This window comes from Leptosomus discolor, chromosome 19, assembly GCF_034619465.1.
Source record: "Leptosomus discolor isolate bLepDis1 chromosome 19, bLepDis1.hap2, whole genome shotgun sequence".
Lineage (NCBI taxonomy): Eukaryota > Metazoa > Chordata > Aves > Leptosomiformes > Leptosomidae > Leptosomus > Leptosomus discolor.
The window spans coordinates 14,360,183-14,478,655 of NC_141409.1; the positions used below are offsets into that span (position 1 = coordinate 14,360,183).

Below are 118,473 nucleotides of genomic sequence, written 5' to 3' on the forward strand. Positions count from 1 at the left end.
GGGGCGACCTCATTGCTCTCTGCAGCTTCCTGAGTAAGGGAGGTGGAGAAGGAGGTGCTGAGCTCTTCTCCTGGGCATCCAGGGGCAGGACATGTGGGAATGGTTCAATGCTGAGTCATGGGAGGTTCAGACTAGGTATTGGGAAACATTTCTTTGCTGAGAGGGTGGTCAGACCCTGGAACAGGCTTCCTAGAGGGGTGGTCGATACCCCAAGCCTATCACTGTTTAAGAGGCATTTAGACAAAGTCCTTAATAACATGCTTTAACTTCTGGTCATCCCTGAAGTGGTCAGGCAGTGGGACTAGATGGTTGTTGTTGGTCTCTTCCAACTGGAACTATTCTATTCTAAATTAATTTTAAAAAAAAAAAAAAAGGCAACAACAAAACAAAAAAAACCGAAACACAACGGTAACTTTCGTTGGTTCCAGCCAAGTTTATCACTACCCAAACAGGGCCCTAGTGCTCTTTAATTGTCTTCATGGAATGAGTTCTGTGACTAATTTAAGCTTAAGAAAGAACAGTTATCTTTTGGTAGAATACCAAAGTATGTTTTCTTAAAAGCAGCTTGTCAGCTCATGACCCAGTGATAGTACAAAAACCACAACGAACTAATGAAAGTACTAAGTAAATGGGGTTTGAAATCAGCTAAGACAGTTAGCTTTTGGAGCCCAGAATGGCTGTCCTAGGACAGATCAAAAGCCTGTCTAGCTCGATATTTTTTTCCTTCAACAAGAAAATTATTAAGAACAGTGGTCATCAGTGATTGCTTACCATGGTGGTTCTCATACTTGCTGAGAGCAGCATGAACAGTTAGTAACTTCCTCAGATTGCTCTGCTAGGATTCAGAAATTAGGGCACTGGGACTTCTTTGACCAGAGGTAGTATCTGTGCTCAGAGTCTTTTAGTGACTTAGTTGTGAGTTGGATAGGTAGTAATGAGAATGAACTTATGGTCATTGTTACACGCATATTACTAACAGCAATGTCAAATTTGCATTTCTGCTCTCAGAGAATGTCACTTCTGTGCCACATATGACAAAATTTGACAAATGCTGGTAAAATAGTGGCTGTAGGGATTACTTTTGTGCTCAGTTTTGATGATGGTGTTTTGGGTTTTGTTTTTTTCCAGTTTAGTTGTTCTTGCATTGTCTTCACTTTTGCTTCAGAGAGATCTACTTATCTAAATGAGTTTATTAAGTTGGCAAAGAAGAAAAGATGACCTCTGGTGGTATGTATGTTTGCATCCTGATCTATCCTCTTTGCTTTTGGCAATCTATGAATGAGATCTACTGGAATGTGCCCAGGAACCTTCTGTACAAACAGATAAAGTGTTTTCTTTGTTTTGGTTTTTTAGCACTGTTTGTATAATGTGTCGTTTTAATGATTAACCCAAGCAAGTTGAAAGAATTTTTAAGAAGCAAAAATTATGAAATTATGTGTCGATTTAGTTACTCTTTACCTTTTATTGCCAACATGTTGGACCTTTGATTTTGGAATTTCAAAAATTTATTCTTAATCTTGTTGGAGTGACATATTGCAAGTATGGGGCAGTAGCTTTTACGTTAATTATATTAGTAGTCTTTTGGATGTGGCCTGGCAGCCTTTTCTTCCAGTAGGCTTAGTAGTAGCTCCAGTGTTACTTAATTTGCAGAGTAATACCTTCTGCAGTAGCAGGTGTGGAAATACTTCAAATCACTAGGTGGTTTCAGAAGAATAAAAACAACTTCTTGGATTTGACTTGAATGGATAATTGCGCCCTGTGGCTTTCCTCAAGGCAGCAAAACAAATGGGTGTGCGGTGAAGTATTTTTTCGTGGGGCATGTGCACATAGGAGAAACCTGTGCACATAGGAGAAACCTGTGCATTTTTAATGCTTGTGTTATATGTGAAACATTTGGGAGAAAAGAATATGTTTTAGTTCTTTTTAGAGTTAAAGTATCTAATCTTGCAAGCTTTTTTGATGTACTGAAGGTTGAAAAGCAAAAGTATGTTGGTGCTTTTGGTTTCAGATACTAAAGCACTTTTGTCTCTCTTTGGTTTAGTGAATGTTAAAACTTGGAGTAAAACTGAGCTTGGAAAGGATACAAGATCACATATGGGATTTTTCTTTCAGAGCATTTTTGAGCCCCCGCACACTGGAAAGCCTAGTCAGAAAGGCGGAGAAGGAGGAGATAGGAATATTTTTGTGGCCTTGATGTAAATGACACGTTTTAAAGAAATTACATCATGAAAATTGCTTTCCACTTCAGTATCTCTAAGGGCTATTAACAGGAGCAACTCCTGACCTAGAAATACTTTGCAGTCTGTTAGTGCTCAAAATATGAGTTAATTTTGTCAGGACACGAGATAAAGGAAACTGCTTCTTACTAGTTTAACTGAGGAGATTCTGGCATTATCTGAAACACAGTTACTGATTTGTTTCATGCATGTCCGTGGGGAGAGTTGTTGTAGTGTAAGGCCTCATAGGGAGGAGAGGTGGGGTGAAGACCTCGTCTTTCTCAGGGGGGTAAAATAAGAGGTTATTTTTATTCTCAACTGCTTGCTTTTCCAGGATTTTCCTGTCGGGTGGTCAAGAGTGTTGTGGAAAAGGGTGAGGACACGAAGGGAGATGTGGCAGGATCCCTAGTAGCATATTTGAGCAACTGCAGATTTTGCTAAAAGAGTACATTTACAGGAGTCTGTGCCAATGGTTGCCGCGGGGTTCATCCGTGTGTGCTGTGGGGAATGATGAAACAACCACACTGTTTGTTCTCTTAATTTAAAGTGATTCAGGGCTTGAGCTGGCTTGGTAGTTCTGCAAGCAGTTCTTGATTTTTGTGTGTGCCCGTGCTTGTACACATGCAGAGACACACATGAATAGTTCTGCTCTTAGCGTGTATGTGCATCTGAAAAATTTTTACTAGCTGTCTGCTAGCAGCATGCTTAAGGTGTGTGTTAACTTCCTGCAACATTTCCAGTTCGTCGCACAGTGAAACGGGGCTATGTGGTGTCTGTATTTTAACCTGTCCCTAGCAGAGGATTTAGGTTTGATAATTAGAAAGTCAGGTAGTTCGGTTTTCAACCCATGGCCAAAATACTGATTATTTGATTTGGGAGGAAAGGTGGTTCTTTCTTTTGATGAGACAGGTGTTTGGATTCAGCAGTCTCTTCTGCGCAATCCTGTGGGTCTGGGCTGCATTAGCTTTTTTTCCATGCCCATCTTCACATGAGGCTCCGTTTGGATGCTCAGCTCTGAATCTTGCGAAGCATTGCTTAGCTGGCAAAGTGAGAGGCAGGTCCTATACTAGGACCTTCTCTATAAGGCATGATAGCAATGGATCATGTTGAACACTAACTTCAGAAAGGCTTGTAAACACCCGTGACTGTTCCCTTGTTCACTTAATCAGCCATATCTTTGTAGTCCTAAGAGTCTGTTAACATATCCCTATAAGATTGTTTGCAATGTAAGAGTAGTCTTGGATTTGAGATTATGTGGACTTTGATTCATGATTCAATGAACATAAACTTCAAATATGTCATTATGATATAATTTCATATTTATTTCATGTCATGATTTATTTAATTTCAGATAAATACAGAGAGTGCTTGTCTCCAAACAGTATTTTGTGTAGGAACAATGGATTAATTCCTTAGGTTTTGCAGCAATAATGAGAGCTCCAGTTTGAGGGACCAGACGTATCCATTAGTGACAAGTGACATGAAAAAGCCTTCTGAGCGACTTTCTGAATTAGCCAATCTTTGCTGTGTAGATTTGAAAATAAAATTGCTTAGGATTCCCTTCATTTCCCCCTACATAAAATTTTGACCAAAAGGAATGTTTTTGTGCCTGGAAGTATCTGTTGTCATTGGGTAATTGATTTTATTTAAAAATGTGTGTGTAATTCTTTTAGGAGTACCCTTGTTATCTGGATTAAGGCTATGATCATGTCAGTTGTTCTCATTTTAGTTGTGCCTATTTATATACAATTTTTTTTTTTTTCCTGAATGCAACTTCATTTGATTTGTGGAATTATCTATCTACCTCTGTTTGTATGGTGCTTATCCTTTAGTGTACAGTAATTAACATCTATCCAAGCAGGTTAAATCTGATTTCCTGGTATCAGGAAGATAAATATTTATAAATACTTAATACTTATCTTTGTTCAATACTCAGGAATATGCTGTCTTGTAATTATTTGTGCTTTATTTCAAGATTGATTGTTTTTTCAGATACGAGTATTACTGTTGTGATCAATGGCTTTGTTAATTTAGAACTGCAATATGGGGGTTTTGATTCGCTTTTTTTGTTTGTATTTCTGCATTTTCATTTAACAGTTGGTAATTCTGGAATGGGTAATTTGATCCAAGTCGGCAGAGGCAGCTTTTTTTGTGGTACTACATGCTCAGATTTTTTTTTTTTTTCCAGTCCAATCTTTTGGTTTCTGAACGATGCTTAAGGTGTATTACATATGTGATATGTAATATATCTAAGCCAATTTGGAACTGCATCTGTCTGCTCAATCCAGCTTGGAAAAAATCTCGCTTCAGACAGTGCTTTTGCTGGATTTGCTGAGATCCTTGAGATTCATCCTTCCAACTAAGAAGGATGATGTTGGCTGGTTCTCTTCTCTGGAAAATGTCTGTTCTTTGGGGCCTGACATCAAGTACTTTTTCAGGCACACCTGTCTGTATAGATTAGTGGAGGCCTAAGCAGCTGCAAATAGGATTTGTGCATTAGAAAGATACAGTGGGACTTAAATCACCAGTAATGAGACTAATTCAAGTGATGAGCAGGGAAAAGTGAGAAAGCACCATTTTTTCAGTCAGTTAACAGCTTGGATTTCTTATATATTAAAATACGTTATGATAACCTGCAGTTCTGGATGAATACTGCCCAGTATGGCCTTCATATAAAACCTACTTCAACATAAATGGCAAATGATACACTTTTTTTTCCTTAAATTTCTCGAGTTGATTGGAGGTTGGGATAAGGGCTTGGCATGGCTTTACTGATACTCGGTTATACTCCTTCGCAATTTGTAACTGAAAGAGAAAAGGGAATCTAGCTCCCTAGATCATCTTGTTTCTTAAATTCTTTTCTCTGAGAAAGAACAATGAAATCTCTTGTATTGTTGTTTTGATTTTTGTTTTATTTTGTCTTTTAATTTATTTATTTGCCCAAATACATTTGCTTTGCAGGAATTCTGTTTTCATCATGTTGTCTCACCAGCGTTGGCTGAGCTGAAACTTCCTGCATCTTGGGGAGAGCATGTATAAAAGGAATGACTTCATGGCCAATGTGATGGTCACCTCCGCCACTCCAGAGGTATGGTTCCTTGGTTTTTGTTACCTCCTGTATCAAAATGGAAATTCTGGCTTGTTTCAACTTTCACAGGAGCTCTTTCCACTACTAGTCATGTCAGTCCTTTTTCTTACAAGTGGGTAGTATTTGACAACAGAGTAGTTCTAGAACACTATTCTCAGTGTTCACAGCCAGGTTTTTTTTATTGTTGATGGTGATTACTCATTTAGATTAAACAGCATTTTTGACCTGTTACTCTATAGCTTACAGCAGCTGTTTATTATTAATATGTTAGGAGCAGTGTAACATATGAAGTAAATGGAGCCAGTCAGAAATAATCCAGTTGATTTTTCTTTGGAATTTACTAGTCTACTAGTAAGAAGGTGCTCTGTAAGATTTTGTTCATTTTAAGGCCTTTATATCCTTTGGAGACCAGGCAGCTTTGTTGTGCTGTTTCCAAAAACTACCTAGTTCCTTGTTGAGCCTGCTGTTCACAGCTAACATCCTGTGTTTGTAGGTCCAGGACAACCAAATCAAGACTGCTTGGGAATTAGTTGCCCTACTGAGTTTTTTCTGTGTGGGTTTTTTGTTTGGGTTTTTTTTTCTTTTTTTACTTTCATGTAATATTATGATGGAATATTACAAATCAGTTACAGTAAGCCTTGCCCAGTAAAGCATACATTTTAAACGTATGATTTGAGCTACTTTTTGGTTTTTAAAAAGGTGACATTTTGATGAGATTCTTCCCTGCTTGAAAAATTCTACTTTCCTGATCTCTTAAGTCAGCTGAAGAGCTACGTGATAGCTTCCATCATAGGGAGTGTTTTGCTCACGCAACTTGATCCTATCAAGGTGATTATCCTGATTTTCATGAAACAAATCAGGACTTTTAGTGAGCTGATCTTTACAAATCTTACAATGAAACAAAAATATGTAATAAAGCTGTGCCCTGCAGAAGATCATTTTCGTGAACATGGTATAAATGCCCTTGGACTAACAGAAATAGCTTTTCATTCTCTCAAGATGGGGGACGTTTTCAATTGAGTATGTAAACACACAATTTTGAAATTCCTCTTAATTTTTTTTAAGAAGACTTTCTCATGCTGTTTTCTCGTAACGCTGTTCTCTTGTAACAGAAGTATCTGTCATAAGTCAGAGCATAAGAAGTCTCCAGGGTCACCCCAAAGATTCTTCTAATCCGTTATTCTGCCTCTGATAGTGGCCAACAGCAAATGCCTGAAGAAGGGCACAAGAGCAGTGCGAGCACAGGAAACATCCTGCTGGCACCATCCTGGCCACGGCTGTTTGCAGCCTGGGGACTTCCGGAGAGGAAGGTCCTGTTTGCTGTGTCTCAGTGCATTTGTCATCCATAAATTTACGTAGTCCCCTGTTAGAATCTGTGTAATCTCTTAATTTATACAGAATCCCATAACAAGCTGGTTTTCAGCTTAACTATATGCTGTGTGAAGACCTGTATCCTCCTAGTCATTTAAAATCCATCTCTAACTTTAACGGATAACCCCTTCTCCTGGTGTTAGAAGAAGCAAAGAGACGCCATTCCTATCTTTCCTCTTGCTCACCTTGTTGGTTATTGTACTTCCTCCCCACAACCCACTACCTCTTTTTTCAGGTTGAAGATTTCTAGCATGGCCAGTCTGTCTTGGTGAAGAAGCCGTTCCATACCTGTGATCATCCTTGTTGCCTTGTTCTGAAACTTTTCCAATTCTTTGATATCCCTTTTAGGATGGAGACTAATACTGCACATGTACTCCAAGTTTGGGTGCACTGTGGATTTTTAAAGGAGCATATTCATACTTGTTACGTATTTTCTCCTTTCCTTTTCCAGACTTAGCAAATCTTGTGAAGCCCCTTTTCAGAATTTTCATTGCTGAGTTTTGGGTTTTGTTTTACCACTTTGAATAAATAAAATTAAGATCCATAGCTGTCAACAAATTGTCACCTCATTGTTCACCATCTTTTCCAGGTTGTTGAATGTATAATAATCATCGCTTCTCCATGCATAATTCTCTGGTGATTCATATATTCTCAGTGCTTGTAGCACCTGCCTTGTAACTAATTATTTATCATTGCAAGGATAGTCTCTATGCTAGGGCTGCATGGTTTTCTGAATGTCTTTTGTGTGAGGAACCACGTCAGAATTCTTTTGGAAGTCCAGCAAGACTGTATTAATCATGTTCTGTTACCCATATGTCTGTAGATACCGAGACAGTGCTTCTCTTTCTAAATACTAACTTGGCAATTTCCTGATACAGCATACCTATCTGTGTTCCTACTAGTTCCGCTTTATTCTTTTCTTGGGTTTGCCCAGTGCAAATTGGCTTCCTAATCAATAGTTCCCCAGATACTTTGTAGTGGGAAAAATAAAAAAATCAGTATCTCATTTACCACCTTCTAATTCTTTGCTACCAAGTCAGTTTTAAGTGAGAATGTTACAGTTAGTTAAGATGCCAAAACATCTTGTTTCGACAGCAATGCTCTTCTAGCAAACAAATAACCTCAGTGAGGTAAGGGCTTAAGATTTTATGTGCACATGTTTTTATTCAGTATGTAGTTTTAAGAAATAGAAAAATAATGCTATTGTTGTTATTAAATCACATTATTCCTGAAGAAAGGAAAACATGCCCCAAGTGCCTGCATCTGAGCCCAGGACAGAAACTTCAAAAGGAAGGGAAGGCACCAATTTTTAAGGCAAGACACAGTACTATTCTAAAGTACCCTGGAGCTAACATTGGGATGAATTTCAGGACGTGTCAGTTTTTCTGTTTTTATAACGTTATGGATAGAGCAGCATGATTTGGATCTACTCACTCTCTACCTTGCATATTTAATTTAAAAGCTTCCATTGAATATGAATCTTCAAAATCCCAATGTGTTTCCCTTTGTGTGACAGCTCATTTATCTAGTCTATGATTTTTAAAATGGCTTTCTAAAGCTGGAAATTTCATTGAACTAAAATTGTGTCTCACTCCAGTTTTTGCAGAAGGAAGTTTGTTGGAAGCATTCGTGAACTGTGCTAAACTAAATTTTACAATTCAGTGTCTGAAGCTTTTTGAAGTTCATATGTTTTCTTGTCATTTCTTAATATTCTTACACGTTTATTTTCTGAATTTGACGTGAAATTAGTCATTCTGCAGATAAGCCTGGTATCTTTTTTCTTTTTAGGGTAGTAGCAGCTCAGATTCTCTGGAAGGGCGAAGTTCGGATTACGCCAATAAAAGCTACGATGCAGTTGTATTTGATGTGTTGAAAGTAACTCCTGAGGAGTTTGCTGTAAGTAAGAGATGTTACTTTTGCATTTAAGCTTGTACAATATCGAGGGCTTGCAGGATGCTAAAAAGTACATAAAGTTTTTTCTTAAAATAGAAATCTTTTAAATGAACTTCTATTGGTTTTGAAAACAAATTACTGATTATATAATCTTGAACAGAATAAACACGTTTTGGGATACCATCATTCAGTACTGACCTGACACAGCGTTACTTGTTTTTCTGTGCAAAGCCATTTGAATGTTTTCTAATCTTTAGAAGAGCCTAACATAGGTTTAAAGATGTAAGTTACCCACAGTCTGATTAATTTAATTTTTTAAAATCAAAACCACAAATACTCATCTCTTCTGCTGAAACATCAGTTTCTCGGAAAAAACAGTTTCTTAAAAACAGGAAAGAAGCTTGTAGAAAGGAAACAATTTGCATGCCTTAACAACAAGTTTTCAGTACTAAACTGAAAGCAGAACTGCAGATTTGGCAGAAGTCCGGTACAGTTCTTGTGCTTGGCCCCTTGTTTTTAATTTATATTTTAACTTGCTGAGGGGCAGGAATGAGTGAGGATGAAAGCTGTTGAGCCTAGTATAATGTTTTCTTTAATGTTCCGGGCATCAAAATGGTGTTTCCCTCATTTGACGTGAGGTGGCATAATACCTATTCACAAAGAAGTCCTGGAGATAGGCCTATATTATTCCTGTAAGTTTGTCACTTTGGAACAAATTCTGATGAGTCTTTTTTTTTTTTTTTTAATGCTAATACAGAGTGCACAGATAAGAGCTGTTGTTAGGTAAAAATATAAACATACTTGGTTGGCAAATCTGCATCAACTCAATTAAAAAAATGGCCTGATGCTTTCACTCCTGTTCATACAAGTTCAGATGATCCATGGCCAAGGACTACCTTCAGAAATGAACAGACACAATTTAGACAGGCCTGTAAAATCACACAAAAATGGAGATGTCTAATTTCATCAGAGGAGACTGAATATTAAGTTCAAAGACAGCCCAGAACACATAGTGTGTGGTCTACACTGGCAAAAATGAGTTTATGGTGATCTCAGAATTGTATTCATAAAATGATCAGGTCAAGGTAAGGTTGCTTGTAACTTACAACTCATCAGTTTTCTGTTATGTTCATAATTCCTGCTGCTGTTCGTTTGAGATGAAAGCTTGTTGATGAGGGTCTTGATTTAATGGTACACTTCAAAACCACACAGGTATAGGCACGCACATACCCTTATGTCATTGTAACATCTTTTAATCTGAAGTCCAGACTTCTGTAAATTGCTTTTCTCTCTCCAGTTCCACTTGCCACCTGTAGCCATGAACAAAACAAACAAACAAAAAACACATCAACTCCCAAAGAAACCAAAAATTGAAATGCATCTCTGTAGGACTGGCAGAAAAAGGCTTGAAAAGATCATATGTAAAGAGGTAGGGCTGTTTGTTTAGGACAGGGGAGGCTAGGTTCAGGACTGCTCATTTCTAGTCTACAGAGAAGATGTGACTGTATGGTTTGTAGTTACTAAAGGGCAGGTGTAAATACATGATTGTTAGGTCTTCGTATTACATTATGTAAAATTTTATCTTTATTGCAGAGCCAGATTACGTTGATGGATGTGCCAGTATTTAAAGCTATACAGCCCGAGGTAGGTTCTCTTAAAACTATGTGCTTATATCTGTGGAATTCAGTGCCTGAGGAAATGTAACCATTTCAATAATGGTTTTTCATTCAAAAATGCTCAACTTCTTGCACTGCACTGATATTCTTCTAGAATAATTTCTTGTTAGCACTGTTGCACTGTAACCCAGCCTGATTTACTTTGATTTGTCATCTGTTGCCAAAAATGATGACTCTGGTTTTCTGGAAGTCTTCCTGCCCTGCTTTTGTGTTGCGTGTTTCTTAAGGATAAGTTTATCAGATGTCAAGATTCTCTGCTCTCCCTTCTACTCTTGTTTGTCAGTTCACAACTGATTTCAGAGTTTGACTTAGCCTCTAGTCATGACCTGTATTTTAGGCTGCATCAGCCTTTTGGTAATCTTTTTAATTTGTACTATCATGATTAAGATCAAATTCTGAGGGAGTAGATCATAGAGTGGTTTTGGATTGGAAGGGACCTTAAAGATCATTTGGTTCCAACCCCTCTGCCATGGGCAGGGACACCTTCCACTAGATTAGGTTGCCCAAAGCCCCATCTGACCTGAACTTGAACACTTCCAGGAATTGTGTAATGGGTTTGCATGGCAAGATTTTGGTAGCAGGAGGGTTACAGGGGTGGCTTCTGTAAAAAGCTGCTAGAAGTTTCCCCTGTGTCTGATACAGCCAATGCCAGTCTACTCCAAGATGGACCTGTCGCTGGCCAAGGCCAAGCCAGTCAGTGGTAGTGCCTCTGTGACAGCCTGTTTAAGAAAGGGAAAAAAGTTATTGTGCAGGAGCAATTGCAGCCAGAAAGAGTGAGAACATGTGAGAAAGACACCTCTGCAGACACCAAGGTCAGTGAAGAAGGAGGGGGAGGAGATGCTCCAGGTGCTGGAGCGATTCCCCTGCAACCTGTGGTGAAGACTATGGTGAGGCAGGCTGTCCCCATGTCCACAGTGGAGCAGGTACCCACTAGCAGCCCATGGAGGACCCCACACCAAAGCAGGTGGGTGCCCGAAGGAGGCTGTGACCCTGTGGGAAGTCTGTGCCGGAGCAGGCTTCTGGCAGGACCTGTGGACCCGTGGAGACAGAGGAGCCCACACTGGAGCAGATTTGACTTGTGACCCTGTGGGGGACCCATGCTGGAGCAGTCTATTCCTGAAGGACTGCACCCATGGAAAGGACTCACATTGGAGAAGTTCATGGAGGACTGTCCCCCATGAGAGGGACCCCACGCTGGAGCAGGGGAAGAGTGTGAGGAGTCCTGTCCTGAGGAGGAAGGAGTGGCAGGAAACAACAGTGTGATGAACTGACTGCAACCCCCATTCCCCATCCCCCTGCACCACTGGGTGGGAGGAGGGAGAGAAATCGGGAACAAAGCTAAGCCCGGGAAGAAGGGAGGGGTGGGGGCAAGGTTTTTTTAAGATTTGGTTTTATTTCTTATTACCATTCTCTGGTTTGGTTGGTAATAAACTAATTTCCCCAAGTCGAGTCTGTTTTGCCTGTGACGGTAATTGGTGAGTGATCTCCATGTCCTTATCTCGACCCACAAACCTTTTATTGTGTTTTCTCTCCCCTGTCCAGCTGAGGAGGTGAAGTGATACAGCGACTTTGGTGCGTACCCGGCATCCAGCCAGGGTCAACCACCACAATGGGGCATCCACAGCTTCTCTGGGCAGGCTGTTCCAGTGTCTCACCACCCTCACAGTGAAGAATTTCTTCCTAGTATCTAATCTAAATCTACACTCTTTCAGTTTGAAACTGTTACCCTTGTCCTATCACTACCCTACCTCATGAAGTCGTCCCTCCTCATCTTTCCTATAAACCCCTTTTAGTACTGGAAGGCCACTAGAAGGTCACCCTGGAGCCTTCTGTACTCAGCCCAAACCCTTAAACGTTAATGTATCAGCATCCTTTAATTTTTTAAACTTTTAAGAAAGAGACAGAAAGAAATTTGAGGCTTGTTAAGGAACAGCAATTGAAGTTTACATAGACATTTGAAAATCAGAAATAAAAACTTAAGAAATGATGAATGAAAGTTATCAGAATATATTAAATTTGCATAAAGTAATTGCTATCTTGTATTTTGATGAAATAAATTTATTTTTCTGCAAAAGGTACAAGAATTGTGTGTTTCCAGCTTCAAGTTCTTTAATATAAGGACAAAGAACCATAGAATCTTTAGGTTAGAATAGACCTCTGAGATCATCAAATCCCACGGTTGACCTAACACCACCATGCCCACTAAACCATGTCCCGAAGCACCACATCTACATGTTTTTTGATCACCTCCAGGGACAGTGACTCCACCACCTCCCTGGGCAGCCTGTTCCTATGTTTGACTGCTCCCTCAGTAAAGAAATTTTTCCTAATTTCCGATCTAAACCTCCTCTAGTGCAACTTGAGCTCATTTCTTCTTGTCCTATCACTTGTTACTTGGGAGAAGAGACCGACACACCCCCCCCCCCACTACAACCTCCCTTCAGGCAGCTGTAGGGAGCAATAGGGTCTCCCCTCAGCCTCCTCCAGGCTGAACAACCCCAGATCCCTCAGCCGCTGCTCCTAAGACCTGTTTTCCAGACCTTTCACCAGCTTCATTGCCCTTCTCTGGACACACTCCAGCTGCTTAGATCCATTATAGTTTATTGTCTTCTTGTGCCTAGATGGAATATCATGAATACATAAAGGACAAAAAACCCCGTGATATACACAGAAATTTTGACAACATCAGCAATGGTAGTCTAGAAGGTTAATAGTAGAATCTCAATCTATCCAATTTGGTCACTAACAAATCAAATTGTATATTACAGTCGTTCAGAAACGTTAGCAGCCTTATATTTTGAGAAAGTATAGGAAGGAAAATAAAAACTCATCGATCTGGTCTGGCCTTCCTGTCAGATAAATTAATTTTTTTTTTCAAGAACACCGACAGTTTTGTGGCTAAAAACACTTGTCACGCTTCTGAAATTACATGTGTTCTCTGAGCAGTCAGGGAGTCGAGTCTTTACTGTGAGGGGGAAAAAATGACACATGAACAATGAAATAAAAAAACAGCAATACCTGTAGAAAAATCTGTTAATACAAAAATATCAGTATTTACAAATAGATACATAGATACTGATTCATGAGAAAAATTTACTAAGAAAAACAGCAGAATAAAATGGAGGTTTCACCAAAATTGAGGTAGTGTGATACTCTGAGGAGATTAATGAATACAAAATAAAATACGAAACTATAGATGTTTACATTTGAAGTGAACTTTGCATTTGTTTTAATTGCTATGAAATAATCTGTGCCATAGAATTTTATAGCAAAAGAAAATACTGATTTACTGTTCTTCTTTTCCTTTGTCATTGCTTCACTTTGCCTTTTTAGAATGAAATTTAAATTGGGCGTTAGAACCAGATGATCTTTTGAGGTCCCTTCCAACCCAAACCATTCTATGATTCTATGAAATTTCCTGAGGTGCTACTCTGATTGGCAGATGTAAATTAGTGATCAATGATACAGAAAAAACCTTAACATTGTGTTTTCAGGTTCTGCTAGAATACAGGTCTGTGTATAAATAGCAGTTGCCGTGAACTATTACTTCTTAATTGTAGTTTCTGACTTTCATCTTATTGGAATTATCAATATAATTTAATTGTTCTTTGGTTTGCCAAAAATAAGCCACTGTTTCTATCTTGAAATTCTGCCAACTGTAGGTCTAGGTTTTAAAGCAAGATATAGTCTGTGTATTTGTCATTTACCTGCCTCTTGTTATTAGCTAAGTTATTGGACTAAGAAGGTTAAAATTTTCTGGTCGGATTAAATGTTAATCTGTAACTGTCTGCATTTGTCTGAGGCCCGGTAGCCATTTAAATTATGTTGGTGTATTCATGCTTCTGTGTCTGTCAACTTGGATATCCGTTGATAAACGACCCCCTTGAGGCCTGCAGGGTTTCACGCAGATGACTTGTGTTATTCATGGGCAGATGGTCATCGGCCGTTTTACACTGGAACTCTGCCTTGTCAGAGTCTGCCTTTGGTGTCCCTGGGTTGCATGGAAGAAGGAAAGGCCAATATTCTGGTTGAAGCCTGTGTTCCGTGATGTGCTCATTCTGTTGTGTCACTGGATATGATGCATGCAGAGTTATGGTCCCTCGTTTCCCTTTCATACTTGCTCGTGCAAGGTGGTCGTAATGGCTGTGCAGAATCAGCTTTTGTATGCAGGAAAAGATGTTAAATACACTGGGATGTGAATAAAAGTAAGTACTTCCAGTTTCCTGTTCTAGAAAGAGGGCATGAAAAAAACATGGAGAGGCTGAAATTGTTTGCTAGATGTCGCATAGCTGAGTTCCAGGGAAGAACTGCACAGAGAGGTTTCTTTAGTCAGCTGTTGTTGGGCTGGTTGCTTTAGTGAGTTACCTGTTGTTGAATTTTTGTGTTGGGGGGAAGAGGGATATTTAGTCTTTAACATGATCTTATGCATGGTTAGGAAGACTCAAGATTTTAGAGTTCTGGTTGCCAAGTCTTACCTCAAACACACAAATGTCCTTTAAAACTAGCACTTGCTGAGGCTTTTTTCTGCTTTTTGATCGAGTTATTATTAAAAAACACATCTGCTTGTTACTTTGCAAGAGTTCAGTAAGAGGACAGTTCTTTGTTCTCCAGCAGAAAGAACTATGCTTACATTCTGAATTTCTTTGTAAGTTTGCGGGGTTTTTTTACAAAGTCCTGGAAATTGCAATCTCCACAGATTTCGGGGTTTTCTTGCACACTTGATTGGAAAGTTTCTTGTGACTGTGTACACTGAAGAAATTGCCTGCATCCCTCCGTGCAAAAAGATGGCAGGGGGGTTGGACTAGATGATCTTTAAGGTCCCTTCCAACCTAAACTATTCTATGAAGTGTAATTCTAGAACACAGTACGTTTTAGGAGTATGAAAAAAAATCCAACAGGGGCACGTTGGATCACTTACTCTTATCAACCTTCTTATTCAGTCCAAATTTTAAACCTAGTCAAATGATTTTACCATGCACAGAGTTTTCCATTCTTGCTCACTAGCCCTCTGGCAACTGCTTAATATCCTTAGGTTACTGACCTCTTCCACTTTTCTGACAAAAGTAAATCTTGCTGTTCCTAGTAGAGTGATTGAGGTTTTTTCCGCATAAATATGTAATTTCCAGACTCTTAGGACCAGACGTGCACCAGTCACATGGAGAGACAGTGTCTTGACAAATGCGAATTGACATTTTTATCTGCAGAAAGCTTAACTGCTGGAGGGTCGGGATACCAAGTATGTTTGGAACTGGAAATGCTTTTCCTGGTGCTCACACAGGAACATGCAGATGTCAACATCTCAAGAGTGTGTTCTGTTTATCAGAAAGTACAAAGTGCTTTTCAGAGACAGAATCCTCTTTGGCTGACTCTGCGAGGCATCTAAAGTTAATTGTGTATGTTTGGAAAGTTGAACAACGTTTCGATTGAAACTGAAATTTGTGGTTGTGAAAACAGAAGAGCGATTTAGAGCTGGTGTTATGAAGAACTCGTTTCCAGTATGTATGTATCTACCACTTGTCAGATCTGAATATAAAGACTGTATAGCTATGTGTTGACATGAATCTGTAGTTCAAAGAGAGCCAGGCTGTCTAAATATATTTGGAACTGCCTGAAGTAACTATTGGAAAATGGACACTTTCATTCTGGCTAAATCAAATTTGTAGTTATAATTTCACATTTCTGTAGATGCCCAATTTAATACAGTTTATTTAAAGAGAAAATCATTCATCTGCTTTTTAGCTCTTCTGTTTATTTTATATTTCCCACAGGAATTTCTACTATTTATTTTACAGTTTACATTAAGATTTTTTTTCCCATAGAGCACAGGAATTTTGTTATGCATTGAAATTGATTAGTTGTGGTTACAGGTATACTACAGAATTTGTGGTTTTTCTCATTATTTTGAACTAAGTTGACTTTGAAGCAGTCACTGTAATTAAAGAGCGTTCAAAAATTTGTTTCATATACTCTGACTGAACTATGCAGCCTACTGGCAACTTTTTGATTTATTAGCACCAAAGTACTATCTATATTCTTAAGTTCATGCCACACTTCAGTCAAATCTGGCTAAACTCATGGCTTAAAAAACAGCTGAAAAAAAACCCAACCCAAAATCCAAAATAAAACAGAGTCCTGACCCCAACCTTCTCTCCACCAGAAGACCTTCAGACTTAAGACTGTTGCTGTCCAGCCTTTTTCAAATGATAGATTCTGTCAGACTGAGTATCACATACATTTCAGGGTTTTTAAAATTAGTTTGTAACTACTCTAAACAATAGTATTACAGTTCCACAATTGTGTTTTTAAAATGCTTTAGATGTCACCTTTTAACTAAAAAAAAAATCAGAGATTGAACAAGCTAAACTATGGTGTATTCATGAAAGTGATAATGAGGATGACATTCAGGAATAATAGCTAGGTTATCAGCTCTGGTTGCACAGCTGATTTTTGTACTCTTTAACTACTTCTGATACTGCTTGTTGTTAGTGTTTCACTTTAGCTTCAGTTTTGAACCAGATAAGATTATGTACTAGCAAAGTCTTTACTCCTGTGTCTGCTGACCTGCTCATGTGAGGGATCCCTGGCTGAAATAATGAACGCAGAGTGAAGCATCAGATACATCAGTTGTGGCTGATTGCTTAGTCTCTCTGTATCTGAATATTAATAATGATGTCTGGTTTTTCTAGTACTGGAGAATAAAGGAATCTCACCATTTATGTACACCAGGAAAACACAGAAGTGTTTGGTTAGACTAGTTGTCATTGAATCAGTGTCTCGTATTGGTTTTCATAGTTATCTGATAGATGCTTCTGTCATGTATCAGTTTTTTATACTTTTAAATGTTTTAAACATTACTGATTTTTAAGGCAATTTTAAAATATGTTTCCTAGGAACTAGCCAGCTGTGGATGGAATAAGAAAGAAAAACATATCCTTGCTCCAAATGTTGTTGCCTTTACTAGGAGGTTTAACCAGGTAAATGATTTGATTCCTGTGGTGGGCAGGTACTGTTTGACAGATGTCTTTGAGTATAAAGTTAAATAGAACCACTCCTATGAATTAAAACTTATGAATATTTTTCTAAATGAGGATTAGATTTCAGAATGGCAGTTCCTGTTTTCAATTGCTTTGCCCATATTTTCTTGTTGTTCCTCTAGACCATTGGTTCCTAATAATTTTTGCTGATATGTCATGGTACACATTAGCAATTCTTTTCCTTCTTTTTCTGTGTTTTACCTGCTCGTTCAGTTATCTTAGTGTTGCCTCACTTCTCTACCTACTTCTATCCAGTGGTAATGCTTTTGGGTAATTGCACCTATACAGATGAGAACTCATGGGATCAGAAGTCTTTTCTTTCCTTACCCTGTTTCCTTCTTATAGCATCATGAAAGTAATAAAGTCCTTTTTTTGTGAATACATTCAGTTATATATGTTTACTTTATAGGTCAGTTTTTGGGTTGTACGAGAAATACTAACAGCACAGACCTTAAAAATAAGGGCAGAAATATTGAGCCATTTTGTGAAAATAGCTAAAGTAAGTGCAAATTTCTTGTACTATCACTCAAAATCTTATTTCCTTTCTGTTTGTTTCTGCACTACTCCTATGAACCATTACTGTATTACAGAGGGCAGCGTTCTTTTTTAGCATATCTGCTATGTTGTACTATATGAATAAGATAAAGTTATGACATCTATTGTTTTTTACTTGGTTAAAGAAAACTACCCAGTTCAGTGTGACTTGTCTTGTACCTTTGCCTAACAAGTTTAAAAGTGGTTTGTCTTGTTGATGGCCAGCTACATGTTGCCAACACTGAACATGGTTGTAAACTGTTCCAGTTTTTGTCTCCCCCTGTTCAAACTTACCTTTTATGAAAAGAAAACTCTTGCTTCTAAAGCAGCTATTGTTGAGACTTTTATTCCTACTTGTGACATGTAGTTGCTGGTATAAAGTACCGCTGTTAAAGCTGAGTTATTTTAAATGAATTTGAGCACTGCATTTTACAAGTCATTCTTAACTTTTTAAAAAACTTATTTATTTTAAAAAATATTTTTCTGCTTCATGACCTGTGGTCATTCTGTTCTGTATGACCCTGTGTGACACTTACTAATATTAATAAGAGGACGGCACTTGGATCAAAGGCCTGAGTGCTAATATTGAACGTGTGAAATTGTGTGTGTGTATAGGTAATTAGAATAACATTTTCCATGTAATACAAACTATTTTTTTTTTGTATTATGAATATTTTCCAGTCAGTTCACTTAGCAGTTTTGTGCTTATGCAAAGAGAATGTTTCTGAAAAAGTTCCTGGTAGAAATGCATAGTCCAAGCACTAGGAGAACAGTCAGCTTGGAGGTGCGAGGTTGTTCTTAGAAGTAAGAGGTGGTGAGCTGGTTTTGTGTTCTCTGCACACCCCACCCCACCCCCCTCCCCTGCAAAAAGGAAAACACTGCTCTCTTTTCTTTCAATAAAATCCGTATCTTCCTCAAATGCTCCTGAGCAATGAGTAGATCAATCACTCAAGGATGAATCCAGCCTCTTTGTAAGGTTTACAAAGAAGCTACATGACAGCAATTCTCTTTTTCTATCTTTCTAGAACTATGTTGTAGGAAACTTTATCATCTAAGACAGCTTTATTCCAAAGTATTATCTCTTTTGAGATCAATGTGCTTTGAGGAATGGTCAACGCAGAGTGAATTTAAAGTATGTTGAAGTGAGGAAAATTTGTCCTGTAAAACAGATTACAAAATAAAAAGTGGTATTAATTCTAAAAGGGTCATCACCATCTTTGTTTGATATTTTTAGCTTGATTAAATTTTTGACTTCCAAAATTATACTTATTTTCAAGAACAGTGCGTCGAATAATGTTTCCATATTTTCTGTTCCTGAAGTAACAGCCTTAGAAATTAACGAATTCAAATACAGTTTGTATTCTCACCACTGAAATGCCTGTTGTTTTGAGGGATATATTTGGAGAATTTGCAACTTTTAAAGTGGTCTTAACCTTGCACATTGACACCATTGAATAATGTTGTTCTGGGCAGTCATTGGTGAAAACTTTGTATTTTATTAATGCAAAAAATGTATATTTTATTAATGCAACTTTGAGATAAATTAATCCTGCTTCACTTTTTGATGTGCTAAAAGTTATTATTCCCTTTTTTCAGAAGCTTCTAGAACTGAATAACCTTCATTCTCTTATGTCCGTGGTGTCAGCACTGCAAAGTGCACCTATCTTCAGACTGACCAAAACCTGGGCTGTAAGTTACTCCTTGACCATTGTCTTTTCTGTCTTGTTTGAATTCTGAGGTTTTCTGAATTCTTCTGAATTGTCAAATTACATGCTCTGGAAGAAGATTCTTTATTTTTTTGTTTTTGTGGTACCACGGTAGCAGAAGTAGTGATCTCTTACACGTTTTGTGAAAGTGGAGTTTAAACGGCTGCATATTTTTTCCTGTAAGAGTTTCCTGCTTTTCCTGTCTGTTTTAGAAGGCACTGATTATGTGCTCAAGAGGACTTCAGTTCATAAGCAATCTTAGAAGACTCTGGTATAGAGTGTGTATCAGTATCCCATTATCCAAATCATAGTGTGTGTCATTGCCTAAAAGGAAAGGAAGAAAAAAGACCTATTATAAATATAGAAGCATTAATTTTGTGATTATCATACAATGCATTTCCATTTTCATTTATTTTAGAAATCAAATGCATTGATAATTCCGTTTTCAGAAATTTAGTCTCCTGAGGGCAGAATTTCTCATTTAAGCTTACTGTTCAGCTTTGCTATTTCTTTAAAGTGAAATACGCAATTATAATGTAGTCCTGCTGTATGTAATCTTTAAATACACAGAGAATTAGGTAATTCTCATTAATTCCATATTCCAGCCAACATAGATCACAATAACTGTTCAGAACTGATAAACAAAGATGGCTATACTTAAGTCTTTTACCTAAGTTTATTATGTTTTAAAAATGCCTGTAACTTTTATGGTTTGATAGCACAGAATTAGGCTATAGTCTAATAAAAATGTAAGTGCTTGCTGTTTCAAGCACCTTGATGAAGTTAGAACTTAAATAGGGAAAATCACCCACCTTTGAAACTAAGTGTGTGAACAATTCGACTTAGACATAAAGAGGTGTAAGGCTCTTTGTAGACACAGTAATTCAAAAATGCAGAACAGTGCAGTCAGGCCCTCAAGGAATTCTCAGTGCTATTAAGAAAGAAAACAGCAAAATTGTACTGAAATCTCTTTGCTCTTGTACCTTTCATGTTACTTTTTATTGACAGCTGTTTTTTAACTAAGATGCAGAGCACTGTCCGGAACTGCAAACAGCCTCAGGGCTTCTGTTGACAGTGTGGTTTTACTGGTGGCTCCTGTGAGCCCCTCCTGTTCCGAGTAAGGCTGAATGAAGCAGTACCCACTGCAGTGCTTTTTATAACAGTGGGCAGACTCGCAGATCTCTAGAAACAGAACAGCTAGGATTATGAGCTCTGTAGTACAAGAGATGGAATTTTGCAGAGGAAGAGGTGTATTAAGAAATGTGCTATGGAACAGCTGTCTGTTCTCAGAAAGTACAACTGCAAGAAGCCGGTGTACAGTGCCATAATTCTCCACTCGTTCTGACTCAATTGGCTTTTAAAATCATCTTAAAAAATATTACTGGTGTTTCTAAAACCTGCTGCAATAGGGAATGTGTTTTTATACTTACATTTGCATATTTTGGGTTTACTTTTCAGTCTTCCATCACTTTAGGATCTTTTGCATTGCTAAATATTTTTCTGATTTTCTGTAGTAAGTCCAGTGAGAGAAAAGAGAGATTTAAGTATCATAGTAATTTACTTTCCTTATACTTTTTTCCCCCAAAAGTTTTGTTTTATTTTGTTTTTCTCTTAACGGGTAACACGTTTTCAAACATTGTGCAGGTTTGGGTCATGATGATGAATTTGATCTTAACTTGACTATGCTTTCCTTTACTGTGGGTGATTCAACGAATTTTATTATTTGTTGTTGTCTTTGTGTCAATTCGTCTTTCTATTATTTTGTGATTTCCTTAATTTTTTTTATGTAGCTTTTGAATCGCAAATACAAGACCACTTTTGAGAAGTTAGACTATTTACTGTCTAAGGAAGATAATTATAAAAGGACACGAGAGTACATCAGAAGCTTAAAAATGGTTCCTACTATTCCATATTTAGGTGAGTGTGAACAATTACCTTATTTATCTGTGGCTCATTTTGACTGACAAGTACTAATGTAGCATGTTGTGCAGCTGAAGAACACTATATAGAAGGTACGGTTCACTTCATATTTAGAAATATTAGATCTGGTGGAGATTTTTAAGCTATACAGTCTCTGACTTGTAGAATTTTTGTGCATTACTGATGTCTGAAACTACAAGTATGTCTTTGTTTACTGTCCTTTTGATGTCCTCAGTATTTACAAGAGCATTGGGTTTCAGAAGTGTCTTTGAGTACAGCGTGATCTAAGACCTCATTCCTGTAGCTTCCGTTTTTTCTGGACTGTTTTTTCAGGTACCTCATAACCTGCTATCTCTACCAAGTAGTAGTTGGTTTGTGTCAGTTTCTTGTAAATACTTTGAAAAGAGATAGAAATTCAATAGTCAATTCAGTTGATTGACTTGTCTTTTCGGTATTCCTTTGTATTATTCGTGTAAACACACTATATCATTATTTCCCCAATGGCTCTTTAACTCACAATTCCTGCCCATTACTGAGCTCTACTAGTATTCCTGCAGAAAACAGATTCCTGTTAAACAAGGCCATTCATACACTGGAATATGCTCCTAGAGATGTTGGTTTTTTTTTTTTTAAAGAGTTTCTGGTGACAGTAGTAAGCATGAGACCTGTGAAGACTATGTGCTGAATTATAGAGAAAAATTTTTTGAAGACTTCAGAATATGGCGACCACAAAACTAGAAGTGTGAACAAGAGACCATGTCTTCACAGGCATGTAGGTGTTTAGCAGCCTCCAGAAAGTATCGTAAGAGAGTAAGACATAGGTGTTTCTGAGAACCTGCCTAATTGATGCTTTTACTCATATTCTTTCTTCTTTACTGTCCTGAAGTGTTAGATTATCTACGAGATCAAGAAAGTATGCAAATTATATTTAAAAGGAACACTTTCACAAAAGACGAAACAATTAGTTTCTGTCATTGGTATAACTTGCAGATTTTGAAAAATATGTCCAATTTGCATTACCAAACACATCTTTTAGGAAAATAAAAAACAGGAAGGGGTATCAATGAACACTTTTTTGTACACCAGAGAAGACGTGTACATACTTTTGGAGTGAGAATTTCTCTCAGGTGCTAAATAATTATACGTTTAGTTCAATTTGAAGATCTGTTAAAAAGGAGACCTACAGTTAAAATGCTGTCCAATGTGGATAGGCTCCTTTTCTTTTGTGACATATACGAAGTAGGCATTTGATGAACTGGTTTTTTGTCAGTATTTCACTTGGGAGTATTTCTGCACATAGGTTGTTGTTAGTGAGTGTAGTTCAATATAATGAACTATTTTCTGGCTTAATTAGTAATTTAGGGTGATGCTAAGCTGGAGCTAAAAAGGGTAAATATTTTTAACTCACTGAACCTGGATAAGTAGAGCTAAGAATTCTGCGTAGGGTTCTTGGGCCAGAATTGCTGTCTTACTGACACTCAGTGCCTCAATGTGTTTATCTTCCATGAAATGATGCATTCTCTCTTTAAACACGTGGAAAGTCCTTGCATCCAGAGCACCCAGGTGGGAAGGACTTCCTCTGTTCTGTCCAGTACCACATTATTTTCCTTGATTGGAACATGATGTTTTCTACCTTCGCTAGGTAAACCCTACTTTGTTCTTTATGTACCTTCTTGAGGCTACTCCTGACGTTATGGACTCCAGTCATTATCTCTGTTGTCTTCACAGTAAATCTTCAGTTACCTCTCTTCCAAAAGGAAGAGTCCTGGCGTTACTTGATCATGCCTTGTACAGATGCTGCTTGGCACCCTTGAAAACCTTCTGTGGCAGCATTTTGGTTCTGTATCCTTTTTTAGGGGAAGAGTGTGCACATGAACTGCATGGAAAATTCAAGCTAGAAGTGCGTGTTAGAGTTATACAGTGACTTCAGAAAGTTTTTTGTGTTCTACTTAATAATTCCTAGCATTCTGTTAGCTCAAAGTTTAGTAGCAATCAGAAAAGCAAATTGTTTTCAGGAATTATTTATTGTAATCCCAAGATCTTGCCTTTACTGGCCATTATTTGCTCTTTTCGTTGTATATGGAAAGTCGTGACTTTTTTTTTTCCCCTGTATGTATCACTGTCTACAGATTTTTCATCTTCTGTCTTACTAAGTGGTCTGTCTCATAAATCCTTCTGCAGTTCCTCTCAGTCAGCCCTTCTCTTTGCTCCTCTTAATTAGTTAATATCATCAGCAGATTTTTGTTCCATCATTCACTCCCATTTTCAGGTCACTTATAAATATGTTGAACAGCATGAATGCCAACACAAACTCCTGTGAGTAACAGCACTGCTTATGTAAAATAATTTTTGTTAAATAAATTTGATGGCGAACCCCTATGTGTTGAAAAATTGGTATGAGTTATCGAAACTTCTTTGAAAATAATTTCAGATTTGAAAGAATATTTAGCTTATCAAAAGAGAATATTCAAAGGGGACTTGTTTCAGTGAATTAATATCTTCTTGAGGGAGACAATATTAGGTATGGAAAAGCCCCTTTCATCTGTCTGCTTAAATGACCAGTAAACTGATCTATGTTATGAGTAAATAGTGAACTTAAAACACCAAATGAGAGTGATAAAGTCTCTGAAGATTTGCAGAGTTCATGGGGCTCCCATTTCATGCTGTAGAGCCTCTTGTCTCTCACCGCAAGACAGTGACTTAGTTACGAGATACCGGTTCCCATTCCATCTGGGGCAGCCTGAGATTGTTTGAGATGTGCTGGAGAACGTGCTGGGGAGTTAAACAATTGCTTAAGTGGTCCAAAGACTCCAGATTACAGAATTGGCTTGTAGCCTTGTGTACGAAATGCTTTAGTACTGTTCAGTTACTGGGACATCACTCCAAGCCAGTTTTAATTAAATATAAAATGAAATTGTTTCTGAAATGGACAAAAGTGTTACAAGCCTAATAAAAGACACAGGTAATTAAAGTGAAAGAAAACATCCACATGTTACTGAGTTACAGGGTTGAATCTGGAATTCCTGCTGATGTCTAGCAACCTTCTTTAGACTTCTGTCATCCTGCATATGTTGTACTTCAGTTTTCATACATCACAGAGAGCTTCTCCCTGGTGATTGCAAAGACTAAGCAGTGTTGGTGCTCTTTTAAAGTAAGGTTTTCCCTGCTTCCTACGAGATGCAGTCGAACCTTTGTGTAACCAGATGAATACGGGAGACAACTGGTATGTTTATAACCTCAAGCTATAACATGAGAGACTAATATAATCCTCATTATGTTTAAAACTACTATGATAAAACATCCAACAGTTGTTTTCTTTACAGACAGATCTTCCAAGTTTCTTTGAGAAAGGAAAAAAAAAAAAGAGAGAGACAAGAAATCATGAGAGTGGCAAGGCTGTGGTCTGGGCTGTTGGAAGCATTTAGCTGCAGGGTGATCTAAGGAAAAAGAGCAGTCACGTTGTTTTGAAAATTCATGGGTGAGTGCTAGCTACAGCTTTTTCCTGCCTTCACTATAGGTGATCTTTTAGGTTGTATCTGTATGTTATAGAAAGGATAAAGGTGGGTGTGTTCTGTTCCAATCTACAGGTTTCTGTGAGCTGTGGTGTTTTGTTTTGTCTTATTGGAACATAACAGTGGGGATGATGCTGAAAACTTTTAATGAATGCTTTGAGCAAGGGAGTTGGCCTAGATGATCTCCAAAAGTCCCTTCCATCCTTGGCTATTGTGTGTGACAAGTACTGCATGTCAGTCAAATGCTTTATTTTCTGGAAATTCAAGACTACAGACTGCAGAAAATCTCAGGATACTTCTTAGGTAGATCATTCAGCCTTTTCAGATCCAGGCAACTTCAGCACTCTCTGTCTGTTTCTCTGTATCTCATTTCTGTTCTTCAGAAAGGGAAAGAGGCATCTTGATCTTATGAGAGAAGTGACCATTTTTAGGTGAAGACTTTAAATTTCTTTGTAAACTAGAGCGGAGATTTTTTTGTTACTTTGGCTGGGTCCACCCTACAGCTATGTCTATTCGTCACCCATCTTTAGATGAGAAATAGGTGTGTTTCTTATGATGCTAGCTGCAGTTTTCCTCTAGCTATCAACTGTGTTTCTCAGTAGTGTTTTAATCTGATGCTTATTTCCTTACAGGTTAGCTATTTGAGCCCACCATTATATGATCTCTCCTTCACCTTTCACTGAAAATAGCATCTGCGAGTGCTATCATATTAGCTGAAAGTGGGGGGGGGGGAGTGAAGACCAAGCATTCTTTAAAAGTCTTTTTCTTCCTCATACTCTTTTTCCAGGAAGAAGGGGTGTAGCACAGCTAACCTCATTTAAGAACTTAGTTTGCCTGAGTTCTCAGACATGGTATCTCCAGGTCTTCATATGCTGATTTTTGTGCACTATCTTTTTTTAATTACGTGGACGAGATTCTAGGTAAATCCCTAATCTTTTAGGTAGAAAGAGTAAGGAATATGGTTGTTTTAACAAAAGGCTGTCAACCTGGACATGGGTTTAAAGCATGTAATGAGTGTATGCTATGGAGATGTATCTACAGCTGTATCTTCTGCCACAGAAAAGCACCTGTAATAGCTTTTCTAGGGAATGCCCCATTCTTGAGATCTGCACAATGGATACATGAAGTTCTCTGCATTCCTTGGAAGAGTATCTTGAATTTGCTATCTTCCTAGAGCTTCCAATAGTCCTTCTCATGCAACCTGTGAGCGTAGGGAGGTAATGTTCATAGTGGCCTACGTTTTAAAAGTGGGCAAACACTCCAGAGTAGTTCATTACCAGTAGAAGGAAGTTCTTCCAAACTAATACACATCTGGCTAATGTATTGTTTGGTTTTTTGCCCTGGTATCTTAGTCCGTGGGTTATGTGTTGTGCTCTACCTGATATGCTGTGGTAGCATGTTCCAAAGGAGCACAAGAGGAGGGTACAGTGTGAATGTGACCTAAGGATACTGTTATGCTAAAGTATTTTCAGGAAGTTTTGATTATTTAGTTGTAAGTTGAATGTGTATACACACCCTGCACATGGAAGAACTCCTAAGTGACTTTTCTAAGGTAGGTGTCAGTCTACTGTGAGCGTTTTCTTCTGACAAAATAGTGGTTAGTTGTATACGTCAGCAGGAATTTTAGTGCCTTAATGCTACAATCCCAATTGTTAGAGCACTGTGGCCAGGCTCTAGAGCCAGTCAATGCATTTAATATTTCTTACCTAAAACTTAATTGGTTTCCAGAGTCCAGTAGATAAACCAGTGGAAGATAAAGCTTGAATACCCTTTGAAAATTTTGGGGTTTTCGTATGACCTACAAAAAGTTTTTCCTCCATGGAATGCATGGAAATTCAGTATTTTTCTTATCTGAAAATTGCTTTGCTTTTGATGTTGCAATATTTAGATGCTTCACACACATTAATAGTAGTTGAGTATCAGAGTTGATTTGAGTCATGAGGCAGAGTGGTGTGAAATTAATTATCTGTTGTTTTCTATTTGTAATCTGAACTAAAACAGGATGAAATCAGAACATGTCAAAATAACATTTGTTGCTTTATTAAAAGGATTACAATATTACAGGGGTAATCTAATATATTAAAAACCCTACTTTCAGTTATATACAACACATGCTACATCACACATCAGTTTAATGCACATCATACTGTTGTAAAGAAGTAATGAGGTAATAAGGGAAAAAGTGTGCAAGCACACGCGCACAAACAGACAGTAAGTATCTTACAGGCTTACTGAAAAATAGATTGAACTTCTAGAGGCTTCTGCTCTCCCTCTTACATGCATTCTTTAACTTACATTTTTCGTAGTAGTTGCTGTTTTGAAATGGGTGGTACAACAATCTGTTCTAGAAACCTAACTCAGAAGAATATTAGAATTATCCCAGTCTGTATTTTATAGTTGTGACTGACCTCTAAATATAGATGAGTAAATCTATTTAATAATTTGACAGTAATATGTTGTAATTGTGAAAATGGTAAATATAACTTCTCTTGGCTACAGGTAACTTCTTTCTATAATTTTCATCTACTGGGTAAGGATATTAAACAGCTTATATACTGGTATCCATCATTTGCCTGCAAAGTTGGATAGTCCCTTTAATTTATACACAGCCATTTCAGATTACAGAGGCTACACAGCAGATAATGACTGAAGTCAGGTACAAAATACTGTGACGGTTGTGTAGTATAACATGTTGGCTATACAGCATGTTATATCTGTTGTAAATATGGATTAATTTCCATATGCAGGTAGCCACTTCATTTTGATAAGAAAAATCTTTAGTGTTTTTAATCTAAAATATTTTAATCAAATGTGAATTCTCATTTATAGGAGCAGATTATTAAAATGCTCAAAGTGAAGGGGAAAGACTGGATTTATCATGACAGTAACGGTTGGAGTATCTGCTCTCAAAATCAAATTATATAGTATTAACTTTATTCATGGCAGTTAACAAAGATTAAATCAGAATAATCACACTAATGTACATATACCAGCTACACAGTTCAAAGGATATGATTTCCTGTGTCAAATGATTGCTAATAATAATAATAATAATAACAATAATAATAATAATTACTCTTGCTGTACAGTTTGTAATATTTCCTGTATTGGAGAATATTTATACATAATATAACATACAAAAATATTTAAATGTTGTGGCAGTATTTTTAGCATCCAAACTTCATTTACAGGCGATAAAAACCAGAAAGTTTATCTACAGTCCATCTAAACTGCCAGTTCTAAAAGGCTTAATATAACTACTTTTAGTGCCAAGAGGAGTTCTGAATGCTATGTCATTTCAGTTCCTTTTTTCTTCAGCTTTTTTTCCTGGAGTGATTCTTGAAAATACAATATACAAGCCCTCACATCTTAGCAATAAATGTACAATATCTTACATTCCTCGCTTCTGAAAAGATAATTCCAGGAAATAACATTATAGCTTTATGTGATTTTTAAAACAAGAAAGCAAACCAAAAGAAGAATTATTTCAGTGGAATGTGTTGGGATTGGGTCTTATCATCATAACAACTTTCTTCAGTGAATATGATCCCCCACGGAATTCAGCCCAGTAAACACCATCCTGATACCGACTGCGGTAGTGCCCTCCGCGATACCAAACTCCATTGAGATTTGAATGAGCACATGCATTGTACCACCATCCTCCCTTCTGGTAATGAGCACAGTTACCTGCAAAAGAAAGCTCTGATTCAGTCTTAGGAGTAGATGAAAAATCTTGCAGCAAGCTAGCAATGTAAGCGCAAACCAATTTATTTTATTTTAATTTTTTTTAACTGTGTGTTTTAACATGTAGATGCCATGTGGTACAAGGTGCATTTAGGCTTCTTCAGGAACCAGCTCTGCAGTTAGGTTCTATGGATAGACTCATTAGTGTTACTCTCCCTTGCTGGAAAATTTCGTTTGTGTTACTGTCTCAAATAACCCTCGCATAGCATATTTTACAGACCCTTGTTTAATGTAAATGATAAGTATTTCAATGAGAATTTTTGTTTCCGTGTTAGTACATGTAAAGGTTGACACATCAGTTTGTGCTTCATAAGTTACCAACTGACAGACCTCTGAAAATGTAATTTGTTTTTTTATGTGTGTGTATGACCATAAGTATTTTTCCTTTTTAAAAAGAGAAAAATAAAAAGCGGGGGGAGGGGCTAGGAGGGGCAAAAAAAAAAGCAAGGCAACTGAAAGCGACCTTGTACCTGTGTATACATCATGGTCCCGGTCCAGTGTGGTGAACTGTTTACCATTGTGCCAAGTGAAAGAGTCTCCTGCATTGCCGTTGTAGCGTCCCAGTCTCAACTTGTAATACTCGCTTTCTGGCTCCAGCCGGAAGCTAGCATACTCAGCAAATACTTTTCGACCTGACCAGTCCTCCATTGTTATGAGCAGTTTGTAGTTGCCTTGATTTGTTAACCAATAAATATTTTCTAATCCGAGCCAGTATTCTCCATCTATATTACCAAAACCTTGCTGTAAAGGAAGCAAGAGAAGCCTGTTAATGTTGTGCATCTGTTCTAGTGGTAAATCTGGGGGTATTCTTAAGTGGAAAACTACAATAACTTATTTTATAGAGACTTCCTCTTCTAGAAGGTGAACACACAAGTTCCTGTTCAAATTGTTGGCCAGACTCTAAAATCACCCTTTAAATTAACTTTACCAATAATTTTTAGAGGGTAGAGCACATTAAACTGCTCACTTGTCCTAACCTTGTATGTCTCCCAGTTCCTGAAAAAGTTGACAGACCCATCGAGCCGTCTCTGAATGACTGTCCAGCCACCAGGATCATGCCGTTGATCGCACCAGACCTGCATAAGCTGGTTTGTGTTTTCTGGTTTTACAAGATAGATGGAGCTTGTATCATGGCCATCTTCTAATGCTTGTAGACAGTCTCTCCAGGGCCCTGTGTCAAAACAGAAGGACTCGGCATCAAAATGCAGTTGAGGTACCTTTAATGCAGGGCTGATCTGCATTGGTAACTTTTTACAGTAGATTTGCTTCTGCTGAATAGTGTGTTTGGTTTTCCTCTTAAAGACGGTACAGTGTCCACTAAGTGTTTTCAAACAGATTTCATTTGTGGTAACACTATTTCTGGAACATTTCTCAATGAATTACTGATAAAGGTGGGGGGGGGGTGTTTAAATTTATTTTAGTTAAGGCATCTGCACTTACAACTTTTATTATATCTTCAGAGAAACTAAATATGAATGACTCTAAAGATAAGTATTAATATTAATAATTTCCTTTAGAAAAGAAAAAGTTTTAAGTTTGACTTGTTTCTGTCTGAGAAATTCAGCTTTTATATCCCCAAAAATGTTGTTGGCATGCACATTAACTATGGAACTGGCAACATAAATTAAGAATAGAGGCACTACTGTCATCGCCTTAATAAAACAGAAATTAAGATTTGTAACATGGAGTGCTGCTTATATAGTGAGAGAAATTTTAGATAAATGAGAAGACTTTTAAAATACTTTGCATTCACAGAAATTACAGATAATGCTCTCCTGTTTTCAGAAGCAAAATGCATTTTTTTCCTTCAGTTTAGGAGAGTCCATAAAGAGCCTACTCTTTTTGAAAGTATCTTACATTCATGATTTTTAAAGACATTTTCTCCAAAGGGAAGATAGTTAGATTCTATTTTAATGAGTCTGAGAAATTTAGATATAAACGATTCAGGAGTCTGTGTTGATACCTGGAGATAGACTTCCCCGGCTGATTTGTTGCCTAAGCAGAAGTGAAGTCAAAAAGAATCCTCAGGATTAGAGATTAGAGACCCTTGATTGATCTGTTCCTTGCCCACCCCGCTGAAGGAGGAAGGCTCGTCAGATCTTCACAAGAGGATTCTTACTAAAGCAGATGTTGCTATCAAGAGTAATTTCTCTTAAATTATTTCAGTTCATCTACCCTTTTTTTTTTCATAATTCATTGTCCAACACAATAATGGTAAAGCTATCCTTGTACTCAGAAAATGAGTTAGTAATAAATTACTTTTATAGAAACAGCCTCAATGTTCGGGGGTGGGATTTTTTTGGTCTTTAACTAGTTAATCAAAAAGTCAGTGTACCAAGAGGCAATCCAAGTTTTTGGTCTGTGGCCATGCTGTGTTGTTTTGGTTTCCTTAGTCATATTCAAAGACTGTACCTAGGGTGCTGCTTCTAAGCCCCTTCTCTGTTTCTGTTGTGGCTAACTGTTAAGATTTCTGGCAGTTCGGATGTCGATGTAGTGTTCTGTGACGCAGTTGCATGGCTGGTTATGAGAGATGGAAGAAGACAAATGTAATGAATGCCGGTAATTTAAATAGCTTTTGTTTATTTTATCACAATATGTACGTAGTGACACTTACTAAAAACAAAGAACGTGTCAGTTCAAAGTCATTATTGACCTAAAATAGTCAACCACAGATCTTTGATCTTGTCTTCATAAAAATAAATATATAGCAGTATATGACGTAGTATTTACAGTTTTCTAATCTCACAGTTTCTTTCTAGGCCATGTGGCAACAGTGCTACTCCATGATTCTTTTCTCTGAAAGTGCTTTGAGATGAACTATTATAAATACTTCAAAGCAGAGTTTGCTACTATTGTTCCATAACAGGTGGCTTTTTGTCAGATACGAACTGGCCAAAATTTTGACTAAGGTGTGTAGTCAGGGATTTGTCATCTGGCATCAGAAATGAAAGGGAACGTACTGAAGATGACTGGCCCCAGCACAGATCTCTCTAAGACTCCATGGTTGACTCTGCCTCGTGAAAAAAATACATGATAATTAAGCGATTTTTGTGGTTTGCTTATATGAGGCTCTTTCTCTGTACTTTCTAGCAGCTTAATTTAAACACCTTTAGTAGGAAACTGTTTAGTGCTCTCTGGAAATACATATGGACTGTTTATCAACCAGAACTCCATCTGCATAGGCACTGAGCCCTTCGAATATCTCTAAGTGATACAAAACTGGTATTACAAAAACCAAGTTGATTCTTATTTGAGGTGATTGGATGATAATACGTAATTCATATTTGTTTACTGCTTGTTTTTTGGGGTGGCAGGGTTTTTTTTTTGGAATGTCACATCTGCCGCCTTTCATTCCTCGCATGCTAAGGCAATTTTTGGTGAGAGACTATGCAGTAGTTACTAGTTTCATATTCAGTTTCCTTTAGAACTCTAGGGGAATGTGCTTTACTCTTTGCAGTTTGTTAGTATTCACTTCTTTCATTGGCTTTATAACCTCTTCTACCAACATTTCAGTTTGAGATAAATCCTGCAGAGTATCCTCTTTGACACTAACCTAGTCAACACAGGAACCTCAGTGTCCCCTTAGTGAATACTCATATCATATTAATTTAAATTTTCTACTGTTGCCTTAATTTCTCTATCTTTTTATCTTTCCCTATAAACTTTTAGTCAGGCTTCCTGTTTCTGATGTGTTACAAATCAGATTTATTATGCCTTTTTTCCCTTTTGCAAGGCTTTCTTAAGATTTTAATGTGTCTTGACATTTAACCAGACGGAGAGTGTGTTCTTTTCTTACTTCCTGATTTGGACATGACTTTAGTGCTTTGAATGATGTTGTCTTTCTTTTAGAATACTGCTCTTTTACCAAGGTGCTTAACCGTGATGAGATTGCCTGGTCTACTCAAAGTGTGGACGGATGGGTAGTTCTGAATTTCCAGTAGGGTATCTTTAAATAGTCTCTATGGTACTGGAAAACATTTTAACTTTTCAGTTAACACTTTTAGTTTATGCATTGGTGTTACAATATTCTGCTATTTTCTGTCGTTTGTGTCTCCAAGTTTCTGATAGGCTGTTATACCAAATCTTGCTAAAATCCCAGTTCTTGGGATTTGTTTTGTTTTGTTTAAGTGCTAATATTTGTTTAGAAGCTTATATGTTTGGCTTGGCCTCGCATATATATATTGGCCTAATATTTCTGTGCCTTGTTTAAATAATCTGGTTTTCAGATTCCACTTCAGCATTTCTTACTTGAATTTTGTCCACTGCTTCTATCCAAAGATTTTACTTGATGGTACAAAATCTGCATTGCTTCACCTAAGGGATCTATCAGCTTAAACCATCTGCTTCATTAAGCCATAATTATCAGTATGAATATATATTGTCTGTCTCACTTATGTGTGCTTATTTTTTTATACTTTCTCAAAAAAGTGTGTGACCATATAAAATTAGCATACACTGTATGTTAATATGGCATTAACCTAAGCATTACTGTTTGCTGTTCATTACTTGACTTTATTTTTTACCATGCAGCATGAGGTTAAAATGTTTACCTGCAAGTTTCATCTAGTACAGTATAATAAACTGGTTTGTGTGCCTGGGTTTCTAGGTATGTCTTCTATAGCAATTGCAGAATTTGCAATTTCATAATTGTTATAACTGGCTACTAATTTTTTTTTTTTTTCCCAGAAAAAGATCTGTTGATTTGTTGGGTATGTGTGATGAATCATTCAGTTTTCAAGTTCAGCTTTCATTTGTCTTGTGTCTAGTCATCTTCCAATGTTGCACTAGCAAATTTATACAAAGCAGACTATTTTGAGGAGCTATTCGTGCAGATCTGTTTTACACAGAAAATGCAGCAGTGCTTCACATAATAGCATTTGTCCTGTTGTGTATAGAAGTCTACACTCTGTTGTTTCAGATCTACTTGAATTATTGACCCTGTCGGCTAAGGTTTTTGATGTTATAAACTAAACACCATTGCAGATAAACCACATCTGCTTTTTGCATTGGCATATTAAAACTTGTAGTTGTTAAGCATTAATGCATGCAAAGTTGTTGGGGTTTGGTGTGTCATAGCCCTGCATCGCACCCCAAACCTCTGGGAAATAACTCCAAGAATGGAGTTGTTCTTAGTAGCACAGCTAAACGATCTCATCCTGAAGTCTTTTATTAGACTTTTAGCTCTTTCAAGGAAGTCTTAATGAGCAATGTTCCTAAATAGGACTATAGAAATTTTACTTGGAATTCATATATTGTTTAGTAGAATGGAGTAAAATACAATTGTGGTTATTTTGAACAATCTCTGGTGTTGACAATAGATGACATACTGGCCATTTACTGTTTTGTTGTTTGGGGTTTTTTTAATTTTAATTTTAATTTTTTATTTTTCTGTAGAATTAAACTTAGCCAAATTACTCTTTTGGGCATGAGTGGGAAACAAGAATGCACAAATAAGAATTTGAAGTAAATGTTTTACGGATAAAATTGCAAATTCTTCTACTCAGAATCAAACCCAAGTATTTTTCACGTGTTCCTTTATTTTTGCAAAGAACCAGCAACAGGAACATTGGGGCATTTTTTTATGCCTCATAAAGTAAGACTTTCTGAGTAGTGCATGGATCAAAGCAGAGAAATTAACTTGTTTATTATAAAATTACTCCCTAAATTACTTTATATCCAGTGATGAAGCCCACATTTTGCAGTGCATTTTTTTCAGTTTCTTTTCTCTAGAACATTTTGCTATCAGACTGGGGTTCTTTAATTTATCTACATCATGCTTTTATGATTTAATGCCAATGTTGTTATGCAGTCATCAGCTTTTATCATCTTAAGAGGCTATAGACTGTGATGTCTCTGAAATGTTCAGCACTTCAAATATTCCTAATAAATTTTTAACAAGATGCTATTCTTCTATGCCTTGCCTTTCAAATCTGGCACATTGTTTTTTGTTATTTGGCTAGTTGTTTTGGCTTACCTTTGTGAGTATGGAGAAAATACTCCATTGTACATTTAAATCACATTACACAGTATATTATAATACCAGGTAGGGAAAGACACTGCAAACATGACAGAGAAATACTTCTAAATGACTGTCTTGTTTTATTTCATAGTCATAATAACATCTTGTTCTGAAGTACCTTTCTCTGAGTCTAGACATAGGGGTCTAGTACCCTAGTATCTCATAAAGTCATTACAGGGGTCTCTGCTCTAAAGATTTTAAATCACAAGTAACTTATGAAGTAGGTTGTTTGAAAAATATTAATGTAGAAAAAAAAGAGCACTTTATTTTATGATAAGTGATGTGTATAGAACGCTCTGTAAGTTGGTTAAAGTAATTTCTGTGGCAGTTCTTATGCTTTCCAATTCAGATTCCTGTCTTTTGACTGAGGTAAGTGTGACCATGCCAGTCATATTATTGGTTGGCCAGCAATAAAAGATATTGCCCTTTTTTTTGCAAAAACAATTGCGTGTCAACTGTGTAAACTCTCCCCTATAGCGTATGTGCTCCTATTAGGAGAAAAGGACAGTTCTCTTACTAGATCTGTCTGGTAATTAGTGTTTTTATAATAATAAAATACACGTCTTCCTTCTCAGTATTAGCACTCTTTACAAACAAGGGTCATCTTCTCTTCCCTTGAAAAAGTGAGAGCATCCCAACTTTCAGATAAGTAGTTTTGTTAAAATTGCCTCTGGAGAGTCAAGCAGACCTTTGAGTAGTAGTACCTTTGTGATCCGAGCAGTACCTGTTCAGTGGCAGATGCACAGTTAACTACAAAAATACTTTTGTATCGGATGTATAGGATGGAGACACAGCTGTATAATGAAGAGACCACACATTTATATTGACCAGAATAGGTTTGATAACTGATGGTGTGAGGTGTATTGTATTGCTTTGGACTTGCACCCATCTGTGCCAAGTTGAAGAATGTGAAGTAAGTTTTTAAAATGTCTTTGTAGTTTTGCTAACCCAAACCACGTGATTACTCTTCCCAACCCTGTTTTTTTGTCTTGCATCTGCCACAGTCATCAATTCTGTTTGGATTCTTAAAAAATTTCTCTAATCATATTTTATTTCTTGATCTCAATTTGAACAAGTAAGTTGTACGAAACAAATTATTATTATTTTTTTTAATGTATAATTGGGGGGGGGGGGGGGCGGGCTAGGATTATCATAGAACCATAGAATGGTTTGGGTTGGAAGGGACCTTTAAAGGCCATCTAGTCCAACCCCCTGCAATAAACAGGAACACCTTCAGGTTCATCAGAGCCCTGTTCAACCTGACCTTGAATGTTTCCAGGTATGGGGCATCTACAACTTCTCTTGGCAGCCTGTTCCAGTGCCTCACCACCCTCATCATAAAGGATTTATTCCTTACACCTAGTCTGAATCTACCCTCTTTCAGTTTAAAACCATCACCCCTTGTCCTATTGCTGCAGGCCTATGAAAAGTCTGTCCCAATCTTTCTTAGAAGCCCCCTTTAAGTATTGGAAGGCTGCAATATGGTCTTTCCAGAGCCTTCTCTTCTCCAGGCTGAACAACCCAAATGCTCTCAGCCTTCCTTGATAGAGGTACTCCATCCTTCTGATCATTTTTGTGGCCCTCCTCTGTAGCCGCTCCAACAGGTCCATGTAATTGTTCTTATGAATTAGAGATTCATCTAATTCTGCTTTGCACTGATATTTTCACACTGCATAATTTTTTACAGAAATGAGATGTCGTATTTCAAGCTATTATATATGTCTTTTTTGATCTGGTGAGACTCAGTAATCATATGTAGTGCTTCATGGGGAATCAGAAGCTCGGATCTACATAGCTTTTAATTAATTTAAAATCATTAATATTTATGAAGGGGAAAGATGAGATTTGTTTTAAAACAGTGAAGTAACTTAAGTCTTGCTTTCTACACAGTTTATGTGCATAATTAACTTAAATGGTGTTTGACACTTGCTGCCCACCTCTTCCAGTCAGTTACCAACTTCTAACTATCTATCTGTTTGGAGAAGAATACAGCAGACAAAAAAATACATAGCAAGCTTTTGGAATTTGTTAGGGATAAATTTTTCATAGATACCTAAAATACAGAAAGCAAAACACCTCAGGATGTGTTACATTTGAACCTCGTAAGTAGGGAACAACTGATTGAAAATGTGAAACAGAAAGCATGGTAATCTTGATTGTGAAATAATGGAGGCCACAATTCTCAAGAAAGTGAAAAGCAAAACAAAGAAAATTAACTTAAATGTAACAGACATCAGCAAATTCAGAGAGTGTGCAGAGAAAATGCTTTAGACAGTTAGTCCAAGCGAAGAGTTTACAAGTTTGTTAAAAGGTCTCTGAGGACACTGCAATGGATTTTGCTGTTGTAGAAGGTGGCTAGGGAAGAGGGTAAGAAACTGAACTGGCTAAATCAGGATCTTCCCAGTGGAAGAAAACAGTGGTTTGAAAACATGGAAGAAAGCTCAGACAAAGTAGATGGTAGCTGAAAGTATTAGGCATGGCTGGTTGGTTGTGTTTAACAAAACAACAACCAAAAAAAAAAACAACCCCAAAACCAAGCGTGTGGACAAAATGTGAAAAACTATATTTAAACTATAAGCTACCGAGACTAGTAAGGCTGTGGTAAATCTGTGATCAAGGCAAAATACTGGTCTGCTTCTGAGGAAGGAGAATCACAGAATGTCAGGGGTTGGAAGGGACCTTGAAAGATCATCCAGTCCAACCCCCCTGCCAGAGCAGGACCACCCAGAGCAGGTCACACAGGAACGTATCCAGGCAGGTTTTGAATGTCTCCAGAGAAGGAGACTCCACAGCCTCTCTGGGCAGCCTGTTCCAGTGCTCTGCCACCCTCACAGTGAAAAAGTTTTTCCTTATGTTAATGTGGAATTTAATATTTTGCTTCAGTTTGCATTGCACAGGTTGGCTATGCTCGCATGGTTACTACAGCCATGTACTTTGGCAAAGGTTGAGAACTCAAGACACAGTATTGAAAAGGATTGGATAAAATATAGGTGGATTTTTTCTCAGTGGCTGGGCAATTGTAGTGGTGATGGGTTTTGTTTTGTTTGTGGGGTGTTGGTTTTGGGTATGGGGGGCGTGGGGGTGGTGCATTTGTGGGATTTTCGTAGTGCCTTGCAGACATCTGGCTAAGCATCATTTATGGCATTAATTCTGGGGAGGGATTTTGTTCGAGATACGCTTTGTGAGTAGAGAACATCCTGGAGGATGAGGAAAAGGTATTAAGTGCTCCTTGCCTAAAAAGAAAGGTGGGGAGAGGGGAGTAGGATACCCTGGAAATGAAAGGTTAAAAGCTTAACTTCAGTTGGAAATTTGTTTGAACAAATCATACTGCTTCAAATGAGAAAATAAAGACAGAAGTTAATATTACGGATTTGTGCAGAAGAAATGTGAAACTTCTTTTTCTAAGTTATACACTTGAGGGAGAAGTAGCAGATGTCAAATCTTGTCTTAGCATCATGGACTTTGGAAAAGGGACCTTTGGAATTCTATGATTCTGTGACCTTTGGAGATCAACATGAAAAATAGCTGGATAAGCACTTCCTCAGGTGAGGATCTAGGGCTTCTACTGGGTTGCAAGTTGGTCATGAGTCAATGTTTTACTTTGCAAAAAAGGAAAATGCTGTATGAGGACAGAGCAACAAAAGTACTATGCACATGAAGTAACTTTTCTGTTCTGCTGTGTGATGGTGAAGCCTCAGCTCCAGTTTGGGTCCTTAAAAGTAGGAGGAGGATGTGGACTAATTAATGAGTTTTCATAAAACTAACAGGAGGGGAAAGAACGCTTAAAAGATATTTCACTTACAGAAAGACAGGGAAATACTGTACTAAGCTTGAACCTACTTTGAGATCAAAGTCAAAATGTAATTAGGAAAGAGGCCATCCCGTAGTGTATTGCTCCAAAGAAATTGTAATAGACCTGATTTTCTCTTTTTTTTTTTTTTTTAACATAGAACATTAGAATCACAGGCTGAGGTTCTGCATGCCACAGTGCAAGCTTTGGTGAGTTAATTTCTGGCAACATTGTGAAATAACTGCTTTGTAGCAAAGTGTTTCAGAGACTGTGCTTTAGATTGAAACACCTACTAAAGTTTCTTTCATTGTGGATATTTCCAAGGAGAAACAAGTATTTTTTAATTTTCTTTTTCTTTTTTTTTTTTTTTTTAATGTGGCAGTTGCATTATTTGATAATTCTAAAGAGTTTGACGATGTTATTTGGAATATGCTGCAAATGGCCTTGAAATACATGCTGAGTGCAGTTCATGTGCCTTAATCTGTTTCAGGTCTTAGTTTCAGATGTCCGTGGGTCCCCTCTCCTTTTTTCTGAAGCAAGTTCATGTTGCCCACACCCTGAAGAATAGACTTCTCTTGTAGGGGACGTATAATCCTTGAACTACTTTTTTGAAATATGTGGGACCATAGGTGAAACTGGATTCTTTATCAGTTATTTATCATGTAGATCAATTGGTCTCTAATGTGATTTCAGATGCCTCTAACCTTGCTTATGGCAGAACTCGTAAGACTGTTAATGAGGGGTGTGTAATAGCCCTTACTATTCCACTGTTTGCTTCCCTTTGCTCTTGTCTTGGAGCGCAAGCGCCCTGCGTGAGGTACAGAGCAGATATGTATTTCTTTTTGAGTTACACAAACACAAGAATTATCACATGCTAGATCAACAAACTTGTAATAACTTCATAAATGTTTACACAAAAACTGTCAAACTGCTTCAGATGTCATGAATTAAAGCAGTTTGGGCTCGCGCACAGGTAAATAAAATTTACACGAGTGACTGTTCATTAGTACGATTTCCTGCAGGTCCTTTACATGTAATATAAATAGTGGGTTGGTCTTGGCAAAGTAACATGAGAAAAACCTGTGGGGCTAGTGTGTCTGAATCTGTTAAGACATTCAGAATTCATTTTTTTGCTTTCTGTGCTTGTACTACAACATGTATATTAAAAATACACAAGACAGATACACAATGTCAGATCTAGGAAAACTCCATTAGTTCAAAATAATTAATTTGCATTTATTTAGCTAAATAAATAAATTATGTCTGCATTTTTGGTATTACATTAAATGTTGCCCACTGCGTATTAGCATAAACTAATGTAGACATATCAGTAGTATTACTTACCAGATGGTTTATCAGTTGAAGTCGGAATACTAGTAACTGCAGGCATGGTTGGTAAGGTAGGTGGCAGAACCTTTAGGTTTTGATCACTCTGAATCTCATTCGTAGATATCTGGTTAATAATGCGATTGTAAGTTGGAGGCTGGTACACTTTATTTGGTGGCTGTGGAGTTTGTGGCAGTGGCTTTATGGACGGCATTCTTTGACAGTGTTCTTCCAGTTGGGCAATTATTATTGACTGATTATTGGCAATTGACATCAAATGTTGGTACTTGTGCTCTAAGTCTTTGTATTTGTTTGCAAGCTGTAACATATCTGCAGTTTGGTTCAAAATCTTATTCTCAAGTTGAGAAAGTTCTAAGGCGTTGTCACGTTTTCGAATAATTTCATGTAGTAACTGCATATAGAGTTGTGTGACACGAGAATTCATATTTCTGCTTTCTTTTCTTAAGAGTTTGACTTCATTAACAATCCCACCATCCACCTCTACCAGTTGCTGGAGGGTTTCTATTTGTCTCTTTTGTTTAAGAAGTTCATTGTTAAGTAACTGTAATTCTTGTTTATTTACCCGGTTTTCAAGTAGAACTTCAGGCTCCTTAGAATTAACACAAATGGCACCTGTCACTCTCTGTTGAGGTACAATAAAGGTGTAAGTGCATTTGTCCTGCGTGTCACTGGAACGCTTATATCTGTTCATATAAATGAATTCTTGTTCTGTTTCCTCGTCATTGCCTTCAAATTCCTGTGTTTTGCTTGCAGTGGCTCCCACAACAGCTGCTAGCATTAAACAGATGAATCTTGTTGTCATCATGGTCCTCTCGTTCTGTCAAATAGTCTTCTGCAAAGAACTTTCTAAAAATCTGTTTTAAAATTAATTTAACCATAAGTAACAAATAAGAAATCAATCCAAACTTACCACTGACAATCTGTTCTAAACTTACAAAATATTACATAGCAACTAGTATGTCTGTACAAATGAGGTATTTTTCTTGTCCAGCATGAACTTATATTGGCTAAAGGGGACATCGTAGGGAATAGTTCTATCATTCTGTGGCCAGAACTGTAGTTGCTAGTTTAACTAAAGCCTGCCAAGAACCACAAGAAACTAAGTAATAAATACCAGGACTTGAGGAGTCCTTTTTTCCAGGCAAGTACCACAAAAGTTTCCAAGATTGGTGTTTTCATTTAAATATGAATTACATTTTCTTTTTTTTAAATTTCTTACAGTTACAAATACCTTTAAATGTAAACAGAATGTAAGTTAATATGTGCTGTTAAAAGTTCTACAAATATCAAGTAACTTATTCTCAGTATTTTATAACTGCGTGTATATTGCAGGAAATATAGCTTAGGTGAAATGTAATTTTACTTGAGTCAGCAGTATTGAACCTCATAGTTGAAATAAAATAAAAAAAGGAAAATCTTACTCTACATTAGTCCTTAATAATTATAAATTAAAAACTCTAGTGTCCAAATATAGGCAGTAAAATCTGTTGTTCTTCCAGACTAATAGAATTTACAATTAAAATATTTATTGTGACTCTCACTGGAGACATTGTCTTTACACTCATTTGTACACTTCATAATCTCTTCTTGGGAGGGAAAAAACACATGCAATGAGCATGGTGGACAAAGATGACCCCCAGCTACTAAAATTAGCTAGTATTGTTTATTGCCATACTGCAACAGTACCCTTTTGGTGAAATTACGCTGTTAATTCTCAGAGCAGACTCATATTCAAGGTGGAAATTTGAGGCTATCACAATCTCTTAAAAAAATAAGTCAATACCAGAACTTTATAGGCAACAGTTGTCTTGGAAACATGAGCTTAGCATTGTCACTGCTGCCAGGAATGCCCTTGTCACAAATCACTTTCCTACCAGCTGCTTGAACAGCACTTTTATATCATGAACAGCACTTTGATATCATGTGTTTCTAACGGCTTTTTGTTGCCGAATTTTAATAGGCATGTGTATATGTAACCTAGTTTTCTTAAATAGAATGGGGGGGGAAAATGCAGTATGGAGCTTTTTCAGTGTATAAAGCCTGCTTGATACTTTTTAAAACCATGGTGGTGTTACAATAATATTTTTCTTCGCTTGTAAAACATTTCACATGGAATAACCATTCAGTGTTTAAGTAACGGTTATCCTTACTGCTTGGTCATCTTTAGTGCAGTGCTGTTTTTTTAAATTACGTGAATCGATGATAGCAACAGCTGTGAGAACCTCTAATGAGTCCAGCTGAGTGCAGCTAACATGGGTAGCTAGAGGCTGGCAGACTTGATGTATGAGGAGCAGCAGAAAGAGCTAGGTTTGTTTAGCCTCCAGAAGAGACGGTGAAGGAGACATCTTACTGCTGTCTTCAACTACTTAACACATGTTTGTAGAGAAGATGGATTCTTTTTGGAAGTGCACAGTGAAAGTATAATGGTCAATGGATAAAAATTGCCTCAGGAAAAATTCATTTTGAGTTCTAGAAAAAAAAAAGAATTTCAGAGTGAGTGTGACCAAGGACTGTAGCAGTCTGCCAAAGAGGTGGTGGAATCTCCATTCCTGGAAATATGTAAAGTTTTGATTTAGGGAAGGCTCTGAGCAGCCTTATCTAACGTTGAAATTAGCTTTGCTTTGAAAGATGAAGGTGAGGTCCCATCCAATCTGATTTGTTCTGTGATTCTAAGCAGCTGCTGACTTTTTTTTTAGAGTTTCAGGATAATGACAGATATGCATGTTGAAGTAGTGATTCATACCGAGAAGAGATACAGGTGTCAGTCATTCACATTTTTCTGTTGTTTTGAAATAAACCACAGAAGTTTCTGTAAATGATTCAAACAAAAATGACCAGGACTTGATCCTTCTTAAAGTTTTTCAATAAACATTTTTGCCTCAGTTTCTTATTTGGAATAAACTAATTTTCATTTTGCAAACAGAAAGGAATTGTGCTTTACAGAACTTGTCAAGAGTCTTGAAAACTTGTCAGATAAAAGTTTGGAGTTTGACATGGTTTCTGTAAGTAAAGGAATGTTATTTGGAGCCCTAGAAAACAGGGAACATAAATTCACCCCAGACAGCTTTAACTTGCATAATCAGCATTTGCACAGCAGGTCACACTTGGAAACTCTGGCAGTTTTCCAGGCCTCATATTTCTGCACAGATGGACTGTTTTTGCAAATGTCTCTTGCATATAGGTGTACAATGGGTTTTATTTCACTGTTTGAAGTATCCCCACCCCCCCCAAAAAAAAACACCAACAAAACCTGTAATTATTGTGACTACTGAAAAGAAACTAATTTATTCCTCAGAGTTCACTTGTGTCTTTGTTCTAGCACCTCATGTCTTTAATTGAGCACAGGATTTGGGGTGTACGTTCTTTTCCAAGCTGAAGAAATACAGAGCAACATAAAATAGTTTGATTTTTATCCAATTTTTTTAAGAACTATTTAAGAAAAAAATGGTTCAAATGCTTTTTAATGTCTTCCTCCTCTTTTTGAGTAGGAGAACATTAGATTCTTAGGACATCAGAATTCCTTCCTGTGGGAGAGGAAGATCTTATTTATTTGATGTCTAGCGCACTACCTTTCAGTTTTCTTCTGTTGCACTTACACCAAGGAATTGCTTATATTCTTTGTACTTAACTAGTGCTGCTGCACTAGCTCTTCTGCAGTGGACTGGGAGGGAGCTGTATTACTGGGACCATATTTGTCCCCAGTGCAAAATTCCACTCAGGTAGCCGTAGACTTTTCAACCCCACCATTGCACAAAACTACATAATGTAAAAGCATGCTTGCAGGTTTCGTGCAAGTTTTCTTCATTACTGGAAACACAGCATGTCTGTCTTTCATCCTCTTGCACACAGACAAAACTTCAACAATCAAGCATACAACCAAAAAATGGGAGAAGTGAAAGAAGCACGCTTAAAAAGAAAGATCTCTGTCATTTTAATTAAAAATCAAACAGAACTTCTAATTAGAAAAAGAACGGAAGTTTGAAGTAATTTCATTTCTAGGTTCTGGCTGTTTAAGACTTATGTATTCTGGGACTTTTCATGGGAGTTGGGTTGGGACAAACTTACCCTAGTGCAGATGCACCTAAAATCAGTTTTGTGTATGTTTACCCTACTTGGCACTGCGTGTTACTTTATTCAGGAAAAATAGCTTTTTTTTCTGTTAGTCTTTTGCCAGTGTAACTGCATCCGTATGAAAACTTTTGGCGGCATTGTTCTGTGAGTTATAATGGCAGCATTTTTCACACTCCTAGCCAGCATAAGTGCTTCGTAGACCAAATGTTGGCCTACCTGTGTACATAACTGGAAGTAGGTAATAATAAGTTAGTAATAATAAGTTGGTTTGTTTGCTCATTCATTCTTTGCCCAACTGAGGATGTTCCCATGATCTGGTGAAAAAAGAGGAAATGCGCTTTCTGTGAGGGATATCAGATTTTTCAGCATTCAGTTGTTTTTTCCTGTCCCTTAAAGGGAGAAAGTAAATAAAATCTTTCTTCAGCTTTGCTTTGAAATATTTTTCTGTCCTGTACTCTACGGGACTTTTGGTTAGTCAAATTACATTACCTTTTGATTGTTACGAATACTTTGAAATTTAAATGTGATAGATGCGAGTATTTTACCATCTAAAACTATACAGGTGTTTCATATCCTATAGCTCAATCACTGTCATGATCCCAAAAAGATAAAGGTAAAAATATTTCTGCGTGCAAAGTATTGCTGTTTGGCAGATGTTTGCATTGGTTTTTTTAATCAACTTGCCTTAAGAAGAAGTATTAAAGGTAGCAATGTCAGCACTACGGCCTTTTTTTTTTTTAAGCTACTTAGAACAAAATATGCATTTCATTGTGGATAACGTAACACATACACCTTTTTTCATTATTTGTTGGTTCTGATGACATACTTCAGAGGTTCTCATATTTACAAAATAGACTGGTTAACTATCTCTTTCAGATTTTATGAAATATTTTGCCTATCCGTGAGATTTCTGTGTACAAAAGTGAACTAAGGTGCATACTATCAGATGAAAAATATGACTTGTAATAACATAATAAAGTATCATTAAGTTTATTTGAAAATGCTACCAGTAGTCTTTCAATGCGAAGGCTGGTGTTTGTTGGATGAAATTTGTTCATACACCAAACAGACATTTGCAGTATTACTCTGGAAAGAAAGGTGTTTATGAAAGCCTGAGTATATATTGTCAACACTGTTGCATCTAGATCTAAAGTGGTTTTGCAATGTTGAGCCTTTCAGCCATTGAGAGATTGGCATCTTGTCTCCGGTATACTATGTTCTTTTTACACTTACATGTTTCAGTGTTCTGCAAAAAAAAGAGCTGAGACCATAGGAAGGCCACTGGATGGTGGTCATTACAAGTAATTACAATTAAGTTCGAGGAGGAAGTATTTTGACATTTGAGGAAGACGTCACCTGTACTATAGCATTTTGGAGAAATACAAAAGCAAAATAATGACCCATGTAAATCTTGCGTGGAAAACCTTAACTGAGACAAACGTGAAAAATAACTGCCTGGATTTCATACCACAGTATAAATGTTGTATATTAAATTGCATTCGAATGGGTTACTCCCACAGATAAGGAAAATAACCCAGTAGGTAAAAGCAGTAGAATTGCTTCTTGCTGCTGCTCTTGTTTTTCTATATATAGTAAACTGTTATTAAGCCAGAGGACTGTAGGTATGAAAGCGTGATGCACTAAGCTATGTAAATGCAGCTTTTGTACAAGTGATATGTGACACTGTCTGCCCTTGGAGACTGCTTTACAGAGAGGGCGGTTAGCTGTGCTAGAACTCAGATGTTACACAATGGGATTTCTGGGGACTTCAGGAACTATTTGAATTGCAGTACAGTTGGATTTATTGCAAAGATAAATCTAATGAAGTAAAAACACTACCAATTTGATTTGAGGAGCTAATACATCAGGACCTGGTATATGATGAAGATAGCAGCAATTCTCACTTCAGAAAGTTAGAATGGATTTTTAGTGGCCTGTATGTCACAGCTCAGGAACGAAGGAGGCTTTTTTAGTTTGTTTGGCTTCAGTTACATTAATCATTGTAAACAAGGTGAGGGAGTAGGTTTCCTGTGTGACTTTTTACACTTTAGCAGGAGCGCTCAATAAGCTGTAAAAATAAAATAGGATTCTCCATTTAAGTCATTGTATCTTTGCGATAACAACTGTTGTTTTTACCACAAACTGCTGCCATTTTCTGTCGTTGCCATGCAGCCTCCCTAAAAAGGCTTCCAGAGCATTACATCCCTTAGAAAGTTAATTGAAGAATTTGGGGGGGGGTGTGTTATTATTTCTCTCTATTTTCTGTATATGTTTTTATGCATGTGTCATATTTTCTTTTCTTTTTTTTTTTTTTGTAATAGGTGACTTTCATTTCATCAAAGAGTGGATAGGCAAGGCCCAACACTCAGTTTATTCCCATCCTTGTAAATTGCTCTGACTCAAGGGCTTAGTCTAGAGCCTGGATGGTTATGAGTTGTGTGCAGGTCTAACATGCCCGAATTGAATGCACCATAGTTAATCTTCAGAGCCTTTCAGAAGTACCCAGATAGATGAAAAAAACACATATATAAGACGGATGAGAAATACACTTTTTGCACAACACTGATGTTTTCTGGCATTTTCCTGTATGGTGGTTTCAACTTCGAGGAAGGAAGCAGGAGTGATAGCCTGCATACCGATGAGTTAATTTTGCTACGCTAAATCACTCTGTTAGAAAATGCAGTTCTGTGGGTTTATCAGTTCTGGTGTGCTGGTTATATTTAATGTAATGCAGCTAGCAGTCATTTGATGGGCTGGCTTTTCCTTCTTGCCCCCCATGCAGTAGTACCTTTTGTGCAGATTTGTCAAGCATTTAGACATATAAACAAAGGCATGTTCACAAAAGGGGTAGTGTTAGCTATTACAGCATTTGTTGTTGAAAAGATAAACTATTTTATTTGATTGTGAATTCACACGGTTTGATAATTGTTCATTCTAAGAAGAAACATGAAGAACTAGCAACAAATCTTCGCTATTTCTTTAATACTTTTTTCTTTGATATTAAAAGGGAACTTTTAATGCAGTTTTACATTTTAATTGGATTATAAAAGCAAACAGAGAAAGGTTGTCGAAAACATAAAATCCTACTATAAAAAGATCAGAGGATTTGGGTTTGGTTTTTGTTAACAAACATTAGTTTTTGCTTCTGCAAAGTCCTTTGATAGTCAGTGTTTGTGGACTTACAGTTAGCTGGCATGTTCCAGGCACCAGGCCAGTAATATGATCTGGATTTCACAACACCATTGTGATAAAATAGATAAGCATGAATTTTCTGAAGCTGCTTGCTTTCTTACTCTGCTTTTCTCAGAGCTCATGCTCTGTTCTTACTCCTTCTCCCAAAGATTCTCTTGCGTGGAATTATATTAATCCATCCTCTCAATTTTTCAGGTAGTCGTCATATTTACTGTGATTTACTAACTTTTGCTCTTTTCTAAGGAGAGGGACTTCCACCAGTACAGGTTTTCTTTTAGAATTAACTCATGTAGTTTGATTTTTAGATGGAGGAGGACATCTCCGAAAAACCTGAACACTGGGGTTTTCTTCCAGTTTTGTAATAGGAAACAGCAATTCACAGTGAAAATACAGCACAGTAGTGTGCATGCCACATGTATTAAGAAAAGCTTTCAAGTTTTGTTTGAAGTTTTAAAGTAAATATGATAGGTGATAGGGAAGGGCTGACACTTAAGAGCATGCAGTTGCAGTTATGAAAACATGATGTAAAACTAAGTTGAAAAAATTGACTCGCAAACTTATAGGGGGAATGATTGTTGGGCTTTTTGCCACTGGTTTCTTGATTCCACTGTAAGCAGTGCCACACTGACAGAAACCAATTAATTGCTTTAGATACTTTCATTAAATGCATTCTGTACTCAGCTTTTCTGTCTGCTTAAAATTGTGGTGAAATTTTGGTTCAAGCACTAGAGTTCATTCTTCCTAAAAGGAAATACTTTTTTCACTGAGGGAAGTGGATAACTAAAGCAACACTTCAGAATGAGAGTATCTTAATTAGCTCTTGGAGAGCTTTTGTTTTGAAATACTATCAAGTGCTGCAAGAAACTTCAAAAGATTATGTATCTTTTGCTGCCATGTAACTTTTTTTCAAGTTTTGGCAAAAGAGCTTTTTTAGTTAGAAGGAGTAGAGATTTTCTTTCTGGATTACCAAGAATTTCAGTCGTGGTGTTTGTGGATTGTTCTTTGTGCTTTACTAAAGTTGTCATAGATGTGGAATGTAATTATTGAAAGAGAGCACTGCTTTTGTTGTTGCTTCCCTTAACAGTGGCCTCACCTTATTTTCACTTAATCCAATCACCACCAAAAAGTGCTCCTACTGTGTGTGCTCCTATGTGAGCGTGCACGTTGTCCGTAATAGTCGTTAAACAGATTCAGATTCTAGTAAGTGTGACTCATTTTGCCCTTGAAAAATAGTAGTTAGATCATACAGTAAGTATTTAATGCTTACACAAATGTACTCATAAACGCTAGGTTCTCTTTTAAGTGAAGTTTTTGCAAAATCTTTCAAACATTTATTTTATAGACTTTATTTAAAGTTCCGGGAACTTTTCTATCTCCTCGGTAAGAAATGAGTGTAAGGAAGACTGAATGGAGATCTTGTATTTTTTAATGGAGGCAGTCCTTCAGAAAAGCTATCACAGAAATTAGCACGTCCTAGAGAGCCTGTGGAAAGGCATCTGTACGTTCAGCAAGTTGGAGGGAGCATGAAGCCCAAAGTTACATGCAGAATTAAAGAAGTTTTTTTTTAAAAAAAATCCACATTCTCGAGCATAATGGCAAGAAAGCTTTCCACTGCCCGGCGTCATAAAATGGCTCAGCTATCTTTACGAGTGCATTTTACTGTGCTGGGGTTTCGGCCTGTTTTAGAAAAAGGAAAGCCCGAGCTCGCGGCTCTCCTGCGGGAGCGGCGGTGCCGCGGCGAGCCCGCGCTCCCCAGTGACAGCCCGGCCGCCCCTGCAGCCGCTCCGCCTGCGGCCCGGGCGCGCAGCACCGGCTCCGCAGTCAGACGCGCTCCGCGGCACGGCCGCCCTTACCGCGTCTCCGCCGGCTCCTCGCGCGGCCCCGCGTGGTCTCAGCACGGCCCCTCCGCGCAGCCGGGGCGCCGGAGCGCTGGCATCTCGCCGGGCCGGCTCCGGCGGGCGACTCCCGAGCGGCTTCGTGGGCTGCCCTGACGCCGGGTAGGAGAGCGCCCGGGTCACTGGCGAAGCTCTGCTCGTCTTCTCCGTCCTGCTCCTCGCCGCTCGGCTCCCCGGGCCGCGCCGCAGGCAGGGGCAGAGCTTCCCTGGGCGGCGGGGGGCAGCTCGGCATGCCCGGGCTAACGCGCGGCATCCATCGGTCCGGGCGCGGCCCGGGCAGCCTAGCTGGACCTCGGCGCCTTTGTGGCCGGCTGGCGTCCTGCGGGGGGAAAAGGGAAAGGGGGAAGGAAAAAAGAAAAAAAAAAAAAAAAAAAAGGCCAGGCTGCCGCAAGCTGCCTGCTCTGGTTGGACGAGCTCCCTGCCTCCGCCCCCACCGCCGGGAGCCGCCAGCGGCAGCCGCCCTCGGGCCCCGCCGCCGGCAGCGGGGCTGGCCGGGTCCGCCCGCCGCCGGAGGGATGGGGGGGCTGGCCGGGGCCGGGGTGAGCCCGGTGTTTCGTAACGCGGCCGCGTAGGGGGGCGCGCGGAGCGGGGGGGCGGCCCGGAACGGAGCTGCGTGACTGCCGGCGGGAAACGTCAGCCTCGAGGGCTGGGAAGAAACCGCGTAGCGCGTGTGCGCCTGCGGCGGCCGAGCGGCGGCGGAGCGCAGCGGCGGGCGGTCGGTGCCCGGCTGCCAGCGCGGGGGCAGGGCCGCTTCCAGGCGCGCGGCGGGCGCAAACGTCCGCTGGGCCTCCCCCGGCGGCGGCGGAGCCGCGGGCGCGGCTGGTCTGTGGGAGCGGCGCGGCGTCCTGACGGCCTCCGCGGCCGCGGCTGCTGCCGGGAGCGAACGGGGGGGAAGCCGTCCGGGCTCACCCGCTCCGCGAAGAGCAGGCGGCGACGGGGAGCCCGCTGCCGGGCCGAGCACCAGCGCTGTTCCGCGGTGAGCTGGTGCGTGCTGCTCTGTTGATGGTTGCAAGGTCCTGCTGGTTCCCCAGAACCTTTTTAGAAATGGGCTGTTGCAGAACTGTGCGTGTAGGACGCTCCTGGTTATTAGCCACCACCTCTGTTTTTAGAAAATAAGTTTTGAATTAATGTAAAGTTTGTCTCTAAGGTGTATTTATAAGCTGCTGGGGATCTCGCAAAGACGTTATCAAAATTAAAAGTGAAACTTCACAATGTAAAAATGGTCACGTTTTACCTACTTTTGTCAGCAGTTCAGCAAACCGTACTTAATTGGCTGTCATTGTGTATCATAGCTGTCTTTAGAAAGCTGTACTGTATTTAAATAACGTATTTGTTCCTGGTTTTTCCAGAAGTTTTAAAGACCTTTTGGTTTATGAAGAAACAGAGGAAACCAGTATGAGAACACTTAGATTAATCAAAGGGTAAATAAACAGGTTTGAAGATACTGGATTAAAACAAACTCTTTCTGTTCAAGTTCAAACGTGGACAAGTAGTGGCTATTTTGATAATGAATTATTTCCATCGTAGTACGTGGAAAAAGTCAATGTCCACTATGGCAGGAGAAAACCACATCTAAATATGTGACACTGGTAATTCAGTATGCCTTAGGCTTTTTAGGTTTCTTGTACCTTTACTTCACCGTACGGCCTGCGATTCCTGCAGGGAATGTTAGCACCTCTTACTAGTTACTGTTGTATGTTCCTGTTAACATTATTTTGTAATTTAACTCAAAAGCACACTGCTTTCTGTACCTAAAGAGAGAGGACACAAAACCGAGGACTGAAATGGTTATTGCAGTGCTATTGGCCTGCATAATCTGGATACCAGGGATTAAAGCAGTCCAGAGTTTTTCCAATGTACTAGTTTTATACTGGAAAAGCTGGTTTAATTGAACCAGAATGTGATAATGCTCTTAATTTTTGACAGATTTAGCAGTAGGCCCATTAAATTTTCTTCCAACTTGCATATGATTCACGCCCCTCCATTTCCAAGCACCTTTTCAGCCTGCAGATATTGAGCTGCCCAAGGGAGAGTGAAGGGAGCCGGTTGCCATAAGCACTTACCAAGACACAGAGATGGCTATGTCCTCTGCTGATCAGTTGCTCAAATTCCTGACTACTTACAGAGCTAGAAGGTGATCCCCTACCTAGATTGCTACCTGAGTATTTAGATTTCGTTTAATAATGAATATTTTCAGATTCTTTGCTTTTGTAGAAAAACAAGGCTTCTAACTTTCTGTTACGCCCTGGAGCACCAAGGTTCTTGGATAGACAAGATTTTCCAAGGATAAAGTTCTTTATTTAGGACCATATTTATAAATCATCCATAACCACTTTTAAGCACTTTAACATATACTTAAGCTCCATTGACTTTAGAGCAATTAAGTAAGTGCAGTTAAATGCCTACAGATTTTACCCCGTGCAGAAGACTAAGTAGAGACTTCTTTTGTGGTATTTTAGTCGTTAATGTTCTCTTACGGATACTTGTGTTATAAATAAAAATATTTGAAAGATCAAAAATAGCCAAACCCTGTCTCTTTGATCATCCTCTTTTCTGAGTAAGAAACAACATATTATTACACAGATCAACCTTCCGATTAAGCGCTGAGTGCTTTTTTGTCCTTTTAAAGCTAAGTAGCCTGTTCCTGGAAACTTTTGTGCGCGGGTCATTCCAAATTGTGTGTGACAAAGCCGCCTTATTTCTTCAGGCTTTTGCAGTTTTGTCTATTGGGAAAAATAAAAGTTGTGCCAACTTGATAGGTGGCAGGGAGCTTTCACTTGGGTGTGCCAGGCGTTCATGGTATGTCTGAGCTGTTTGTAGAACACTGGGTGTTTGCCCTTTGGGAAGGATTGAAGAGAAAAACAGTGTTAGCCTTCACGTGGACATTCTGCTTGGACCAAATGGGAATGCCTTTTCCTTGGATTTGTAGTACTGTGGAGTTTTTGCTTGTGTTAAAGGCTTTAAGCTGAGTGACGTGATTTTCAAAGCATTTCATAGTTGTTCCATTTGCTTTTCATACTGAGAATCTCAGAGATCAGCTTATATTTAAATACATGATTGGAGAATATCAGATCCTACTAGTAGTAGGATACTAATAGCCAGTTATTTCTGGCTGTGAAAGCTGACAGTTGTCTTCACCAGAGTAATTCAGCCAGCAAGGAGTGGTCTAATGTTAGACTTGGCTTTCAGAACTAGCTAAAATACAGCTGGTCATAGAAGTTAACTTTGAGTCAGTGATCAGAAGCTCAGGGAGAACAAAATACATAAGGGGTGCCAATCTTAAAGAGGCAAACTTTGAGAAATCAAACTGATTAGTTTTTCAGACCGCTGCTGAATTAATTTGCCACAAGGCCTTTTGAAACCAAAACTTAAAATGTGTGTGGAGGAATAGCAGGAAAAAGAAAAAGGGAACAGGCACATTCAGAGAAGAAACGTTGTAAAGAAAAATACCACCCAGACTTAAACACAAAAGTGTTTATACAAGGTCTTTCTCAGGAAGTCCCTAAACCACAGCTCGCTGCTGACAGGAAGCTACATCTGGAAAACGACTATTGTACCTTTGCCTTTTTCCTATATTCTTTTTTGAAGCATTCTCTGCTTTCTGACACTGGATAACGTATGCTTAAAAATGTTGAAATGAATGAGTATTACAATATTTAATCTGCTGTAATATATTTTTCCCGATTCATGGGAAAAGCGTTAGAAAATAGTTGGGTTTGGGAGAAAAAATGGAAAAAAAAAAAAAAAGGGCAGTACTCCTGACAAAATCTGGTTTGTTCAGAGGGAAAGCTTTGCTAGGACGCTCCAGACAGCTTCAGAATTTTTTAGGCTGTTTCGGTGGGTAAGAGACTGATTTGCATCGGTCAGAGGTGATTTTGGATGTAAATTCCTGAACATAATTCCAGCTGAATTACTGGAATAACTTTTTCTTTCACACACTGGTATCTTATTTTGAAAGGTGCTTCATTGATGCTGCACTTACGTGTCTGTTTTTCTCTATTAGGCTTCATTGCTACAGTGACAGAGGTGGAATGATTAATTCCAGGGATCCATTAGGGTGAGGTTATTCAGGAAACACCATAGGATTGTTTCCTTCTTTTAGCTTGGGGATGGCTAAGTGGAAAGCAATGATAATATTTACTTATTTCATTAAACGTAGACAGGAGGAATGGCTGAAAGTAAGCGAGTTGAGTTCAACAGGTTTCTTTGGTATTCCAGGTGATAGTGACTTTCTGAGAAGCCTCAAATGTTCACAGGCACTTTCGAGTGGCCTTTTTGCATTAGGTCACCGTTATGCTTGAGTGAAGAAGAGCAAAACTTTACATAGATCAGTGACAGTCTTTCTTTCTGTGAGGTGCAACGTGGTGGTAGGCTGCTCAGTTGAGGATTTGCTAGATCAAAAGCTAAGAATGTCTTGTAGGAATTTTTTGTTTTCTCTGAAGTGCTTTAAATCAGCTGGCAAGCTGAAGAATCAGTTCACTGAAATTGTGTTACTTTAATTTCCTTTAAAACTTGTGAATTTTTAACTATGCAAAAACATCACTGTAGAAGCAACTGGTATTTCCAGCTGTCTCTGCCAAGCATTAGCAGAAAATGCTTGTCATGTTGAGTCACTGTTAATTCTTTGTATTTCTGATGGGACTGATGTTACCCATTAGTTTAAAGTCCCTCTGGAGAACAGCGCTCTGCACAAATAAACGCTGCATGGTAGACCTGAGAAACTGTGGTAAGGTTAATGAAGTTTGAAAAGGCTAGTCCATATCTGTAACACTCACAGCAGTAATACCACTGCAGTTAAAAGCATTGGCGCTTTTGTTGATGGTGTATCTTCTTCCTCAGAAAGACTATTTCTATCCCTTTATATCTAGGAAAAAATTCAAAACCATGTAGGACAATGTTAAATATGAAAAATGAAGTGCAACTTCACAGTTTAAGTTAGCAGAGTGCTCTGCCTGAGGTAGATGTTTCGGTGTTGAGCTTTTGATTAAAGCAGCAAATTACAATTATTATTCTGATTAACAAATGAAGCTCAGGAAGAGAAAAACTTCCACACAAAGCTACTCAGTGAATTAAACTCAATTCACAAATAGTCTGGGGAAGACTAAAACCACGTTTTTTTACTGATTTATTATTTAGTGAAAAATAATTGACTTCAAGCTTACTCTTTCTTAGTTAATGGTTGTTGATACTTAAAAGAATTGAAGAGTTAGACTGAACAGTTTGAGACACGCGTAGTTATGTTGTGCTTTGGCTTTGTTTTTAATCTTTGTTCTTATGACTCAGGACACAAAACAGATATGTCTGAGAAAGAAAAACTTAAAGCATTATACAATCACATTTGTGGACAGAGCTATAATAAGGAATAGGCTGTTGTCACATACTTTGACCAGGGAAAAGGCTGATTCCTTCTAAACTCATCCAAGAACTAGAATGCTCTCAGCTTCCAGTTTACCAGCTTTCTCAGAGAAAACTTCAGTGAAAAATAGTATTTTTTTCAGTTTTATTATGTCCAGTGAATCTTCAGTAACCTGCTTTACATTTATTTCCCGTTCTTCTGTTCATTTATCCTGATCTTTCACTTTTGCCATATCATAACACTGCAGTATAGCATCTAGTATAAGATATTTTTGAACATCGCAAAATTATTAAAGATCTGCATTTCAGAATGTACAAATGTATGCAGGTTCTTAGGGTAGAGTGAACCAGCAAAAATGCTTAGTAGAAAGGAAGCAAGCTATTCTATGGCCTGGAAAGGATTTTTTGTTTTTTAACTGTGAATCTTTTGTTAATAGAGTTTTCTAAAGACTGATTTACTTATTAAAAATACTTAATTATAGAGGTAATAACAGACAAAAAAAACCCAGTTCGTCTTGTACTAATGACTGTATGAAACAGACTTAAGCTTCAGACTTAAATATCAGGTGGCTGTATGAGTATTCCCTCAATTCTTAATAGCTCCGGTTAATGGGACGGTTCTAATTCAGGAACCAAATCAGGTCTAGAGACGTGATACACTGTGTGGCCATAGTAAATGTAAATGTGGTAAAATGTATATTATTGATTTGATACGTCTTTTTTGTTCATGTAAGTGTCTGATAAATGTTGGTTTTTGTCGATACTGATTACAGCTTTTCTGTAACAAAACACATACGCTTTATTACAAGATGCACATTTCTTACTCTTTGACTCTGAAAACTGAGAGGGAAGTTTAGTGTGGGATTGGATTTTGACTAACCTAGACCCCTAGAGCGAAAGGGGTGGACTAACTAGTATTTAATTTCCTACTGAGATTCTTTTTAGTGCTGTTCCTGTAAATTTTGTGGAAAGAATTTTGATTCCTTTTTGATGCACACATCAAAAGTAAAATTAATTTCACTGTGTTAAGAAAGAATAAGTTTTTGTACTGTGCAGCTATTTTGTTTGCATATGCTGAAATGATTCCCCTCAGCACACTTCATTTTACCTAAATATACGTTTTACAAATAGTGTTTTCACCTTCGTATTACTGTAAAAACTATAGTATTTAGTAAGGGCATAATATGCTGCAGTATCTGTCACAACTGGTATTCTCTATCTAGGCTTCTGTCAGCGTGCATATAGCGCAGTATGCGGCCCAGCCACATCAGCAGGTTACAAGGGATAGGAAATGGGGCCATGGGGGTCATCTGGTTCAACCTCTTGCTCAATGCAGAGCTAATTTAAGAACTGGGTTAGGTTACTCAAGACCTTGTCCAGCTGAGTTTTGTAAACCTCCAGAGACAGGGGTTTGCAGCCTTTCTGGGCAGTGGTGTAGTGCTTGATCTCTCTTAGAGTGATTTTTTGAGGGTGGTTGGTTTCTTTTCTTTTCCCTGTTCTGACCGGAATTTCCATTGCTGCAGCTGGTGTCAGTTGCTTCGTGTCCTGTCACAGTGCATCTCTGGGAAAAATCTGTCGCTGTTCTCCACAACTCCCCCACGCTCCTATTTGTAGGGAAATAACCACCCTTACGTTCTGTGCCTCTGGCCTGTCTCTTCTCCAGGCTGCACAAGCCCCATACTTCAGGCCTGTCCTCGTCTGCCAAGTGCTCCTGCTCCCAGGCCGTTTTAGGGGTCCTGTGCTGGCCGCTCTCCACTTCAGCGCCTGTCCCATACAGAGGTGCAGCAGGACTGTCCTGCAGTATGCCAGATGTGGTGTCACTGCCAAGTGGATCTAAAAAACTTACCTTTAAACCCTTTTTGAAAATGAACCGTGTTCCGTTTGCCACCTCTGTGCATGTAGTAACGTTGCGCTTTGTGTGGAGGCATGCCGCTGAGCAACATTCCTGCAAACTGCATATTATGGTCTACCTTAAAAATAAAGTTAAATTGGTAATGTTGCTTTCTTAAAAGTCAAGGATGTCTAGACTTGTAGGTCAGATCAGGGATATCTGAAGAGTTGATGTTTTCAGGCCATCAGCTGAGGCTTAAATAGGCGTTGCAACTCCTGAGAAGGTGGTGTGATCTGAACTCTTTTTCTGGAGCTGGTGTTCATTGCTTCTTTTTTGGTATTGAAGGGGCCAGATGATGCAGGGCAGTATAGCAGATGCTCTTGGCAGAGGGTGGAATTAAAAGTTTTATCAGTGTTGGAATTTTGTTTTGATTTTTGTTGAATGAATGCTTGATTTTAAAGATGCTCATGCCTTTAGAGAGGCTTGTTTAGGAATAATGTAGTTGCTCATTATATGCTATTGTTGAAGCTATTGCTTGTGAGTGGAACTGCTTTTGTACTCATACACATACTATGATAATGAGCGTAGTTTCCATTTACTATTGTTAGCCGTTTTTCAAAAATGCATTTGCCATTATTGTGTCAGTTGGAACAAGTCTTTTAATACTTTATGTCTTTTTTACAATATAGGTATAAACTTATTTTAGGTTGTGTTCCGACAGAGGTAACAGACTACAGCTATTTTTACTTTTTGTTTTTTTACTGACTGTACATAATACCGTTTTTGGTTGCAATTACATTTTCTTGTTTGCCATGAAGTAAAATAATTTTCAGAACGTTCACTCCAGTGCCTAGGTGTTACATTGACACGGTTTTTGCACTCATAAAGTACATTTGCCTGAATGATTCCTTAGTTTTATTCAGGTGAATTCTGTCTACACTGAAAACTTACTGAAGTGGTTATTCCAGCGAATGTCTCAATTTGGATGTGATCATTCTTGAGGAATGCTGGGCCTGTAACAGGGTATCTGTTCCAGAATAAATATTCCAAAATAGTTTGTCTATGCTTTCCAGGTATAGACAAGCCCAGAGTTTTAATGTGGCCCTCCAGTACTGTTTTCTCCTTCTGAAAGCGGAAAAGAGAGGTATTGATGTTTGTGTATTAAGCATATGCATGATTATTGGTGTGAGAATTTAGTTCGGTTCAGTTAAGAAAAACAGGCCGACAGGGAACATCTTTGGGGTTTTGGTTGGTACGTCGTTGTTCCAAGTCACAAAATGCTGCAGGCTTGCATGCTATGCATGCTGCGCTTTGTCACTCAGCACAAGATGTAACCCTGTTTCAGGTACACTGTTGGTGTTGGTTATCTCTATTTAAAGTAGTTACTAACACGTTCTTGCTTGTTCACCAGACTAGCTTTACAGCATATTTAAATGTATATCCTTCCAACATCGAATTTTAGTTTTGTTAGTTGATGTTGCTGAGGTTGATTGAAACAAAAGAAGGCGCTCTCTCTAGCCATACATTTTTATAAGGTCAGTTTTGCTTATATCTCATGATGAAAGAGATTCCTTGAAGTACATGCTTTATTTGCAGTTACAATCCGTGTCAGTTGTCTGCTTGTACATGTGTAGCCTTGCCACAACAAATTAGTCCCTATAACTGCTGTACTTCAGACCGCCCTACAGTAATAGATGTGTAGGCATAGGCTAGCACATTTATCACGTTGATCAGAGAATAATAGAGTCGTGGCTGAAAGGGGCCCCTAGAGATCATCTGGTCCAACCTTCTGTTGAAAGTAGGGCCATCCAGGTTATCCAGGGTCCTGTCAAGCCAAATCTTGAATATTTCCAGCAAGGGAAGTTGCACTCCTCGTCTGGGAAGCCTATTCCAATATTTAGTTATTCTCACAGTGAAGAATTTTTGCTTATATGCAGACAGAATTTCCCCCATCACCTCTTGTCTTGTTGCAGTGTGTCGCTCTGAAGAGAGTATTTCCATCTTCTCTATAACTGCCTTGTAGCTACTGAAAGACTGGTTAGATCCCCTTCCTGCACCTTCACCTCTCTAGGCTGGACAAACCCAAGTCCTTTAACTTTTCTTCCCATGACAAGTTTTCCAACCCTGTAGTCATCTTGATGGCCATCCATGGGACCATCTTGTGATTGTTTAATGTCTCTATTGAGATATTTTGTCATGAATACGTTTCTGTGTGCTAACAGAAACGATAACTAAGGTACTCACTTCAATAGTTACTCAGATTTAGTTCAATCTATGTTTTAATGTTCATAGTATTAGTGTGGATTTTGCCAAGCAGCTTTGCTGTTTTAACAAGAAAATGTAGACTGAAGCTATACTCTAAATCCTTGCCAATGAAGCTGCACCAGGGAACAGTTTTAAGATTCTTGTTTAAATACACGTGTGCAAATCTGCATCTGCCTCCCTATTGAAAGCATAAGTAATAAGCAGAGGTTCTCAAGCTTATCAAGAGCTGAAAAGTTAATTAATTGTATAGCTTACAGTTTCAACATGAAAACAGCTATGGTCCATATTTTCATATCAAGCTATTTGTGGCAACTCTCTGTGTAGCAAACATCATTGAAGTGCTTTAAAGCAATTTAAATAATTATTTTAAGCTCTAATTAATATGTCTGTAACTTATTTAAGAAAGGCATCTACTTTAAAATTTTGTGCATGTGTGTGTGATACTGATGCTATGCTCCAGCTAGCTGGCATCAGATAGAAGTGATAAACCTGGTAGTGATCCCACCATTACTGTCCTGTGAGCAATCCTATTCACTTGGCCACTGTGCCGGCAATATGTATTACAAATTACATGTTGTTGCCTTGGCAAAGATTTGTCTTGAGTTGTTTTTAGAGTACTCCAAGTCCTAGCAAGGTTAACCAGTATATACATTTGGTTTTGTAGAAAAATTTTCCAGCCCTCAGTCCGTGGAAAATATCCAGTCTTCTTGAAACCAGTGATACCACAGAACTGTTGGCTTTTCTGACTATGAGCTAATCTCCCAAGAATGGTGTCTTTGGTTTTACAGACTGCTGACTGTCGTGATTTGGGCTTTCTACCACTTAGTTGATTGATAAGTTGCTTTCTCTCTGTCCTCTGCTTTATTTAGTGTGATACAACCACACTACTGTATGTGGGAAAAGGCTTTCATAAATATAGCTGACTACAAATTGGAAACATATTTTTGTCTCTTCTGGTTTTCCTATCAAACTAGTGTCATTATTCAACTTTTGGGGAGAAAAAAAGGGTAAATAATTAGTTTCCATAGGTTCCCTTCTGTTACACATGGCAGTTACTGTCTGCCTTGTAGATGCTGCTAACTGTACTAAAAGAATGCTCTATGCCCAGACATCCATGTTACACTGCAGCCATGTGTGCATTCAGGGGCTTCTGGTTGTGGATATCTGTAGAAAGTGTACATGGTGGTAAGTAGGGAACTAAATTTGTTCATTAAAACATTTAATTATGTTTTTTACTCCTCTTATAGTAGTTGGTTGTGGTTGTCACAGTAACAGTACAATTTACCAAACAAATGTGGAAGATTATTGTAGTGCTTGATCAAAATGTTAAGTAAGAATAACAAATTGAAGTCCACAGGCTAATCTGAAATACTTCCCAATCAGCTAATTACCCTCTGTTGCAAGGTAGTGAATGTCTGCCTAACAAAAATACCATGCAGCAGCTGTTTCCTAACTTACTTGCACTTGCAGAATTGCACAGACCCATAGCAGGGCACTATGCTCTAAAGTATATGTCAAGTATACAGTAGTGGTGTGCTTTAAGCACTTATTTTTGCGTTTGTTAGCCCTGCTGTTTCACAGGGTAGTTTTATATCTGTTACAGAAAAAGAATAAAGAAATAATAGGAGAAGCTTAACTGTGTGTGAATCAAGACAAAAATATACACACTTAAGTTTGCATCATGCTGAACACTGCAGGTCTCCATAAATATTTTTCAATAAAATTTAGCCTTGGAAGTTGTTGCCTGGTGGATGGAGCGCTCAAAATGCATGATCTGGGTGGCACTGACTACTACATTTCAAGGTCACTTTTTTGTTGTACTTGTTTCCTTGTCTTTTAAACTGTCAGTAATACTACTGCTTTGTTTGAGCTCTGCAATAAAAATTTAAGAGCTAGGTGTTCTGGTTCTTTTTGCCAATTTAAAAATAATCGGTCCCATTTCCACAATGTGATTTCCATTGATAAATTTAGTTCTGGATTATTTGGCCATGCTTTTCCTTAGTCTGTGTTATTATTTCCATGATTCCATAAACTAATGAATACTGTGTTGTTGGCATATAATATCCAGCTGCAAAATTAGTTCTAGTAACAATGGAGAAAAGTCAGTATCACTGGAAAATGTTTTGCCTGTGGAAGCAGCTGCCCATGAGCTCACCCTCTGGAAAATATCCTCATGGCTTCACATCTTAGGGAGTTTTTTTCAGTGCACAGTAGCACAAATGTAAGCCAAGGCCTGAAAAGCTAGCACTGTGTGTTTTCTTTGGCATGTGGCAACCCTGAGCCTTTTTTTTGAGAAGCAGGTCTCAAAGTCTTTCGCTGAATGGAATAATTTTGTGATTCCTCTGGGCAGAATAAACTGATTCTCATCTATTCTTATTGTCACATGATAGATATAGAAAAGTTCAAAATGCCACTGCCGAGTTGAAGGCTGGTAAAACTAGAAAAAAAAAATCATAAAAACCTGATCATCCTTCTTGCTTTAGAAGGAGGGAGGGAGATGAACACCATTGAAAAGGTGCAGCTTGATGTATATTTACAAAGAATATGTTCTGTTACACTCCAGCATGTTCCATTCGGTTTAATTTTTTTATTGACATCCATCAGTTTGGTTTCCTTCTTCCTGCATCCCACTACCCACAAAAAGCCCATTTCCTTACACTTTGATTTAGAATTTACAGGACCTGTGCTAATCCTCCCTTATCCTTTTTGTTGCTTGTGTATCCCCTTGGTCCTCATCTGCATATTGTCCTGGAAAATTTACTGTTTGTCATGAAGAAATGCTTATGAGTACCAATACAGATCGAAACAGTGTTCATACCCTTGATATCGATGAGAATAGCTGCAAACTTGCTCAAAATAGCTAGAAAGTGGCCTTGAACCAGGCTGCTATAAGGCATGTTACAGCATAGAGTCTCTGAGCAAACAGATTTTTTACACCCTTTAACTACATTTTGATGTGCCAATTGACAGGAGGGGACAGTGAAGAGCTGCTATATGGAATCTAAATCTAGGTAGGCTCTCCAGGTCATGGAAAAATCTTGGGGACTCAGTCTGGTTTTACTCAGCATCGGACTGCTACAGAGCCATTCCAACACTGGGGAAATTTGGGTTCTTTCCTTCATTCTGATGTGTAGGGTGCCTGGTCCGTGTTGGCAGTGTGTAGGTGTTAGTAACTCTTACGTGTTGGACAAGGGCTGAAACAGCCTCCAGTATGGTTGGACCCCTTGCAATAGGTAAATTCAGAAGAGCTGAAAATAGGAATTGGGATTTGGGTGGTTCTTTTTTCACCCCTAAAATGTAAGTAAGACTGGGATATAGAAACAAAGCAGATATAAGCAGAAACAAGGTACTATTTATGTTTATTTAGGTGTTGCTCATCTTGACAAACCTGTAGGAAACTGTCTTCTAAACAGATGAAGTCGAGGCTTTTTCTTTTTCTCCTCTTTTTTTCTTTGCTTTTGTGTATGCTTTGTTAATCCAGACATTCTCATAAATGGCAAAGACCAGTCAAATCCAAACCAAGAAACCAGAAAGGAGAGTGAAAGAATGGAATGAGTGTACAGAACAGGAACAAGCTGTCTTCAGACCACACTGGGGAAAACCTTGTGCCCAAAGAAGAGATGATTTCTTCTAGGTTATTTTTCTGGCAGTCGAGGTCAAATCATTCAGTGTGTTACTTATGGAGTAAAAGTACATGCAGTTCACTGACTTACTTGGCAGAGGCTGCTTGTCTTCCTGCAAAGCTGAGGAAATACAGGGATGTGGAAGCTAGGCAACACATAAGGAGTGATAAATGGAAAGAATAATGCTGTAGGGTTTTTAACATAAAGGTGGTAGCCAGCACCAAAACCATCAGAAATAACTCTTGTTATAGTTATCACTAGGAAATCTATTGGGGAATTAACTGTGATCTCTTAGATTTAAAATACTGTCCATGATAACATATAAATGTACAAAACTAACCATGCTGGCCTTTTCAGGTAGTATTCCTAAATGAAAATCTAATTTTCTGCGATTTCCAAGCATGTGGACACACAGACAAAAATATACTGCTATAGGTAAGTTAACAGAGCTATACTTAAAAGCATACAGAGAAAGCGAACTCATTCACTCCCCCTTCCTTTAAATGTCAGTAATCTTTTGGCTTGAGAAGTAGAAGCATATCAGCATATTTAATTCATAGGTCCAGAACCCCAAACTACTAAAACAGATTACAAAATTGGAGGCTATTTTTGTTAGAAAATAGAACAAATAAAACAGTTATTGAAAAAGTCCATAACTTGTAATGATGCACAGTTCTGTCTTTGGAAGGCACTTTTTGGGAGAAAGCAATGAATACCCATTGTTGCTCTTAAAGCTAGAAGTGTTAAGATCGTCTGAGTCATATGAACCTCTCCTTTATAAACTATATGCATATCTACGAGATACATTACTTCTTCAAGAAAGAGCATTTTTAATAGGGGAAGAAAAATTTTTAAGGACTGGTCTGGGCCAGTGAAGGCAGTTAAACTAGACTGTAAATCTTGACCTGATTTCTAAGCATCTTTTGTTTCTTTTCACTCCAGTGTGACTAGAAATTCCAGTTGGTTTATGTTGTTTTGTTGTTAATCCAACTCTATTCCACTCATTTACAAGGACTAAACATCCTTTTTTGGTTTTGGTGGGGTTATCAAATTACCTTTGGCCACTGGAGCACTCTCTTATCTGTCGTGCCAGGGGGTCTGACAGGGATATGGCTCTTTCTTAGTCCAAATTCACAGACTGATCAGGGCTTGGGAGACAGTTTAGTCATGGCATTATGGTTTCCTAGCAAAGCATTAACAGTTCATAACTACCTGAGTTTGTTCTTGCTTATCACTGCCTCGGTGTCCATTTCTTTATTTTTCAATGATAGTTCATATAATTTCTTCACCTATTCCTCTCTAAGCAGTGGAAGGATTTTCCGGAATGTATGAATGAATAGGCTAAAATCCAAAGAAACTAGGTAGGCGCTTGCAGTCTGGCTAATGCTGGACAATTCAGTGTGATGCATTGAGCCACTTACTTGTCAAGGTGGCAGAGATCTGAAGAAACAAGATACGTAGCAGGCATAGCACTAGTGAGAAAAAGCCTTGCAAGGGATTTCAGTAAAGTGTTCCTAAGACTCTGAGCAGAAACAGCAATGAAGATCTTCCTTACTGCACTTGAGATATGCAAAATTCTGTCACAAGACTGAATCTGAGCTATAAAGCTATATAATAGTGAAGTATGGGGTGTACTCAGCATGTGAATGAGATTTTGCTCATGCAGATACTCAGTACTTACTAAATCTAACAAAATTGCCAGGTCTGTCTTTGTTTTCGTAAGCTTTAAAGAAGAAAACCTTAGTAAGCCACATGGCTTTTCTTAAATTTGCTAGACTGTTGCTGGTGATCTGTAATTTACAGCTCTACATGATAGTAATGGCACATTACTAGAGAACAGATATGAACATTTTGATTTCAGGAAAGAATTTATATTTTCCCAGATGGAAATCTTATTTCCAGGGGGTTGGGTTTTTTTGTTTTTTGTTTTTTGTTTTTTTTTTTGTCTGAGTAAGTTTAAGGCATACTTACTACCGGGAGATTACATAGAGATAATTTGTTTTCACTCTACAAACATACACATTTCCAAAGATCTGATTATTATCCATAATTAATGCAAGCATATTGAAGTACTTTGAGGAGCGTGTTGCTTAGGTGTGCTCCATGTATTTCATTGTAGTAGCTTTCCTTCACTTTTAAAAAATTGTGCTTGACTAGCATAGTTGCATTTAGTGTTGTTTTTAATAGCTGGAATTTATCGAGAAAATGTAGTCTTCTAAAGCTAGGAGAGTGAAAGTGAGCAGCTAGCTATTTTCCTGAAACTACAAGTGCTCTTTTTAAGGCAGGGCAAGAAAACATGGGGCAGAGGGGGAGTAATTAATTACAAACATGCTCAAAAAACAGTGTGGAAAATCTAATGTGGAAACACGGTAGATTTTTATGCTGCACCAGCTATTTTGCTGCTCAAAAGAATGTTCCTTTCTTTGTTATGCAACAGAGAAGCACCAACTTCCTTGCACAGCTCATAGAATAGTTTAGGAATGTATGAAATTAAAGTCTGCATTTTAGCTGCCCCTAAATGTCTGAGAGATCCTTTAAAGAAAATGTTTTAAATGTTTAAAGATAATGTTTTTGACACACTTTAGCAATAGCTGCAGTGATCCCTGAATGGAGCACATACAGCGATTTGTATTGAGTCTGTTTGAATATGGCATTCCCAGCAGACTCAGTACATTTTGTACAGCATTTTCTCCCTGCATTCATAAAGGGTTTCCCTTCCAGGGCCACTGAGGTCAGGAAGTTTTGTGAATGACATCTGAGACTGGGAGATTATGCTGTTTGTCTTTTTAACTAAATTACAGAGCCAAAAAATAGCAGCACTTAACCAGGCAAAGACGCCTGTGATGCTTGTTTTTCCTACTGCATGGCATCATACAGCAAATTTTCTGAATACTGCCTTAATGAAAAATACTTAATCTGTATATCGTTCATGCTTTCAAAAGATACTGCATTTACTTTCTCAAGCTTTGGAAATAAGTATAATCTCTTTCAAGGAAAGAATTTGGGATTTTTATATTAGGAGGTTCAGGCTGGCAAATAGCACAGGAATGTCAAGTCTCAGATCTCTTGGCAGTTGGGTACTGGGAATATGTGTCCCAAGACTTGGACAAGCTATGATAACCTGCAGTCTGGGCAAAATACGCTTACACAAAAATCTTTTCTCTGACGGGTGCTTTATTTTAGGCTCCTTGCTAACGTCAGAGGAGTTAAAAGCGTCTTTTGACGGTGTTTTCTGAACTGGAGTAAAAACTATAAACTTGCAATGCTTTAATACTCAGCACTTATATAACTGGTAAAAAGATGTTCCTGAAAAGCTATGGTTGTTTTTTGGAAAGCATAAAATGTGTCGGTTGCCATCCTTCCTGCAGAGCTTCACAGGCAGATTCTGTGTCGCAGACCGTCCTGCACATGTCCGAGATTCACTGAAATGTCGTGCTGTTTTTCCAGATTACAACACAGCTCTCCTGCAGAACTGAAATTTTATCATGTGTTCCTAAGGAAGTTCTCAGCTGAGTTTGGTGAGTGGAGCAGGAAACAACAGTAAGCAATCAGAAAGATACCAGTACTGCTTTTATGCCAGCGAATTTTGATAGTAGGTTGCTTACATTCACCTGGTAACGGATTGGCTGAAAAGCCAGAAATGTTAGTGTTTGTCAAGTTCTTGGGCTGATTTACAGTTTTCATCTTGAAAAGGTTTTGTGAAGCTGATTTAATTTTCTGTTTTATTTTGTTGTTTAGAACATCCAATTTTTCTGTTCTTACTCAGGTTTTTAAACTGGTAATTCCCATGTGTAGAAGAACCTGTGTCAGGTTCTAGATTTCACCCATCAATCAGATGAGAAATTTTTGTTTTGTGCGTGAGAGTGTGTTAGTGCATTTACTTCTGTGCAATAGAATTTCCCATTTGTTAGTCTCCTGATTTTGTTTGGTAGCAAAATGAAGGACAGTTCTGCAGCCCTGTGGGTCAAATTCATTATTTTCACAACACATTTTGTTGTCAGAGGGCTAACTTGTAAAGAAGATGAGCCGTGTTCTCCTCAGAGGTGCACAGCAAAAGGACAAGAGGCAGTAGTCACAAGTTCTAAGATGGGAAGTTACAACTGGGTATAAAGAAAAAAAATACTATTAGAATAGTTAAGGAGCACTGGATTAAGTTGATCAGAGTCTCCATCCCTAAACTTAAAAGGCTCTTGGCAATGTTTTCCAACCTTGAAGTAGCCCTTCTTTGAGCAGGAGTCTGGACTAGATTAACCTCTGGAGGTCCTTTCTGACCTAAATTATCGCATGATTATTCGTGCCGGCACAAAGCATGCTTAAATGCCACCAGACTGGAATTCTAAGATTCTAATTATTCTCTTAAAAAAGCCACCATTTTACTGCGATAAAAAGGTCTTAAGAGAGTTTATAGATGTGATATGTTTTTACAAACATGTATCTCATCATTATTCTTTTCTGAGATTTAATTTCACCCAACTTCTTTGCAAACTGATAACAGAATTAATAACAGTATAAAGAAAAAATAAATGTTTTGGGGATAGATCTCAAATTGGGGAATTCTGGGAATGTTTTCAAAAATCATTGTATCTGGTTAGTCCAGACAGAGCAAAGTTGTCACTCACAGGAGATACTGACTTTTGTCTGAAACGATACTTGTGTAATATTTAGCTAGTGGTTAAACAGTATCTTCCACAGATCGCGTGGTAACTCCTAGTACATAAGGTGGTTTGCAAACACATAGACTACACGTCTTAACCCAGTCCCTAATACATACATGGAGGATTAAGATAGTCCTCTGTTTCTTTAATCTACTTTTCTTTCAGTTGAATTTGCACCCATACTCTATAAAACCAAGGCTTACATCAAGTTAGCTTTCTGGGATCACAGTATTGTGTTTGGGCTTTCAGAGCTTTTAGTTTGGTTTTGATTTCTTCTGTGATTTGGAGGAAGGTGTTTTTTGGGAGGAAGTGAATGTTGAGTCAGGCTTTCTGTGACACTATTCATAGCTATTGTAATATTTTAGTTAATGTTTGTGTTCCGTGATGTTTGAAGACATTTTTCTGTATTTCATAGGAATTGAAAAGTATAAATCTTAGGTTTATTGTGACAAGTGTCAGAAAGCATGTTCTGGCAGTGCTGTTACTGAACCGTTAGAAGAACATGTGAATTGAATGGTAAGATGAAACGTTGAAAAAGCTGGACTTTACAAAGCTGTCTCAAGGGCTCATGCACTACAAATGCCATGTGCTATTGTTTCCAGTGGATTCTGCCTCAATAGAAACTTTTTACAGCCTGTTTTCAGAATGATTCTATTTCAGATCTAACAGAAGATTAGAATACTTCTACTTAGCTTTTTTTAAATAAAATTGTTCTTCATGGAACATGATCTGTTGCTAACTAATGTTCAACACTGATAGCCATGAGATTTCAAGAAACGCAGAGAAAGGAGCTGATAAGAGTGGATTTTAATAGAGCCTTATCTCGAAACAGGTAAATAATATGTAGCTACAAAATATAGTTTAACCATGTTTGTATCATCTCAAAGAAATTTATTATTGTGTCCCCAGCTTTAGCTAGCATTTGTCTTTATACGATATGTGAAAATCAGATAGAGGACTACTGCTTTGAGCTGCCTCCATTGGCCCAAGCTTTCATGCTATCTGGAGTGTTTAGTAGAATCATAGCAAGTGACACACATTGTTGTGCAGAAGGGTTTTTGTTTTGGTTTGCTTTTTCTTTCATTCATACAGAATCATTAAGTTTTGAGATGAAAAAAGTTGATTTAGTCCTGCTAGAACTTAGTTAGATTTTGCTGTAAGTTCACTGTGTAAACTGCGGTTTCCTCTTTGAAATGCACATCCAGCAGAATCTGATCTGCACTTTGCTTTATCAGTAGAAGCAAGAATATCGAAGATTGTAGATCAGATTTCTGCTATAAGTGGTATTACAGTATTTGGGTTCCATCCACTTCATTATCATTTATCACTACTGACAATGGCTTTGTGTCTGTGTAAATTTTGTATAAATTGCGTGTAAACCTATGTTCAGAGTTACATGATAACAAATTTAAGCACTTCTTATTTCCTGTGGATTGAGTGTGCAGTTACTTTTTTTTTTGTTAAAAAAATCCTGTAAAACCTGTGTTAAGACTGGATGAAGCTGCACTTTCTTTCTTGTATTGTCTAGTTTGGGTTTACGTGGCTGTCGCATAGCTCCACGAAGAGGCAAAACAGCAGCAAGTCTCCTTTATACGGTGATTGCCCTCACTTATTTCAGGAAGTTTTAGTCACAGAGTGCCCATGTGGCCAGAAACACGCTGGAGATGATGAAGTGCATTGTCATAACTCTGCCTCAGCAGACTAACTATTCCGTTTCCCTAAGAGATGAAGTACTGTGCGTTATGACTTCGTTCCTTCCTGTGATCTGAACCCAAGGTCTGATCAACAGAGAGCATAGCTAGCAGTCCTGGAATAAATTAATTTTACACACACACTCAGAGCTTCTGTACTCCTTCCCGGCATTCATACAACTGAAACACTAAAACTGAATACAGGATCTTCACAGAAGGCAAGAGTGTTACTCTTCCTCATAGTCATTTAAATGCATTCAATTAGTTACGGAAGTAAATAGATGAGCCTTGCATTATGCTTTCATAGTAGGTTTTATGAGTTTTGCAAGACCATGTTGCAGAATTATCTTCCAGTTTTCCACAGCCAAAAGCTAGAACTTCCTAGGCAATCTTGGTGATGATTCAGTTTTCTCAAACTTGGCGATTGTATGTTGTATGCACTCCCTTTGTTTGCGATTGCTTTCTAACTGTTCTAGGGCTGTGAAATCCACTACAAATCATAATGGTATGCCTGAAACGGAATGGTATGTATTGATAAAAAGCAGTTCGGTACCATGCGAGAAATGTTACACTGTGTCATGAATTCATTTCACCCTTAATCCTGCCTTTTCTTTCTTACATAATTTGTAAAGGTAAAAGTACCATACAACAGAGACTAACTGCAAAATCCTTGCCTACTAAACATCGGATATAGGTATATTTTTGATTATGAAGATAGGTGACATCTTGTCACGCACTACTTCTGTATGTGATATGCTTCTTTACCAACCAAAAATGACATTTTGTCTAATGAGTGCTTTGAAAAAGTGCAATACGAATAAGAAGAATCAGCATTTTTGGCTATTACAATAATCACCATCTTTCTGTGTTTACTGAGAAATCTGGGCCTAGGCAAGTAACTATGCCATTTTTTTTCAGTTAAGAAATTCGTCCGTAAAAAGCTTTTCTTTATGCTTTTTTAATTTATCAGATAATCGAAACTTAAATATTATCTCCTGTTGTTTTCTAGCTAATGCAGCCTGGAGCCTCAGCCAAAACATGCAGTAATATCTTAATGTAGTAAATGGTGGGAGACCTAGAAGGCACTAGAGTGCAGTGCTAAACTCTGTTCACTGTGGCCAGAGGCTGCTGTGCTTACTGTTGGCTCCACGCGGACTGCCTGTGCTGTCATCAGCGGTTTGTGGCAGTTGTCACTCTTTCTTTTTTAGTGTCTTTGTTATGGTCCTGCAAATTGCTCATATTAGACATTATCCTGTGTAAGTGCACAAGAGCAAAATCTTTTCTGTGCTTTTTTAAGAGGTATCATAGAACTGAAGCACTAATTATGAAATTTTTCAACATGCAAATCCCAAGCTCTCCTTTTGTTTAATGAGTCCAGACCACAGTGGGGGTAACTGGTTGCTGACAGTTATATTCAGTAAAAATTAGGCAACTATTTCTGTTTGAAACACTAGATCAATTGGTTGCTTGATTTGTTTGTTTCAGGAATTTATCTCCTGGATTTAATCTACATTGATTCTGCATATCCCGCTTCAGGCAGCATTATGGAGAATGAACAACGATCCAATCAAATGAACAATATTCTCCGCATAATAGCTGATCTACAAGTCTCCTGTAACTATGGTTGGTAAATTTTGTTGTACCTATTAAGCCTTAACTAAAATTTCTTTAGTGCGATATTGTGAAAGCGGGTTTTGGCCGTGTGTAAAGGCGACACAAGAGGCTAATGGTGGTGGAGTCGAACGCTAGTAAGTGACGTAGCTTCCACTTCTGTGCACTTTCAGTCCTACCAATAAATTAGGGAAATAAGCATGTGTTCTAAATTGTAAGAGCTTGTAAGAGCTTGTGCAGTTTACTCCTACATGGAGACTACAAATGACACTTCCAAGTACAGCTGTTGCATTTGGCTTATGTTCTGATTCCGCCAGAGGTGGTCAGGGAGAGTTATCTTCATATCCTACCTTTCCAGAAGATATGATGTCTTTGGAGCGTAGAATGTGTTAATTTCATTATCATTTTATTGTTAGTATCCTGATGATATGTCCACAAAACAAAACACAAATATTTTAATCTGTACAACAGTTGTTAAATTGTGTGTTAAGCTTTCCCATGTACCTCACTTTCTGATGCAGTGAGGAACATGAGGGGGCTGCTACTTTTTGTTGACAAGGTTTTACTCTGAAACTTCATTTCTGCAATTCTAGCCTGTTAGTGAAGGCTTATGTCAAGAAATGTGCTTGCATGTCAAGAAATGCAAGAAATATGGGCTCTTGACAAATACTCAGCATGCTATTGGTGACTTAGCATGACTTTTCATTGCTTAAACATGAACAAACTGGAAAACCTTAAGAGCAGCTTTACAATTAAATAAATTCAGAAAATTTAAATGCTACAATTTTGGAGATTTTTGAATAGAAAAAAAAAAGTTAGATTTTGAGAAAATGAGGTGAAAAATTACTTGTGTATTCTGAAATATCCAGCTCTTGTCCTTTGTTGTCAGCTTTGATATTATAAAGTATTTAAAGGTAGGGACTAGGCATAATAATGTGTACTTCTGAATAAGTAGATTATTCAGGTATCATATTGTTATTGTGAGTTTCATTTTGTCTTTGAATACTTTGAATGACAAAGAAACCTCATTATTTCATTGACACTTTCGTTTTCACAGTTTTGGTGGCTTCCTGCATTGTTATGCGTTAATTTTTGAGTGCTTTTGTTAAAAATCATCTCAAAAATTAAAATATGGCCATGAAGAAACAATATTCTGGAATAATGGGTGCTTTTAAAACAGTTGTCTTTACGAGAGCATAAAAGTTAGACACTACAAGGTGCGTTCCTGTCCATGCACCGTGCATTAAAGGTTTTTTCTGTCATTCTGACCTTAGTGTCTGTGTTTCTTGGTATTCAGCATTGTAATTTTTAAGTCTCTTCAGTTTGTGTTCATATAAGAATCACTAACAGCCATGGCTGCAGGCTTTAATTTCCCTCAGAAGAGTGAGCACAAAATTCAAGCAGGGTTTGCAGCAAATACCTTTTTTCCACTTGTGAGATTTGTGAGATAGCATATAATAAGATCACTAGCCTTCATGATGATGAGATGCATCTGTGTTTTCTTTAACAACTGAGCATCACTTTTGCTCAATCAAATGTTTAACATCTTCTTAGAATCAACATCATCTTTCTGCCTGATTTATTCTTTAGGAAGGTTCAGATTCTCTGTTTGCATTAAGATAACCATAAGAACCGGAAAAAAACCCCATGAAAGAATAATTAATTTTGGATTACATGAATGTTCATCCTTTATTTTGTTTGGACACTCCACAGATCATCTTACAACACTGCCCCATGTGCAAAAGTACTTGAAGTCTGTCCGTTACATTGAAGAACTTCAGAAATTTGTAGAAGATGACAATTATAAGTAAGTACTGTTCTTTTCTTCAGGTTTTGGGGAATTTAATGGAAAGATCACCTGGCTGTTACTTTGATTAAGAGTTGCACAAAAAGCTGTTGGCTGAAGAAGTTTTGGAGTTTGTCTGGTGTTCTTAGTATGTTATTAATGGAGCTGATAATACCAGTATGCCAGAGTAAAGTCCAGAAGGTCAGTCTTCCTTTAGGACTCTGACTGCATTTCCAAAATGAAATAACTTTATAAAAGTTAAAAGCAAATGAAAATCTAGTCTTTGTTCTATTACAGGATACATGGTTGTATTCTGGGCATTTTGCTCAATAACCCTAAAGCCATTTCCCAGGATGTCCAGGACTGACTCTATGCAGTTGTAAATAATATGTTTAAAACATCTTCCAGTTTCAAATTACGATTTTTAATAAACTGGTACTTAAGATATAAACCTCACAATTTTGAGGGTTTAAGCATGTTGCAGCAATGCTTAGAAAAGAGGTGGAGAAGAGCTAGCCCACATAATGGTGTGAAATAGACACCATAGAGCACATCGGTCAGTATGTGAATGTGCTCCAGTTAAAGGAGGCAATAATCCCTGGCCAACAATTCTGAAAGAACTAGCACATTAAATCATAGGTCTAGCAGCAAAAGTTTTAAATAACGCAACCAAGGTAGATGCCATGCAATATAATTAGCTATTGACAAATATAGTACATCTATTTAGGTGAACAGAATTGGAAGTATTCAAGGCAACCGGATGTTCAGTAATATGGCAGTGGTTTGAAAGATTTTAGAACATGTTTTGGAGAGCAAGGTTGCTAATGAACTTCTTTAAAACCAGCCTTGTTACCAGTTTTATTAAATACTTCAGTTAAGAACTTTGTCTCAGAATTTGTGTGTACTTAGACCGTATGCTAATAAAACAGTGTTGGAAGGGTTTGTTGAAGTAGAAGATGATTTGGGTATCACAAAGGAAGAATCAGATGGCCTGATAACTAAAATGATAGTTACAGAAAAATCAAAATGTTATGTATTTATTCTAACAATAATTTATGATGTTGATCCGTGGATATCTGTCAGGAATGAGATACAGCCATGAAAAGACAAATTCATCCCTACTCCCTATCAAATATAGTGTTTCTGTAAGAAGTTAAATTGTTAATATTGCTTCAAAAGGAGCTGCTGAGACCTAATGTGGAGTACTGTGTGCAGTTCTGGACATCCATGCTTAGACTGGGTTTAAAAACATGCCAGTGCAATCAGGTGAATAAAGTCTGTCTGGTAACACCAGACTTAAAGTTGGCTTTGGCCTGGAAGAGGAGAAGTTTAGGTAATAGAATCACTATGTATAAACACAATTGGGAGAAAACAGGGAGGGTAAAGAGCATTTGAAACTAGATAGTGATGGAAGCACAAGGATAAGTAAATACAAAAATTTCTAAGCTAAATGTTGAACTATGGTTCCTAACCATCAGAGTAGTGGAATTCTGGAACAACTTTCTAATCAGAGTAGTGAGACAAATAATTGAATAATTTTAATTTGAAACTTGATCACTTGAAGTGAAGGCTACCAGTCAGTGTTTGTGAAAAGAAAAGAGCATATTCAATTTTCAGTGAATCAGAAGACATGTGTATTACCAGTGTGGGCTCACGTACATATAAGCATAAAGAGTGACCTACCCTATCAATTCTACATTTCTCTGCAATTATAGCTGATAATGCTGGCATACAGATGCAAAATCCCACTGAGACAGTTCAGGAAAAAAAGGTGTCACCATAATAGAGACAAAAAGCCACATGTTTGATCATAGCATGAGACTTTTCTCTTCAATCGTGAACATAACTGCAGTTGGTGATAATTCCAGCTGCCAAAGCTATTCCACTTAACTCTGGTTCAGGCTGCTGTGCATACAGTACTATCCTTCAGCCAAATGTGTCAATATGAATTCTTGTGATAAATGTGCATGGAACTTTGCTTTTCCTGAGAGAATAATTCTAAAAGTAAAACCATTCAGACAAGGTATTCTTTTGGAACTTCTCCGTGTATTATCAGGACATACAACAAATAGAGAGAAAATGTCCCAGATTTGTCCCCTTGCTTAGGGTAAGCTTCAGCAAAAGAAGCTGAACCAGCATCGGGTAGTTCACTGCAAAAGATCATACATGGCTATGGTTTGATAGATTTGTGCTTTTGTGTCTGGTTGATCACAGACACTAAGAATAGTGATGTTTCTGTAGGAAAAGTATTTGGAAAAAAAGAACGTGTTTGTATGATGTTTTCGTAGCAAATTTTTTTTTCTTCATGGAACTAGAATTCCTGCCAGAGTACTGATGATAGAATGCATATGTTCTCCCTTTTCTCAGTCTCGTGACATTGTCTATGTTTCACAAATAGACATCCATTGTGCAACAGATGTACATTGAATGTTAGTGTTGTGCACAGCCTTTTGAAAAGGTCAGGCAGTCCAAGACTTGTGTTAAGGGTAGTCTGAGATTTAAATCTCAGCATTAAAATTTAACAAGTGGTCATTATTTGCTATTTTCCCACATACTTCCATGCTTCATTTAAGTCGTGAACATACAGTAAAATTAAACTGAGTAGCAACTGGTGAAGGTGAAAAATTGTGGTTAGTGTAGGCTTTGCAGTTCCTGGTTTGGATTCAAGAAACTGGTCATGTTGCTTAATTTGATTTTTAGGTGGAGTTTCCTGATGATAGGTCAATATTAACATTATATATAAAATAGCTTTCATGAACTGTAGTATCTTAGGGAAAATAGATTATAAACAAGTGGTTTCTGTAAGTACATGATACTGTAAAATATTTGGAAAAACTACAAGTCATGCATAATTCCAGTTTAAATTTGAAAATTATTTTAACTTCAGCAGCAGCCTTGCTAATAATGCTGGAAGGTATTTGATATATCTTAAAGATCATTTAGTACTTTTGTTTTAGTTATTTGTGAGAATATTTCAATGAAATTTAGCAGTTTTCTTTCTAGGCTCCGCTATGGCAAGGTAAAACTGAATTCACAAGAGGTATTAAAAAGAGGGAAAGATTTGATTCTTAGCATAGTAAAGTTGCTGCAGTTTATATACATTGAAGAACTTTGACCTTTTTCTACCATGTTTATTTCATCAGAATAAAGCTTTAAATTAAAGTCTGTATTCATCAAAACGCATCAACAGCTACCCTTAAAGAGAACTCTCATTCCTCTTCCATTTTTGTATTTGATAATAAATTTTTGGATTTTGTTTTGAATATTTGATTTCACATTTTCCTCTCAGTTTTTCCTAATGGTTCTTCAGTTTCATAGCATTTTCTGGTCCCACGCCAGAAGAAACCATAAGCCTTAAAAAGGCAGAGAGTAGTAAGTTTTCGTAGTGGGAAAGAATCTCCTCTCTCTTTGTCTTTGCAGTGACTGCTCTTCTGGAGCCAGGGACAGCATTACTGTACTCTGAAGAGATATACGCTTGACCTTTGGCAGGGCAAACAGAACCATCTCGGTACCAGGCTGTCTGGGAGAGAAGCTTAGATAGTTGCCCTAAAATGTATTGGCAGGATCCCAACACATTTCGCCAAATGAGAACCTCAGTTACACTGAAAAGGAAAATTTGGCAGCCACTTTATATAAACAAAGCTTTTCTTTACAATTTTTTGTGCCAGTCCAATTGCTTGCTTTAGGTTTGTGCTTGTCAGCAAGTAGGAACACTGAAGAAAACCCCTGACAATGATGTCATATCCTAAAAATAATAGATCTTTCTTGCTCAGCCCATATACTGATCTCTGTAGAAGCTGAAAAATGATAACATTTGCTAGTTACAAGACAAAGGGGGGGAAAATAGGTCCTAAAGCATCAGGATTCCTTCCAGTTATACCCAAAATATATTGCTAATCATTGTTATCTCAGGGCATCACTGGCAACCAGTGGGTTCAGAGATTCCATGATGCAGCTGATGGAGGACCTTCTTCCTTCTCCAGGAGTGTAAGAGGTGGTCTGAGGAGAGTGCTCGGCCCCAGGGATGCAGTTTTTCCCTGAGCTAGACAGTGCTATCCAAGCATTGTGGCATCATGCCACATCCTTTCCTAACCTGCCGTGCCTGGCAGCGGTTCCAAAACAATTTTTCTGGCTGACCTCTTGGTATCATTAGGTCAGGTCTGATTTTCTCCACAGTTGTTCTTTGAGTAAAACCAGTTTGAAGACTGTTATTTGTATTACAGTGTTACCTGGACAGGACAGTCAGGAATCCCATTCTGTAGGCAGCTCTCTACACATACAGTTCAGTTCTTCAGAGCATATTAGGCAAGGCACTGATATTCCAATACACTAGTAAGATGATTTATAGAAAAATCAGTTCAAATTTAGATTCAGATAGGCAGGATGCTATGGGAAAGCAGCCAAAAGAAATCAGTAGGCAATTATAACATTATACTGACTCCTAACAATGGTGGCACTATACAAGTGCCAGCTGCCCCATATTGTTTTTAGTCTTAAAGTAACAGGAATTGTAAGGCAGGTGCTTAACATATTAGTACTTACAACAGTGAACCTTGGCCACAGTCCATCTTAAATAGGCCTCCCAGGCAGCTATATTCCCACTGGACCTTTTCCACCAAGAATTGTTGTCAAAGGCAGGAGTAGGAGGAAACCTTCACCATTAGTCTGAGATTTCTAGTGATCCAGTGGCCATACGGATCAATAGCTATAGTTGTGACTTGGCTGCGTATTCCAGAGGATGTTCTCAGGGACAGTGAAGCTTCCAGAAACTGTTTGACCTACTGTTTCAGCGCTACACAGGCAACCCAAAATGTTCCAGATATGTCAGACCCATTTTGCTTCAAACACAAATGGTGGTCAGAAATGCCCTGAGTGACAGCTTTGAGGAATGCACTTCTTTATTGAATCTTAGGTCTTCCTTGTCTCAAGAAAGATGAATAAGTTTTGTTCAGCCTCTTCATGGAGCAGCTAAATTTCTTGTTCATGTAAGTCTATTCTCTGTCTTCATTCACTTGCTTAATATTAGGAAAATTGAGCAAAAGTAGCTTTACTGTCTTAGCAGTAGTTTCTTCCTGTACTGGAGACCATACTCCCATGAAACAGGACTATGTTCAAGACATATGTTTCTGCATTGTGTTAGTTCCTCTTTTCCTGATTATTGGGAAGGTTACTCTTAAATGAGCTCTATGGCGGCACTCAGTAGCAGAGGGTTATTTAAGACTAGGCTGGGATAGAGGTCCAGCTTACTTTACACAGCATACCAGCCCTAACACATTCCAGAAAATATTTCAAGTATCAGGCATTAAAAAAAAAGGAATTTTTTATGTCATCTTTTTACTATCCAAGAACAAAGCCTTCACATACTCTCTCTATGCCTTGTTCTTTAAAAGCTTTGTCTTAATTCGCAAAGGTAAATTGGAGGTTTGTTGATTCAGTAAAGCTCTGTGCTGATTTTTTGCCTAGAGATTTTACTTTTAGTTTTTGTTTCACCTGAGATTGTTAATACTAACTCCTCAGTTTTGGAATTTCAGTTTCTCATGAGCAATTTCTGAGGCTGATATCTAGGATTTATCCTGGCATGTCTCTTAGGTGAACTCTTGCATATGGTAGTGGTATGTGTAATTTTGGAATCCTGAAATTCCATATGTCAGCGCTTAGACCTCGTACTAAGACTAGGCTTCCTCACCATGATAAAGCAAAGATTTTGTTTTTGAAAAGAATTCCTGGGAAAAAAAAATTTCTAACAGTGCTGTGATATCGGATGAATATAGTGACTTATAAGATTAATTTTTGATCATATACAGGCACAAACACAAAAAAGGGGGTGTTTTTATGGGTTATGAGTGGTTTGTTAGGCATGCTGGAACAAAGGTAGTTTTTTACTTGTGGTAATACTAGTGAATAACATTGGGGACAGTGAACCGTGAGAGTAGAATCTGGTATGTGATGGATATGAACGGTGAATGTTGGTTATAAGCACATCAGGTGCAAAGTCTGGACAGACCTATTGAATCTATACAGACCTATAGTATCACAGTGAGCCTTGGAGGAGCCAAAGACAGTGACTCTGTGAGTGCTATTTGGGAGACGTTGCTCATGCTGCTGGCTTAACTATACACACATGTAGCAAGGTGAGAGCAGATGAGCATGTGTGCACATGCGTGTAACTTGTGCTTCTCAGTGGAAAATGCAGTGTCAGAGGAATTGCAAAAATGAATTTGCATGGTGACAAACAAGCCAAGACTGGTCGAAACTGTACTGACAATCAATATCTCTTCTTTGAAATAAAAATGGTTTTGATTGTTTCCAGCCTTCTGAGGGAGTGAGGAAAGAGGAGAGAAGGTGGTCCAGGAATGACATCTCATTGTCAGAATGTATTCCCTTTTCTCACATTTTATTTTAAGTATTTTGTTAAACGTGTCAGCATGAGTATTTTGTATTTACAAAATTTAGGCTATATTTGTTTGTTGTTCCTTTAATACATCCTGTATTTTCCTAAGTTGAATAGCTAAATTGCATTTTTGTTATTTTTGAAAACATTGCAAAATTCTGGCATTGTTGACATCAGTGACCAAACTGTCAGAGACTTAGCAAGGACTACGATTTCCGAGTGTACTTTAACATAATCAAACAGATAAACAACATTATCTAACTTTATATTTTCTAGAGAGATGACTAATGGAGGGTGATGTAATCTCATTTTATAGCTCTGAAGACTCACTTGTTGCTCTGTCAGTGAACTTTTAAGTGCAGCGCACACCACAGCTTCCTAGATCCCGTCATTGTAAAAGGGAGAAGCTATTTGCTTACATGGACTGAATTGCAGTCGTGTCTTTTTGCAATGGGCTTATTAGACAAGTGGTTGCACAGTGACCAAATAAATTGCGGCTGTTGCCACAGGGGAGCTAATAACACTGAGTAATTTATTTGATAACAGGATAAGGAAAGAGCATCAGAGATGAGTTTCTCAAAGCTGGCAGAAACTAAACCATGCAGTTATCACCTGTGGGGAAGGAGAGGTAACAGCTCCCTTGTACAGGCAGAAATAGAAGAAAGAAATTGGCAACTGTGGAACAGTGACGGGTTAGCAGGAGAAGGGTTTTCTGCTTCTGTTTGGAGAACAACTGTTATGTGAAACACATTGAAATGAGTGTTCTTTTTTGCATAAGGACTTTGGTTCATCAAATATGAGCTAACCCAGTATAATGAGCTTAATACCCAAATTTCTCAATATCTGTAAATAGCACAGTTTTGCAGGAGATTCTTAAAACCAAATTTTTTTTTAAAAAAAAGCTTTCTGTGCAAAAGTCAAGCTCACAGCAGGAGAGCAATAAAACTCTAATATAGCAAGGAACAGATCAGCCTTAAAAATGAAGAAAGAAGTAACCACTGCACAAAGGATGCAACTGGAATACTTCTACAGGCATGGAAGGTGTATTCATACAGTACGGCCCTATTTATAGGGCAAGACTTCATGAGGCTTTTTTTGCCATTTTTCTATGCTGAAAGGAATTGCCATATGATTAACATTTGAGTTGTGCACCGAGTTATATTATTGTACCTGTATCATTGTTGGCTTCTAGGAGAGGCATGTTGCTGCTTCCTGGTCATGGAAATCATGTTGACAGGAAGAAAAGATAGTCTGGAAAGGTGTGATTCATCACCTACTTGAAATATATTGGATAGTTAAAAGAATCTTGTACTAGCAGAAGAATAGAAATTCTAAAACATGAAAAGGGACCATAGGTTTGTTAACTAACTTCACCCTAAAACATAGTTGACAATGTGCAGAATGGGCTGGAAAGTATTCCCCATAAAACTCGGTGTACATGAAAGACAAGGTAGTAAGGAAAGCAATAGTTAAGCCATACGTTATATTTTGAAATGCTGTCATAGGTTCTCGCCCTCCCCTTCCCCCCCGCCCCTTTGCGTGTTTTTATCTAAAGTTAAAGACTTTCACTGGTGTTTGTATACTGCAGTCTGTAGCTTGAAACCTTCACAATGTTTTTGTGTGTTTAATGCCATGCAATGACAGCAGTTATTTCCATTGGGTTTATGCCTATTCCATTAAAATTTACTTAACATTGTAGTCCTCCATACTTTTTTGTCAAACTGGCACAGAATAAAGGACCCGTGAATGTCAAGTTAAGAGTGCGTAAACTTGAGAGGTGGCAGAGGTCATATGCACTGGAAGATGAAGACGTGTTAGAGTGCTGAAATAAGGCAACAGTGAGTGCATCATAAAACACATGGAGTGAGGCAGAAGGACGTATAATATTATAACTTTCTTCTAATTATCTTCTTTTACTATTAAGTATTGGTCACTTTACCCACTTACGCTCCCTTTCTATAAGTTATAGTAACCGGTATTTCTAAATAACTATTTCTGAGTGCACATTTCCACACGGTAACAGAATAAATTCACTTTTCATGGACAGAGGAAATAAAATGTTTGCTATTAAGTTAGTATCTAAATTTACTAACTTTTGGAGGTTTTTTTTTCAGGTGAAAGACTATATGAACTTACGTTTTTACACCGATAGGGAGTATAAAATATCAATTTCCAATTCTGTTTTTGTATACTTCCCTCACAGTTTCTTTCTTGAATCTAACAGGTAGTGACTTGCTTTGAAAAATTTATTGTTTTGTTACATAAGAAAATAAATAACTGTACTTTCCAACAAAGTAAAATTCCTGCTTACTGCTGCCAAAATAATTGCCTTCTTCAGTTTCTTTCAACTTTTATTGAGGAATTTTTTTTTTTAATTTATCTAAAAACTTGTTTTTCCAGATTATCATTAAGAATTGAGCCAGGTAACAGCTCTCCTCGACTGGTTTCCTCCAAAGAAGATCTTGCAGGTATAAAACTTCATTTGAAAATTTGAGTAAGAAAATAATTTTAATTACAGAAATCCTCCGCTGAAGTAAATAGGAAAACGCATTTTATATCAGAGAGGTTTTGGAGGAATTAATCCATTTCAAATATGGGCTTTTGTTGCAATTGCAGAATCCTCTTGTAAGGGTTGTCAGAGAATTGATCCCTTTACATGTGTATGCCAGTTTCAGAACATACTTGATCCAGAACACCACTCCTCTGATAGTTGTAAAAGATCTGATTTTTATTGCAAATTTCTACGTACCAGACTGTACTTGGGTTAGCACTGTCCTTTGTCTTAAATAGTTTTCTTCCTTTATGATACTTAACCCTCAGAGGTTCTTACAGTAACAAATTATATCCCACATATCAAGATTGATTTCACACATACTAGCATTCATTTGACTAGGCAAAACAAATCCAGTGATCTTAAATGAATGAAAACAATTTGATTTCAGAAGTAAGAGTTAATTTGCAGAGATTGTAGAGGAGGGATGTACTGTTATTTGCCTTTCTGGAGAACAGGTTTACTGGATGGCAGAGGAGTGTTTTTAAGATGATTTATTAGTTGGTTTCACATTTTTAATAGGTAGCATAAAACCAGTTGGACTTTCCTCTGCTGAGATTAAAAACCCAGCTACAGCACAGTAGGTCTAAAATTAATCCCTGGAATTGACCAGTGCAAATTGCCAAGGTTGTCGGTGTCGATACCAAGTCTCCCACTAACCTTGATACCGTACCAGAGGGACCATTATTCCCAGTAGCATTGCTGTGAGCTTCTCTGTCTAGAAGCCAGACCCAGTAATTCAGAGGTATTACCAGTAGCATGAGTCATCTGTAAAGGTTGCTGATTATATATAAACAATTGCAGTTTGAGGGATAACACAGGGTGTTTGTTAGCACTGGAACAGAAATTAGATTGTGTGATTTTTTTTTACGTTTGCATTTTCATTATTATTTAATAAGCTCTTCCAGTACAAACGAATCAATGCAGTGAATAACACAGGAAATTCTCCTTTCAGGTTTCTGCGTGAACTAACACATAAATTTGAGACTATTTCATTGTGTAAAGCAGGAGGACAAAAGATTTGTAATAGCTTTTAGCAACATCTAAAAAACTACAGTACCATCTCTAAGTTGACCAAAACAAATCTGCTGTACCAACACAGTTTATTTCTATGAATAAACAAACATCAGACTGTGAATTGTAGTTGCTACTGTAGGAGCCATTATCTCAAAAGCTGTTCTGTTTTAATCTCTTAAACCTGAATGGCCAGTTTTCTGTCTCATTGTGTTAAACCATGTGTGAATCTAAAAAAAACAACGGGTCCAGACCACATCCAACAAGCAGTTTAATTTGGCGTTCAAAATCATAGAATCACAGAATGGTTTGGGTTGGAAGGGACCTTAAAGATCATCTCGTTCCAACCCCTCTGCCATGGGCAGGGACACCTCCCATTAGACCAGGCTGCTCAAAGCCCCATCCACTCTGGCCTGAGAAGAAAATGTCTTTTCATCTCACCAAATGAGAGACACACAAAGTGAATGAAAGAGAGAATGAAAAAAGAAGGTGGTAAATCCAAAAGGAGAAAAATAAATACGGGTGTTTTTCCTCCACCTCCCAGCTCTTCGTGTTGGCTGCTGTGAAACGCTTTCTAAGTGTCAAATGGCCAGTCATTTATAGGGAACCCCTCGTTTGTCTCAGGATCATGAATGCTGTTCCCACAGTCAGGTAAACATCTGACCTGGTCTTCAGACCATACAGTTCTAAGGAAAAAGGAGTAAAATCTATAGAAGTAATAATTTGGAAGAAAACATTTCTTCAGGAAGGCACTCTCCTCAGTGCTCAGTATTACTAATTGCTGTGTGAAATATAAGGAAATAGTTCACAGGAGGAAGTTGGTTTTTTTTTTTTAACTATGTAAGTTGAAAAGGAGTTCTTATTAACACTTTCTTTGTACAGACATGTCTGTTGGGTCTGCCTGGGATGGACTTAACTTTTCCCATACCAACCCTCATAGTGCTGTGCTTTGTATTTGTAGCCGGAAAGGTGTGATAAGGCACCAGCGTTTTGGCTACAGCTGAGCAGTGCTGGCAGCATCAAGGCTGTCTCTCCAAACCCACTGCCGCAAAAAAGGCCAGTGGGCAAGAGGCTAGGAGGGGACATAGCCAGGACAGCTGACCCAAGCTGACCAAAGAGGTGCTCTGTTCCGTATGACATGCTCAGCAGTAAAAGCTAAGAGAAAGGGGGGGGGGGGGGGGCATTTGTTACAAAGGTATTTGTCTTGCAAAGCAACTGCTACGAGTGCTGAGGCTCTTCTTCCCAGGCAGAGGCTGGACATTGCCCGCTGATGGGAAGTAGAGGATAAATTCTTTTTTGTTTTCCTTTGCTTCCACACACAGCCTTTGCTTTTCTTTATTAAACTGCCTTTATCTCGACCCAAAAGGGGTTTTTTATCTTATTTTCTCCCCCTTCCCCCTGTCCTGTGGAGAAGGAGGAGCAATAGAGTGTATCTTACATATGTAAAGCAGACATACGATTGAACTTTGTTTTCTGGCTTTCCCTTTGTATTGTTCACATTTCAGTGCTTTACACTAGGGTTTTGATGTTAACATTCCATTAGGGTGACTGCGGAAGTTCTAACTTCGGTAGTAGCAGCATAGTATGTGATCATCACCAATACTCTGTAGTTCTTAATCGAGGGCTTAGACTTTATTAGACCCGTAATGAAAAGCAATTAAAAATACAGTTCCAAAGTTGGAAACAAGAACTTTGAACTCTCCTGAGCCAGGCAAGTAGTATGGCTTTATACTGTGGTGAGCTCAGCTGGAGTCCACAAATGTTGATTGGACAATGTTCAGTAGCACTTGCTCAACTGAATGTGTGATCGGATCGTATCTGACAGTATTAGGAAAGGGTGGACTTTTGCCTCTGAATCTGCAGTGCCCCTATATGCCCTGTAAGGTTGCTTTGTTCAAAGTGAGAATTAATATGATGACTAGAACCCAAGTCTTCAGTCATTCCTATTGCTCCATTCTTCTGTTAGTATTTGTTTCAAAAGCTTGACATGCTTGTGGACTGCTGTATTTCTTGCTCAGCTAGAGAGTTCTCACTTAACGGCCAGTTAGACAATGAATGCCACCAGCATTTTGTAATACCCACATGAATTTTTCAGTGACCTGCAACTATGCGGCTGCAAAAGTGCTACTGAAGGGAATCCAGTGTACTTTATTGAAAAAACAAATTAATTCATGGAGAAGGTAAGTTAAATAAGCTACCATGAATTCAAATTTAAATTTACCTAAGCATGAAAGCAATAATTTATTGTTTATCTCACACCATTAATAAATAGAAATATAGCCATGTGTTAGTCTTGAACGATTCCAAGCTAAAATACCTAATATCAGTAATGAGATATTTGACCATGGAGAATTAAAAGTAGCACATTCAAAGGTATGCGAGCCAACTTTATTTGGATTCAAGTTATAGTTTGATATTATTTCCACCCTAGCCATTGTGTGCCAGGAGTAAATCCTTTGCAGTCTGCAAGCTATAATGATATGAGATGATCTCAAAATAGTTTAGGCAGTAGTCTAATGTTCCAGTCAATAGTCCGAGGCATAGGAGTCTGAATACAGTGATTTTAAGGTAAAATAAAGGTTCTTGGCCCGTAAGAGCAGTCATCAGTTCAGTTCTAATAGTCAGGCAGTAAGCCTAGTTGAGTTCTGCATGTGACGTACTGCCTTCTTACAGGTTGCCATGTGTTTCCAAATATGGAGAAAAAGTTCAATATTGTGGTAATATTTCCAAAGTCTATAATGGACCTAAGTGCAGGGAATAGTGTATTCTTCATGTCCTAAAGTGTAATTACTTGTGTTAATGATGGAAATGAATTTTTCTTTCTTTCTACATGCTGGCACCATGACTTTACCTTCTGCTCAACTTCCGTTTTCTCTCTTTCAAAAGAAGATTAACAGTTTAACCAGGGACATTGTGGGTTTCTTTTTTCCCCTTAAAGTATCTTTATGAGTGTGAGGCTCAATAAAAACAGTTAAATCCTTCAGTATTTCTGTTTGCAAAGTACTGGAGAAAACCATGTGTCCATTTTCCACTTTGGTTGCCAACCGGTTTTCCAGTAAATTTGAACAGGAGGCAGCCGTCTGATTAAAGTGAACGTCTCACAACAAGCTATGTTTTGTATATTAGTGGCTAAGATGGTCTCATTTAATTACCAAATGCATATATAATTGTGAATAGTGCTTTCACAAGAAGATTTCATGTCTCCCGTAATTCTGTGGAGATTCTTCTATCTTGCGAGTAGCGTGTAAAAAGGAGCTTGAAACAGTTTAATTGTGTGCTCTCAGGAGCTGTGTGATTCACACAACTTCCTTGGCAGCAACTTAGGTCTGTTCATTGTGCCTTGCTATGGTTTGAGAGAGAGAGAGAGGGAGAGAGAGAGAGAAAGAGAGAGAGAGAGAGAGAGAGAGAGTAGCTGGAGAGCTTGTAGTATGCTAACTGTTCGCAGTTTCCAGTTGAATTAGCTGTAAAAGACATCTATGTTCCTGAAGTGTTGGCTAGGAGATGCCCAGCATTTATGGTACAGCTATTAGATAGAATGTTTTGGAAGATATAACTCGATAGATTTTCCCAGAACAAAAGAAAAGATTGAATGTCATACATGGTAAATAAGTTGGCCTTCTAAGCAACTGAAGTTCCTTAGAATTTGAACACCAATTATACCTTAGTAGAGAAAACCTTATGCATGTTCTTTACCATCTTAATGTTATTTTGAAAAGTTCAGGGCGCAGTGCTAATCAGAATACAGAAAATGGTTACCTGTTCTCTGAAATATACCATGTTTATCCTGTCTTGGAAAACAATATAAAAAGATAAAATAATGTTAAAATAATTACTATATCCAGAAAATTAGATCTAAAAGTAAGTGACTCAAAGACAGGTCTTCATGATTCTATGATTTTCAACAAACCCCTTCATTAAAGTTAGCATTTAGAAGTCCTTTTTAGGAAAAGCCAGGCTTCAGCTGTGGGCAGCCCTTATATTGGGGTTTTCTTTATGCAATAGTCAGGGATGGACCCTCACCCCCTCCTTTTTTTTCTTTTCTTTTTTCCAAGTAGGTCTTAGTATAATTCTTGAGATTAAGAAGACCGGAGGTTTTATGTTACTACCCTACCAGGAATCTGGAGTAATTAATCTGGAACAGGTGTATTCTCTTTTTTGTTACTGGGGTAAAATTCAGCACATTGTGCTGCATGTATTCAACTTTTAGAGTTGCTAAAGGACTTTTAATATTTGTTTTAATTAATTAGAAGCAGTAGATTTATCGTATTTAAAGTATGTGTTATGTAGGAGTTAAAAATGTAGAAGATGTAGAAACAGAAGAAAGAAAGACTGGGATGTTTGCACATTTGTAGCCCTCTGAAAATAGGTATACTACACTAGTGATGTCTCTACAGCAGTCCCAGCATTTGAGAATAAAAAAACCCCACAGCATTATTTTCCATGTAAACACTGAGTTTGACATTTAGTTTCGCCATTTGTTTTACTGGTTGCTTTGGTAACTAATAAATAGTTTGTGCTAAGTGCTTTAGCAGCCAGTCATTCTGTGGAAATGAGGATTGTCTAATCCTCCTGCAAGTGCTTGGTTATTGCTTCATGTGCATCATGTCTGCTTTTCTTGTGCTGTGCTTAAGGTAGAAATGGAAGACCTAAGTTTTCTTCACAAAAGTTTACAGACCATCCAGAAAACTTTGCTCTTTAGTTTCAAACTTACACTCGTTTCCAGTCCCTTCCTCTGTGATACTTTCCCTACAGATTTTTACAACTCATTTGAGTATTTTTGGAAGAAATTAATACCAGACAAATATGTGGGATTCACATGTTGTTATCAACCACTAAATCCAGCCAGAACTAGTGTGCTGTGTTTCTTTTTCTTAACAGACCAAAGCTTCACAAAAAAATGTAGAAGAATATTCTGTCAAAGCAAATACAGAGTTATCAGGGAGAGAATGATCATGCTCAGTTTTTTAACTTTATCACTTGCTATTACTTTCTGTGACTTCCTTACTATCAAGGCTCTTTAATGTCCTAGTTTACTGATGCGTATTTTAACTACCAGGCTATTGGTATGTTAAGAACATATAAAACAGCCAGAGAACAAGGGGCTTTTCTTCTCTGATTTTTGGTTGGGTTTTTTTGTCTCTTTTCTTCAGAGCAGTCACCTGAAATAATTCCTACAAAAGATTACTTTTTTTTTGATGGATTGGTTAAAATTGTTTTGTTAAACCCAAACTTCAGAGTTTCCCTGTAGCTACGGTCTCACGATCGGTGTGTCTTCACTGCCAATTTGGATGTTATCCAAGCTCATGTACTACCCTGCAGAACCAGCTGCAAGAAATTCAGCATTTTTGCTGAAGTGTTGGTCAGGGTTTTGCACATGCCACTGGTATAAGTAACACAAATGCTGACAGTGATTCCATAAAAGTAACGCCTAAAATGGAAAGTATCGCTTCTGTTCAGGAAGCATTTGAAGGAAATACTTGAAGTGTGCTTACTGTGCACTCAGAGGTATGTTAGAAAATACGGTTAGTTGCACTTGATCTTGATAGAGTGCCGCAGACGAAAGTGCCCCGGGTTTCTGGTACACTTGTCTGGTTTGCTGTTGTCCTTGCTAACTATATTAAACTTGTGATCTTGCCTGTACTGTAATTTCATCTTCCCGTACATTATTAACATATATCTACAGTCCTACTGTTGGAGATACTGGATTGAGTACTGCTGGGCAGACTCCTGTAGGGTCCATTTTGTACATTTTGACAGTTCATATATTACCGTCAACAAACTCCCCTCTGTGTCCATGACACTTAATTGGTCCCTTTCTGGCAATTACAGCAAAAAAAGTAAGCCAGAGTTGTATGGTCCAAGACGATTGAACTACTTCCTCACACATGCATGCAGGTTTTTCCTAACAGCAATGGAGACAGGGTGAACGGAGCTGTGCCTGCCTCAGTTGTACTTGCCCATTAAGGGACATTAGTATCCTAAGAGAACAACCCAGCATGATTCACTGCTATACGTAAATTTATGGGAAGAAAAAGCATAAGTTAATATGCTCGTGTGATTGAAAGTTCTCTTTTTCGTAATTGTTGTTATTGATAGACATTACAAAAGATTGATATACATGTCAGTGTTTATTCCCTCACTGCAAACTATGCTTTTGGAATTAACCTCTAAATTCATTAAATTTGGTAATGCAAATTTCATCATAAAGCAAAGACTATGTCAAAGGAGGACCACACTGTTTATATATTCCAAGCATTCTTGGTATCGATAGGTGATAGCATTTGTGAAAACATACCAAAAAAACCTGACCAGCTGGGCCAAATGATTCTTGTTACATATTTGCGAGATACATGTGCGACAATAAGGGCTATGAAGAAATATCTTATAATAAATTGCCTAATAAGTGAATTCTGGAGTCCTGTAAATATGAAATAGGTTCTAAAAAATAGAGCTTGGAAGTGAAGCGAAGCAAGAGAGTACCACATACACTTCATGTGTGTGTCTCTCGATCTCTCAATTTTTGTTTGCTTGTTTAAGGAATTTGGGATGGGGAGGTTACTTGCACAAAGCAAATCAGTTGAGTTTGTGGGAGGAAAGAAATGTCCACATCCTAACTTTTTTGGATTACTAAATGAAGAAGTTTGTTGTTAGACTTCTTAAAGCTGTTTTCTGATTATTTAGGAAAGCAAACCTGCACATTCCAGCTGAAAATCTACTAAAGGCTGTAATAAAGGAAGGATCATGGAGAAGTAGAAGGGAATCAAGAAAAAAGAACAAGCTGTAGCTAGATAAGTGGAAGACAGAAATTAAAGAACGTGAGAATGAATTGAAGGAAAATGCAAACAGATAGCAGGATGTTCTTTACACATATTGGAAGTAGAAGGCACTTGAGAAAATTGTGGTTCATCTGGACTGTCAGTGAAAGAAAAACACTTAGAGAAGGAAAGGACAGTGCAGTAAAGCCAGACAGTTTATTTGCAGCAATCTTAGTCATGATTTCTACTGAATGTTTCCCTAGACTGAACATATTCTTCTTAAATGCAAAAAATGAAAAGAGAATGAGGATTTGTGGAAGATTAAAAATAGAAGGTCTGGAGCGAAACATTGAATTAATCTTTTTCTTCCTATGATATTTCTAGAATTAGAAATTCTTGATTGCCAAAGTAGACAGACTAATAGTCTAGACCAGTTACTGTCCTTAGGGTAAAAAAAATAAAAGAAGCACTGCAGAATAAGGTTTCCAAATTACTTTTTATAAATGTATCTGTACCTCTTGCTGTTGCATAGAGTAGAGGTGGGGATTAGAATAGGACACTAATTACAGCACAGGGATCATGTGGCAGAAATACAAAATCCTGTTTATGTTCCCTTTACTCCAAGGGCATGGTATTAGAAATAGTTCATAGTCCTTTTGAAAAAAAGAGTACTTTCATTCAATAACCAAAATCATCTTCCTGACCTCTGCAGCAACAGGCCTTTGCATATTGTTTCCAAAGAGAGCAGGCAGACTTCAATTTGTCAAAACATACCTTGGGGCGGGGGGGCAGCAAGAGTGTTTGGGGGAGCAGGGAGAGGTGCAGCCAAAGACTCTGACTCTTAGTTTGCTGTTGTCTGACAAGCAACAAGCAGCCATAACATACGTGTCTCTTGCATGTTGTGTGCATTAATAGGCTTTAGTTGAATTGTAAAGCAATACTCTGAAAACTAAAACTATGCTTTTACAAGAGCCATCATTCTAGATTTAATTTTTTTGCGTCACTTGATTCTGTGCACAGAATTCTTAAGTTCTTTATTGTGTGTTTTGTAAGTAGGTCTTTCTATTTGAAAGTTTTAATTATCACCCACTGACTTTGGTTACAATGGCAACAGAACAGTAAAAATTTACAGCGAAGCTTTAACTAGAGAGACTGTGTCTTGGAATGTCTTTATTGAAGTTTTAGAAACAGAGCCAGTAAGTATCAGTTCTACTTCTTAGCTGTTCACCAAAAAATAGTAAATAGTTGAGAATCTTTTACCTTCCTGAAAAATCACTCGTGGTTTTCAGCATATAATATGCAACTCATTTTCAGTTTTCTGTTTGGATGCCTAGTATTGGCTTATTGATAGATTTTTAGTGGAGAAAAATTGTGAACTGTAACTCCTTCACCCTGTTGCTTTTTTTAAAAGCTCTGGAGACTGTAAATGTTCACATGTTCTACTGAAGAATTGCAAAAGTAACATTCATTTATAACATTTGAAGGATTATTCATGGAAAAATTATGCAAAGGAAAAAACAGTGAGATCCTTTGGGATATGTGTAAACTTTTCCAAATGTTCTTGCCACAGATCTCTGTACAGCACTCAGCTCACTCTGATGAAGTTGTCTCACGTTCCCTAACGCAAACAAATTTTTAATAATGTTTTAAGATTTTTATACATTTGTTTTGTGCATGTCAGCATAGTCTTGAAAATGATGCTGAGAAATAATGAAAGCCAAACTAACCCTTGTTCATGCCAGCTGACTGGAAAATCCTACTAAGAGTGCTTTGTCTCCCTGAAAGGCAAAATAACAGAATAGCAATCATGGTAACAGTATGCACTAGGAGTGGAGCCAGGAGAGTAAAGAGGAGAGTTAGCAGTAGCAGATGACTTCACTTATTGGAAAAAAAGGGGCAAAATAACTCAATCTCAAATGAATTTAAATATTGGAATTTTGTTATCAGCAGTATCAGGCATAGCTTCCCCAGCTAATTGCTCAGCAGTCTGGTATGTCCATAAACATCCCTTGGACGGTGCAGTTTTCATCAGTATCTCACCACTTACCCTCTTTGGCATCCTTCTTGGCACAGGCCCTCTTGTCTCTTACCCGTTTACAGAAATGAGGTCATCTCCCCTGCGCCCCATAACTCGTGCTGACACATTCTGCACCCCAGACTTCTTGCTGAACTGAGTGCACTCTGCAGCGCAGGTCCTGTTTAACGAGAACTCTGAACTTCACAGTTCTTCATAGACATCTGACAGCATAGCAGATGCAAAGACATTGTAGAGGTTTTCAAGCTCAGATTCTTTTTACCTTAGCACAGGGTTAACAGAGCCAAAGTGTATCTCTTTCCTTCTCTTGCCTTGGAGGTGAGGACAATGCAGAACTGCATAGAAAATGGCCACTCCAGACAGAGTAATACCAGCACAGCAGACATTTCTGACTTCATCTTATCCCACAAAGCATTCTGTTTTCTGTCATCAGGATCTTCACTAAAGACAACGAACTAGGAATTAAGAGTGAGTCCATTATCTCCTTTCATAGGACTGATGAAAGCAATTGTGTTTGCCATGTATAATAGCAAGGAAGCCAGGCTGGAACAGTTGGCTGAACTTGTAAGGGTCCTATACGTATTTCCACCTTTGTCACCCTTGACACCTGTCACTTTAGCCAGGCAGTACTTTAACCTGAACTGAAGTTTGACTCTATAATTTTAATCTCTTCTTTTCAGTCTGAGATAGGCAGTCCTTTCAGATACGTTACATCATTTGTTTCAGGTTTTTCTTTAACAAACTTTTTCTGTTCTGAAGCTGCCCAGGTAATAAAAGCTCTTGCTAAAATCAGGTTACAGTGATCAATCTTTAGATGCTTTTGTGTTGTGTTCATATTAGTGCAAATTTCACTCCATGCTTCCTAAATGGGGGTCTAATTTCCAGGGGAAAAGGGAGTGTGGAATGAAAACTCTCAAAGAACTATTTTTGTTGGTAGACATATCTCTTTTTTTTTTTTTTGTAGGTTTTGATAGTGATAACATTTGAACCTATAAATACTTTAAAATACCTGGAGTCAAATCCACCTGACTTTGATTTTGTAATGGTTTGATTGTGTCAGCACAAGACTCGTTACTTTGCTGTTCTTTCGCTAGAACAGCCTTACTGCTTTCAGCTCTGTGACTTTCCGTGGTGAGAAACTTAAACCTTTAAACTTATGTATTAGAAAACTTAACAGTTATTTTGACATGTGGCATACTGTCTGTGTGAAAAAGGACTGCACCATAGTGGTACTCATTTAGGGCTGTGCCTTGAGATGGCAACTCTTTCACAGGCTGTAGTTTCAACAGTTTGTTAAACATAATGCTTCAGTAGCTCTCAGTGAACTATAATGTCAACCACTTAAAAGAACTTAATGTAAATCAGGATTTAGAACTGCCACTAGAGAGAAAAAGCCGAATGACCCAACAGGAAGCAATAGAAAACTGAACCAATCCTGCAGCCAAATTAAGCGATAAGTAGTGACTTAATGCATTGCAAGGTGTGATGGTATCCTCAGAGCGGCCACATTAACACTGAGGTTTATGCTGAGTTTCAGAGTAAACGCTGATACGTGCTCATAATTCAGGAAAATTCTTTTTCAGCTGCCACTATCTTCATACTGGGTCTCAGTTCCAATATATTTTAAGCTTCTTAGCAGGTAGTAAACACCTCAGTAGTCCTAAGTATTTTACTGTTCACAAGTTGAAAAATATCTGATGGAAAGGCACTACAAACAAAGCATGTAGAGAGAACTCCTTTTTGTGAGCCTAGGTCATCAGAAGGGCTGGAGGTTTTCAAATAAAGGAACTTGTAACCATTTCTGAAACTTCTGAATGCATTTGGTTTGTCTGTGCATAAATTTTAAGAATTCGTGATGAAAACTTGTGGTAAAGGACTTTAGTGAAATATATGTTCTTGCTAGTAATGCAACAGACAAGATTTTCAGACCTAATGGTGAAATATGAATTCAAACAGTTTTTACACTAAACTAGTCGCCACCTAATTGTGGTTGGATTCATACTTTTTACATTCTAACTTGTGCTTAACCTTCACGGCAGAAGAGGAAGATGAACCCTATTGTCTGTAGGGAAAAAGCTTGCAATGTCATCTTACAGCCAAAATGCAACACCATTTTAATTGAAAATGCAGCAGAACGTTGCACCTAGCCCTATTCCGACGTCCCAGGTGTATGGTTCTGGTTGAATCTCTGGATCAAGTAATGATTAAAAGGGCGTTTTTTTAAAAAACTGCATGTGGCCTTTAAGCATAAGGCCTTCTCTGAAGCCCCATATGCCAGTGACTCATGCTACTGTTGTCATGCTTCACAGTTTTCCATTCTGTGATGGTAGCAAAGACAGGCAGGCAAAAATGCTGTCCTATGTAAAATGGTATATAGAAATAAGGTAGAAAACAGGATTACAAACTGTTTTCTCTCTTTGTTCTCCCACTAAATTGGTGATCTGGTGAATGATATTGCTGAAGGTTCCTCTAATGAGCTCATTTCCCTCTCTCTGTGTCGCTAGAAGCAGTTTTCTCTTTCTGCTTGTCTTGGGGATCCTTTCATTGCTAATTAAGTAGCACAGTGAACGGTTTGCTCAAATGTGCAGAACACCGGGTGGATGAGATTTTCCCCCTTGCTGCTAGAGAAAAACCTTTGCAATTCCTCATAGTAATGACCCAGTTGATAGTGAAAATCCTGCATCTAGGCTATGGGGAAATAAAAATACAAGTAACTTGGAATTAATTCCTGTATTTCATACAACTTGATATAAGTCTATATAGCAGAGTGGGTATGGACAGTAAAGCATCTTGCATCTGTTTGTGTTATTTTTTGCCTCTTACTAGGACGGAATCATTACTGGTTCTCCTGTTTCTTCTTGTGTCTCATGAATCCTCAGTTCAAGGCAGAAGAGATTTATGAATAACTTCTGTGCTTGAGGAGAGGTGGAAAGATGGCCTATATAACAGATAGAATCACAGAATATCTCAAGTTGGAAGGGACCCATAAGGATCATCTAGTCCAACTCCCTACTCCTTGCAAGACTACCTAAAACTAATTACTAAGAGCGCTGTCCAGACACTCTTTGTACTCTGACAGGCTTAGTGCCATGGGGCACATTCCCTGGGGAACCTGTTCCAGTGACCAACCACCCTCTCAGAACCATTTCTGTTAAAAGTGTGCCTTCACATCCTGTTGTCAAACTGTGCCCTGGAATGGTGGGGTTTTGTTTGGAGTCTTTTTTCCACTAATTTGAAGCCAGACACTTTTGTAAGGGTTCTCATGATAATTGTGTGTGGTTCTTCACGTCACAGTTTCTGTCTCTGTCGACCTCTTAACGAGTGGTTTTCGGTTAGAGGCCAGAAGCTGACTAAGCTAAGGTCGCTGGAGCCTCCAAGAAGTGGTTCCTGTCGTGTAGGAGGAGGTCTGTTTCACTGCTACCTGAGCTGTACCAAGTCTGGAGATAGATATGGGGCAAACAGCCACTTTCATGACCTCTATTCCCACTTCTGTCACAAGCACCAATGCCACAACTAAATGTTTAAAAGTGAAGTCTCAGCTGTTCACTCTGAAGCCAAGAATAGCTTTGCATTCACTGAGGATGATGATTGGCCATGTTGTTCTCCACTGTTTTGCAAAGTTCACTGCCAGCCTTTGGTGAACAGCATCAAGGAACTGGAACAAGAATGGCTTGTCCATGTTTTCCATGAGGCCTTACAAAATCTGTAAAATGAGAGGAAGAATAATTGCAGTGAGCCATCTCTCGAGCTCATAGATGATTGAGAAGTAATGCATCTGTTTGGCCATTAGACACATGAAAAGCCCCTGCTTTCTCTTACTTGCTCAAGCTGTGAGTCAGTATGAGCAAATTGTTTACAGTTTATTCACAACATGGAGTTGTGAACAAAATTCAAAACATGTGTGAGCATTCCTGCTCACACCCAAAGTACAGACTGACTTTATGGCTCTGCATATTACACTTTGGCACATCCAGCCATTGTAAGGGTGCCAAGACTTTTTGCAGGAGTTCATTGTTAAAAGTATGTGCAAAGCTCTTTTAAAAATTGCTTCCAGACGATTCAAGAATATAGAGGTGAATTCTTAACAGAATTGGATGGTGTAACCCTAATGCGTAAGAAACAATTCTTCAGAGATATCGCCTTTTGGTTATCTGTAACAATTAATCTTAATCAGTGGCTAAACACACCATCCCATGAAATTTCTGGGGTTTGCATCAGTTGAATGTTAAATGGTCTCTGTCTTTTAGGTCCATCTGACGTGTCAGCAATTGTGAAATTCAGCAGGAGACCCACATGTCCTGATGCCTCAGTAGCAGCAAGTCTACCTACACCTCCTGTACCAAGGCACAGGAAGAGTCACAGCCTGGGAAACAAGTGGGTACTCTGGGCTCTCACGCCCAGGCGATTTCGTGCATCGCAAAGGTTTAAGATAGCAGCAGAACACTCTGGTATTTGTCCCTTGCACTTCTTGTGTTGCAAGAGTGCTTTAGGTTTTACTGTATATTCTCTAGGTTTTCTCTTGACTCTTTGTCATTTTTGCTTTACTCTATCCTCTGCTGGTGCCAGACTTTGGCAGCACTCCAAAGCTGGGTATCTGCTTTGCTCTGTGGATTCCTGGTGTGCACAGCTGATTTAAATTTTTTTCTTTTGTTTTTTGAACATCTTGCTGATACATTTAAGGAAACTCACTAGCTACTTGGCACACCTGATCATTCAGGAAAGTTTTGACCTTTTGTGCTGTTTTGCCTGGGTAATATAGATTAGAAACATTTTTCTCCACCATTTACCCAGCTGAGCGAGAGCCCCTGCTCTCCAGGTAAGTTTTCAGCATCCACCAAATTTCACAGTTAGGGAAAGAGGAGTTCGCGTGACTTGTCCGAGGTCATAGAGTGTTGATGCGTTATTTCAGCTGAGTGGAGGGCCGCTGAGCCGCGGCTTAGCTGGGGTCTGCGTTTTCTGTTTCTACTTTTGCCTGCACCCGAGGCATTCAGGTTTTGTATGAGAGGAGTCAAAAAACGTAGAACTTCTATCTGCAGAAATGTAATAACTGTTACTTGCAAAGACCACTAAAACCTGAACCTGCTTTGGTAGCGAGGGAGCATGCGCGGAGCAGCGGGGAGGCGCGGGCCGCGCTGCCGAGCTGCGTGCCGGGCCGCTGCGGGGCAGAGCCCGAGCGCAACGCCGGGGGCCGGGGGCTGCTGCCAGGTGACGTAAGGGCGCTTCCCTGTTCTCTCTCCGCCCCAGCATGATGTGCCAGCTCGGCGTGGTGGAGAGCAAAAGCGCCACCTTCCCGACGGAGAGGCCGCGCCATCTGCTGGACGACAGCGTGCTGGAGCCGCACAGCCCGGCGCGCGGCCCCGCGCTCGGCGCGCTCCGCGACGGCCGCTCCGCGGGTAGGGCCCGTCCCTCCGCCCCGGGCTGGCGCGTGCTGCGGGCGGGAGCGGGGCGGGAGCGCGGCGGGAGCGCTGGGCTCTGCTCGGCGCGGCCGAGGCGCCCGAGGGAAGAGTGTGCGTGTGTGCGCGTGAGTGCGTGTGTGTGAGAGAGTGTGTGAAAGTGTGTGTGTGAGTGTGTGCATGTGCCTGTGCATGTGTGTGTGTGAAAGTGTGTGCGGGGCGGTGTGCATGTGTGTGTGAGAGTGAGTGTGTGTGAAAGTGTGTGTGTGTGTGTGCTCGGAGGAGCGCTCGGAGTGGGCGAGCTGGCCGGCTTTCACTGCAGAAGGAGGTGGTGCTGAACAGCGGAGGTGTATTTTGGAAGCTGCCTTTTCACCAAAAATCCTTAAACTTTAATGGTTTGTTCTGGGATATGGGAGAGTCGTTCAGCTGTGCACCCTGAGACTTCACAGAAATGTGGCATGAACTTGTGAAAGAGAGTGATGACAGTTACGCTATGGTGGTACAATTAATAAAATAATCGTGATAATAAAAACAGTGATCAGGAATCTGTGTTCTGAGCAAAAGAAAGGCACCTCCGAAGTGACCCGCACCATTTCTAGACTAGGAAATAGGCTGAGAAGAAAGACAGCAGGTTACTTGACCAAGAGGAGTTGGACAGTGAGATGATCTCTGAACTTCTGAAGAGGCAGGCACAGCTCACCCTCTTACACTGAGCGTTAGAAGATCAGTCCTGAGCAAATGAAAACTGTGGGCTGAATAGCTGTGCCGGAGAAGGCAGGACAAGTCAGTCATGGGCGTGGAGGTGAGATAGGGACTGTCATTATGAAACCTGTCACACCGATTTGTTACGGCTCCTAGCAGCAGCACACAGCTGGCATATCCTCTGCTACAGGTGGGCTTGCTTCTTGAAAACAAACAATGATACCATGTCTAACTACATTAATCAACTTACACAGATGTTGTGGTAGAAATAATTGTCTTGCAAAATAACTGGATCTTGTGTTCCTTAAGCGCTCAGCTTTTGAAGGAAAAGCAGCATAATGAAAACTAAAGTACCATATAGATGTATGGCATTTAAACACAGCAGTGATAATGACTTCATTCATCAATGAGAGATTATAAATGGGAAGGCTCATGTAAGTCTCTTCCAATTTTAGATTTTACCATGAACTCTAAAAACTTCAACTTTGAAATGTGATTTGAGTAAGCAATATCCACGGTGCAGTATAAAGATGGTTCTGGTGATCCACATACACTGGCTTTGTATTTTCCCTTGGGTGGTTTTCTTACTCCTTCTCTGTACTACTCTCTTTCTAGATAGCAGTGAAAGCTCAGAATTTAGTGAGGAGCTGCCATCAGGGCTTGAAAGATGATTTAGTCTTTGCATACACTCGCTGAGCACTCTACAGACTTAGCTTAGAAATTCAGGAATGATCCCTAACATAGGTAAGCCCTAAATCAATAGTTGTTTTTATCAAATTACTGATCAGCAGTTAGGAAAAAACAGCAAACTTATTTTAAAATAAAGCACTGTAAAGTTACGGTGTTTTCTCTCCCATGGACCTGAAAAGATCAGGAACCCTCTCTGACATGTTTAGCAAACCCTAACTGTTGAACTCTCAGACTATAATTTCCCTCATCAGATTATTTGCTCTCACAAACAGGGGTCGTTTATATGCCACGCTGGGGCCTAACTGGAGGGTACCGATCCGGAACTCTCCTAGGAGTCGAAGCTGTGTCTACAGGTACAGTTCAAGGTCTGCCTTGCTCAGGGTATGATGCTAAACTTCCATTTGGGTCTCTATGCTTTCCTAGAGTAAAGTATTTTGTGTCTAAAAGTATTCTTGTACAACCATATCAACTCATGGGAGTCTTCACCTCCTGCTTCTAAAAATGCCTATTAGTGCTAAAGCAGGGGTATAGCCCCTTCAGATGAAATTCAGTTTAGCTATTGATTTAACTAATTATATCTGGCTTCCATATTGCAGAAAACTAGTGTTTACCTCAGATTTTATGGCATTACAGAAGCAGGTCTGTCATGAAGGTCATCTTTGCCTTTTGTGACGAACAATGACATTAGGAGGATACCTTCTTGACCCTGTCTCACAATTTATTTCTTGATTTGCAGGACAGCTACCCATAACATCTGTGTCAGAGAGCTGTAGTATGATGTGTTGATTTTGTACAGCAAAGAGGTGTTACCTTGGACCCTGAGTAAGAGAGGGAGCATCTGCAGTGCCGTACGTAGTAGGCACTCCCAGTGTTGCTAGTCACTTTACAGAAACAGGTAGTCCATTTACATGACAGAGATGACGTGGAAAATTGTATATTGTTAGAGGGATAGAAATCATCTATTGCATCCATACCTGGCCTGGACTTGATACATTCTGTGGTAGTGAGCAGTGGGTAGTGGGAAGTATATATGAATGGTAAAGAAAATAGGGCCCTGAAACAGTATTCTGCAAATACTGAGATTTAGTTTAAATCCAGTCAGTTTTTATTCTGTATAAATTAGCTTGCTTCAACCATTGTAGAGATGTTGGCATAATGTGTATGTAAGTATAGCGGTTATACTTAAGCTAGTAACATCCGAGAGCAGCACACGTTCTAAGAAGTTACAGGAATAAAAATGCATGCGTTATAAATAAGTAAAGGAATAAAATTTAAAACCTTATTTCAGCTATTATACCTGCTTCTGGAAAGCACGCTCTTAACATGTCCCTGGTAGATTTGTTTCAAAAATGTGTACAAGCTAGAAATATAAAATACAAGAAGATTAAAATGTGAAAAGCCTATTAAATCCAGTAAGAAGAATTGTTCCCTAAAATACATTTCTTAACATTTATCCACTCTCAAGTAATTCTAATGCTTGTGCTCATTCTTCCTTTTCTGGAATCTTCTACTGCTTCTATCAGAAAGCTAGAATTGGCAAGAATACACATATTAGCACAGACAAGGCAATTCCATTTAATCAAAGAAGACGCACCTGCCAGTTGGAGGTGCTGTTCTTGCATAGGTGGTGTTGCTGTGTGTGTCACTTTTACCAGTGTGTGTTGATATGACACCGTCATGCTTGTTCACAGAGTAGTGTCCCTTTCACAACGGAGTGGTAGGTCATACACATGTCCTTTTCCTTGTATTCGTTGTTAGACGTGACTTAGTTGGCTCTGGTAAACTTCATTGGCCCTTACAAGAATATCAGGGCTGTGGTCACATGGCAATGAAGAGTGGTTAGCAGCAGATAATTGTAACAGGTCATCACCCACTGATCAGCCTTTGGTCGTTATGTTCTTCAAGGCTGTTTACATTTCTGCCTTGGCCTGTACTCGGACTCTATGATTTGTAGCACTTTTTCACTGTTGTGTGTGGTAAGCTCTGTGTTCGTGCTGGGAAAGGAAAAATATTTTAATCATGGTTCAACAGATTATTTGGCATGGTTATATAGTTTTCCCAACTTTTTTCTGATTAGCTGAAGTAATTTCCTACATTCTTTTTTGATAGCCAAAGTTTATTTTAAGATAAAATTACGTTTGTGGGAGCTCTTCCTGGCAAAGTTTTAAGCCATAAATTTCCAAAAATCAAGATAATTTCTGTAATTTACCAGGTAAATTAGAAAATAGTCTGTTTTCCCTTTGACTTTGGGCCTCAATATTTATTCTGTTTTGTTTTATTTTTTCATGTCATGTTCAAAAAAACCCCTTTTGTTGATATGCTTTTTTTCAAAGATCCTGGTTCCTATTTGATATCTAGATCTGGAAAATACACATTGTAGAGTCAAGTGTATGATGATACAATATAGGGCAGGCAATGCAGGAAAAATATATTCAGAGCTAAATTATATTGCTTGCTTCTTGTCCTCATTTGTCTGCTCAAATACATACAGCAATGTTCTGTCTCTCCAGCCCAACAGGGGCCTGCAGCTGCACATTAGGTAGTTCCACAGGAGTTGTTACCATGGAAGGGCCATTAAGAAGAAAAACGTTGCTCAAAGAAGGCAAGAAACCTACTGTAAGTGATTCCAATTCTAATTCTTCCCATGATTCTAATTCAGTAGTGGCTGTTTTAATTTCCAGGATTAGATTATAGCTACCTACAGCTCAATATCACACAAAACAGTGTCCCTTGTTACTACCAACTGTAAAATCATTTTCTGTTCGAAGTTTTAACTGGTCTAGAACAAGGTTGTAATCTTTGTATGTCATTTGATCTACAGCAGTTTTGCTTCTCCCTGCAGTTGGAAGTAATGTCTCTAGGTTGTGACAGCAGAGCAAGAGTAAAGCAGCTCTATAAATCGGCAAGCATTTCTGCAAGGGCAGAAATTTAGTATTGTGATGAAATGGGAAGGCTGCAGGAAATCCACCTGTAGCACCAAAGTCGTGGTAATTCATACTTATCCTAAATTCACAGGTTTCACATGGTTCTGGACCTCTGCGTTTTGTAATTTTTTGTTTTGTGTAGAGTATTGCTATTTTTTTATGTGCAACCCTACTGTTCAGTGCTGAAAGATTTGAAGAATTGCAGAGATGTCATCTCAATAAGTTATATTGATCAAATGCAGAAGTCTAAGATCTCTCCAGTAGAAGGCAGCACAGTATTTTGCTGTGTAGCAATCAGTCCTGATATTTTTATGAGATTCACACCCAAGTAAGATGGATTGTATTCACAGCCATCCATCCAAATTTAGGTAGTTGGGCCCATTTACACTGGGAGACACTCTTTATCTAACTCTCCTTTCCTTGCTTCTGCAATTAACTTCTGTAGCGCTTGGACTTGCTTGGGAATAGATTTTTGAAATGTCAGAGATATGCAGTGTTTTACCTATTATTTTTCCTTTCTGATTCAGCTCTCCTCATGGACTAGATACTGGGTTATGCTTTCAGGATCAACTCTTCTGTACTTCGGAGCAAAATCTTTAAGAGGCACTGAAAGAAAACATGTAAGCTTTAAATTTGTTCTAAAACCAAAAATTACGTATTCGTAAGCAGTTCTGGAAGGGTGTTTGGAGGGTACTTGCTGTTCCAGGCTAAGCCGTATGTCTGCACAACTTTGACCGTCAAAAGTCAGTCCCTAGTATGGTCTCAGCTGTGACCCATTTGTCTGTCTCTTCCAGTATAAATCTGCACCTGGTAAAAAAGTCTCCATTGTGGGCTGGATGGTGGGACTGCCTGATGACCCCGAGCATCCTGATATTTTCCAGCTAAATAACCCTGACAAAGGTAGATGTTGCAGCATGGACGTTACATTATGTTTCTGTGACCGGAAGTAGATTATTGATGAGTTTGTGGATGGCAGAACTTGCAGTGGGGCTCATTTGAAAGACAGAAGAGGGAGATTTTCAATATAGAATTTTCAAGGGAGAGTAAAAATGGAATTGAACATATTTATGCGGTATGCTGTGGTGCTTCAGTGGTGCCTACAGAGGTATTGTTATATCTTGGCAGTTGCTGTAAGTTTTGCAGAAGCAGCCCAACCAATATGAGATTGCTGCATGTCCATGTGCCTGTATACCCTGATCCCCAGGTTTATGAATAGCTTTCTTAATATTGGTCAATACCAAATCTTGTCTTGCACTGAGGCCAATTAAAATATTATTAAAATTTTTCAAATGTCAAACAATTTACCAAAAAAAAGCCTTTTAAGCAATTATTAATTACTTTTTAATAATTCATTTTGAAGTACCATGACTCTTCTACCTTGATTAAACTTCAAAACCTTCAGAAGATCAGAAAGGCCTTGGAGTTATTTTGCACATTGAGTGGTTACATAAAGATTTTTGAGGTTCCCTTCACTTTTCACGTTTTCAGCATTGGTGCTGGACACGGATTTGCATCTGCTGTGTGAAGAGCATCTCTTGGGCGTTGACTAAAATGTACGAAGTATTTGATTGCAAGAAACAACTTGCAAAATGACAACGCGTAGAGGAAACTCGCAGTAGGACGTTGAAGAAAACTAAGTCCTCAAATATCAAAAACATTCATAGGAAGTTTGGCCATTGCCACAACAGTCTTAATGAGAAGAAAGCCAGGAATAAATTAGATGTGACCTAAGTGGTCTTTTCTGTGGCTGTAATTTGGTCTCTCTGCCTATACACTCCTCATAGCTTTGCAGGCCACATATGTTCTCGTACTCCCTTCCCCCAAGGACTGTTGGAATAACATGCCTCACATGGTCTCTATTATATGAGCAGCATCCTGTTTGAGCATTTGAGGTACAAATTAATTTAACAGTTTACTTCAGGACTTTGGCTCCTGCACAGAAATTAGAATCCCTTGAAACTACATGTCTCTCTGCAAATTCAGAGCCTGTGATTTTCTTACTTTTATAGGCAACGTTTACAAGTTCCAGACTGGTTCAAGGTTTCATGCAATACTATGGCATAAGCATTTGGATGATGCATGCAAAAGCAACAAGCCTCAGGTAAGGTTGTGAAATTTAGTTCTACCCACTTTTTCATATTTTCCAGAAAATTCTTACTTTTCAGTCTGTGTGCACACACAGCCCTGTGGGGACAGACATAATTCCTCATTTTGTACATTGATACCATTTTTCAATAGGAGGAATAAAAATTATTTAAAATTATGGAACTCCCACCAAATCAGGATTTGTGCAGGTCTAGCTATAGGTTTGGTTACCTTAACTGCATATGACTTCTACACTCAGTGCCTCAAGTGAGAGGTAACCCCATCTATACTTCAGAAGGGGCTTTCTCAGGGACAAAGAAAGCAAACATGCTACATATATTTCAATGAATGGGTCTATAAGCACCATTGAAGAGTGTGTCCTATAAAATGCTATGCTTGTCTTTTATATAGCAGCCTCATTCTTCTCTTGAGGAAAATATTCATTCTTAAAAGGGTTTCCAAAGGTTATATTAATAGGACCTGATCCATATGGGACCAAAACCAGGATGCAGCTCAACAATCTTTACACACACATCATCATCATCATTCACACCACCACCCCCCCATGCATACTGATGACTTCTTAGAATACTCTGGCTGGACTTGGTCCATGAATAGAAAACTCATTTGAGTCTTTATCTTTCCTTTCATCTATGGCATTAGCCCTCTTTTGGGCTTTTTTTTAGGACTGATTACACTTTTCACATTGGATAATAAATGATTAGCTCACTCTATTTTGTAACCTTGCCATTTCCCAATGCCATAATAGGCTCTGGAGGATTATACTGCTGAATAATTTACGTTCTCTTCCAGGTACCTGCTAATCTGATGTCATTTGAATAATTTGCTCTCCTACCTGGTGCAACTTCAAGTGCCAAACTGAAGAAACAGGCTGTTGTTCTCTAAGGAGGAAGAGGAGAATGGTTTTCCTGACATGAGCCAGCCACAAATATTTCAGCACTTTCCTATGTAACTTGAAAGTGATTCTGACACAGCTTTTAAAAGCAGAAAGTGAATGTTGTCCTTAGGACCAGGTAAAGTCTCATGCACTGAGTGAAAGCAGACAAGTTAGCTGGACAGAAGATTAATCCTGACTCCTGCAGGATTTTAGAGCACTCAACTTTTCGTGGTCCGAGACTGCCGTGAACTGATGTTTGACCACAAACTGAGCATCATTATCTTCTGCCTATTCTTTTTTAAACGGTTCTTTTTATTGTTAAGCTGCTTTGTGTGACTGAAGAATATTTGGCCCATGTTGGGTTTCAATTCTTTCTAATGCACAGAATGATTGACAGTGTTAACTTGCTGCAAAGTGTGAATTAGAACAGAAAACTATGGAACAACGTTTTTATAATCTAAGTGCACTGAGTTGCTTGGCAATGTGGCTGCCTCAGATTTTGAATCAAATCTCTGGACAATTCTGCTGTTCACATTTGAGCTATTTGGGAAAAATGTATTTTGGCACAGGACAATTGGTTTTCTTTTCATTCAGTTATGTTACTCAGGAATGCCCTGACAATGGATTTAAGGCTGTTTAAATTTTTTATGCTAAAGGTCATCTTTCATTCTCTTCCTAGTGGCGTGGTTGCTTACAAGTTTGGTTTTTTCTCCAGTCTGAGTGTTGTTCATCTTAAATCCCTTGGTACAGCAAAGCAGATAATCAGGTATTATGTATCACATGGCCCTGGCTCCTCAGAATGATTCTGTATCATTGATTCTGTTCTGCCTTTCTGTGGATGACTCAGCTCTACTCAATCCCAGAACATGATGCCCCTTTATGACATACAGTACTGGCACATGGTACTGCCATTATGAAATCACAATGGCAATGAAAGCTAGGGAAGACTGTGTGACAGCGGAGCAAGTAAAGAAGCCTCCACACCAGTGTCCATAGAATGAACAAACAAACAAAAAGAGTGTAACTGATCCTTCTACTCTGAAAGCACTCTCTCTACATCCATGGCTGTATCCCTGCTGTGCCCTAGCATTCCTGTGGGCAGTTTTTTTCTGTTCCCATGCTAAGTTCAGCACTTTTCTGTTTGAAACTCTTTTACCATAAGGCATCAATATTCAGACTTCATCAGTCACCAGAAAACCTCTTTTGATTTTCCTAAGATTGCATAGAGGAGAAATTTGCAAGCCAACCTCTAGCTTACAAACCATGAAACAAATGGAAGTCAGTGTAATTGAACAGAGCCTGTATTGGAACAAGCTCCCTGGCATTAGGAGTGTTTATTCTGTGGACTTGCATGATTTTCTAAATTTTGATTTTGAAACTTCTCTAACAACAACAACAAAAATCCTGCATTGTTAAATGTAGGTCAGCTAACATTTGTGTTATTTTAAGTGTTCAAGTTACAATCCTGAGCATGGAGCCTAATACATACCAGCTTTTCAAGAAAACTAGTTCCTGATGACAACTGCATTTAGATCCTGGGACCTGTGAAAGTGTATGTAAAGTTGACACAGTTTCTTTGATAGTTCAGGAGTTGTGTGAAAAGAGTGGTAATGCTGAATATATTTATACATTTTTTCTTCTTTTTTGCTTAATTAAGACAACTTTGAACTAGGAAAGACAGCAGTAGCAGTGAGGGCAGAGCATCCAATGCCATTAGAGACAGTGTAGAAGCTTTTGAATGTGGTAAAATCTTGTCACCAGTAAATGACTTCAGACTGTTAGAATACAATATAATCTGAATTATTCTGCACCTGTGGATTTGTGCGATTAGTTATCAATGAGATTATTCATGAAGATGCAAGTGTTACGTGGACTGCATTTTAATGATTGTGCCACCTATGACCATGTGTATTGTGTGTTACTATCATTCGTAGGGTTTGAACCATGTGCAGAACGGTGACTGAAATGATGACACGCTAACCAAAACGGACTTGTTCAAGTCAAGACATTTTTTAAAGTATCCCTTTCCCCTTAAAAGGGAATAATCTGATCTGTCTTAAATGTAAGCTAAATTTAAAATGGAACACTTGTTGGCATGAAGTGTAAATACCTGCTCATTTCTAATGTGATGTAGTGGAAGTGAACACCAGTGAGGACTTGTGACATTTATTCCAGCATATTGCAATTGAGATAAACTAACAGATGTTGTAACAACTTGCAGTTATGTTTAACAAGCCTCCCTTGGAAAGAACAATAACTGCTGAGTGATACAGTAGCAACAGAATGAGCCTGTACACACTCAGAATTTAATGGCTTTTAGAATTTAAGGATCTTTAAAGTGTTATATATGTTATTGTATGTACAAGAGGTGGAGTGTTCATACTTCTACTCAAAATTATGAGCCACAGAGCCTGTTGGAGAGGTTACAAAAGGGTCCATTTTCACTTGCGTGTAACACAGATGCCCGACTAGAAAGGAAGCATCTTTGCCAGAAACTGTGATGGGCCCCAAAGCAGTATGGCATGAATGAAAGGCAGTATTTGTGAATGATTCTTACACCCAGTCATTTATCACTGATGGAAGATTGAATCTGTGGAGAAATGAAACCCTTCAATCCTACTCAATCCTCAAACTCAAATCCTACTCAAAACTGTGGAATTTGGAAATATGTCAAAAGTAACTTGAATTTCCTCACACTACTATCATTTGAACATAAAAAGCATTATATAGATGAAAGATGAAAATAGTGAATAATAGTTTTACACAATAGTCAGGTAAACATCTTTTCAGTATAGCACTGTTGTGAAATTGCTGCACAATATAAAAAAATTCAGAATGATGGCAGTGTAAGAATATTATTAAAATATCTTGAACCAATTTTAAATGAGATTTTAAGTATTAAACAGTTTGTAGCTGCTGATTTGGGGTTTCATGCTGTCATTTGGTATCATTTGCTGTCATCTGGTATTTTTAATGTGAATTGAAAGCTGCTATTGAAATACAACAATACTGCGTATCAGTTCTGATTAATACAGCATTTTCACAAAAATAACACAAAACATACAAGTTTTCATCCATCAAAGAGAGTAATTGCAATAGTTCTGTAAAAATAAACATTATCTCAGAATTGCTATTTTCATAACTGTGAAGATGTGAAATGTATGTAGGCAATATTATTCTTTTATTAATGTGCAGTTTTGATGTAATTCAGTGCCAAAATGCATGTTTTTCCAAATAGCACTAAAATGAGGCAAAGAAAGTAGTTTTCAAATTGCAACTTATTTGTCACATTATAATGTAAACCAATTTCAGCATTTTGGTTTGTTTTGTGTGAAAACTGTTGCACTATTTTTGGCTGTGTTTTCCAGCAGTCCATTGCATGCTGTTTGTGTAAGGATTCTTTCTATAATTCCTGTGAACTGTCTCACCCATAATAACCCTGGTGTTGGAATCTAGGTTTTTGGCAAAGTATTTTGTTACCTCGGTCTTGTATCAAGTTGCTGTATTTTTCAGTTTGTTACATTGATAATGATTGTTTCACTAATTAAATATTTTAATGTAAAAAAGAGTTTGTTTACTTCAACAGCAATTGCATTGGGTTGTAAGTTTAAAAATGTGTAGAGTATGTATGCTGTTAACAATAAAATATTCTGAAAAAGAATAGTAGAAGTATAGAAGGAACACTTTAGTTCAAAGGCAGCAAGCATGTTTTATTTGTGAACGAATGGTAGTACAGTTGAACAGACTATAGTGCACAGTGTAGCCATTTAATAGTATAAATACAACAGAATCAAAATTTCTAACAGAAAATTGAAAAACCCTCCAAATCTGGAGTTCTTTCAAGTGGGATTTGGAAAGTCCAAAGAAGTAGAAATGAACCTATCCTATTGTTTTCCCAAGAAATGTATTTTACCACTGCCAAACTTGCATGTTGACTTGGATAGCAAGGTAAATTTCTTTGACCTTACAATTAAACTTTATTTACACACTTGGATTCTCATCCACTCACTGGAATCAATAGGAAAAAATAGTTCATCCACTAATAAAATTATCTGCCCTGCATTACACAGTATATCAGTGTAGACCTGTAATAATATACTCTGGTGTTAAAATCTGAAGCTTCCTTTCTGATTTCAGTGATGAAATCAAGGTTCAGTCAGAACCTTGAAATGCTGAGCACAGCTGACAGGGATAGCCTAGCAATCAGATGTTCAGTAGATTATTCTGTTGGAAAAGATCAATGTGGAAATGTTGACCGGTGTCCATCTTCTTTGATAACTTCTCATATGTATCGTTTTTCTCTCTGATCCCCATGTGTAAGAAATCAGGAAATCAAGGCAAGAGACCAGCATGGATAAGTCAAGACCTGCTGGTCAAACTAAGGGGCAAGAAGGAGATGCACAGGCAGTGGAAGCAGGGACAGGTACCCTGGGAAGACTGTAGGGTTGCTGCCTGGCTGTGTAGGGATGGTGTCAGGAAGGCCGAGGCGCAGCTGGAGCTGAACTTGGCAAGGGATGCAAAGAATGAGAAGGGCTTCTATAGGTATGTCAGCCAGAAAAGGGTAGGCAGAGAAAGCGTACCCGCCCTGATGAGCAAGACTGGCAAACTACTAACAGCGGACGAGGAGAAGACTGAGGTACTCAACTTTTTTGTCTCAGTCTTCACTGGCAAGCCCTATTCCCATACCTCAAGTGGCCCCCATTTTTAAACAGGGTAGAAAGGGGGACCCTGGAAACTACTGACCTGTCAGGCTCACATCTGTGCCTGGGAAGATCATGGAACAGATCCTCCTAGAAGCTATGTTAAGGCACATAGAGGACAGGGAGGTGATTTGAGACAGTCAGCATGGTTTCACCAAAAGTAGGTCTTGCCTGACCAGCCTAGTGGCCTTCTATGATGGAGTGACTACATCAGCGGATAAGGGAAGAGCCACAGATGTCATCTATCTGGACTTCTGTAAGGCCTTCGACATGGTCCCCCACTATATTGTCTCTAAATTGGAGAGATACGGATTTGGTGGATGGATTGTTCGGTGCATAAGGAATGGGCTGGATGGTCACATCCAGGGAGTAGTGGTCAACAGATCAATGTCTGGATGGAGATCAGTGATGAATGGTGGCACCCAGGGGTCCATACTGGGACCAGTACTGTTTAATCTCTTCAGCAATGACAGACAGTGGGATTGAGTGTACCCTCAGCAAATTTGCAGATGACCGCAAACTGAGTGGTGTGGTTGACACCTGAGGGACAGGATGCCATCCAGAGGGACCTGGACAAGCACAAAAACTGGGCCCATTGTGAACCTCATGAGGTTCAACAAGGCCAAGTGCACCATCCTGCAGCTGGGTTGGGGCAACCCACCGTATAAATACAGGCTGGGGGAAGAAGGGATTGAGAGCAGCCCTGTGGAGAAAGACTCGCAGGTAGTGGTGGATGAAAAGCTGGACGTGAGCCGGCAATGTGCGCTCACAGCCCAGAAGGCCAACCGCATCCTGGGCTGCATCCAGAGCAGCGTGGCCAGCAGGTCGAGGGAGGGGCTTCTTTCCCTCTGCTCCGCTCTGGTGAGATCCCACCTGGAGCACCGCGTCCAGCTCTGGCGTTCTCAACAGCACAGGAAAGACATGAACCTGTTGGAGCGGGTCCAGAGGAAGGCCACAAAAATGGTCAGAGGGATGGAGCACCTCTCTTGTGAGGAAAGGCTGTGAGAGAGTTGGGGTTGTTCAGCCTGGAAAGAGGCTTCCAGGAGACCTTATTGCAGCCTTCCGGTGCTGAAAGGGGGCTTATAAGAAAGATGAGGACAGACTTTTAAGTGGGGCCTGTAGTGACAGAACAAGGGGTAACGGCTTCAAACCGAAAGAGTGGAGATTAGATGAGATATTAGGAAGAAATTTTTTACAATGAGGATGGTGAGGCACTGAAACAGGCTGCCCAGAGAAGTTGTAGATGCCCCATCCCTGGAAACATTTAAGGTCAGGTTGGACGGGGCTCTGAGCAACCTGATCTAGTTGAAGATGCCCCTGCTTATTGCAGGAGGGTTGGACTAGATCACCTTTAAAGATGTCTTCCAACCCAAACCATTTTATGATTCTATGGTTCTCCATTCAAGGTAAGTGAGCTCCACATTATGACTGGGAAAGAAGGTGCTTTAATTTCTGCAGAAACATAATTTCATGAGCAGTTGCCAGGGAGATAAATTGAAATGTTACCGAAGGTGAGAGCGAAACAAGCCCATATAAAAAGGCTACTTTCAGAGCTGAAAAAGGAAGCACATATCCCTTTCCTGAAATAGACACCTTTTCCTGTTATCCCCCAGAAACAGGAAGACTGTTTGGAGACTTTTTTTTATCACTTTGTAGTCTTGGAAATCACTTGGATCTGTAATTTTCCTCCAGGGTCATGTCCAGCATTTCACTGTAAATATTTCATAAAGGAAGCATCAATAAATGTCTCTTACATCTACCAAATGGTTCTTTTCACTGATAGCATCAGTTTAAATGGGAAAATTGGTTGGAATTCCTGTCCTCCCCATAGGCAACAGGATAGAAAACGAAACAAAGTGAGCACATTAGGAGGGAAAAGCAACAATCACTATGCTCAGATTGCCATTATTGTTGTAGAGGCAACTTGCAGGGGAGAAAGAGGATTACTTTCTGCATCGCTCCATTTCACTATGAGGTAACATGTTTTTGTAATACAACACCCAAATACAAGTACTGAAGAGCTCACTAAATGCCCATTATGTCCAAGCCTCTTGTTTGTAACCTGGGAGAGAAAAACCAAATGAAATCTTTAATAAGTTTGTTCCTACTTTAGATGTCATGCTGTACTTGGTATGTAAGTGATGGCATTAGTAAATTGCATTAATTTTTCTTCTGAAATCAGTAATGATTGTTGTAGTATTTCCATGGCTGTGTTCTATTACTATGAACGTTTGTTTATCAAATTCTGAAAATATACCAGACCTTTCCTCAGGGGAGGCGTAAGGAAAAAGAAAAAAGGAAAAGAACTCAAAGTTTACATGTCCCAGATGTGAGAGCAAGTCAGAGTCAGATAAGCATATGAGGAAGGATGAAAACACGCATTTTACGTCAACTAAAACACAGTTGTGCATAAGAAAGTGCAGATAGTAATGAATTGGAGGAAGTATCCTTTATATTTCTGGACTTTGTCTGTAGCCATGCTCTTAATACCAGAAATAAGCTTTTCAGCTTTAAGGAAGAGTAGATTGTGTTCCAAGTGATTACTTGCTTCAGCTGAGCCATGCTTTGGGTTTGCAAGCATGATGTAACTGTATATAAAGCAAACAAGCAAGGTCAGAAAACAAACAGATTTGTTCTGGTGTATGTATAGAGAAAAGTATATCCAATTCTGCAGAATGAAAGAAGTAAACAACCAGCCAGATAAGTGTTTTACATATTATTTGTTAATTGATATCACTATCTTAATAAAATGATAAATTAATTTTTGAACACATAGGAACACCCTAGAACCCTTGAAATGCTGGAGGTTAGTTGTAGCAAAATTGTTACCATTTATTGTCATAACACAAAACTATTCCTTTCAACGTGTTTGACACAAACACAATGAACATACAGCTTGTCGTTTAGAGGGCAATGTCATACTCTTTCATGGGGCAAAGAGACAAAAAAAGTGGAAAGCAAGGGAAGGGGCAACTAGCTGGTACAGAAATTAGTAGGTGAAGATTAAATAAAAAAGCAACACCAAAACACCCACCAAAACCTACTTCCTGTTAGATTACAAGGCATTCTTTGCTGCTTTCAAGCACAGCATATTTGGAAGTCCAGCTATTCCTGTCTGCATTGTTTAGCAGTGCAATTGTTTTAGTTCTTTCAACCACTGGGAAAGGGGGGGGTGGAAGAGTTTTTATTTCACCTACCAGCCTCAAAGAGGGTACATTTTCTAACTGCTGAGGAGACTTGATCTTCAGATCCTGAGAGTGAGTGCAGGTGGCAGAATAAAAGCATGTTTTAGCACAGCTACTGACTTAGGACAGTTATTTAGCCGATTATTAACAAACAAAACATTTTTGCAGCCATTTTTTGGATCACTGTGTGAAGCTGAGCACCTTATATGTTGTATCTGAGAATTAATACAGTATACTGTTTTACACATTGTTTTCTATAGCAGCATCACATATATCGAACCCCTCTGCAACCAGAGAGAGGTTCCTAGGTCCTAGAGCAAGGATGTTCACATTATAGTTCAGATTTGTAATTAATTTGCAGAGAACTAGCACAAGATGACAAAGACAGTAAGGTAGTATGCAATTAAACTCCTCTTTCAGTAATTAAGTTTCTGGAGCAGTCTCCAGCTAGAAGAGGGTAGTGGTTACTCACTTCTAACAAAGCAGGTTAAGCAGATTCATACAGTTGTTCTGAATCTGTGTCACAAGACAATGCAGTTTTCTTCCCCCAAGATTAGAGGCAGGAGCTTGCTACTGTTAATAAAAGCCCTACAGGTAGCAAAGAGACTATCCTCAGCATAGCATAGCCTAACCTGAGGCTGCCCTTAGCACTGCTTTTCTCTTAGTACCTAGCCTGATTGGTAGCTCATGTAGTCTCTTATTGTCATGCTTTGTCTTCAGAGGTGCAAAAGACTGTGAATCCAGTGGGATAATTATATTCAATTAGCAGTAAAATGAGAAATGTTAAGAGGAGATCTGTCAATTCCCGAGCAGTGAATGTGCTGATTAAGCATTAGGAGAAGCACCTGTGGCTATCCAGTTCCTTAGACATCTTTTGAGATCCATCTGCCTCTGTCTTGCTGCCTTCTCTGTGCTCTGAGGAGGCAAAGAAAGGGGCGGGGGGGGGGGGGGGGGAGATCTTTTAAGGCCAGAGCTACCAGCTTCTGTACCAACCCCTGACTCACAGCTACCGTATGGCAGAAGGACATTTGTTTCAGTCAAATGTTTCACTTGGAGTGATGACAACATGGCACGCTGCAACATCATAAAAGGTAGGAAACAAAAAAAAAGGATTGATGCTAATGTAGGGTACATATGACCCAGGGTGAACTCAGATGATGGCTGATTAAGCCAAGGCTGTCAGTTAATACTTAAGATCACGCCATAAAACTGGGATCATCCTAATGGTTGTTGAAACCAGCATGCTGATATCTTGCAATTTCCCCTGCAGCTATGTAAGTTTGCTGAGCTTCTGTCTCAGTGAAGAACAGGTTTAGGACAGATATACCTTAACTGTAACCCCTTAGTACTCTGATATACAGGCAGTCTAGATGGTGTTTGAAAACTGATATTATTTTTTTTCTAATTCTTCTGTGTCTGAAATGTTGTTTTAGTAGTTAGAGAAGATTGGGTTTGGGCTTGTGTGAATTTTGTTCTATTAAATGCTTGTGATTTTATTCATGTCTCTAGAGATACATTTAATTTCTGCTGTTACTTAGATTTCTGATGGTGGCTGGTTCTCTAGATGGCTTTGTTTATGTTTAATCTTTACAATGTAGAGAGCCTTGTTTTGTACTTTTTTCCCCTATTTTTCTTTTCCTGACTCATTTTTTCCTACAGAGCTGAAGGTCAAAAAAATCATGTGCTTGTCTCTGTTTCTTTTCCTTACCATTGAGTAAGTGTTATGCTGCATAGATTAAGCTTTATTATTGGATGAGGATTTTTTTTACCCAAAATTCTAGTGCGAAAGTATGGCAAAGTGGTAGCACAGTCCTTGACTAACTAAATCTTGGGAACCTGGTAAGTATTCAGCTGGTGATAACTACCTGTGGAAGACTATAGAAACCTTGTTCTGATTCTTAAAAAAAAAACGTTCAGCAAGTCCTGTACCCATCATTAGAAAGTGGCCAATAACAGTGTCTGGGTGAAAAGCAAGCTTGGTGTTGTCTGATAGCCCATCTTTGTTAATGACTTCCCTCAGCTGCATTCTAAGAAGCAGCAAGAAATCCTGTACCTGCCATTAGGCACTATTCAAACTGCAAGATAATTCTCTCCTGTCCTGTTATCTGGTGCCAACTGAGGCTTTGCAGGAGACTGAAAAGGGTGCTTTTCATAATTTATCTTTGTTACATAAATTATTAATGAAAGTGTATCTTAATCTCAAAGGTATATTATTGCAGTCAAGCATTCTGTACATTTTTGTAAAGGTAGCAGGAGTTTTAGATAATTTATAGCAGCATTCCAAGGCGGTTCAGGTGTTATATCAAAAAAACTACTGGACAAAAACAAGCAAGGCAAAATGAGAAATGAGGCAAGAATGTACAGTACTAGCAAAGCATTTGTGAGTATGTGCATGGCTTTTAGTTGGGTTTCTTTGCTTGAACTTTCTACTCTTTAGCATTCATATATCCGCTCATATTCAAACATGTAAGAAACATATCACAGAATCATAGAATGGTAGGGGTTGGAAGGGCCCTCTGGAGATCATCCAGTCCAACCCCCTACTAAAGCAGGTTTGCCTGCAGCAGGTTGTACAGGATTGTGTCCAGGCAGGTTTTGAGTATCACCAGAGAAGGTCACTCCCCAATCTCTCTGGGACAGCCTGTTCCACTGCTCTGTCACCCTCAAAGTAAAGTTCGCCCTTATGTTCAGATGGAATTTCATATGTTCAAATTTGTGCCTGCTGCCCCTTGTCCTGTTGCTGGGCACCACTGAAAAGAGTTTGTCCCCATCCATGTGTATACTGCAAGACAAGAACGTGGTCCGTAGCAAGCTCATGCTGTGCAGATTACAATTCCAATATCCATATAAGCTCTTTGGTTACAGACATCCACAATGAGTCTTAACGTACCATAGGTTAAGGTTACTTTGCAGTGTCTTGTGTATTTTGCAGTTTATATCATGACTTTAAACTGCTGGTTGCAATTATTTTAAGTCTCTGGCATGGTGAGCAGCTAAAGTAATATGACTTCTTCTTTTTTTCTTTTTGTCTATGTATATTTTTGGAAAAGGAGAGGTGATGTGGGGCACACACAGACAGTGAACACAATTCACACTCAGGCTTACACCCAACTGCCAACCTTGGCGTGCATTACAAGGGTCACAGGGCTCCACCAGCCCTAAAGAGAACGTCAAGCGATGATTATGTCAGAGTTTAAAACTTTTCTAAATTTGCTGAATTTTTGAACTGAGAAAAGGGGAATGAGAGAAGAAAGAGCCTTAAGGGAGCTTTTGCTGTTGGGTTTTTTATTTTTCTCCTCCAGTTATTACTTTGTAAATCTTTCTCATGAGCTACTTTTTTTGCCTATGCTTTAAGGTAAATGGACCAAGTGATTCCTTTGTGTCTTTAAGTGAACCATTTAGTCACCCTTCTTACCTGTCTCTGAACTTCATTGTTTCTCTCTTACATTTTACTAGGCAGAATAAACGGAAACGCTTAGTTAACTTTCTGTTTCCACAGAAACACTGGAAACTTGTCAGTGTATTTCAGGATGTTTTTTAACATGTTCAAACATTCCTCTTTCTCTAGTTAATTAACAATTAATGTAGCCACCAAGGAAAGCTGTGCCAGGAAAGAGGCACATATCAGTACGAAGTCCAATTGACAATGGCCTGGTTCCTTTTGCCAGTTATTTACAAAAAGTCACAAAGGATCAGACTGAGAGACATGGCTCTTGCTGACTCCCACTCTTCCTTCAGCTTAGTAATCTCCTGACAACAAAATAGGGGCCAGGAGAAGAGACCTCTTAGAATGGAGATTTCACTGAAGAAACTGGAAGTCAAAGGTAAGTATAGAAGTTTGGCGTCACCCATGAGGTGACACCGTTCCTTTAGAAAAAAGGAGAGGAGGACTCCAGGCATGAGCACAAGCGCTGTGGAAAATTCCATAATACCCAGGTCAAATTGATGCAGCTCTTGTGTTGTAGTACAGTTCTATGAAAGCAAATGTGAGATCTTAAAGGTGAAAGGCTTTTTTTCCTAATAATTTTTTGGCTTGTCATTGTGTTGGTGGCTTTTGGAGACTTTTTTTTTTTTTTTTGGCTTGTATGATGAGCATACGTGTTGAGTTCTTGTACCTCGGTTAAAAAGCAAGTGCCTTTTTAAAGCATTCTGTCAGGGCCCTGGGGGCACTAATTGCCCCCAGGGCCCTGACGAGCCCCATCTGGGGCCCCCACCCGCGAGCCCAGGAGCCCATTTAAGCTGAGTTCTGGGCCGTATGCTGCAACAGGCCCAGGCTCCTGCCCCATGGACCCTGGGCATCCAGCCCCTGACCAGCAGACTGGCTTCCTGGCCTGGCTTTGGTCCTGCCTTGTCCCCATAGACCTGGCAGCAGCTGCTGGACCCGACCTGACCTGTGGGTTTGGCTGCCCAGCTTGGCCTCAGACCTATCGCATCCCACGGACATGCCGGGTGGTCGGGATGGGAGGCTGACCCTGGCTGTGGTCCTGACTGTGGCAAGCCCTGCTCTCCACACTTAGGTACAGAGGGACCGGGCCCTGGCTGCTGAGGTGCCCCTACCCCGCCAGCCATGGTCTCCCTGAAGGTGCCAGCTATTTGTTGTCTGCAGAGCCACAAGTCCTTGCTGCTCTGACATGTTCTGTGTGATTGGCTCTATGCTGAGAGATGGAGGCATACACAGCTGCTCGGAATTCTAGGCCCAGTTTATGCCTTTTCTGAAGGACAAAAACGAGAAGGGAAGCAGAAACGTGTTTCCCTCTAGCAAAAATACTAAACATTTCTAAAACTGCCCAGTGGTATGGGCATTTTGTTTAAAAACAAGGCAAAAAGAATACCAGAGAAAAAGATGAGAATGAAGCTCTTGCCCATCTGTGTTACTTTATTCATCTTAATAATTTTGTATAATCCAAGTATGAACTAATTTCACTTCTGTTTCTGCCAAGGTTTCCTCTCTAGTTCATATGTATTGGTTGCAGTCACCAGAGAGGAATGTGCCACTAGTGTTATAAATGCCATTGTTGTTATCACCTAAAGAACATTTAGTGCAATAAATAAAACACACAAGAAGTGCAAGATGGCATAAAACACAACAGAGTGGATAAGATAGTGCCAAGTACTTAATTTCCTTTTGAATTATGGAAATGCACATTATTGGTAGGGAAATTACTAAAATTTGATTACTAGGAAAACACAGTTGGCAGCCAAATTTAACTGACAAAATTCTGTTTAATATGAACCTTTCTTGTGCACAGAAAAGCCACAGATAGTTAGAAAAGTCTGCACTAAGACAATTTTCCTTCTCACACTAAAACCGGGAGACTTGTTGAGATTTTAAGATTTCCAGTCAGGAGACTATAGTGTTTGCCTGAAAATTCTCTGGAAGTGACTGTGTGTACACTGCAGCCCTTGCTGCTCAAGTGCTCAACAACCTGAATCCACTCAGGAAGAACAAGTGACTGTAGTGCTTTTAGGGTGGGGTCCCTCTTGACATTAGTCTACTGAAGATTATAATTAATATTAGATAGCTGTAGTACTGTTCACTCTAAACCTTTTCTAAAACCAAAACAAAATCAAAACAAAACAAATTTAAAACCTTACCCGAAGCTCTTATAACCTATACATTTAGCAATAATCAGAAAAAACCTGTTATTTATTGGTTTTGAAAACTTTGTTTTCTGTAAATGAGAAATTCACAGATTGCGATAGTTTCTTAGTGACATTTATTCCTTATGCTGCTGAGCAGTAACAACAAGCTGAATATAGGGAAAATTTTACTGCGTTGCTAACTAAACACTTTAAAAGTCCACTACTTTTTCCAGGAATTAGCAATTTGGGTCCATCAGCTTACAAGCACAGACTTACACAAGCTGACCACTTAAAACTGCCCTATTCCAGCCTGTGTACCTAGCACCCGAACAATTTCTGGGACCAGAATGACAGCCTCAGCCCTACTGACTATGGAGTAGTATGTACTGCAGCTACTGTACAGGATTCTCTCTCAGAAGCTCTAGATGGGCAAGGCGTGACATGCCACTTCCATAACAATACCTGCAGTTATAAAAATAGCATTCAAATAAAATAAATTAGTTACTGGCAACCTTCTTCAACCTTTAAAAAGCTTTTATAATGAAAGGTATGATCCAGGTCAGAGCTTTAAAACTGCAAAGAAAAGTCAACTGGTGGTTGCTTTTCTGTGTTAATGGTTCACATCAAGACCAGCCATGTTAATGAGATGAGATGAGCAAGTCAAAAAAACTTACGTGCTTGTTACTTCCTCCCCTATCCAGCTGACGTCTTTTGAAGTGAAAGGCAAGCATAAAGTCAGACTCCTTTTGGAAATAACTCCAGTAAGGACTTGATAAATAATAACATTTTTTAGAATTCAAGGAAATTTAACAACATACATGTCTGAAAATGCTGACCTAGTGGTTCAGTTGAAAACATGTGCTGTTAAAGAGGATCAAAATTTCAAATGTCAAACTGAGCTAAGTCAACGAGTGGTAAAGGGAAATTGATAGTAGTCATGCAATGAACTGTTTTGCTTAGTATCAAAGTTACTGATCGATTCCTGAGGCTAGCTTAGTAGTTGTTATCTTGGTTTACTTGAAAAAAAAAGAAGTACACAAACATCTGTTAACATTAGCGTTGCATGGAGACTCATTACCTGAAGGGCAAAACCATATAAACAAAGCAGCCTCACTGCAGGCAGGAGCAGTGGTGGACACTTCTTTCTGGTTGTTTTACTCCTAGGCAATGCTGAAGAACTTCTGAGGTAGGTGAAAAGAGCATATTTCTTCTGTTGATTTATTTTTATTTATTTACTTACTTTCCCATGACTGTGCTGACACATGATGGTAGAGGAGAAAGCAAACATACGTAACAGTAAAAATTATTGGGGAATTTTTATTGTTCCCCTTGAGGTGAATTAAGCACACATTTGTGCTTAATTATAGAGAGATTTAATGAAAAATGCATTGGACAGAGTCCCACTGTCATAAGCAGCTCTACAAGGAGTCTGCAAAGATGTGATACGAGCCAACTCACTATATACGCTTGCATGAGCACCAATCGTGTGAGCATCAGCATGGACTCCTCAGCCCAGCACTGAGTCCATCCTCCAGTGCCAGCTCTGCTGGCCGAAGTTGGCTCCTAAGCGCTCTTACACAGTCAATCAATCATTACAGGACAGTTACTGCAGCATTTCTTACCTTAGCAGCAAGGAAGGGTTTTCTCCCTTACTTGGAGTCATTGTTTCTAGTGTTCCTGCTCCCAGACAGCTCAACCTGTTGAGCAGTTAGGCCTTCTTGCCCTCTGTGCCTTAGGCACGA

The 118,473-nt window shown here is 38.7% G+C and overlaps 2 protein-coding genes across 6 annotated transcripts; one reads left to right on the forward strand and one right to left on the reverse strand.

Moving 5' to 3' along the window:
* Positions 1 to 5,186: 5,186 nt before the first annotated feature.
* On the forward strand, positions 5,187 to 103,208 carry RALGPS1 (Ral GEF with PH domain and SH3 binding motif 1). Of its 5 annotated transcripts, XM_086475784.1 has the most exons (20): positions 5,187 to 5,304; positions 8,464 to 8,571; positions 10,162 to 10,212; positions 17,135 to 17,218; positions 17,688 to 17,777; positions 19,409 to 19,501; positions 21,309 to 21,435; positions 69,914 to 70,051; positions 71,753 to 71,846; positions 80,617 to 80,684; positions 94,819 to 94,945; positions 95,816 to 95,964; positions 97,282 to 97,331; positions 97,627 to 97,709; positions 99,867 to 99,972; positions 100,808 to 100,900; position 100,959; positions 101,100 to 101,180; positions 102,290 to 102,381; positions 103,179 to 103,208. In XM_086475784.1, exons 1-20 carry the CDS (start codon positions 5,248 to 5,250, stop codon positions 103,206 to 103,208), a joined length of 1,722 nt encoding a protein of 573 aa, XP_086331910.1. In that variant the 5' UTR covers positions 5,187 to 5,247. The 5 variants fall into 5 exon arrangements, with proteins under 5 accessions (XP_086331910.1, XP_086331909.1, XP_086331912.1 ...); XM_086475783.1 differs by lacking the exon at position 100,959 and having other exon boundaries at positions 101,075 to 101,180; XM_086475787.1 differs by lacking the exon at position 100,959 and having other exon boundaries at positions 5,228 to 5,304; positions 97,627 to 97,721; positions 101,075 to 101,180.
* On the reverse strand, positions 28,154 to 40,655 carry ANGPTL2 (angiopoietin like 2). The gene is made up of 4 exons (XM_009951419.2): positions 39,848 to 40,655; positions 29,672 to 29,865; positions 29,165 to 29,435; positions 28,154 to 28,637 (listed from the first exon to the last, which is right to left on the reverse strand). The coding sequence occupies exons 1-4, from the start codon at positions 40,653 to 40,655 to the stop codon at positions 28,438 to 28,440; spliced, it is 1,473 nt and encodes a 490-aa protein (XP_009949721.1). The 3' UTR covers positions 28,154 to 28,437.
* Positions 103,209 to 118,473: the final 15,265 nt, after the last annotated feature.

Excerpts from the sequence above, each read along its gene's own strand:
- RALGPS1 (XM_086475787.1), top strand. The coding sequence starts at position 5,248 with ATGTATAAAAGGAATGACTTCATGGCCAATGTGATGGTCACCTCCGCC. Across the intron at positions 21,436-69,913 it reads TCCTACTATTCCATATTTAG|GAATTTATCTCCTGGATTTA; the intron begins GTGAGTGTGAAC and ends TGTTTGTTTCAG. Across the intron at positions 95,965-97,281 it reads CCGCGACGGCCGCTCCGCGG|ATAGCAGTGAAAGCTCAGAA; the intron begins GTAGGGCCCGTC and ends CTCTCTTTCTAG.
- ANGPTL2 (XM_009951419.2), bottom strand. The coding sequence starts at position 40,655 with ATGATGACAACAAGATTCATCTGTTTAATGCTAGCAGCTGTTGTGGGA. Across the intron at positions 29,866-39,847 it reads TTCAACTGATAAACCATCTG|GGCCCTGGAGAGACTGTCTA; the intron begins GTAAGTAATACT and ends GTTTTGACACAG. Across the intron at positions 28,638-29,164 it reads GGACCATGATGTATACACAG|GTAACTGTGCTCATTACCAG; the intron begins GTACAAGGTCGC and ends TTTCTTTTGCAG.